Raw genomic sequence first — 144179 nt, 5'->3', positions numbered from 1 at the left:
AGTGGATGAGCCAGGTTCTTCAGAGAGAGCCCAGCAGACAGGATGGACACCCAAGGTGCTTCCAGTGTCCCCTTGCCCCTAAATGTAGCCCATGTTCCTTGTCTTTACCACCTCAGCTTAACTGCTAAAGAGATGGGATTGAAATGGAAGGAAAAATGGAGACGTGAATTTGCAGTTATCTTCACCCTCTGCAAAGCACCATCTATGATGCTACCTCCTAGCTGCTACATTGAAAATGCTACAAAAGATCATTTTATTTAGGATCAATTTTAAAAGTTACAATGATGTCATTAATTTATGTTTCAGTTTTCCATATTTCAATTCTCTTTTCAAGCACCTTATCATTCCCCTTGAAATGGAGTGTGGACACGCGTTTTGCGCAGGCCAGTGGTATGTCTGCGAACATGATACGTGTCAAGCGGCAGTTTTAAAGAGACAATGCGCAATTTGCCACATTCTGTAATCCTCAGCAGACATGGTTCTGTTGATACGTGGACTTTATCCTGGGTCCATGTGTTTTCACCATGCACAGAACTTCCCAGCAGGGTCTACCTCTAGAGCTATGCTGGACATGCAGCCTGAAGAAACAATAACCTTTTCCAAGTTAGACCAATGAGCTTTGAAGGTTGTTTGTTACTGCGGGGTAATTGTAGCCTGACTGATATAATTACTTAGAGTCTGTACTCAAAGGTGACTTGGGGGCCCGATAAGGCCTACAGAAATGTCTTGTTTGGCTCACCACGTGTTTTCTAAAAAAAACAAAACAAAACAATAACAGCAAAACACACACACACACACACACACACACAAACACAAAAAAAACTGGTTGCACACGTAAACATCTGGCAACACCAGGCTTGCACTCTTCCTGCGTAGCCCCAGTCACCTGGAGCTCAGGGTAGCAGCCTCCAGCACTCTCCTCTGACACTAGGAGGCTGGTCACATGATCTGTAGGCCAAGATCTTTCCACAGCCGGAGAACTGGAGTGTGGGGCGTCTCCTCTCTTCGCTTCTCCAGGATGTCATGGAAAAGGCAATGGCCAGGATTCTTTGGTTTCATTTCCTAAGGAATGCTGCACGAGGTACTCATTGAAGTAACTGATTGTAGGTGCGAGTAAGGGCTGCGGATCTGAGATCTGGGTTTCTTGCACTCTTTACACATCTATGATATGGCAGTGTCCACGGGTGGGACATAGCTTTGAGGGAGTTACAACCATTGGAATGGTCCCTTGCCAATTTCACACTTATCACACTCAGTCACGGCAAAGAGAAGACACTACTGACACTTGTAAGTGCGGTGCACTAACGACCGACCTCCCCTCCTGGCCCCCACCTTGCTCTCCTTCAAATACCCTCTACCTTTTTCCCTGTGTGCATAGAAAGACTTGTAGCTGTTTATCTCTAAGTATGCCTTCTCCTGTATCTCTTGCATCCTCACCATCTTCTCCCCGTGATTCAAGATCTATTTGTTGCTTTGCTCTCATCCTCATGACGTCAAAAAAAAAAGCACCTTCCTGGGTTTCATTGCCTGCTAGTCCCCAGAACCTCAGATGGAACAGTAAGTCAAAGGGAAGTCATAGATACTTGTCAAAACCTGAGTTAAAAATAAGTCACTGAGGCTGGGCACAGTGGATCACGCCTGTAATCCCAGCACTTTGGGAGGCTGAGGCGGGTGGATCACCTGAGGTCAGGAGTTCGAGACCAGCCTGGTCAACATGGTGAAACCCCATCTTTATTAAAAGTACAAAAATTAGCCGGGCATGGTGGTGGGCACCTGTAGTCCCAGCTACTTGGGAGGCTGAGACAGGAGAATCGCTTGAACCTGGGAGGTGGAGGTTGCAGTAAGCCGAGATCGAGCCATTGCACTCCAGCCTGGGTGACAGAACGAGACTCCGTCTCAAAAAAAAAAAAAGAAAAAAGAAAAAAAAGTCACTGAAACTTGGATGGAGCTGGACATCGTTATTCTAAGTGAAGTAACTCAGGAATGAAAAACTAAATATCCTATGTTCTCACTTCTAAGTGAGAGTTAAGCTATGGGGACACAAAGGCATGAGTGATATAATAAATTTTGGGGACACGGGGAAGGTTGGGAGCAGGGTGAGGGATAAAAGACTATACACTGGGTACAGTATGTACTGCTCGGGTGATGGGCGCACCAAAATCTCAGAAATCACTACTAAAAAACGTATCCATGTAACAAAAACCCACTTGTATCCCCCAAAACTATTGAAATTAGAAATAATTTTTTTTTTTTTTTTTTGAGAAGGAGTCTTACTCTGTCGCCCAGCCTGGAGTGCAGTGGTGTAATCTCAGCTCACTGAAACCTCCGCCTCCCAGGTTCAGGTGATTCTCCTGTCTCAGCCTCCTGAGCAGCTGGGATTACAGGCGTGTCACCATGCCCAACTAATTTTTGTATTTTTGTTAGAGACGGGGTTTCACCATCTTGGCTAGGCTGGTCTCGAACTCCTGACCTTAAGCAATCCGCTTGCCTCTGCCTCCCAAAGTGCTGGGATTAAAGTCGTGAGTCACTGCACCCAACCAATAATATTTTAAAAAAGAAAAAAAAAATTGCAAAGGAAAATAAAGTTCAAACTTTACATAATTAAAAAAAAAATTTTTTTTAAGTAGCTGAGACAGAGTGTATCCACCATCGATGAGGCCACAGAAAACGTGACCCGAGCTGCCCCACGGCCCGCACCTGGCTGCTAATATCTTCCCTGCCTTCGTTTTACTCCCTGGGCAGCTTTCTCTCCTTTCTGAGTGATGCTGGCACAAAGGGTCTTCCTCTCTCAGCATCCTCATCTGTTTCCAAGATGTGGCACAAGCTCTGAGCAAAATTGTTAAAACAGAATAAGATTTTCTTCTCCAAAGTCCCTAGCTGGGGCATCTCCTTTGCCTCACTACGATGCTCCTTACCCATGGTTCCTGAGTTTTTTTCTTCTCGACACTCCAGCTGACACTAAAGCTTGCTCTCAGTATAAATTTATCTCATTTAGGCAAATTGTGTCCCCGTATGACCTCTCTCAGAGCTGCTGGCCTTTTAAGTCCTCCTAAAGTTTCCATCCCTGTTAAAGCTTATTTACCATTACACTCAGGACACAGACTTATTTTCACAGCAGAGCTCCTTCCCAGGAACTGGAAGTGACACCTGGTTAGTGGAAGCTGGTTTCACCTTTGGAGAATGGCATCCTTATTTTCTGGGATGCTGGCTCCCTTTCATCTCCCTGGGATGGCCCCCTTCCCCCACAACCCAAGCATGCCTGCTCCTGAGCTCTGGACCTGGTCCTGCTTTTGAGCTGATTCTCTGTCTCTTCCCTTTGGCTGTCTCCTTTCAAGCTATCCTGCAAACTGATACACAGATACATAGAACCATCTTGCACACTGCCCCGCTGAGCAATTCCAGGACTGACTCCCTGTGACTGGCAGCCTGGGAGAGTGGTTAAGAGCACAGGCTCTGAGGCCAAAGTGCAGAGTTTGTATCCTGGCTCTGCTACTTCTTAACTGCGTGACCTTGGGCAAGGGACTTAAGCTCCTCGTGTCTGTTTTTTTCACTTGTAAAATGGGGAGGGATAATAGCAGTACAGGCCTCTGAGTTAATACCTGTAAAACACTTCAAACATTACCTGGCATCTTCGGGGAGCTCAGAAAACATTAGCTGCTCATTTAGCTCAGCCTAAATAAGAGCTCAGGATCTCTGCTCCCTTTGTCACTTTAGCCCCTTTTCTCGAGCCAGTTGCCTAGATTTCTTGCAGAGTCTCCTTCTGACTGCATTCTGGTCAATCTGGGAAGTCTCCTCTCTGACTTCGGGTTTCCCCTGAGCCACAGTCACTTTGCATGGCTTTTCCTCCCAATCTCCTCACCCCTGCAATATAGCCCTCCTCAGGTTGGCAACCTCTTCTCTTCACCTCTGCCTCCACAACATGCCTTGCAAATAGCTCTGCTGACAACAGCTGCTCAAGAAAGAGTTTCTTTAGCTTCATAATGGTGGCTCTTGCTCTGTCCTAGGAAGGAGGTGGTTTTAGAACCCTTCTACCTCCAAGACCCTATTAGTACAGGCTTCTGCTGCTTCATATTTATTTGGCATTCTTTCATTTGGTCTCCCGCCCAAATAATAATAATAAGTGAGCCACGAGTTGGGGTTATCCACCATCTTGCAAGGCCGGTCAGTCACTTTTTGGTTTAGAGAACCACCAGAATAGGCCGGGCACGGTGGCTCACGCCTGTAATTCCAGCACTTTGGGAGGCCAAGACAGCGGGATCATTTGAGGTCAGGAGCTGGAGACCAGCCTGGCCAGCATGGTGAAACCCCATCTCTACCCGAAATACAAAAATTAGCTGGACGTGGTGGTGTGCACCTATAATCCCAGCTGCTTGGGAAGCTGAGGCAAGAGAATCACTTGAACCTGGGAGGTGGAGGTTGCAGTGAGCGGAGATCGCACCACTGCACTCCATCTTGGGCAACAGAGTGAGACTCCGTTTCAAAAGAAAAAAAGAAAAAGAGAACTACTAGAATTAAGCCTCTACCAGCCTGCTGGAGGTGAGAGCTTCATTCTGCAAATGTTGAAATGTATGTCTTCGTACCCTAAATCCCAGTCTCCAGCTACCCAGAAAAGTCCTCGGCTGTGGGTTGTTTATGTTATTTTTTTAACTGTCATTAAGCCACATGCATTCCTGCTTATGTAATCATCCCAGAACTATATGAGTTAGCCTGGGAACTGCCACCAACATGCTGCTTGTACTTATTAGCTTTATAACTGATGACCAGGCCTCAGGATAATGACAGCTTTGCTGGCCCACAGTCACTCAATTTAATGTAACTGATTTCTCAAGAAACAAATGCATCTGCTAACTTTGTCTATATGAGTCAGAGGTATGGAGGCAGAGATCGGCTGAATCATAGGATTAAAAGAACCAAGCAAGGTCTAAACATTCCGTTCTGGGCCTCTTGGGTCATAGGTCAAACCTTGGTCCTGGAAAGTAGAATTTGATCAGCACAATGCTTTTCAAAGAATTAGATTTGAACACTTTTAAGAAACTCGTATATCCTCTAGTTTGCTACAATCTCCACTGTTCCCTTTTGTTTGACATTTGGTCTGCTTCATTCATTTACGTTGGCCTGCCTGGTCCCTGAAGCCATTGGGTTTACAGCTAAAAAGCTGAGTGCTTCCTCTAAAAATATGAAAACTAATTACAGAGACACAGAATCATGGAGTTTAGATCTGAAAGGGAAAAGGGAGTGTAATTAAAAAAATTAATGAACTGAGGCCTTCGGTGGCTCAAGCCTGTAATCCCAGCACTTTGGGAGGCGAGGCGGGCGGATCATGAGGTCAGGAGATGAGACCATCCTGGCTAACACACCGTGAAACCCGTCTCTACTAAAAATGTCTTGGGGCAGGGTGGTGGTAGCCTGTAGTCCCAGCTACTTGGGAGGCTGAGGCAGAGAATGGTAAACCGGGAGGGCGTGCAGTGAGAGCGCTGAATCGGCCACTGCACTCCAGCCCTGGCTACCGAGCAAGACTCCGTCTCAAAAAAAAAAAAAAAATTGTCGTCCCACATTTCCAATTGGAGTCTGTGAGGCCAAGTAACGTGAAACCATCTGTGACCCATGAGTATCTGTTGACATGGTCTTTGTCATCCTGTTTTCTCAAAAGAGATAACTTCTCTGGAATTTTTTTTTTTCCTTTTTGAGATGGAGTCTCGTTCGGAGTGCAATAGTGCCGGTCTTGGCTGCAGCCTCCTCTAATGTAGTCTCAAACTCCTGACCTCAGGTGATCTGCCCACCTCAGAATTCTTTTGAGAAGCATAAAAGCTATAGAACTATAATAATCATGGTAGCATCATTTGTTAAGAATGCCAGATCCTGATACACAGAACTCACGTGCCAGCTGTCATCTGCCATGGTCTCGGCCTTGTCCCTGGCCAAACCTGAAGAACTTCTTCATCTGGAAGGGCTCACTCCCACCAAAGCATTGTAGCATTGTAGATTTTACTGAAGATCTTGGAATGGAGACAGAAAAAGGGACTGATGTCATAGTGGACTCAGTCTTTCTCTTAGGAATCTTCCCCAGATGTATATTCTCCTCCTAGTATCACTCCTCTGCCCACTACTGACCAGGTCTCTTTCCCCTGAGCCTTCTTTATGTCAGCCTCTCCAACCCCAGACTTCCACGTGCCTTCCCTGGGCTTTTCTGTCCTCTTTTCTTACGTTGAGCAACACAGCTTCTATCTCTTTCAATCCAGTTTCTATCTCTTTCTGCCACTTAATACTATCTTCATGTGTGAGGATGGAAATTTTGCTTGTGCTCAGCAAGTAAAAAATTCTTCAGTTCTCAGGACCTTTCTCTATAAATATGACAATGGAGGATTATAAATGATAGCAACAAAACAGTTTTGTTCCTCTAAACACACATGGTCTCTAATCCTCACTACAGATTTACAGTGAGATAGGTATTTTTTCTACCTCATAGAATAAAAAAAAAGAACAGAGATCAAGGAGGTCAAGTCACTTGGCCTGGGTCACACAGCTTGTAAGTGCTGCAGATAGAACTTACTCAGGCCTGACCTAAACTCCTTCTTTGCCATGTGGGGGCATTGGACAGCAGGTAGTAGTAGGACTGAGTTAATTGATCTGCTGGCATCAATTCTAGATGATTCTTCCCTTTAATCTCTATTGGGATCTAATAACTCAGAGGTGGTAATTTTGGTTAAACACTCTCTTGTTTTTTTTGTTGTTGTTTGTTTATTTGTTTTTTGAGACAGTCTTGCTCTGTCACCCAGGCTAGAGTGCACAGTGCAGTGGCATGATCTCAGCCCACTGCAACCTCTGCCTCCCAGGTTCAAGCGATTCACCTGCCTCAGCCTCCCAAATAGCTGGGATTACAGGTGCCCGCCACTGCGCCCAGCTAATTTTTGTATTTTTAGTAGAGACAGGGTTTCACCATCTTGGCCAGGATGGTGTCGAACTCCTGACCTCTTAATCCACCCGCCTCAGCCTACCAAAGTGCTGGGATTATTGGCATGAGCCACTGTGCCCAGCCCCATAAACACCCTCTTTTTAAAGAGAATTCATCTTCAGGATGTTTTTCGATACTTAGAAAGGAACTCCTAATGAGGATACTTCTCCAACTTTTCTTTCTCCTTCTCATCTGAGCCTTATTATAATTCAAGCCTATACATTGCTTCTGACAGTGGTCTCTTTTCTTTACTTCTTTAATTAGTACTGTCATTTTTAATCCACTGGAAAGAAGAACGGGAGATTGAATATCCCAACAGACATGTTATTCTGAAACTCCAATGGTGACAAATTCAAAAACTCATAATAAAGATTTGTTTTCCTATGCTATCCTATTAGCTCAGAGTAGAGAGACTTAGGAATCTTTTCCTCTTTTGGGGGCTAATTCAGAGCCATTCGTGGTTATCACGCATAAGATGTTTTAAAACCGAGTTGTCAGGTTGTTAAATGTCTTTGCCATGGAGTGTTCCAGTAATTCAATCCCTCTGAGTTGCTCTGGGTGTCTTAAATGTTTTGATTGCAAATACAGGAGGGAAACTGCTGTCCTGAAGTCTCCCCTTAAATCTTCTTATGGATTAATTTGCTGTGTGGCCTGAAATAGGTCAAAAGGTTTTGGCTCAGGAGTAGAATTCTAGAAATAATCACCCTATAGACACTCTAAATCAATCATAATTAATGCACTTGCCCAGTCCTGTCAGCTGATTGCTGCTAGAGGGTGAAATAAAGAGACCCTTTCTAATACAATTTGAAAAGAGATCAAATCTGTCATTTCATCTAATAATTGAGCCAAATGAGAAAAGAGAAGGGTCAAAGTTCACTGGATGACCTTATGTAAACCCAATAATGCATAATTCATTTCCTTTTTATGGAATTTATAAGCTTCTGTAAATGGACAGGACAGAATCATCTGCCCTCCCTGGCTTCTCCCAAACTCTCCTTGCTTCTCCTAAAATGCCTTGTAGAGCTGCCCAAACTTTTCAGTGGCATATTCTGGCTGCATAATCCCCAAACCTTCAATACGGGCCGGCGTTTAATTCATTCTTCCAAGCGTGTGAAGTTAATAACTGAATAAATCACTGGCAGCTCTCTCTGAATGATATAAAACCTGTAATTTATTTATTGAGTGTTACAAATACAGTTACAACATGTTTTCATGCAAAATGCTTTCCCTCTTTTTAATATTATCCAGAGAAAGAATCTGGGTTTTGAGTTCTGGAAATGGAGTTTGGAAGACAGCATGTTTGTGGATTGTCCGTTCTTTCCTGGTGTAGCGATGTTAGGAAACTGGGTCTCTTCCCAGCTTTGGCACCATTTGGAATGAGGCGAGGGGAGACAGAAGGAAAGTGTGTTTCAGGAAACCTTCTAGCCACTGCTGGGGCTCCCCCAAGCATCTGTACTCAAGTTTACCAAAGCTCTGAATTGCGTGTGAACAAAACTCTTCTTTTAAATGCACATAGTCAAGAGTTCTTGTCTCAAGACTTCTTGATAGGCCGGGTGCAGAGGCTCATGCCTGTAATCCCAGCACTTTGGGAGGCCGAGGCATGTGATCACTTAAGGTCAGGAGCTCGACACCAGCCTGGCCAACATGGTGAAACCCCACCTCTACTAAAAATACAAAAAATTAGCCGGGTGTGGTGGTGTGCACCTATAATCCCAGCTACTTGCCAAGCTGAGGTGGGGGAATCATTAGAACCCAGCAGGCAGAGGTTGCAGTAAGCCCAGATTACACCACTGCACTCTGGCCTGGGAGACAGAGCAAGATGCCGTCTCAACACAAACAAACAAACAAAACAACAAAAACTTGATAGCAGCCGGCCAATTACTTTTTTTACAAAACAAAACAAAAAAAGTTCATTTCATCAGATGGCACCATTAAAGTAGCTATGCATTTGATTTCTGTGTGTGATGTATGAAGGGATCGTATACTTCTCTCTAACGAAGTCAGCCCAAGATGCCTCCAAAACTTCTAGCCGCTATTGCATGTTCTTTTCACAGTTACCACATTGGACTGTTTAACTGAAGCCCTTCAGACTGGATGGAGAGAATCCCAGGGACCCAGCCACCCATCCACTCAGCGTGCTACGTGGCACTCACGACATTCACAAAACGTTTTTTTTTTTTTTTATCTGTTGCTCAAGTCTTCCAAAACGCTGTTTATTTATTTGCTGCTTTTGTATTGCATATTCCTTTGCACCATTATGAGGATAAGCTTTCTAAAATACGGAAGTGATCTTGTCAGTTCCTGTTGTTGGAAACTTCCGTGTACTGTGAAAGGACAAGTCTAAATTGGCTCCATCATTCCAGAGAATGCTTTGTTTGACATTATGTAACAAAATTGAAATTTTACTTATTCATTGACTTTCAAAGTTCCACTTTTCATAATTTGCTCTAAATAAATTATGAAAAACTGATAAATATGGATAAATATATATATACTTACATATGATGTTAATTGTAATTTTAGAAATAACCTAAAGTCTCATTATTAGGAGATTGTTAAGTAAATTATGATAGTTGTAAATTAAAGGAATACCCTGCAGACATTAAAAATGACGTCCTCAACCACATGGAAAGAAATTCTGGACATATCTTTAAGGAAAAATGCATGTCTGCGTGTCATAATACAGCCTGAGAAGTATGATCCTATTTTGCTTTTAGAATATCTTTCTTAATAAGTAGAGAAGAAAAAAATGAGTACTTTGTAGTTTATCATAAACAAATGTCACAACATTGGCAAGAATGGGAAAATGACACACGCTAAGAAGAAACCTGGTTTATAACTGGAGTAGCATTCCAATTTGTGGGGTGGATGATGGGATCAAAAAATAAATGATGTTAGGATATTTGACAATCCATAAAGAATCCATGATGAAAAAAGCTATAGAAAAGTCCAGATTTCAAATTTTGAAACCTGAAAAGTATATTTATTCTGTGTATATTATGTGTATATGTGCATATGCACACACACATGCAGATAAAATACATATACATACAGACTGATTTGCCAACATGTAATTAAAATTTTTAATATGACATAAAACAGCACAAGCAAAGTTAAAAGACAAGCCGAAGACTAAGATAATGTATTTTCAATAAATATCACCAATAGATGATATATAAAATCCTAAGATAAAAGAAATAACTCAATAGATGAACAAATCATGAAAGACTTACTGGCAATTCACAGAAGAGAAAATTCAAAAGACCCATGAACTCATGAAAAGACATTCAGCATCCTTAGTAATAAAGGGAATGCACATTTTTGAAAATAGCAAAGTTAGTGAAGTCTGCCAGTGTCAAGTGCTGGGAAATATATGGAGAAATGGGAACTCTTAAACATTGCTGATGGAATTCGCTTCACATTAGACAGCAATCTGGAAACAGCCATCGAAGTTAAGTATGTACTACAACCCAACAATTCCATTTGCTGGTGCACATGTTAAAGAGATTCATTAGGTGTACAGCACAAGGAGACAAGAAAGAGGATGTTCATAGTTGGGGAGAGCAAAAAAATGAACAATCTACGTGCCCATGGATAGTGCACTAGATATATAGCAGTGGTATTTATACTATAAAGATACAATCGCTGGGGCAGACCCTTCAGGTTCAAATCCAGGTCCCACCATTTGCTAACAGTACAACCAAGGACATTACCAAACTGCTCTGTGCTTTACTTTCCTCATCTGTAAAATGGGAACAATAATAGCATAGGATGAATGTATCTTAATGAAGAACAAAAGGTTAATGTGTAAAGCATTTAGAACAGTCTCTGGTACATAGTATCACATGTGATTTACTATTGTTATTATAATAGAATAATCAAAGTAAAAATAAAAATCCTAGGTCTTCATGCAACCACATTGTTAAATATCAGAACTTAGTGTTGAGAAGAAAAAGCAAGTTGTAAAATGATATGTATTGCATGGTACCTTATGAAAACATCTATGCCATCTTTAAAAAAGTACATAAAGCAATATTATTTGTTGCTATGACAATACTGATGAAAGAGAAGTATCAGAATATTCACAGAGAAATTTAATCTGTGCTCAGTTCTGGAGAGAAATGGGCTAAATCAGGAAAGGGTGCTGCTTTAAGTATATCTATGTTGTTTTACTTTAAAAAAGAGAGATCTGAAGCGAAAAAAAACTAGTAGTGATTATAAAATTTCAGTGGTGAATATACAGGAGTCTGTTATGTTATTTTCCAAACTTTGTTTAAAGTTGAATGCTTTTATTTTGAAATAATTCTAGAGCCACATTCAGTTATAAGAAATAATACAGAGATATCCCATATTCTCTTTTGAAATTGGCTTCATTCACCCAACATATTGCCCTAGAAACATATCCAGCTTGTTGCATCTATAAATAGTACATTCTGATTGTTGAGTAGAGCTGCATAGTATGGATATACCACATTTAGTTTCACCATTCACCCGTTGAAGGATAATTAGGTTGCTTTCAGTTTGGGGATGTTATAAACAAAGCTGCTATAAACATTTGCGTACAGGTGTGTGTAAACAGTAGTGTTAATCTCAGATGAATGCACAGGAATGCAATTGCTAGACCCTATGGTGATTGCATGTTTTGTTCTTAAGGAAATTAACTGTTTTTCAGATTGGCTGTGCCATTTCACATCCCCACCAGCAATGTATGAATGGCCTAGTTTCTCTGTATCCTCACTAGCATTTGGTGTTGTCATCCTTTTAATTGTAGCATTCTGACAGATGTGTAGTGATATCTCATTGTAATTTTTCTAATGGCTGATGATGTTGAACATCCCTAGGTCTCAAAGGTTATAGCCTTTTATTTTTGTTTTCTAAGTGTCAGCCAGTCACGATGGCTTACACCTATAATCCCAGCACTTTGGAAGGCCGAAGCGGGCAGATCACATGAGGTCAGGAGTTCGATACCAGCCTGGCCAGCATAGCGAGACCCTGTCTCTACTAATAATACAAAAATTATCCGGGCATGGTGGCATGCGCCTGAATCACTTGAACCCGGGAGGCGGAAGTTGCAGTGAGCTGAGACTACGCCATTGCATTCCAGCCTGGGCAAAAAGAGCAAAACTCCGTCTCAAAAAAAGTTTCATAGTTTTACATCTACATTTAAGTTCGTGATTCATTGTTTTTGCACATTTATTATTTTTAATTGAAATATAATTCACAAACCATAAAATTTACCATTTTTAAGTACACAATCCAGTGGTTTTTAGTGTATTCACAAGATTGTGCCATTGTCACTGCTATCTAGGTCCGGAACATTTTTTTCGTCCCAAAATGAAACTCCACACCTGTTAGCAGTCACTCCCACTCTCCTCCCCGCAACTCCTGGTAACCAGTAATTCTCTTTCTGTGTCTATGAATTTTCTATTACTTGATATTCAAATATGTATAATTATATGACATGATATGTGACATTTTGTGTCTTACTTCTTTCACTTAGCGTGTTTTCAATGTTTGTAAACTATAGCATATATCGATGCTTCATTTTTATGGCTGAATAATATTCCATTGTATGTCTATACCATATTTATGTATCCATTCATCAGTTGATGGGCATTTGGGTGGGCTCCACTTTTTGTTTTTCATAAATAATATTCTGTGATATTCTATGAACATCATGTATACATTTTTGTATGAGCATATGTTTCCAATCCCCTTGGGTATAGATCAAGAGTTGAATTGCTGGATCATATGGTAATTGTTTATTCTTTTGAGGAACCAACAAACTGTTTTTCACAGTGACAGCACATTTTATATTCTCAGGGTATCAGGGCTTTATTTTTTCCATATTCCTGCCAACGCTTGTTATCTTCTTGTTGTTTTGCTTATTTTATGAGTGGCTGTGTTTGGGAATGCACTGTGGTGTCTTGTTGTGGTTTTGGTTAGCATTTCCTAAGGACAAATGATATCGAACAACTTTTCATACTTTTTGGCTATTTGTAAATTACCATTGAAGAAGTGTTTATTCATATCCTTTGTTCATTTTTTTTTTTTTTTTTTTTTTTTTTTTGAGACGGAGTCTTGCTCGGTAGCCCGGGCTGGAGTGCAGTGGCCGGCTCTCAGCTCACTGCAAGCTCCGCCTCCCGGGTTTACGCCATTCTCCTGCCTCAGCCTCCCAAGTAGCTGGGACTACAGGCGCCCGCCACCTCGCCCGGCTAGTTTTTTTTTTTGTATTTTTAGTAGAGACGGGGTTTCACGGTGTTAGCCAGGATGGTCTCGATCTCCTGACCTCGTGATCCGCCCGTCTCGGCCTCCCAAAGTGCTGGGATTACAGGCTTGAGCCACCGCGCCCGGCCCTTTGTTCATTTTAAAATTTATTTTATTTCTTTTTATTGTTGAGTTGTAAAAGGTCTTCATAAATTCTGGATACTACACCCTTATCAGAGATACGATTGGCAGATATTTTCTGACATTTTGTGTATTATCTTTCCACTTTCTTGATTGTGTCCTTTGATGCACAAAAGTTTTAAATTTTGTTGAAATCTAACATGTCTATTTTTCTCTTTGGTTGCTTGTGCTTTTGGTGTTGTATCTAAGAAACTGTTGCCTAATTTAAGGTTGCAAAGATTTAAACCTATGTTTTCATCTTTATTATTTTAGATCCTAAATTTAGATCTTCGATTCCTTTTATTTTCTTTTTTCTTTTTTTTCTTCTTTTTCTTTTTTTTGAGACAGACTCTCGCACTGTCACCTAGGTTGGAGTGCAGTGGCGCGATCTCCGCTTGCTGCAACCACTGCCTCCTGGATTCAAGCGATTCTCCTGCCTCAGCCTCCAAGTAGCTGGGATTACAGGTGCCCACCACCACGCCCAGCTAATTTTTTTGTATTTTTAGTAGAGATGGGGTTTCACTATGTTGTTCAGGTTGGTCTTGAACTCCTGACCTTGTGATCCACCCACCTTGGCCTCCCATAGTGCTGGGATTACAGGGTTGAGCCACCACGCCTGGCCGATTTATTTTCTATATATGATGTGAGGTAGTGGTCCAAATTTTTTTTTTTTTTCCCCATGCAGCTACTTAATTGTCTTATTGCCATTTGTTGAAAAGAATAATCTTTGTCCATTGAATGGTTTCGGTATCTTTGTCAAAAATCAATTGACCATAGATGTATGGGCCCATTTCTGGTTCTCGAGTCTATCATATTGATCAATAGGTCTATCCTTATGCCATTACCACACTGTCTTTATTACTGTAAAATAGGAGTAGGTTTTGAAACTGTAAATGGTGAGTCTTCCAACTTTATTGTACTTTTAAATCAATTTATTCATTTTTGAGACAGGGTCTCACTCTATCACAAAGACTGAATGCAGTGAGATAATGACAGCTCACTGTACCCTCAACCTCAGGCTCAAGTGATACTCCCACCTCAGCCTCCTCAGTAGCTGGGACTACAAGCACATGCCACCATACCTGATTATTTTTAAAAAATTTTTTGTAGAGACAGGGTCTTGCTATGTTGCCCAGGTTGGTCTTAAACTCCTGGATGCAAGCAATCCTCCTGCCTTGGCCTCCCGAAGTGCTGCAGTTATAGGCGTGAGCCACCGGGCCTGGCCTGTTTTACTTTTCAGGTTTTTTAAAAATTCCATATGAATATTAAAATGAGCTTATCCATTTCTGGAAAAAAAGAAGTTGGAATTTTGACAGACAATACATTGAATCTGTATATCAATTTATAAAGTATTGGCCTCTTAATAATTTTAAGTCTTCCAATACATAAACATAAATATCTTTCCATTTATTTAGGTTTTATATTTCTTTCAGTAATATATTGTAGTTATTAGTGTATGAGACATATGAGTCTTACACCTCTATAGTTAAGTTGATTCCTAAGTATTGTATTACTTTTTATGTATTATAAATGAAATTGCTTTTTTCCCTTCGCTTCCCTTCTGTTCTCTGCCCTTTGCTTCCCTTCCCTTCCCTGCCCTTTGCTTCCCTTCCCTTCCCTTCCCTTTCTCCCTCCCTTCCTCTCCCCCTTCCCTTCCCCTGACTTCCCCTTCCATCTCTTCCCCTCCCCTTACCTCCCCTCCCCTCCTCTTCCCTTCTCTTCTTTTTTTGACAAGATCTTGCTCTGTCACATGGGCTGGAGTGCACTGCCATGATCATAGCTCACTGCAGCCTCAAACTCATGGGCTCACAAGATCCTCCCACCTCAGCCTCTGGAATAGCTGAGACTACAGGCATGCACCATCATATCTGGCAAAGTTTTCTATTTTTTGTTGAGATGGGGTCTGACTATGTTGTCTAGGCTCAAACTCCTGGTCTCAAGCAGTCCTTCCAACTCAGCCTCCCAAAGTGCTGAGATTACAGGTGTGAACCACCATGATTGGCCTGGAATTGTTTTCTTAGTTTCATTTTCAGATTATTCATTTCTAGTGTATAGAAATACAATTAACTTTATACATTAATCTTGTTTCTTGCAAACTTGTGGAACTCATATATTAGCTCTAATAGATTTTTGGTGAATTCTTTATGGTTCTCTATATACCAAATTAGGAGAGAGAGAGTTTTGCAAAGAGAGACAGTTTTACTTCTTCCATTCCAATCTAGATGTCTTTTGTTTCTTTTTTCTTGCCTAATTGCCCTGACTAAAACTTCCAGTACGATGTTGAATAGAAGTGAGAGTAGATTCCCTGTACTGGTGCTGATTTTAGGGGGAAGGATTTTTACCACCATGTATGATATAACTGTGGGTTTTTCATAGATGCCCTTTATCTGGTTGAGAAAGTTCCTTTTTATTCTTAATTTTCCAAGTGTTTTCATTCTGAAAGGGTGTTAGATATTGTCAAGTGCATTTTCTACATCAATTGAGATAATTATGTGGTCCCGTTTATTCTATTAATATGCTATATTGTAGTGATATATATATTGGTATATACATGTAATATGGTATATATAGATATCTTCATATGTTAATCAATTTTGCATTCCTGGAATAAATCCTACTTGGTTATAATGTATAATCCTTTTTATGTGCTGCTGGATTTGATTTGGTGGTATTTTGTTAAGGATTTTAACCTATATTTAAAAGGGAATTGTATCATTTTCTTTTATTCTGATGTGTTTATCTGGATTTGGCATCAGGGTAATGCTGGCATCATAGAATGGGTTAGAAAGTGTCCCCTTTTCTTTTATGTTTTAGAAAGAGTTTTTGAGGAATTAGTGATAATTCTTCTTTAAACATTTGGCAGAATTTGCCAGTGAAGCCATGTGGTCCTGGGCTTTCTTTGTATAACATCTTTAAAATTACTAACTTAATCTCTTTACTTGTTGGAAGCCTACTGAAGTTTTCTATTTCCTCTTGAGTCAATTTTGAAAATTTTTGGCTTTCTAGGAATATGTTCATTTCATCTAGGCTCTCTAATTTGTTGGCATATGATTTTTCATAGCATTCTCTTATATTCCTTTTACTTATGTAAAGTCCATAGTACTGTCTCCTCTTTTATTCATGAATTTTAGTAATTAGAGGGTTTTTTTTAATTGACCACTCTAGCTAAAAGCTTTTCAATTTTGTTGATCTTTTTAGACAACCAACTTGGTTTTGTGAATTTTCTCTATTTTTTCTATTCTGTTTTATTTAGTTTTACTCTAATGTTTATTATTTTCATGTCCTGGCTTTGGATTTAGTTTATTCTTCTTTTTCTAGCTTCTTAAGGTGGAAGATTAGGTTGTTGATTTGAGTGAGTTTACAATTAGAAGTTTTCTTGGAAAACTTCTAGGAACTACTTTCACTACATTCTATAAGTTTCCATATGTTGTGTTTTCATCTTGTTCATCTGAAAGCATTTTCTAATTACCCTTGTGATTTCTTTTTTAACCTCTTGGTTATTTAGGAATATGTTGTTTAAGTTCCCAAATTTCCTTCTATTATTAATTTCTACTTTCGTTTCATTGGAGCTGTAGCACATACTTTGACCTTAACCCTTTTAAACATATTGACACTTGTTTTATGGTCATCCTAACTTATAGTCTAGCCTGGAAAATGTTTTATATGCATTTGAGAAGAATGTGTATTCTGCTGTTGTTGGTTGCAGTCCTCTCTAGATGTCTGTTAGTTCCGGTTGGTTAATAGTGTTGTTCAAATTTTCTGTTTCCTTGATGATCTGTCTAGTTGTTCTATTCATTATTGAAAGTGAGGGATTGAAGTGTCCAACTATTAAAGTTGAATTGTGTGTGTCCCTTCAAACATGTCAGATTTTATGTATTTTGAGGCTTTGTTGTTAGGTACATATATGTTTCATTAATTTAAAAATATTCATTCTACCAATTTCTGCCTTTAAAATTTTCTTTATTTTAATTGACATAATAATTGTACATATTTATGAGGTACAGTGCAATGTTTTCATACACGTATACATTGTGTAATAATTAAATCAGGGTATTTAGCACACCACCTCATATATTTTATCATTCTCTGTAGTGAGAACATTCAAAATCTTCTCCTCTAGCTATTTTGGAATGTATAATACAAAATTGTCAACCATAGTTGCCCTGTTGTGTGATAGAACATCAGAACTTATCCTCTTCTCTAACTGTAACTTGGTACACATTGAACAATCTCTCCATATTCCCCTTCCTGTTACTCTCCCCAGCATCTGGTAACCACTCTTCTACTCTCCACTTCAGTGAGATCAATTTCTTTAGATTCCACATATGAGTGAGATCACTCAGTATTTGTCTTTCTGTGTCTGGCTTATTTTGCTTTACATAATGTCCTCCAGGTTTATCTATGTTGTCACGAGAGACAAGATTTCTTTCTTTTAATGGCTGAATAGTAGTCCATTGTGTATATATACATTTTCTTTATTTATTCATCAATTGATGGACACATAGGTTGATTCCATATCTTGGCTATTATAAATAATACTGCAATAAATATAAGAATACATACTTTGACATACTAATTTCATTTCCTTTAGATAAATATTCAATAGTAGGATTGTGGGATTGTATATTTCTACTTTTAACTTTTTGTGGAAACTTCATACCATCTTCCGTAGTGGCTATACCAATTTACATTCCCACCAGCAGTGTGTAAGTATTCCCCTTTCTTCACATCCATGACAGCATTTGTTATTCTTTGTCTTTTTGATAGTGGCCATTCTAAATGGGGATAGGTGATATCTCATTGTAGTTTTGATTTGTATTTCCCTGATGATTAGTGCTGTTGAGCATTTTTTCATGTACCTATCCTTCTTTTGAGAAATATCTACTGAGGCCTTTTGGCCATTTTTAAATTGAATTATTTGGTTGTTTTGCTGTTGAGTTATTTGAGCTCATTATATATTCTGGATATTAGAATACATATCAGGTGCATAGTTTTAGACTATTCTGTAGGTTGTCTCTTCACTTATTGATTGTTTCTTTTATTGTGCAGAAGATTTTTAGCTTGATAGAATCCTGTTTGCCTATTTTTATCTTTATTGCCTGTGCTTTTTTTTGAGGCAGAGTTTCACTCTTGTTGCCCAGGCTGGAGTGCAATGACACGATCTCAGCTCACTGCAACGTCCACCTCCTGGTTTCAAGTGATTCTCCTGCCTCAGCCTCCTGAGTAGCTGGGATTACAGGCATACGTTACCATGCCTGGCTAATTTTGTATTTTTAGTAGAGACGGGCTTTGTCCATGTTGGTCAGGCTGGTCTTGAACCCTCGACCTCAGGTGATTCGGTTGCCTTGGCCTCCCAAAGTGCTGGGATTACAGATATGAGTCACTGCAGCTGGCCTGCCTGTGCTTTTAAAGCCTTATCCAAAAATATTTTTATTTATTTTGTTTTTTATTTTTATTTTTGATTTTTTGAGACAGGGTCTTGCTTTGTTGCCCAGGCATGGAGCACAGTGGTGCAAACATGGCTCACTGCAGCTTTGACCTCCTGGGCTCAAGCGATCCTCCCACATCGCCCCCTCCCCCAACCTCTACTTTAGCTGGGATGGGACTAAAGGCACATGTCACCATGCCTAGCTAAGTTTTAAAATTTTGTGGACAGAGAGTCTCACTATACCCAGGCTGGACGTGAAGTCCTGGGCTCAAGTGATCTTCCCATCTCAATCTCCCAAAGTGCTGGGATTACAGGCGTGAGCCATCATGCTTTGCTGTCTTATCCAAAAATTATTTGCCCATACCAATGTCCTGAAGCACATTTCCAATGTTTCCTTCTAGTAGTTTTACCATTTGGGGTCTTACACTTAAAACTTTAATCCATTTTGAGTTGATTTTTGTGTATGGTGAAAGACAGATGTCTAGCTTTATTTTTCTGCATGTGGATATCTAGTTTTTCCAGCATCATTTATTATCTGACTTTTAATTAAAAACTTTAATCAATTAAAATAAAATTACTGATATGATAGGATTTTTAGGTGCCATTTTGTTATTTGTTTTCTATGTCTTTCTTTTCTGTTCATCAGTTCCTCCACTGTTGTCTTCATTTGTGTTAAATAAATATTTTCTAGCATACCATTTAAAGTTTCTTGTTTTCTTTACTACATATTTTTGAGTTATTTTCTTAGCAATTCTACTGAGGATTACCATTAATGTCTTAATTTATTTAAAAAATTGGATTTGTTTTAATACCAACTGAATTGAAATAGAATATTAAAACTTTGCTCATATATAGCTTCATTCCTCTTCTCCTATTTTGCTGTTATTTTCATAAATTAAATCTTTATATATTATGTGCCCTTCTTTAGATTTATTGCATTATGAAGTTGTCTTTTGAATCAGGTTGAAAACAGAAAATACATTCATACTTTGTCTTCATCGGTATAGTTGCTTTTCTGGTGTTCTGTTTATTGTGGATTCAAGTTACTGTCTGGTTTCCTTTTATTTCAGCCAGAAGGGCTGCTTTTATTATTTCTTGTGAGACAGGTCTGCTGGTGACAAACTCTGTCAGTTTTTGTTTATCTGGGAATTTCTTAATTTCTCCTTTCTCTATGAAGTTTGACCAGATATAAAAAACTTGGCAAACAGTTTTTTTCTTTCAAAAATGTCATCTCAATATTTTCTGGCTTCCATGGTTTCTGCTAAGAAACCAACTGTTAATCTTATTGAGGGTCTTTTATACATAATAAATTGTTTCTTGCCTGTTTCCAAGATTCTGTCTTTGACTTTGAATTTTGCAGTTTGAAATAATGAGTCTATGTGTGGCTCTCTTTGAATATATGCTACTTGGAGTTCACTGAGCTTTTTCAATGAGTAAACTAATGTTTTTTCATAAAATGAGGGAAGTTTTAAGGCATTATTTCTTCAAATATTCTTTTTACCCCCTCTCTGTTTTCCCATTAAGACTTCCATTATGCATGTTTGTATACTTGATAGTGTACAACTATCAAGTCCCGTAAGTCTCTGCTGGACTCTTTATTTTTATTTATTCTTCTTTCTGTTTCTTAGCCTGGGTAATCTCAATTTACCTACTTTCAAATTTACCTATTACTTTGCATGCTGAAGTCTGCTATTGAGATTTTCCAGTGAATTTTTTATGTTAGTTTTACTTTGATTTACAAAATTACTATTCAATCCCCAAATTTCTATTTGATTCCTTATCATTTCAGTCTCCTTATTGGTAGTCTTTATTTGGTAAAACATTATTTACATAATTTCCTTTAGCTTTTTAGACATGACTTCTTTTAGCTTTTCAAACATATTTAAAATGACTGATTTAATGTCTTCTTCTTGTAAGTCCAGCCTCTGAGCTTTCCCAGGGATGGTTTCTATAGATTGCGTTTTTTTATTTTTCTATGTAAGGGTCATAATTTCTTGTTTACTTACAGGTTCTATAATATTTTTATTGAAAAGAACACATTTCCAATTATATAATGTGTGACTCTGGAAATCAGACCATCCCTATTTCCCAAGATTTGTTGTTGCTTCCTGTTGTAGTTGTTACTGTTTTTTGTTTATATGTTTCTGAACTAATTCTGTAAAGTCTGTATCTTTGTTACGTGTGGTCATTGAAATCTCTATTCAATTAGCTTCATGGTCAGCTAATGATTGGACAAAAATTTCCTTAAAGGCCTGGAGCTAATAAGTCTCCCAGTCTTTTTTGATTGGCTCTGTGTAGATGGTAGGGAATGCCTTTTACACTCAGCCAGGTGATTACAACTCTACCTTAGCCTTCACTTCCTGCTTGGGCAGAGACTCAAGGTCAAAGGTGAGAGATTAGAACCTACACTGGTCTTTCATAAGCATATGCATAGCTGTGCACAGCCCTGGTCATATATGTAGACTTCTAGCTTCTCAGAAATATGTCAATGACCCTAAAAGTATTTCATTTTTCAGATTTTCCTGTCAATCTTTTTTGCTAGTTTATTGTTTGCCCCGACTGTTATCCATCACTTCAGGTAGCTGTGATGTTAAGACATTTGACAAATGCCCCCAGAAAAAGGTGTTTAGCATTGGGCAAATTTTAGTAAGCCCCACCAAAAGACCAGCCTTTCCACTTGGGTATTTTAGGAAGCCTTTAAACAGATGAAACTATAAATTTTGAGGGAATATGGTAGTTCTATTTCCTCTGGTGCTGGGATTCAATGCCTTTATTTTTCTAGGCTAACAAGGAGCTGGAGAGTGGTTAATGGGACTAATATAAGTGAAAATGCCACAAAGCTCACTGTTTTTATTAAGATTCAGCAATTTTTCTTGCCTAAACATCTCTTGGGTTGTTGCAAGCCTTTGGTTAATTTCCAGAGTTCTGAAAAAGTTGATTCTGACCACTTTTTTTTTCTTAGCTTTTTCATTGCTCTTCTATAAAGGGACAAACTTTTGGTGGCTCTTAGGTCACCATTTTTGCTGACATCACTCTCTATGATTTATTTATTCTTTTCTGTAAATTATGAGCCTTAGATCAAGAATCTTTTGCTTTTTCTTGTTTTTTGTTGTTGTTGTTTGTTTGTTTGTTTATGGGTGTCCACTGGTCTAGCAGTGTTTATTGAAAAGGTATTCTAGTTTACTTGCACTTACATATAAATTTTAAGATAATCTAGTTTATACCTACACAAAGTGTTATTGACATTTTGATAGAAATTAGGTTAAATCTGTTCATCCATTTAGGGAGTATTGACATTTTTATGTTGAGTCTCTCAATCCATATATGTGATATGTCTTGCCATTTGTTTAGATCTTCTTTGATTTTTTTCATCTGTGTTTTATAGTTTTCAGCATTAAAGTCCTGTGCATATTTTGTCAGATTTATAATTAATCATTTAAATTATTCTCAAGCAATTATAAATGGTATTGTATGTTTAATTTTGGTGCCTATCTTTTTATTATTAGCATACAGAAATATAACTGAATTTTGTAAGTGGATCTTGTATCCTGCAACTTTGCCAAATTTACTTATTATTTCTTTTCCCACCTTATTATATTAGCTAGAACTACCAGCACTATGTTAAATAAGAGTGGGGAGAGTGAACATCTTTGACTTTTTCCCAATCAGAGAGGAAAGTATTTAGTCATTCACACTTAAATATAATATTAGGTATAGATTTTTTTACACACATTATCGATGAAATTTCCTCTATTTCTAATTTTTTAAGTGATTTTTAAAATCAGAAATGAATGTTGAATTTAGTCAAATATTTTTTACACATTGACTGATATAATCATATAAATTTACTTCTTTCACTTGTTAATGTGGTGGATTACATTGATGATTTTAAAAAATTGAGCTAGCCAGGCTTTCTTCCTTGGAATAATCCCCAAGACCATGGCATATAATTCTTTTTATATATTGCTAAATTCTACTTGCTAATATTCTCTTAAAGATTTTTGCATCTATGTTTATGAGAGATATTGCTCTGTAGTTTTTGTTTTTGTACTGTCTTTGTCTAATTTGGATATCAGGGTAATACTAGCTTCATAAAATGAATACAGCAGTGTTTACTCCTTTTCTATTTTTTATTTTTATTTTTGGCAGTGATTAGGTAGACATAGTGTTAGTTCTTCCTTAAATGTTTCCTAGAATTTTCCAATGTAACCATCTGGAACAAGGTATGTTGATGGCAGCGGGTGGGGGGCAGTGTTGGGGCAGGGGCAGCTTTAAAATGATCAACTCAATTTCCTAATAGTTATAGTTTTATTCAAATTTCTATTTCATATTAGATGATACAATACTTTGTACTTTTGTGGAATTGCTCCATTTTTATCTAAGTTGTCAAATTTATGTGGATAGAGACGTTTCTAGTATTTCCTTACTATTTGCTTGAGGTCTACAGAGTCTGGATGATATTCCTTATTTAATTTCTGATACTGGTAATTTGTGTTGGTCTTGTTGGAGGATTGTCAATTTTATTGATCTTTTCAAAGAACCATCTGTTAGTTGTAATGATTTCCAATATTGTTTTTCTGTTTCTAATCTCATTGATTGCTATTATTTTTATTATTTCTTTCATTATCATGCTTTGGATATACTTTGCAGTTCTTTCTCTAGGTTATTAAAATGGGAACTTAGGTTATTTGAGAATTTCGCTCTTTTCTAATCTAGATTAATTCATGCTGTAAAGTTCTCTCTCACCACTGCTTTAACTATTTTCTACAAATTATGATGTCATATTTTCATTCTTACTCAGTTTGACTGTTTTTAAAATTTCCCATGAGAATTCCTATTTGATTCATGGATTGTTTAAAAGAGAAGTGTGTCTTTTAGTCTTCAAGTGTTTGAAGATTTTAACTTCATCTTCCTGTGATTGATTTCCTGTTTGATTCCATTGTGGTTGGAAAACATGGTCTCCATATAAATTCTATGTTTAAAAAGTTTGTTGGTTTTTTTTTTTTTTTTTGTAGTCTAGAATATTATCCACCTTAGTATATATTTTTAATTTATGTACTTATTTATTTTTTTTGAGATGGAGTCTTGCTCTGTCTCTCAGGCTGGAGTGCAGTGGCATGATCTCAGCTCACTGCAACCTCAGTCACCCAGGTTCAAGCAATTCTCCTGCCTCAGCCTCCCAAGTAGCTGGGATTACAGGCATGTGCCACCACACCTGGCTAATTTTTGTATTTTTAGTAGAGATGGGGTTTTACCGTGTTGACCAGGCTGGTCTCAAACTCCTGACCTCAAATGATCCACCTGTCATGGCCACCCAAAGTGCTGGGATTACAGGTAAGAGCCACTGCACCCAGCCCACATCTTAGTATATATTTCATAAACATTTGAAAAGAATGTGTAATGTATATTCTGCTACTGTTGAGTAGAGTATTCTATAAATGCACATTGATAGTGCTATTGAGTTCTTTCTTTCCTGACATTCTATATAGTTTTTCACTAATTTTTGGTAGAGTGATGATGAAGCCTTTCACCATTTCTGTTTCTATGGCTATTTCCCCCTTTAGTTCTATTAAATACGTTTAATGTATTTTGTAACTCTGCTATTTTGTAACTCATTTAGAATTGCTACATCTTCTTGGTGAATTGACCCTTTTGTCATTATATAGTGTACTTCTCCACCTCTGATAATTTTTTTTCTCTGAAGTCTAATTTATATGATATTATATAGCTACTTTGCTCTCTTTTGTTTTAATATTTACATGATGTATTTTCCCACTATTTTGTTTTTAATATGCTTATATCATTATCAATGAAGTGAGTTTTTGTAGACAAGATAGAGTTTGGCCATGTTTTACAATATAACTTGCCAATCTCTGTCTCTTAATTGGTATATTTAGACCATTTACAACTAGTGTAATTATTGATGTGCAGACTTTTTAAAAATAAAAATTCTGCTATTTTATGTTTTCTGTTTATTCTGTTTCTTTCCTCTGTTTTACTTTTCCTGCATTCTTATGGGTTACTTGAGTATTTCATTTAGAATTCCATTTTATCTATAATATTTTCAAGTCTATTTTTAATAGCATTTTAGTGGTTGCTTTAAATATTACATTATGTATACAAATATGCATACGTATAGTCTACTAGTGTTATTATTTTACCAGTTCAAGTGATGTGTAAAAGTGTAAAAATCTTGTACCCCTCATATCTCTTTACTCTCCATATTTATGATATAATTATTGTAAATATTTATGTACATTTAGCATCACATCAGGCAGTGCTATAATTTATATTTGTCAAGCATAACATAGATAACTGAAGAGTAGAAGAGGCATCTGTTATATTTTCCCAGATTTTTGTTTAATGTGTACTTTCTTCCCTCCCAATATTCCAATATTTCTTTTTCTATTATTTCCTTTCTGCTTGGAGAACTTCCTTTAGCTATTTTCTCATGTTAGGTCTACTAGTGACAAATTCTTTTAGCTTTTTTGTCTGGGAATGCCTTGATTACCCTTTATTCTTGAAGAATATTTTCACTGGATATAGAATCCTGGGATGATGATTCTTTTCCTTCAACTTTTGAAAAATGTACTACTTCTTTCATTGTTTCTGATGGGAAATATGCTTCACTAAAATTGTTTTTCTTCTGTAGGTAAAATATTATTTCTCTTACAGCTTTCAAGATTTTTTTCTTTAGCTTTGGTTTTCAGAAGTTTGACTATAATATGTCTTGATGTGAATTTCTTTAGGTTTAACCTCAATATGTAATTTGTGTCTTTTGCCAAAATTGGGAATTTTTCAGCTGTTACTTTGAGTACTTTCTTAGCCCTGCTCTCTTTCTTTTTTTTTTTTTCTCAGAACTTACATGACATGAATGTTAGATATTTTGTTATAGTCCTGAAACTTCCTGAGAGTCTTTTTATTTTTAAAAATCTATTTTCTCTCTGTTCAGTTGGGTAATTTATTTTATTCTATATTCAAGTTCACTGATGCTTTTGTCTGTTCCTTCCATTCTGCTATTGACCCCATCTATTCAGTTTATTATTTTGGTTACTGTATTTTTCAGTATTAAAATTTCCAATTGGTTCTTCTTTACATCTTCTGTTTCTTTGATGAGGTTATTTTTTTGCTTATATTTTTCTATTTTATTTGCTTAAAGTATGCTTGTAATTGTTTGTTAAAACATTTTTATCATGCTTTCTTTAAAATATATTTGCCAGATAATTTTTTGTCATCTTGGCATTGGCATATATTCATTGCCCTTTACTTTCAATTTGTGATCACCCTGCTCTCTTTGATATGATGAGTAATTTTTTAATAAAACCTAGATATTTCATGTATTATGCTATAAGACTTTGGATCTCATTTAGACCTTCTGTTATACTCAGTTTCCCCTGACACTGCTCTGCAGGAGAAGGGAGGATGCCACCTTATTATTGCCAGGTGAGGGTTGAAGTCCAGGTTCTCTGCTTGCCTTCACTAACCTCTGAATGTGTATATATATGAATCCTAGTTACTTCTGGCTGAGAGTGGAAGTTCCAGCTTCCCACTAGACCTTCACTGATACCTCAATGTCTGGAAGGGTAGGAATGCGTCCTTACTGCTTCCCACGTGGTCTCCACCAACACCAGAGTGGAGCAAATTGGGCTTGTTACTACTATGCCGTGGTGAAATTCCTGACTCTCCACTAGGGTCCTCTGATACCATCCCAGAGGAGAGAGGTTGAAGTATCTATTATTGTTGGAAAGAGTTGAAAATCCAGGTTTTCTGTGTGGGTCCCACTGACATTGTGATGGTGTGGGGAAGAGGATTGTTCCTTTCCACCTGGTAAGGAGGAAAGTTCTGGTGCTCTACTTGACATTCTCTGATGCCAGCCCTATGAAAGTATTGGGGTGCTTCATTCCAGCTATATATCTTAGCTCTCCCCTTAGCCCTTGCTGGTGTGGATGAGATGGGGTAACCATTTTTTTCTGTGGTGTTCGGTTAGAGTAGAGTAGTCACTGTCTGAAAGTTTTTCTTTCTGACTACCCACTTCCTGATTCTTTTGTTATGGGATCTTTGGAGTGTCAATTTTCTACCCAGAAAACCTTGTGGCTGGTGGCACCTTTGCCCGAGTTCTTGTCCAGCATCCAGGAAGAATGAGGTACATAGAGAAGTGAAGAGTGAAGAAGATGAAGAAGAGCTTTATTTAGTGTTAGAACAGCTCAGAGGAGACCCATAGTGGGTAGCTCCTCCCTGTAGGCAGGTCATCCCGTCAAGTGTTCAGCTCTCAGCAGAGGGAAGGCCCTGGAGAGGGTAAATCCTCTTTGCAGGCCAGTCATTTGGACCACTCTGCAGGTCTCTGAAACTCTAAGCAGAGAGGGTAGCTCCTCTCTGCAGCTGCATCCTGTCATCTCTCTGTCCTCTGCCCTCTGCCCTGCTCTGCCTGAACCCGAGGCTTTTACGGACCTCAGAAGGGAGGAAGTGCATGCATATTGATCCATGGGTGACAACGGGCAAGCAGCAGGAGGCACTACAACTCCCTATTCCAGTCTGTGGACTGGCAGTCGTGCCCCCAGCCTTCAGCCTTTCCCTGGCCTGAAGGTGAGGCCTTACCCTGGACTACTGTTTTCCACCCAGTAATCTATCTGATTTCTGCTGCCATTCATGGCCCCTGGGGCTCAGTGCCATCTTTGCTCCAAGATTGGAGCTGGCACAGGGAAAGGAGAGAGGCCAGGCAGCAGGAGTAGACACCCCTGAGCCTGCAGGGATGTGAAGGCCCTTCCTGGTCCCCAAGGGAGTAGGCTGCAGAGATGCCCAGGCCCTGTGCTTGGGAGGGCTGCTACAGCAGCACCCAGGGAGCTTCTACTCTGCAAACTCAGAAGGGACAGGGCTTCCACTTGTCCCCAGCTCCTGTATACTCTGTGGAATGGGAGGCCCAGGTCTGCAGCCATGGGTTGGGCACCCAGGAGGGCAGATCCTGCCTACTCCTGGTTCCCTGCAAGAGCACAGAGAAGCTCGGGATTCACAGCCAGTTTGGGCAGCTACAGCTGCAGTTTGGGGTCTGCAACCTGTGGTTTGGGCAGCTGCAGCAGTACCCTAGGATCTCCTGCCCCAACTCGGAAGGGGTGGAGCTTCCACTGGCTCCATGGAGTGTGCAGACCCAGCCGTGCCTCCCTGCTGCAGCCATCGTGTACTGCGATCACTTTGGCTAGAAACAGCAACTTGTTATTATTGTTGTTTTCATCTGTATGCATTGACCATTCCAGGGTGCTGGCTTCTTCAGCTTCAAGTCTGGGGTATACGAGACAAAGAGATAGCCCAGGGAACTTGCCACCACGTTGTTCCGTGGGTCCTAAAGTCTCCAGCTTATCTGCCTTCTTCTCTTCAACTTTTACAGTCTTTGTATGTTGGTTTCATGTATAATGCCCAAGGATGTTTTAGCCATAATTAGCAAAGAATAGTGAAATGTTCATCTGCTTCATCTTCTCTACAGGAGAAACTTTCCAAACGTACAAACTTATATTTCAAATATTTTATAATTAAAATAAGTACCAAAAAGTGAACAAGAATTTTGGGGAATTGGGGGTTAATACTAGGTGGAGTGAGGAAGCAGTGAGTTTGATGGAGACAGGGAAGAAGGCCCAGCAACAGTGGCAGGAAGGTACATGGAAGAGAGAACTGGTGAAACAGTTTCCAGTAATGGAAACTGACAAGGTAAGAACTGCTTACAAGCAGAGCCAGGTTTTGAAGACTTTGGGGATACATGAAGAATGTTCTTTAACTGATCACTTCTATAGCAGAAACATGGGCGTTGCTTTGCCCCTCAGGGCCTACTTTAACCTCTGTTCTCACCCTTTTGGAGTAACATAAAATGACAGTAATAGTGGAATCCATCGTATTATTTGAGAGTGACCCTCTGACCTAGAGGTCAAGCTTTTTGCTTACCCGTCTGATTAGAACATTCCATAATTTTTGAGGGAACTCATCTCCGGGCCCTTTCCATTAATTAGTCCAGCACTAGCAGATCCTTGAAGAGGAAAAACCAGTGTTGAAGGCTCTCAAATCGCTCTTTGGCGATTAGGAAGTGAGATAAGGAAGGGAAGCTTTTAACAACATGACAGTCGTCCTGCAAGCTCCAGAGAGGCGGCTCTCTGCAATCTGAGAGGAGCCCAGCCACATGAGAAAAGCAAACAAACAAAAATACCTCTGTGATGCTTGGATTTTATAAAGCACTGATACCTGATGGTTAATCTGCCTGGCCCTGCCAGAGAGGACAGTGTTAAATTGCCTTCTATTCTTGGGAAACTTAACTTGTCATTGTTAAGCCTGCCTGCATGAGAACCTTTGAAACAAAATCTGGATGTATAGAAAAGTTGTCCTGGTTCAGGTTAGGTGAACTCTGCACCAGTGGAAGTGGCCTGAAGTTAAGTGAAGTGCCCCCAAGCCAAGTGAGCTCAAGAGAAATCTGCTAGCTGGAAGGCACAGTCAGAAGACCCTTCAAAGTCTACAGAGGGAAACTAGGGGCATCTCTAGTACCTAAGCCCCTTCTGCATTCCAGAGATTCCAGGGAAGTGGTGTGAGACAATGGTGATGCTCATGGCCTTTGAATATACTCACGCTTCAGCCAGCTGGTGACACACGAGAATGACTCCATCTCTTCAGCTTCAGTTTCCACATCCATAAAATGGAAACTATAATGGGACCTGCTATCTCACAGGCTTGCGGTAAAGATTGACTGAGAGAGTTCTTGCATTATACATGGGGAGTGTTCAACGAACAGTAGTTGCTATTACTTTAAAAATCACTGGTCTAATAGAATGTTTACAGGGGGCCAAAAAACAAAAAACAAAAAACAAACAAAAAAAAACTCGGCCGCGCGCGGTGGCTCAAGCCTGTAATCCCGGCACTTTGGGAGGCCGAGACGGGCCGATCACGAGGTCAGGAAATCGAGACCATCCTGGCTAACACGGTGAAACCCCGTCTCTACTAAAAATACAAAAAACTAGCCGGCCAAGGTGGCAGGCGCCTGTAGTCCCAGCTACTCAGGAGGCTGAGGCAGGAGAATGGCGTGAACCCGGGAGGCGGAGCTTGCAGTGAGCTGAGATCCGGCCACTGCACTCCAGCCTGGGCGACAGAGCGAGACTCCGTCTCAAAAAAAAAAAAAAAAAAAAAACACCTCATAGAATTGAGACTAACCATTTCATTTTAGAGAAGGGGTAGCTGAGACTCAAAGATGTTGCCTATGATGCCCCCACTCACCCCTCAAGGTCATATGGCTAGTTGGCGGCAGAACTACCAAGAGAACACCATTCTTCTAAACTCTGTGGTCTCTTTCTCTGTTTTTTTCAATTGCCACATCAAATCTAGATTTTAGTTTGTACCTGATGAACATATTATCTGACTTTATAAGAAGTTTCTATTTTAATTTTTCTTTTTGAGACAGGGTCTTGCCCTGTCACCCATACTGGCACAATCATAACTCCCTTAAGCCTCAGCATGCTCAGGTGATCCTACCTCAGCCTACCCAGTAGCTGGGTCTACAGGCATGTGCCATCACACCCAGCAAATTCTTTAAATTTCTTTCTTTTCTTTCTTTCTTTCTTTCTTTTTTTTTTTTTTTTTTTTTTTTTTTGAGACAGTCTTGCTCTATCACCCAGGCTGGAGTGCAGTGGCACGATCTCAGCTCACTGCAACCTCTGCCTCCCAGGTTCAAGCAATTCTCTTGCCTCAGCCTCCTGAGTAGCCAGGATTACAGGTGCCAACCACAATGCCCGGCTAATTTTTGCATTTTTGGTAGAGACAAGGTTTCGCCAGCTGGGCCAGGCTGGTCTCGAACTCCTGGGCTCAAGAAACCTTCTCTCCTTGGCCTCCCAAAGTCCTGGGGATTGCAGGAGTGAACCACCACACCAAGCTAAGATTGTTTTGTGTGTGTGTTTTAACATGTGTCTCAAGAAAGTTGCACCAAATGAGAAACCAACAAACAACTAAAAACAAAAATAATAACACTAAATGAAAACAACCATCAAAAGAACAGATCTAATTGCAAACACCAGAAGCCATGTCTCAAACAGAAGGTCCTGTGTCTTGTCATAATCACACCACGCATAATATCGGAGCCTTCTCTGTCTCATGAGGTGAGTGATCCCACGTGCATTCTAATGCATGTTTTATTTCTCCATTGATTTTAATTAAAAGGATATTGTCAAGGTTGCTAGGCATAAATATTGACTGCTTTTGACACTACAGTTGTCCCAGAGGGTCAGGCTTGCTTTTTCAAGCTTCTTGAATCTCTTTCGGTTCCTTGCAGTCTCTTTTTGGTACGTTGGAAATGTCAAAAAAAAAAAAAAAAAAAAAAAGGAACTATTAGGGCATGCCTGATAGGTTTTTTATTTTATTTTATTTTTTTAAATGCAAGTTGAAAAAGAAAAGAAAGGCCTGGTAATTTGGAATAATCATTCACAAATGAAATCTTGGGCCTTGACTTAGCTAGAATGGTTCCATGAGTGGTAAAAAATTACTGAATAATGATCTTCCTATTCAATCAGTTTGGTCAGTGTATACGCGGATGTATCTCCAAAATTTCATATGGACATCATTCGTGCTTTTAATAAACCAAAGAGATATGTTCTTTTAAAAGAGAATTTTACTAAAAGAGATTCCTGGGGTCCCAACCCCAATCCCCTCATCCAGGCCTGAGTTCCTTCGTAATTTCTAAATGATCACAGCTCCCTTGCCTAAGTAGGCTGTCAGTTCAGCACTGATGAACATTTCTATCTGGAAACTGGAAGGCCTCAAGATGGTGCTGGTATTTCAGGGTTAACTCAAGCAGAGTCTAAAACAGCAGGGGTTTAAAGAGGCCCAACACTATATCAGGAAGAGGTGGACTGCCGAGAATAAGTGGTGTGAAATGCATTATGAACATTCTCAGGAAAGAGAAATTGTCTTTTCCTTGTTGATAGTAGAAAATCAATACGGTTGTTTTCTGTTCAGTTTTCAAGGGCACAAGTTGCTGCTACTTCAGGCTTGAGAAGTTCATAGGATGGTTAACAAAATGTCAGCAGTGATTGAGCAGTTCAAGCAAAATTGACATCCCTCTGCCATAAGTCTACCCTAAGTGAACTGGCAGCCATGGGGGATGGCAGAGCATCCCAGGGCCACAGGGAGCAGGTGGGTTAACGCGTCAAGCTAAAAAAATAATTGCTGGCCCCATACAACAGGTGGAAAGATGATTCACATTGTTATTCTCCTTGGTTTGGGTAGCTGACATGAGGAAAGAAGAAAGACTGTTTGATCAATAAAAGGACTGCCCAGAAGCTGATACAACTCCAGTTACCCTAGGACTGTGTGCAATCTCTTTTCCTCATCCCATCTGGCAGCATGGGGATTCTTTTCTTTCTTGGCACTGTCTGGCTTGTCAGATATATTATTTTCCTTTCTCCTCTCCAGATGCCCTTCCTTCCCTACTTTTTCTACTTTCCATCTCTACGTCACCTTTTCTAAGTAGCTGAAGGTCATTACTCAGCATCCATGCTGGTTAAGAGGCAATCTCTGGAGACCCAAAGCCCTTGATATGATTTGGCTCTGTGTCCCCCACCCAATTCTCATCCCAAATAGTAATCCCCATGTGTTGGAGGAGGGGTCTGGTGGGAGACCATTGGATCATTGGGGCTAATTTTCCTTTTGCTGTTCTCGTGATAGTGAGTTCTGATAATATCTGATGGGTTTAAAGTGTGGCACTCCCTTCCTTGCTCGCTCTCTCTCCTGCTGGCTGCCTTGTGAGAAGCTGCTTACTTCCCCTTCAACGTCCGCCATGACTGTAAGTTTCCTGAGGCCTCCCCAGCCATGTGGAACTGTTGAGTTAATTAAATCTGCTTTCTTTATAAATTACCCAGTCTCAGGTAGTTCTTTATAGCAATGTGAAAATAGGATAATACAATCCTGGATTTGTCATTTAGTAAAAATGTTTCTTGAGACACTCCCCCAGCCCCAAGCCTCAGTTTCTTCAACTGTAAAATGGGTGATAATTTCCCTCACTTTATGAGAATAGGTGCTCCCTGTCAGTCCTGCAAGTACAGGGTTGATGCCTGAGAGTGAGCACTTCCTTAAATTATGTGCCGAAGGCATCTCACTCATCTCACCTTCATAGTAACCTTGTTGCAATAACATTGTGAGTTAACCTGTTGATCTCCTTAAAATGTTTTGCACATTGACTGATTATGACCTTTTGTTTGAATAAATTTTCACAATTTTGCCAAACACATTCCCAGACAATCTTCTGACTGTTTGGGGCTTTATCACTTGCTTCCTTTTCCCCTCCACTCTGACTACAGGCAGATAAAACAGTTTTTCTTCTACACCAGGCACTTTAGCAGTTAGCACAGAAACAGTCACTCAGGAGGCACTCACAGAATAGACTTGGGCTAAAAGAAAAAGGTAATGAATAGTCTTTGTTTAGCCAGATTACCAAAGGACTATGCAAATCTTTCAATCTCTTACTCCTATCCAGTTCTATAGACAATGGCAGAACTTTTATGAACAGATGAAGAAACCATGTCTGCAGTACCTCTATGAAGTCCCAACACGGTCAGGGATATTTCTTTTCTCTTCAAATGTGATGACTGGGTCTTGATTCAAAGGCACTGTTTGGGAGTAGCATGTCTGCATGAGAACAAGCACATATACATATTCACTTTTATGTTTGTACACAGAAGCATGCATCGGTTTCTATGCGTGTGATATAATTAAATGATGGTCAAGACAGTGATTCAAATTTGCTAAGTTCCAGGGTCTCTGCATGACACACAATCTGGGATGGAAGGCTTAGTCTCATGAAAGACCAGTAGAAATAAAATACAGTGAAATGCAGAAATTCAAAATCATCCAAATACGGCTGCTTCCTCCTTCCTTAAATATTTTCCTATGCATGTGAATCTCTCTCCCACCAGGTACCAGCCACCCCCTCACCGTAGCATTTTAGAAAGGCGAAATAGATGAAAAAGGCCAGTCTCAAAAGAAAATGAGGACATCCTCTTAAAAAGCAACCTAAAGCAGAATCCTATTACTAAAGCTTTTCTGATGTTTGATTTTTTTTTTTTTTAAGCCAAGGCATTGTAATTTATTCAGTTAGGAAAATCCCTGAGCAATTTCCCTAACTTTTCTGTGGCTTAGAAGCATTTCCCTTTTTTTTTTTTTTTTTTTTCTTGTTGGGTGTAGGGAGTGAGAGGGTATATCTTTGTCTTTTCTCCATACCCAATTTTCCACGACTAAGAAATGGGACATCAAAGGGCTCATTGAAATAGATAAAATGCCCCACCAAATAGCGCTAATAAAACAGCATCTTGATGATTCTTGAGAAGATGGATCAAAGCATATGGACTCAATTTCCCTTGGAAAAATCTATTGGAAAAAAGGAAACCAAGTGGTGTGGGTAAAGTGTTTTCAGTATTTTATTCTTTCCAATCCTGAAATATAGCTCTAATTCTCTGTCCATTAAGGAAGCCCATTGGGAATTCATACCAGCTCTGGATCTACATTATATTTTGACTTCCAAGGAGTCTAGAAAAATAAATTGAGGAAGTCCAAAAGGATGATAGCTTAGTTATAATATATCTTTAAAACCCCCACTGCATTTTTATCTCTAAACACAAGAATTTGGTGTGCGGAGGGAGGACGGGGAGAGGGGAGCAGGATTGTAGAAAGAACTTGGCGTTTCCAGCTTATAACCTTTTGTTCTAGGCCTTCCATCTTCAAATGTCATCAGCTTTGAAATGATCACTAATCTTCACTATATCTCTTGCAATTGTTGACCATTCTTTTGTTTGGTGTCAATTAGATAGGAAAGAATTTTCAATAATTCAATAGTTCTGTATTAAAGGGCAGCTCAACTGCACATAACTTATCTCCTCAGTTATCAATTGTTTTTATGGAACAGCCCAGGGAAGATCACTTGGCTAACTCACCATCCATCCATCAGGGCTCAGATTCATCTGAGTAAATGTAGAGTTATGATTTAATTACCGAAAGGTTGGGTTCAAATACAACAGAATGAGACTTGTTTATAGAATGACGGCTTGTTTTTCTCAGTTACTAATCGTGAGCTTAATTTTTAATGGAAGAGCATTGCTAGCATAATTAACACCCAATTTACATGTGCATCCATAGAACCAATTAATTAAATTTTATTGATGCCTAGTTGCTCTTTAAAATGCTTTCCAAATGCCTCCAAATTGATTTTAAACTGTTGATAGTGGAAGTCAGTTTACACTTTTCTTGGGTTTATGAAATACTAACCTCTTCACTCATTAAAATATGTTTTATCTACTAGAGGCATTCCATAATTTGCTAAGGATACTTTGCATGGAGTGCATAGTGTGGGCTGATGGCACTGCCAGTTTGAACAGCGTTTAAAACAAATGCTGTAGAACTTGGGGACTACAGTTAGACAGCCCTGAGGATCTGAAAATGAAGAAAGAGTACCCTCTGAAAACAGAGCAGCGATAGGCAAAGTCAACCGCAAAAGACAAAAAAGCTCCCAGAACCTCTAGAGGAGACTTAACGTGGAGATTTTTATGCGTCTAAAGAAAAAGTATTTTACCACTAAAAGGCTGATCAGCAATGAAAGCTTTGAAGAGGAGGGCTCTAGAATGTAATTCAATGCTGCAGAGACATACACACACTTTGGGAGATAAACTTGACTTTATCTTTTTGACTTTTCGATTCCTTAGGGATGACAATCATTACTGCAAATTAAAATCTCTGGCAGTCTCAATCCAATGCCAATAGATATTAACTTCACAGAAGTCCTCTTCTTTTTTTAAAAAAAAAAGTGTATAAATTTTGGGGGTGCAAGCGCAATTTTGTTGCATGGATAAACTGCATAGTGGTGAAGTCAGGGCTTTTAGGGTATGCATCACCCAAATAACATACATTGTACCCATTAAGTAATTTCTTATCATCCACTGCCTCCCACCCTCTCATCCTTCCAAGTCTCCATTGTCTATCATAAGTCCTCCTCTTCTTTTCACCAAGAAGTCTTCTTACTATAATATGGCTTCCATGTGGAGACATAAATATGTTAACAAAGAAGAAATGAGTTACCCCTAAGGAGGAATTCAAGTGTTTTGAATCCCTGTGATGGTGACTTTGCATGGTCAATGAATCAAAACACATTTGGATCACATTAAGCTCCACTAGATGGAAAGAATGACCAAGCATCTTTGGCAGCTCTTCTCTTTTATGAATTCTCCAAAAACAACGCTCCAAATATTGCTCCGATATGATCGTTGTCCTCATCTCTATAACCTTTATCAAGGGACCTTACTGTCTTGCCTGGGCTATTTTAGTAGCCTCTTAATGGTTGGACTCACCTCCAGCCTGGATGCCTTCAGTCTGTTCTCTGTACTGTGGGTGGCATGATTATATGAATGGCCACCCCTGCGCTCTCAACATGCGTGCACACACACACACACACAGCTCCCACACCACTATATGTGATTAATACTTCAATGTCTTCTAATGCTCTCAAGCTCAAAGCAAACTTGCTTAACATGTCAACACTGCCCTATATGGGCAGGCCACTACCTATCGACTTATATATACTCCTGTCTCTGCTCCAGCCACCCTGGTCTTCAATTCCTTGTGCAAACAATCCCCCCTTTTGCTATAGGGCCTGTCAAAGTAACATTTTATAAAGGCAATGAACAAGGCTCTTACGCAAATACAAAGTAAACAGGTACAAAGATTTATTTAACTCATTAAGGAGGAAACCTATAAGCTAGCCCAAGCAGTGTTTGAGAACTGTGTAATTATCAGCACAGGAAAAAAAAGTTAGAGTAAGATTGCTGGTTTAGGTAAAAAAGTGGTTAATGGATTAAGACTACAGCACTATGAAACCATAACCTTTATTTTCTTTTTTCACCAGCAGAAATTTGCATCTCTTGTACACAAAAATATCTTCAAATTAATCACGACTTCCCAGAGTCTGGGCCTTAGTCAATAGTAAAGAAAATAGCAAACAAAGGTGGGTTCTCCTAGAACAGGGGTTGGCGAACTATGGCCCACAGGCCAAATGAAGCTTGTGGACTACTTTTGTACAACTTGAGAGCAAAGGATGTTTTATTTATTTATTTTTTTCACATGTTTAAAGGATTATGAAGACAATCCTGCGAAACGGGCCAGGCACCATGGCTTACTCCTGTCATCCCACCACTTTGGGAAGCCTCAGCAGAAGGATCGCTTGAACCCAGGAGTTCCAGACCAGCTTGGGAAACATGGTGAGACCTTGTCTCCACAAAAAACAAAAAGCAAAATTAGCTGGGCATGGTGGTGTGCACCCTGTAGTCCCAGCTACTTGGTAACCCGAGGTGGGAGGATGGCTTAGCCCGGGGAGGTCAAGGCTATGGTGAGCCGTGATTGCACCGCTGGACTCTAGCCTGGGTGATGGTGAGACCTTGTCTCAAAACAAACAAACAAACAAACAATCCCCCCAAACAAAGAAGAATACTTCACAGAAATACATATGGTTCGGTTTTAAAATAAAGTTTGAAATATTTACTCTCTGGGCCTTTACATAAAAAACTTGCTGGTCCTGCCCTGGAGAATTAAATAATCCTCAGGTGAGCCTTTTAACCAGCACTCCATTGGGACTTTGAAAAGACAAGCATTTATCCTTTTGCCTTACTTCCAAGTTTTTGGGCATTTTTAAAAAATAGCCTTTGCAGTTATAACCTTTCTGTGTAGAATGTCTTTCCCTCCCTCTTCCCTGAGTTTACTCCTTTTGCAGATGTCAGCTCCAAGGCCATTTCCTCAAAGCCTTCCCTGACTTCGAGACTGAGCCATGTCGCTCTATCTCTAGGCTGTCTTGGCGTTGTGAACCTTCCTGTAGAAGCACACATCATTGTTACAGCTCTTATTTGATTAATACCTGTACCCCAACTAGTATGCTGTCTCCATTAAGGTAATGACAATGTCTGTTTTATTTTCTGTTTTCTGCTATGTCTGTAGTATCTAAGATAGTGTCTTTCTGTCAGTAGGCAGATAATAAATATATGTTAAATACATGAACAAATGTATGACATTATCATGGTTCAAATTAGTGTTCTGGTGTGTAACTCAACTGTGTGTGTGTGTGTTAGTGGTCATGAATCAGTTTCTCACTTTTAGGAACTCTTAGACATTGATATGTGTGATTCTTTGGGCTTTTGAAATACAAGATTAATGCAAGAGATGTTATAAAATAATCAAGAGGTTACCCAGTGAATCCTTCCCCAGTCTCAGCCAACTTTTCTCAGGCTTAGATGATTAGTAGTTTTCTCCTAAAAACTACTGATTGCCATAAATGGGTGAGGACATGGACTGGGATTATATCAAGGGAGCTTTCATGGTATAATCACTGCTAACACCTTGTAAAAGAGGAGTAACACCCCATATTAAGCTGTGACTATGGAATACTATCCAGTACACCAAGGAACATTGGGATTAAAATAAAAATAGAACATGTTAATATGGAGACTTTCATGAGTTTCTCAACAATACGTGTAAGTTTGTATTTGTATGTGTTTTCTGGTCTCCCTGTGAGTAAAGCGGATGATTGTAAAAATGGCATCACTTCACTGTAAGATTATTTAGAATTTAGTGTAAAGCTACTGGAATGTAAATTGCTTTCCTTTGGCTTAGCACTAGGTACAGATCTGAACTTAATAAATATTTGGGGACTCAAGAGTTTCACTTGAATTTATTTTCAAGAGGTCAAAGACAAGTGAAATTTGGTAAGCTCATGGGATTTGGAGGTGGGAAGCCTTCTGAGAAATTCTGTGGCTTATATGGTTAGCTCTCCTTGGAAAACAGAGAGAGATGGCATCACCAGGAACTTCTGCTGGAAGTAAAGGAATTGGGATGTTGAATCTAGACCCATAAGCCCCTTGAAAATATCCTTGAGGAATGAGTTTAGTTGCTTTGTTGAGTTGATGGCCAAAGGCCATCAAAAGGCCCAATAGTTTGCATGACTCAGAGGCATTAACTCCAAAACGTAAGACTAAAGTGAAAACCTAATAGAAAAGCATATAATTTGTGGCATGATCAGTCTGGGTTTTCTTCCTGCTACTTATACTACGATATTGGACAAGATACTTACTCACTAAGCTTTGGTTTTATTATTTGTAAAGTTGATATGAAAATATCATAATCACAGTATCATTGCTAATATTTGTGAGGAAATCACATGTGAGACATCTAACAAAGTGCCTGGCCCTTAGAGGGTATTCAATGATAATAACTACCTTTTGTTTGGCTCTTATTATGTGTTTAACTTTATACCACTTACTTTACTTAAAATAAAACATAAATTGAAATATGAGGGAGAACAGTAATTTGACAAATAAGAAAATTATATCAGTGGGGTCTGATGGAGAGCATAGTGGCAGAATTGAAATGTAAACACACGTTTTCAAAGTCATTCTTTTTCTGCTGCATCACATAACCTCTTAGAAAATGTCAGTTTTCTTCTTTTCAGCCTTCAGCTTAAGAAGAGTATGTTCAGGGATCTCAGCCCCAGAGCCCATAGACTTGCTACTCAGTTTCTAGCTAATTTCTAACAAGTTCCCGAGGACCACAGTTTAAGAACCTTTGCCCTATGGCATTGTGGAGCAACTAATGGAAGAGACCTGGGTCCCTGAATGACCACATGCAGCAGAGCTACCCATGATATAGAGATCCATTCTCCCGTGGACTTTTATGCAAGAGAATAATCTTCAGTCTCCTTTAAGCTACTGAATTTGGGGGTCTTTGCTCATGGTTTTTTTTTTTTTTTTTTCCCCAGTCTTTAATCCCAATTCTGTCTCAGATTTAAGACCGAGTTAAGTCCCACCTTTCCCCGTTGCTTCTCTACACTGGGATTTTCTCTTTGTTGAACTTCTATCATACTTAGAGTCTATCACAAATCTTACCAATTTGTTCTCCAATTGTTCCAAAAATGTTAATGCCATCTCTTTCCTTCAATATACTTTTCTATATCTTTCATTCTGTTCAGCACAATTCTGAGCATACGGTAGACGGTCAGTAAAGAGCTCTCAATTAACATTTTAGTAAACTGAGAATTCACGTACACACTGTAAACAAATAATCATTTTTTAAATTTAAAAAACGCACATATTAAAACTGCCTCAAAACACACTCTGTTTCCTTTAATGACTCAGAGGGCAAGAAATAAAGTTGTATTGTTATTATTTTACAAGGCATCTCTCATGCTTTGTAGTTACAACCCACAGACTGGTGATGAGAACTGACACAGAGTATATACATGCAATGTGCCAATGTGCCTCTTCAGAAGACAAGCAGGCTTGAAGTTAACAAAGAGATACAGTCCTTATTAGCGTGGGCGTATCTCCACTAATATTTATCATGCATGGTCAAATGGTAAAGCTGCTACACATAGACCTTGCGTTTAACTATACTTAACTTCAAAGCTTTAAATCGTTGGAGATGGAAAAAGAAATTTCAACCTCTTATTTGAGTTGTCCCTGATTTTAATCACAGAACATCGGCCTTAACATAATGGAAGTTCCAGTTACTAAACTATCATCTTCCTCCCACAAGTGAGTTATCCTTGGAGTTAGGCATCATTCCAAATAAAGGCTAGGGCAAATCCCACATTACTTTTTATCTTTTCATGATAAGGGACACAAATATTATTTTATAATCAAGTTAAAACTTTATAGCTTAATTTAATTTCTCTTAAATGTATCACAAATGATGAGTATTGACAATAAAAAGTAGTCCCTATATTATTTTATGCATATGGTAACAGGCAAAGACTTAGAATTTTATTCAATATGCAGACTGTTTGCAAGATCCTAAATGAAGTGAGGCAATATACTTGAATAAGTGTTTAATCACACACTTATAAATCCATATTAATTTTTGTATACTTTTTGTTTGTGTAGTATACATGGAAGAGAGTAAAGTTATATTCAATAGAGGATTTATATCCAGAATAAATAAATAATTCCCACATGTGAATAAGCAAAAATATCCAAACAAAACATAAAATGGGCAAAAGACCTGAATTCTCATTTGTGAATGTTTGATGGGACAAGCATTCAGAAAGGAAGTTATAAAATAACCAATAATCATACTGTACAACAGATACATTCAAATTAAAACCATGATAAGGGCTGGGTGTAGTGGCTCATGTCTGTAATCCCAGCACTTTGGGAGGCTGAGGCGGATGGATCACAAGGTCAGGAGTTCAGAACAAGCCCGGCCAACATAGTGAAACCCTGTCTCTACTAACAATACAAAAATTAGTCATGCATGGTGGTGAGTACCTGATATCCCAGCTACTCGGGAGGCTGAGGCATGAGAATCACTTGAACCTGGGAGGCAGAGTTTGCAGTGTGCCAAGATTGTGCCACTGCACTCCAGCCTGGGAGACAGAGCGAGACTCCATCTCAAACAAAACAAAACAAAACAAAACAAAACAGGAAAACAAAAACCACAATAAGATATCACCACATGGCCACAGAATGGCTAAAACTAAAAAATAACCCTGACAATACCAAGTGTTGACATTGTTGATGGCATGTGATGGGAGCCATGATGCGTGCAATGACAAAGCATAAGACTAATCCTGATGTGCTGAGGACAGAGCTGCAGACCGATAGGAGCTAGTTCCTGAGAGCAGCATTGGCCATATTTCTGAGCCTCTGAACCAACACAAGCTCTCACCTCTCCCTGGATCCCTTGTTATGGAAAAACTTAAATCAGTGGACAGATAGCTAGATAGACAAACTAACTTCTGTTTAAGCTACTGTTAGGTCAGGTTTTCTGTTATTAGCAACTGGATCAATTCCTCACTTATTCAGAGGTGTTACTAATTGATAATGGAACTGTGTCCTGGAACTCTTTCTGCACTGGCTTTAGATTTCTTCTAAAGGAAGCATCCTTTCTTGCAGTCCCTTGAACATCCTCTTGCTCATTTCTGACTCTCAAACTTAATCTCTGAGTGGCAATTTAAATTGTAATCCATACAGTAGAGTACTACTTGGCAATAGAAAGAAATGAACTTTGATACACGCAGCAACTTTGATCGATCAAAAGTAACATAACGGAGTGAAAGAAGCCAGATTGCAAATGCACACTGTATGATCCCATGTATACACAATTCTAAAAAATGCAAACTAATCCTTATAGAGGCAAGAAGGAAGGCTTACAAAGAGGCACGAGGAAATGTTTGCGGGCAATGGATATGGTCCATGATGAGTATGTGTCACATGTGCAAATATATGTTAAAGCTTATTAAATTGTACACTTTAAAAAATTGTAATGCACTATAATGCATTTTCCCTCCTTACTAATTTGCACTTATTTGCAGATTTCTTGGACTATCCATATTACCTTACAAAGAAAACTGAGGGAAGTGTAGGAAACAAGGACAAAGAAAAAGGAACAAAACCCTGAGTTCCTACCAGCTAGATGTAACAGCTGCTAACTTTGAGATTTCTGTATTCTTCCCATCATTTCTGAATGCATACAAGCACATATATAAGCACACGAATGTCAGTACCCTCATTGCGGTACTCTCAGTACCCTCATTGCGGTACTCTCAGTACCAAGCATTGTGAGATGTGATGTGGGAAGAGGTTCTGACGATTTATATACTCACAACCCAACTACCAGAGTTCAGATAGATCTTGACTGTGTTACTTGGGACAAATTTCTTAGCTTCTTTGTGTCTCAGTTTCCTCATCCCATGTATATGGGATGAGGAAGCAAAATAATTGTGCCTTGCTTATAGGGTGGTTGTGAGTAATGAATGAGTTATATATAAAAAGGTTTTAAAATGCCTGGCATATGTAAGTGTGAGGTAGGAGTAATTACTCGGAAGTCAGTATTTGTCAAATGAATTATCCATCACCATTCTTTTAATAGTAAATCAAAAATAGGTGGATAGACTAAGGGAGAGAATCTCATCCTCAGAGTTTTAGTGGATGAGCAAGCAGAAATTCCTTCCTTAAATAAAGTCATAGAATGTACTAACCAGGTTCTATACCTTTGTCTTACTGCAGTCGGTGGCCTGGAGAGGATGAAATGTGTGTGTGTGTGTGTGTGTGAGAGAGAGGGTTGTGTGTGTGTTTGTGTTATGTGTGTGGTGTCATTATTTTTTTAGACACATGATTTGACCTTGGCTGTGGTCAAAGCCTTATAAAAAACAAGCTAGGATACAATGCAATTGTGTGTCCTAAGTACCTTAAAAGGCAAAGGGCTGATGAGGGAGATGTCACTCTTCTGACATCCTCTTGTGAGCCAGCCTTTTTCTCGGGAGAATCTGATGATGGGGAGTTCATGGACACCACAGAGAATATATTGACAAACCAACCATGAGAAATATATCAAGATTTATCATCTCTTGCAGTAAAAATTGACCCCAATTTAACCTCTATTAATATTTATTTCTCAGGTCAATAAATCTAGAATTTGTCTTAGTAAAAGTCAGTATCAGTTGAATTCTGCCTACTCTTCTTAGTGGGCAAAGAAGAAAGGGAAACTGTAATTTGAATGTTTTAAAAATAAAATAATAAAAGCCACACACAACATTCCCAGGGTGGGGGGAAACCCACAACACTCCTGCCACATCTGATTTTAAAACAAATAGACATTGCACCCCAAACATACATTGCCTCGATTCCACAATTCCCATCTCTGGTGGAATGGGAGGTCAACCACAGGGAAGAGGCATGGGGCCCATAATGCTCAGACACCAGACACCAGAGACCTTTCTCCCATCATCTCACTGCACCAAGTTGCTGTTTCCCAATCTCAAAAAAAAAAAAACGAAAAAAAAAAAAAAACAACAAAAAAAAAACTGGCTGGGCATGGTGGCTCAGGCCTGTAATCCCAGCACTTTAGGAAGTCAGGGCAGGCTGATCACGAGTTCAGGAGATTGAGACCATCCTGGCTAACATGGTGAAACCCCGTCTCTACTGAAAATACAAAAACAAAATTAGCTGGGTGTGGTGGTGGGCACCTGTAGTCCTAGCTACTGGGGAGCCTGAGATGGGAAAATGGCGTGAACCTGGGAGGCGGAGCTTGCAGTGAACTGAGATGGGGCCACCACACTCTAACCTACACAACAGAGCATGACTCCGTATCAAAAACAAACAACAAAAAAGAAACAAAAAAACCCCCAAACTATATATGCCTATCTATATTGTTTTGTTCATTGTGCTTTTCACTTAAGAATTTCATCTCTTTTAGACCAGGTAGTCATCTTTCTTTTGTATGCATTTTACTGACTGTTACTGAAAAAAAAGGTAAAATGATGTCACTCTATTATGTTTTAAGGAAAACATAAATTATTTTTCATGTTTGACCTGATTTACTTTTATTTATTTATTTATTTTTTTCAACTTTTATTTTAGGTTCAAGGGAGTCCATTGCATGTTACTGAGGTTTGGTACACAATGATCCTGTCACCCAGGTAGTGAGCATAGTACTTGATAGGCCATTTTTCAGCCCTTGCCCTCCTCCCACTCTCCCTCTTCTAGTAGCCCCCGGTGTCTATTGTGCTCCTCTTTATGTCCATGTATACTCAATGTTTAGCTTCCACTTGTAAGTGAGAATATGTGGTATTTGGTTTTCTGCTTCTGCATTAATTTGCTCAGGATAATGACCTCTAGTTGCATCTGTGATGGTGCAAAAGACGTGATTCTGTTCCGTGTTTATGGCTATGTAGAATTTCATGGGGTATACGTACCACATTTTCTTTATCCAGTTCACTGTTGATGGGCACCTAGGTTGATTCCATGTCTCTGCTATTGTGAACAGTGCTGTGATGAACATACAAGTGTATGTGTCTTTTTGGTAGAATGATTTCTTTTCCTTTGCGTATGTACCTACTAATGGGATTGCTGGATTGAATGGTAATTCTGCGAAAAGATAAAACTTAATAATAACTAAGGGGCAATATGTGAAGCCAGCAAATCTTCCTTCCATCCTTTCTTCACACTGCCTTGTGCCCCGTGATGATTTGTGTGGGAGGGGTATTTAGATGTCAACAACCACGTGTTTGATGCATTAGCTTCCATACCTCTTGCCAACCTACAAAATCTTCTCTACCTCTCATCCATTACCTGATTCTCATTATTTTCTTTTTCTCCTGGAGAGTAAACTTTAGTCCTCTTGGGACCATCCTTCTCCCTATGCCTCACATCATCCTCTATTACCCATGCTTTGCTATCTAATTCCTACCCAGACTATTGACAAGAAACACCATGAAACTCAAACGATGCAATAGTTGAAAAAACATATTGTAAATGTAAGGCATCAGATAACTATGAGGGCTTTTAATATTTTTAATACTCCTGGGTTAATCAACATGTTTCAGGACTGGCATCAAATAAAGTGGTGTACAGCCAGCACTAAATGTTGGGTTTTCATGACTTCACTACATACATGAATCAGGTAGCAGATAAATGGAATAGGGAATATGAGCTTCTCTTACCACACTTTTTGAATTAGCCACCTCATCTCTTCCATTATTGCATTATTTTTATCAATGTTCTTTATTTCCTTCACAGAACTTATGATAACGTTCTATTGTTTTAGTTATTTGTTTACGTATTTATTATTGTATGAAAATGCAAGTTTAGAGGTATGGTCTTGCTATGTTACCCAGGCTGAACTTGAACTCTTGGGCTCAAGTGATCCTTCCGCCTCAACCTCCAGAGTAGCTGGGAGTACAGGTGCATTCCACCACACCTGGCTCATGTGTTACATTTTCTGCTCAGTAAATATTTATTGAAAGAATGAATAAAAAAAGAATGAATAAGGGGAAATAAATATATGAATAAATATTTTTAAATTAAAATAATAGATTGAATTAATAGCTCCAATTCTTCATTTTATCCTCTCTGCCTGTCCTTTGCTGTGTGACTTTGAGGTTCCTCCACAAAAGGGGAGACGTATATTTTGCAACCCTTGGTGCTTGGCTTGGCCACGTGACTTACTTTGCTCACTAGCATGAGGCATAAGTGATGATATGCCAGGTTGAAACCCAGGCCTCAAGAGGCCCTATTGTTTCTGCTTGATCCCTTTCACTTCTACTAATGCCATGAGAAGGGCATGCCTGGGATAGCCCATTGCTCTCAGGAGAGGATGAGAGACTTGTGGTGCAGAGCCGCCTACAGCCCATTAGTCTAGATCAGCTGACTCCCAGGCATTCGTGGCTGTTTTAAGCCAGTGAGCCATGGGGTTATTACATAGCAATACTGCTGATATACTAAATAAGACAATTAACAATGATAATCATGCTTACATTAACTTAAACCACCTGTATCTAGGTAACGAGCTTGGTTGCTGGAATGTAGATCAAACACTTCTAGAACTGTGATTTTTGGATATGGGGCTTTCAAGATTACTTCATGAAGGCACAGAGTTAGGAAATTCCAGAGGCAAACATAGAGTCCTTATTGCAGCCCTTCTCCCTTTCCTCCTCCCACCTCTTCCTTACACACATATAATTGCCTCAGGGATGACTATTATGCTAGCTGGATCCAGAGCTGACATTTCTGATGGGGCCTTGCATTGCATATAGCAGAAACCAGAATCTTTCCAATCACTCGACTGAAGGGAAACAAATTGTGCTTTGCTATTTGCATTTGTTTTTGCATTTTCACCATTTATGAGATTGAGCAAAGCTAATTTGACAGACATTTATTCATCTTCTGTAATGAAATTGTAAAGAATGTTGTGAATTTCTTTCCGCAGGCCTCTGAGAACATTATTTTCTAAATGTGTGTGTGTGTGTGTGTGTGTTTTTTAATCACCTAAAATGTTTATCTGCCCTGAGGTTTTAAGACTGAAAACTTGGCATTCTAAATCATCATGAGGAAAACCATAATAAATTTACTATTAATTGGAGAGGCAGGAAAGTAGATTATAGAAATATCCAATCTTTTTTTTATCAACCTTTTATATTATAACTACCCATTTTTCTTATCATCTGGCATCCAACATTTGGTTTTCGAGCACAAACAATGTTTGCACTTATGCATTTAATTTACTTTCTGGAATCTCCTTTTTGTTTGGTTCTTAGAGCATTTTTAAGAAATATCTCTGGCTTCCATCTAAACTGGTAATGCTTTAAAACTTTAGAACATTTTAATTTAACTAATGTTGCCATGACAATAGTGATGTTTCTAAAATGATTTTCTGAGTTCAAGAGGTAAAACTGTAAGAATGAAGTCACTTCATGACTGAGAAGTTAGAGAGAAACCCAGACTGATAGTGCCATATGAAACTTTTCTCAGAAAGTGATGTGTATGTAGGGAAAGAGGTTGGAAAGGCTTGAAAAACAGGCCCTGAGGCCCTTGCCAGAAGCAGATGCCCAATCTTTAACTTTCTTTTTTGGATCAGAATCATGATCCAAAAATAAACCTTTTTTCTTTATAAATTACTCAGCCTTGGGTGTTCTAACAACACAAAATGAACCAAGACAGTTACTAAATTTTATTTTCAAACTTTAACATGCTGTGCATATTCAGAAAGAGCTTTTTAGGCAGCTTTATCCAAAGTCCCAAGCTTGGCTTCTATTGCCTCATCATAGGTCACATGCTCGTCCCTGAATGAAACCATATGGCCAAGAGGATGAATTCCTCTGATTGGCCAGTCTCCCATTTCTTGTTGTTTCCTAGAGGCCAGAGAAGATCAGCCCTAACTAAATTATATATAGAAAGGGGACGGGTAGTTCCCCAAAGAGAGATAGCTATTATTATCAGAATTAGGCAAACAAAAACTCTTGTTAATAATGTTTTTTCTATTTTCTGGGTCTAAAGAAAAAAAAAAGCACTATAGCACTATTTGGGTAGTATTGGCTCTCTGCAATAGACTTAATTATGTCTCTATGTCCTCATTCCTCCAGGCTATGATTTGAATGTTTGTGTCCCCCCAGTATTATTATGTTAAAATCCCAACCCTCAAAATGATGATATTCAGAGGTATTGCCTTTGGGAGGTAATTAGGTCATGAAGGTGGGACCTTCATGAATGGAATTTATGCTCTTACAAAAGAGACCTGACAGGAATCTCCTGTTACTTCCACCATGTGAAGATGTCACAAAGAGGCACTGTGTCTAAGCCAGAAAGTAGGCCCTTACCTGACACCGAATCTGCTTTGCTCTTGGACTTCCCAGCCTCCACAACTGTGAGAAATAAATTTCTGTAATTTATAAACCATCTAGTTTATGTTATTTTGCTATGGCAACTTAAGGGACTGATACATTCCATAGTAAATTAGTGTAACTACAGCCTTATTTTGTCCTTAAAGTGGACAGAGTAGCCTTACCTACTTCTTGACCTTGAATTTAACTATGGGATTTACTTTGGCCAATGGGACATTGGTAGATGTGACAAGCATAGAAGTTTGACATGTGTCAGTGTGTTTGTCTTGCGGTCTTAACGCCTGCCACCACCATGAGAAGACCATGTCTCAGGTACCTGCCAGCCTCGGGAGAGTAGAGAAATGGAGAACATACCTGAATCTAAGTTGTTGCCCAGAACCAGGCCCAGCTAGGTTCAGACAAGATCAGTTCAGCTCCGATCAAACTACAGATGGATGAGTGAGAAATAAAGCTTATTATTAAGCGCCATTGAGACTTTATGGCTCTTTCTTACATCGCAATAGGCAACAAAGATGCCTTCTCACTCACATCTAGCCATGTAGAGGAATGAGGAATTGGAACATACTAGATTGTTTCTGTCTGCTAGTGGCATTTACAGGAAAACCATCCATCTTCCTTCTCCTTTGTCAGTCTGGACACCATCCACGAAGTGAGTAAAACTGATTTCTAATTTGGTTGAGTAATTTCTCACCATTATTCCCCCAAATTAGATTTTACTTCTATTGTCTCCTTTTCTATAAACTTCCCCCAAACTCTAAGAGTTTATAATTTGTGTTCTGAAGTGTTTGACGTTGAACACGATGCTATAAATAATCCACCGCTCTGAGCATGTTCAATAAGAATTACAACACTATTATTATGACTACACTTAGGCATTTACAAATTTGCCTTTAAATAGAGATTTATCAGGGGTTTCAGCTGCTCAGTGATGGAACAATATTAATGTCTTCACAAGGACAAATGAGTTAATCCAATCTTTCTATATGCTTGGAGACTGGCGATCTCAGTTTGGACAGCTGGGTTTCTAGATACAGTAACTTCTCTGTTACATGGAAGGGCTGGGGGATGGGCTGTTTTCTCTGTGTGTGTGTGTGTGTGTGTGTGTGTGTGTGTGTGTTTTAATAGTTACACAGGGCTTGATGTTGCAGAGAAAAAAACCACTAAGATAAAAACCATTTAGTCTGAGGTGCAGATATTCAAAGAATATCTGCTTGAAAAGGGGCAGAAGTGTGGACCCTAAAGGAACATCATCAGCTCCACAGTCTTGTCCACACAAAGCCATATTTTCCTCAGTGAACTCATTAGGGAAGGCACCCCAGTAGTTAGAGAGTGGACTTTGGAGTTAACCTCATCTGGGTTTGAATCCCAGCTCCAAGCTTAGCGGGCTTGAGCATTTACAAAAATTATGTAGTCTGAATGCAGTGGCTCATGCCTGTAATCCCAGCATTTTGGAAACTGAAGTGGGAAGATTGCTTGAGACCAAGAAGTTCAAGATTAGCCTGGGCAACATAGCAAGATCCTGTCTCTACAAAACTTAAAAAAAATCATCCAGGTGAGTTGGTGCCTGCCTGTAGTCCTACCTACTTGGGGGCTGATGCAAGAGGTTTGCTTGAGGTCAGAGGTTGGAAACTGCAGTGAGCTATGATTATGCCAATGCACACCAACCTGAGTGACACAGTGGGACCCCATTTCTAAACTAAAGAAAGAAAAATAAAGAAATAAAAAATTTAAAAACTTATTTACACATTTATTTTATCCACTGGTGCACTTATGGTTTTAGGTCATGCTCCATAAAAGTGGAGTCTGAGAGAAGGATTAAAATGCCATTTTTTAATTGAGGGAGGGACTGCTCTTAGGAGAAACCTGAAAGGGAGAGAAGAGTACCAGATAGGGGAGAGGAAGAGCCGAGCAAGGATGTGCCAGGTAAGGTCTAAAGTTGGCCTGATCAGTGCGGGATGCTGGAGCATGTGTCCAAACACAGGGCCATCTTTGCCTTGAGGCAGCAAAGTGCCAGCTCTTTCTAAAAGTTGTCACATAATAGCAAACAAATGGAATCAACCTAGGTGCTCATCAGTGGTGGATTTTACAAAGAAAATGTGGCACATATACACCATGGAATACTATACAGCCATAAAAAGGAATGAAATAACATCCTTTGCAGCAACATGGATGTAAGCAAATTAATGTAGAAACAGAAAACCAAATACCACGTGTTCTCACCTATGAGTAGGGGCTAAACATTGGTTACAAATGGACACAAAGTTAGGGTAACAGATACAAGGCATTCTTTTTTTTTTTTTTGAGATGGGGTCTGACTCTGTTGCCCAGGCTGAAGTGCAGTGATGCAATCTTGGCTCACTGCAACCTCCACCTCCTGGGTTCAAGTGATTCTCCTGCCTCAGCCTTCCAAGTAGCTGGGACTACAGGTGTGTGCCACCACACCTGGCTAATTTTTTTGTAGTTTTAGTAGAGATAGGGTTTCACCATGTTAGCCAGGATAGTCTTGATCTCCTGACCTCGTGATCTGCCACCTCAGCCTCCCAAAGTGCTGGGATTACAGGCATGAGCCACCGTGCCCGGCTGATACTAGGGATTCTAAAAGGGGGAAGGGGAGGAGGGGAGCAAGGGTTGAAAGCTACCCATCTGGTACTAGGTTTGCTGCTTGGGCAACAGGATCATTAGAAACTCAAACCTCAGCAACACACAACATACCCATGTAACAAACTTGCACAGGTACCCCCTGAATCTAAAACAAAAAAATTGTTAAAAAACAATACAAATTGTGATAAAATATACATAAGATAAAATACCATTTTAACCATTTTAAAGTGTACAATTGAGTAGTAGCATTAGGTACATTCACAATGTTGTGCAACCAGAATCACTGTCTAATTTTGGTACTTTTTCTTCACCCTAAAAGGAAATCCTACATCCATTAGTTTTCACTCCCATTCTCTCCTCCCTTCAGCCCCTGGCAACCACTCATCTGCTTTCTGTCCCTATGGATTTGCATATGTACTCATTTCTTTTTAAGACTGAATAGTATTTCATTGCATGCATATGCTACTTTTTTTTTTTTTTGAGATAGAATCTCACTTTGTCACCCAGGCTGGAGTACAGTGGTATGATCTCAGCTCACTGCAGCTTCCACCTCCTGGGTTCAAGTGATTCTCGTGCCTCAGCCTCCTGAATAACTGGAATTACAGGTGTGCACCACCACACCTGGCTATTTTTGTATTTTTAGTAGAGATGGGGTTTTGTCATGTTGACCAGGCTGGTCTTGAACTCCTGACCTCAAGTGATCTGCCCTCCTCGGCCTCCCAAAGTGCAGGGATTACAGGTGTGAGCCACAATGCCCCAGCACATTTTGTTTATCCATTCATCGGTTGATGGACATTTGGGTGGTTTCCACATTTTGGCACTACTGAAAGTTCTTCTATAAATATTTGTGTACAAGGTTTTTGTTTAAATACTTCTTTCAATTCCCTTGAGTATGTACATAGGAGTAGAATTGCTGAATGATATGATAATTCTACATTTAACTTTTTGAGAAACTACCAAACTGTTTTCCACAGTGGCCGCACGTTTTACATTCCCACCAGTAATGAATGTGGGTTCCAATTTCTCCACATCCTCACCAACACTTGTCATTATCTATCTTTTTCATTGTAGCCATCCTAAAGGGTGGGAAGTGACATCTCCTTGTGGGAAACCAGCTTTTTGTACTCATATCAACAGTCATTAGCTTCAGACTGCTCTAGGGCATTTATTCTTCCATTGAGGTGACCTTTATCAGCCAAAGGCAATTCTCCAGGGAAGGGGTGCAGTTGTGAGCCATGATCAGGTCACACTCACAGCAGCTGATAAATGGGTCTGCCACACTCATTCATTCAAGAGACATCTACTTACCCACTCATACAAGAGACATTCAAGAGGCATCTTCATGACACTGAGCACAATATTAGGTACAGAGGATGCAAAGAACAGACTTTTTTTTTTCGAGACAGAGTCTTGCTCTGTCATCCAGGCTGGAGCGCAGTGGTGCAATCTCGGATCACTGCAACCTCCGCCTCCCAGGTTCAAGCAATTCTCCCCGCCTCCTAAGTGGCTGAGACTACAGGCGCATGTCACTATGCTTGGCTAATTTTTTTTGTATTTTTAGTAGAGATGGGGTTTCACCATATTGAGCAAGCTGGTCTCAAACTCCTGACCTCGTGATCTGCCCGCCTTGGCCTCCCAAAGTGCTGGGATCACAAGAGTGAGCCACCGCATCCGGCCAAAGAACAGAGTTTGACTTAAAAGAGTAAACGTTCCACTGAATAACCTTGATGAAATGACCACACAATGGTAGACACACAATTCTGATAAATATGGGGAAGAAAAGGAACTTGGTGCTATGCATGTAATAAGAGTTGACAAGTAAATAAAAAGATTTGACCTCAGGAGGATGGTCAGAGGAATCTTCTGCGAGAAATTAATGATTGAGGTGAATTCTAGAGAATAAAAGTATAGGGAAACTAGATGCCTAAAGAAGAACCAGGAAGGAGTTCTGGGCTGAAGAATCAATATGCGCAAGGAATGATGTGTTCTAGAATCTGAAAAACTTGTGAGGAGATGGAGTTGACAGGTGTTTTTGAATCCAGCTGGTGAGGTTGGGAGGGCCCACACCTACAGGATAACCTAGAAAGCTTACGTTTATTCTAAGCACAATGGGAAGCCATCGCAGAAGATTAAGCAGGGATGGGATGTGGGAGGTATCTGATTTGTGTTTTTTGATAATATCGCTCTTTCTACCCTGCAGAGAGTGGACTGGGATTATATTTGAAGGAGCACATATGTCATATACAGATTTTTCTGTTCTCTCTGCAATCAGGGCAGTGCATTCTCTCATTGTGGCACATGCTGACTCTCCCTCATGGTGGTTTGTTTCTTCATCAGTTTGTAGGCATTTTCATCAAGAGGTCACCTTCAGCAGGGGTTATTATCCATGAGAATCCTAAATGCCTTGGATTGTGGAAGTGTTCCTTCCAATACTGTCCTTGGATTGTGGAAGTGTTCCTTCCAATACTGTTTTGGAAGCTTGAAGTCTCTGCAATATATGGGTAGGAATTTGAGAGGGACACAATAAATAAGAACCTTCTTTCCCGCCTGAGTTCAGAACCAATTGACAAAAGCAGAGAAGTCACACAAATCAAGATTGGCTTCGTTGCTGTGAAAGTTGAACTGGAATAGCATGGCTTAGAAGCATGAACACAGGAGCAAGAAGCTTCCTAGTACTGCGCCTGAAAATTAGGCTCACCCACCTAGTCACAGATGATAGCTAAAAACTGCTGACTCTCACTCTGCCTGTGTTGACTAGATCCTTGCTGATAAGCTGCGGGCCCAGGAACAGGCAAATTATTCTCAAGAAGAAAAGATGAAGAGCAAGGGGCTATAATTGAAGTGCAAAGTGTTCTGGGAAATTTAGAAAGTATTTCTAAGGGAAAATTACAGAGTATTTCTTTTTTTGTGACAGGGTCTCACTCTGTAGCCCAGGCTGGCATGCAGTGGCACCAACACCACTCACTGCAGCCTTGATTTCCCCGGGCTCAGGTGATCCTCCCACCTCAGCCTCCTGAGTAGCTGGAACTACAGGCATGTGCTACCAAACCCAGCTAATTTTTGTGTTTTTTGTAGAGACAGGGTTTTGCCATGCTGCCCAGGCTGGTCTCAAACTCTTGGGATCAAGCAATCCACCCACCTCAGCCTCCCAAAGTGCTGAGATTACAAGTGTGAACCACCGTGCTGACTTAGAGAGCATTTCTTGAAGGAAGTGAGATTTGAACTGGGCCTTGAGTGATATGTTATTTGTTTATTTGTTTATTTAAAAAATATTGATGGGTTATTTAATCTGTGGTTGGCTTCCTAGCTATGATGCCTGTGAATTGACAGAGAGAGAGAGAGAGATAATAGTGTCCTATGCTGAGATTACAGATTAAGCAACAGTACAGAGGCATTTCTGATGTAGATATCAAAAAAGTAGTAGTAAATTACTTGATATGCTTGTCAGTAGCAGGTACAGAAGATGCCTCATCCATACGACCTTGACACTCGCCATTCCTACTAAAGAAGTCTTGCTGGTCGTATGCCTCTGGAAATGGGAGCAGCTGAGCTAGAGTCCAGGGCAGACTGGAATTGCTGGGCAGTTGCCATCCATGGGAGCATCCCTCAGCCACCAATAAATGGGAGTTGGTGCACACCCCAGCTTCCCGACTTCTTGGGTGGGCCAACTCTGAAACATGTTTTCCCATATGGACACTGACTCCTGCTTGTCTATAGTGGAAACCTCCTCATCTATGTCCCAAGGATTGCCTTTTCATTCACTCTCCTCTACTGGTGTCTCCTGAGATCACCTCTCAAATCAAACATGTGCACTCACACCTTTATCTCAAGATCTTCTTGATATGTACCCTTTTTAAAGTAAAAGTTCATGTTTCTGTTTTTTAGATAACAACATGAGTTAATTATGTACAAACATAATTAAATAGGAAGTTACAAAGATATTTCAAATGCCTGTTCATTGGATCATCCATCCATCAAATGTCATTGACAATTATGGTTGAGCAATGTTGGGCATTATTTTAAGGAACAATAAATAATATCGAACTCTGCATGTAGGAAGTGCTCAATGAATATGACTTCCATATGAGTAGGATTCTTGCTAAACTCAGCTTGTCTTTTTCCTTTTTTTCCTTTTTCCGAGACGGAGTTTTGCTCTTGCTGCCCAGGCTGGAGTGCAATGGCACAATCTCAGCTCACTGCACCTCTGCTTCCCGGGTGCAAGTGATTCTCCTGCTTCAGCCTCCTGAGTAACTGGGATTACAGGCATGCACCACCACGCCCAGCTAATTTTGTGTTTTTACTAGAGACAGGGTTTCTGCATGTTGGTCAGGCTGGTCTTGAACACCTGACCTCAGGTGATCCGCCCGCCTTGGCCTCCCAAAGTGCTGAGATTACAGGCATGAGCCACCACACCCATCCTTCTTTTCCCTTTTTAAAAACAGATTTGGGAGTTGTGGGCAAGATGGCAAATAGGAACAGCTCTAGTCTGCAGCTCCCAGGGAGATCAATGCAGAAGGTGGGTGATATCTAGCATTTCCAACTGAGGTACCTGGCTCATCTCACTGGGACTGGTTAGACAGTGGGTACAGCCAATGGAGAGAGAGCCAATGCAGGCTGGGGCATTGCCTCACCCTGGAATTGCAAGGAGTTGGGGAACTCCCTCCTCTGGCTAAGGGAAGCCATGAGGGACTGTGATGTCAGGAATGGTGCTCTCCAGCCGCAGATACTACACTTTTCCCATGGTCTTCGCAACTTGCAGACCAGGAGATTCCCTTGGGTTCCTACACCACCAGGGCCCTGGGTTTCAAGCACAAAACTAGGTGGCCATTTGGGCAGACACCGAGTTAACTGCAGTTTTTTTTCATACCCCAGTGGCGCCTGGAAAGGTAGCGAGACAGGATCATCCATTCCCCTGGAAAGGAGGCTGAAGCCAGGGAACCAAATGGTCCAGCTCAGCAGATCCCACCCCCACAGAGCCCAGCAAGGTAAGATCCACTGGCTGGAAATTCTTGCTGCCAGCACAGTAGTCTGAAGTTGGCCTGGGATGCTTGAGCTTGGTGGGAGAGGGGCATCTGCCATTACTGAGGCTTGAGTAGGCAAGTTTCCTGTCACAATGTAAACAAAGCCTCTGGAAAGTTTGGACTGGATGGAGCCCACCACAGTTGGCAAAGCTGCTGTAGCCAGACTGCCTGTCTAGATTCCTCTTCTCTGGGCAGGGCATCTCTGAAAAAAATGCAGTAGCCCCAGTCAGGGGCTTATAGATAAAACTCCTATCTCCCTGGGACAGAGCACCTGGGGGAAAGGGTGGCTTGTAGATGCAGCTTCAGCAGATTTAAATGTTCCTGTCAGCCAGCTCTGAAGAGAGCTGGATCTCCCAGCACAGTGCTTAAGCTCTGCTAAGGGACAGACTGTCTCCTCAAGTGGGTCTCTGATCCCTGTGCCTCCTGACTGGGAGACACCTCCCAGCAGGGGCCAACAGACACCTCACACAGGAGAGCTCCAGCTGGCATCTGGCAGGTGCCCCTCTGGGACAAAGCTTCCAGAGGAAGGAACTGGCAGCAATCTTTGCTATTCTGTAGCCTCTGCTGGTGGTACCCAGGCAAACAGCATCTAGAGTGGCCTTCCAGCACACTCCAACAGACCTGCAGCAGAGGGGCCTGACTGTTAGAAGGAAAACTAACAAACAGAAAGGAGTAGCATCAACATCAACAAAAAGAATGTTCACACAGAAACCCCATCCAAAGGTCACCAACATCAAAGACCAAAAGTAGATAAATCCACAAAAGTGAGGAAAAATCAGTACAAAAAAGCTGAAAATTCCAAAAACCAGAATACCTCTTCTCCTCCAAAGGATCACAACTCCTCGCTAGCAAGGGAAGAAAACCAGATGGAGAACAAGTTTGATGAATTGACAGAAGCAGGCTTCAGAAGATGGGTAATAACAAACTCCTCCGAGCTAAAGGAGCATGTTCTAACCAAATGCAAGGAAGCTAAGAACCTCGAAAAAAGGTTACAGGAATTGCTAACTAGAATAAACAGTTTGGAGAAGAGCATAAATGTCCTGATGGAGCTGAAAAACACAGCACGAGAACTTCTGAAGCATATACAAGTATCAATAGCCAAATCAATCAAGTGGAAGAAAGGATATCAGAGATTGAAGATCAATTTAATGAGTTAAAGCATGAAGACAAGAAAAATTAATAAATAGATAGACTGCTAGCCAGACTGATAAAGAGAAAAAATAATGAAAAGGAAAGAACAAGGTCTCCAGGAAATGTGGCACTATGTGAAAAGACCAAACCTATGTTTGGTTGGTGTACCTGAAAATGATGGGGAGAATGGAATGAATTTAGAAAAAACTCTTCAGGACATTATCCAGAAGAACTTCCCCAACCTAGCAAGACAGGCCAATGTTCAAATTCAGGAAATATGGAGAATACCACAAAGATAGTACTTGAGAAGAGCAACCCCAAGACACATATTCATCAGATTCACCAGGGCTGAAATTAAGGAAAAAGTGTTAAGGGCAGCCAGAGAGAAAGGGCAGGTTACCCACAAAGGGAAGCCCATCAGACTAACAGCAGATCTCTCGGCAGAAACCCTACAAGCCAGAAGAGAGTGGGGGCAATATTCAACATTCTTAAAGGAAAGCATTTTCAACCCAGAATTTCATATCCAGCCAAACTAAGCTTCACAAGTGAAGGAGAAATAAAATCCTTTACAGACAAGCAAATGCTGAGCGATTTTGTCACCACCAGGCCCGCCTTACAAGAGTGCCTGAAGGATGCACTAAATATGGAAAGGAAAAACGAGCATCAGCCACTGCAAAAACATACCAAATTGTAAAGACTATCAACATTATGAAGAAACTGCATCAACTAATGGGCAAAATAGCCAGCTATCATCGTAATGGCAAGATCAAATGCACACATAACAATATTAATTTTAAACGTAAATGGGCTAACTGCCCTAATTAAAAAGACATAGACTGGCAAATTTGATAAAGAGTCAAGACCCATTGGTGTGCTGTATTCAAGAGACCTATCTCACATGCAAAGACACACATAAGCTCAAAATAAGGGAATGGAATAGTATTTACCAAGCAAATAGAAAGCAAAAAAAAAGAAAGAAAAAAAAGCAGGGGTTGGAATCCTAGTCTCTGATAAAACAGACTTTAAACCGACAAAGATCAAAAAAGACAAAAAAGGGCATTACATAAGGGTAAAGGGATCAATGCAATAAGAAGAGCTAACTTAAATATACATGCACCCAATACAGGAACACCCAGATTCATAAAGCAAGTTCTTAGAGACCTACAAAGAGACTTAGACTCCCACACAATAATAGTGGGAGACTGTAACAACCCACTGTCAGTATTAGACAGATAAACGAGACAGAAAATTAACAAGGATATTTAGAACTTGAACTCAGCTCTGGACCAAGTGGACCTAATAGACATTTACAGAACTCTCCACCCCAAATTAACAGAATATGCATTCTTGTAAGCACCACATCATACTTATTCTAAAATTGACCACATAATTGGAAGTAAAACACTCTTCTGCAAATGAAAAGAATGGAAATCATACCAAACAGTCTCTCAGACCACAGTGCAATCAAATTAGAACCCAGGATTAAGAAACTCACTCAAAACTGTGCAACTACATGAAAACTGAGAAACCTGTTCCTGAATGACTACTGGGTAAATAACGAAATTAAGGCAGAAATAAATAAGTTCTCTGAACCAATGAGAACAAAGACACAACACACCAGAATCTCTGGAACACAGCTAAAGGCGTGTTTAGGGAAATTTATAGCACTAAAAGCCCACAAGAGAAAGCAGGAAAGATCTTAAATTGACATCCTAATAGCACAATTAAAAGAACTAGAGAAGCAAGAGCAAACAAATTCAAAAGCTAGCAGAAGACAAGAAATAACTAAGATCAGAGCAGAACTGAAGGAGATAGAGACACAAAATCTCTTTGAAAAATCAATGAATCCAGGAGCTGTTTTTCTTTTGAAAAAATTAATAAATAGATAGACTGCTAGCCAGACTAATAAAGAAAAAAAGAGAAAAGAATCAAATAGACCCAATAAAAAACAATAAAGGGGATATCACCACTGATCCCACAGAAACACAAACTACCATCACAGAATACTATAAATGCCTCTAGGCAAATAAACTAGAAAATCTAGAAGAAATGGATACATTCCTGGACACACACACCTTTCCAAGTCTATATTGGGAAGAAGTTGAATCCCTGAATAGACCAATAACAAGTTCTGAAATTGAGGCAGTAATTAATAACCTGCCAATAAAAAAAGCCCAGGATCAGACGGATTCATAGCCAAATTCTACCAGAGGTAGCAAGAGGAGCTGGTACCATTCCTTCTGAAACTATTCCAAATAATAGAAAAAGAGAGATTCCTCTCTAAATCATTCTATGAGGCCAGCATCATCCTGATACCAAAACCTGGCAGAGACACAACAACAACAAAAAAGAAAATTTCAGGCCAATATCCCTGATGAACATCGATGCAAAAATCCTCAATAAAATACTGGCAAACCAAATCCAGCAGCACATCAAAAATCTTATCCATCACGATCAAGTTGGCTTCATCCCTGGGATGCAAGTCTGGTTCAACATATGCAAATCAATAAATGTAATCCATCACATAAACAGAAGCAATGACAAAAACCACATGATTATCTCAATAGATGCAGAAAAGGCCTTTGATAAAATTCAATGCCCCTTCATGCTAAAAACTCTCAATAAACTAGGTACTGATGGAATATATCTCAAAATAATAAGAGTTATTTATGACAAACCCACAGCCAATATCATACTGAATGGGCAAAAGCTAGAACCATTCCCTTTGAAAACTGGCACAAGACAAGGATGCCCTCTCTCACCACTCCTTTTCAACATAGTGTTGGAAGTTACAGCCAGGGCAATCAGGCAAGAGAAAGAAATAAAGGGTATTCAAATAGGAAGAGAAGAAGTCAAACTATCTCTCTTTGCAGATGACATGATTGTGTATTTAAAAAAACCACATCGTCTAAGCCCAATATCTCCTTAAGCTGATAAGCAACTTCAGCAAAGTCTCAGGATACAAAATCAAGGTACAAAAATCACAAGCATTCCTATACACCAATAATAGACAAACAGAGAGCCAAATCATTAGTGAACTCCTATTCACAATTGCTACAAAGAGAATAAGATACCTAGGTATACAACTTACGAGGGGTGTGAAGGACTTCTTGAAGGAGAGCTACAAACCACTTCTCGAAGAAATAAGTCAGGACACAGAAAAATGAAAAAATATTCCATGCTCATGGATAGGAAGAATCAGTATCATGAAAATGGCCATACTGCCCAAAGGAATTTATAAAATCAGTGCTATCCCCATCAAGCTACATTGACTTTCTTCACAGAATTAGAAAAAACTACTTTAAAATTCATGTGGAACCAAAAAAGACCCCAATATAGCCAAGACCATCCTAAGCAAAAAGAACAAAGCTGGAGGTATCATGCTACTTGACTTCAAACTATACTACAAGGCTACGGTAACCAAAACAGCATGATACTTGGTGCCAAACATATATATAGACCAATGGAACAGAACAGAGGCATCAGAAATAAAACCACACATCTACAACCATGTGATCTTTGACAAACCTGACAAAAGCAAGCAATAGAGAAAGGATTCCCTATTGAATAAATGGTGTTGGGAAAACCAGCTAGCCATATGCAGAAAACTGAAACTGGACCTCTTCCTTACACCTTATACAAAAATTAATTCAAGTTGGATTAAAGACTTAAACGTAAGACCTAAAACCATAAAAACCCTAGACGAAAACCTAGGCAATACCATTCAGGACATAGGCATGGGCAAAGACTTCATGACTAAAACACCAAAAGCAATTGCAACAAAAGCCAAAATTGACAAATGGGATCTAATTAAACTAAAGAGCTTCTGTACAGTGAAAGAAACTATCATCAGAGTGAACAGGCAACCTACAGAATGGGAGAAAATTTTTGCAATCTATCCATCTGACAAAGGGCTAATATCCAGAATCTACACAGAACTTAAACAAATTTACAAGAAAAAAACAAGCAACTCCATCAAAAAGTGGGCAAAGGATATGAACAGACATTTCTCAAAAGAAGACACTTATGCGGCCCACAAACGTGAATAAAAGCTCATCATCACTGGTCGTTAGAGCAATGCAAAGCAAAACCACAATGAGATAACATCTCACGCCAGTTAGAATGGTGATCATTAAAAAGTTGGGAAACAACAGATGCTGGAGAGGATGTGAGAAATAGGAATGCTTTTACACTGTTGGTGGGAGCGTAAGTTAGTTCAACCATTGTTGAAGACAGTGTGGTGATTCCTCAAGGATGTAGACCCAGACATACTATTTGATCCAGCAATCCCATTACTGGATATATACACAAAAGATTATAAATCATTCTACTATAAAGACACATGCACACGTATGTTTATTGCAGCACTGTTCACAATAGCAAAGACTTGGAACCAACCCAAATGCCCATCAATGATAGACTGGATAAAGAAAATGTGGCACATATACACAATGGAATACTATGCAGCCATAAAAAAGGATGAGCTCATGACCTTTGCAGGGACATGGATGAAGCTGGAAACCATCATGCTCAGCAAACTAACACAGGAATAGAAAACCAAACACCATATGTTCTCACTCTTAAGTGGGAGTTGAAAAATGAGAACACATGGACACAGGGAGGGAAACATAATACACCAAGGCCTGTCAGGGGTTGGGGGGCTAGGGGAGGGATAGCATTAGGAGAAACACCTAATGTAGATGACGGGTTGATAGGTGCAGCAAACCACCATGGCACGTGTATACCTATGTAACAAACTTGCACGTTCTGCACGTGTATCCCACAACTTAAAGTATAATAATAATAATAATAATAATAATACTAAACAGATTTATCTTGCTTTTCTCTTAATCATTCTAATATGTTCTTAACAGCCAGGTGCAATGTTAGCTCAGTTGCCCTTTAGCTGCCAAATGCCTTCCATGTGCTATCAACAAGATGATTACCTATGACCCAAAGTGCAATGCTTACCCAATATAGAAACTGTGTCAACCTGGTGTTGACTACCACTGCCATTGTGAGGTTAGGACTTGGGCAATCACCTGGACAATTTAATCAGAAATCAGCTTACTTTTGAAGAACAGGTCAGGATTAATAACTTACTGCAAAGTTCCCTTGGATGATGGTACAATCTTTTCATAGCCTGTTATTCTCCACACACGCACGCTCACACATGAGCATGCATTCACACACCCCCACACACAAGCCAACAACAATGATCAGTAGGTATTTTTTAAAATTCAAATTGTAATACACTAAATAATAAGCCATTTTGATATTTCATATTCCTTTCTAGTCTTTGGCCATAAACAAATGTCATTTTTATGTGATTATAATAAAATTTAAATATTTCCTTCTTTTTTTCTTACATGATTTTGCCAGCATTTTTCTCCATGAGGATTTTCCAAATGCTTTGTAGATGTCAACAATGGAATCCTTCCAGCTGGAATGAGTTTGTACTCTGTGCTGAAGTCACAGTTGGGGACTCAAAGAAAGAGCCACTTTTAACCTTTTGTGTTTTCTACTCTAAGGAATGAACTCCTGGCTGCTCTTTCTTTCAGGAATTAATGTGTTTGGATAATTGTCTCAAATGGGAGCTCGCCACAGGAGAGCAGGTGTAGGGGCTTGACTTTTGGCAGAGGCTTAGTTTATTTGTCATTTATTCACTCATACATTCATTCAACAAACACTCCTTGAATATCTATCCATTACCCAACAGACTTTGGTAACAATGCTATCTGCAGACAGGTGATGGAGGCTGGAGACTATCACGTATCAGGAGCAGGAAGATGGAAGAAATGAATGACCATGAGAGCTGAGTGTAAGGATTCACATCTGCCCTCCAAAAACAGAGATACCAGCTGAGCAGAGAGGAATGAAGGGCACGAAGAGAGGCCTGTCGTCCAATCAGACCAACAAACAAGAACTAGAAAGACTGGACATCATTGCACAGCAGACATCCCAGATCAAATAAGCAGAGGCCAAGCATGAAGACTGTAAGATTTGGGGCCTTGGAGGCAAGGACAGATCCTGAAAAGGACAGCAAAGAATTACATGAGCCCATCTTGAATATGACTCCTGGGAAAGCAATGTATTCTAAGCACTTTGTATCCAAGATCTGCTGCCTGAGTCTTGGAGAGAGGCCGTGAACTCAAGCAGGGCTGCCTGCGTGTGAATCCCACATGGAAGCTAGGTGACTTCAGGTAAGTGACTTAACCTTCCAGGACCACATTTTCCAGATCCTGAAACAGTGATGACCTAAAAGTGCTTAGCTTATAGGTTTGTAATGAGGCCGAGGTGAGCTCATACTTGCACAGCGTTCAAAACAGTGCCTGATACAAAGTAAATGCCTATATAAGAGTTTTTAAATAAAATTAATGGACAGTGGAGGAAAGCATTTCATGACAAGGACTTAATTCTTTTCAGTACCCCTAACCATCCTCATTTTTAGACATTTACAAATCCATATGACACCATGGTCTTTTTTCTTCTTAATTATTCATATGTGGTTTCAACTATGGCTTCCTTCCCCAACCATGATGACCACAGCCTCCTACTCCTCTTTCCCCAGCAATGGGTACCTTCACTGTTGTGTCCTGTTGGTTGCAAGCCAAGCTGAAGCATCGTCTAGGTGCTGGGCCGGGTATTCAAACTTCACACAAATCAGAACCTTACCTTTTGGCCTGCCCTGTGTTCTCAAGCTCTAACATGCAATAATACCTCCCAGCTTCTCTAAAACCTCCAGACCTCTAAGCTGGTTACATACCAGTGTGGTGCCGAGTTGTATACCAATCTGGCAACATGTTGATGCTTCCGTGCAGGGATCCTCACAGCCAGGCTTCACAGCTCAGCAGGGGTCCTTGTGCCATCTCTGCCTGAAGATCATTTTGCATTTTTTAGCTGGTCTCCAGCGTGTTGACTAAGAACAAGAGGGATTTCTTTGAAAGAACAATCAGGATGCCCTAGCTCCCGGGGCCTTTTCCCAGCTCCCAAGCCTGGGATGCATTGCCACGGATGGCCCGGTTCTTTGGTTGAAGGCCTAGGAATGGTGCCATCATTTCAGCGGTTAATAACAAAACAGAAAGATAGACTGCATGACTCATGTACACTGCCACCTGCCGAGGCCTGGGAGCAAAGATTTGGCAAGGACTAAGGAAGAGGACACAGAATCTACTTTCTTTCCTCTTCTTTTTCTTTTACAGAAAGACTCTTTGTTTTTGCCATTCTATACACAAGCTAAACAGATTACAGTCAAGAAAAATGGGGGCAGGCCCAGGTGTCTAGGAGATGGGAGAGAATTTGCATTCCAATTGTAGAACGTATCAAAAGGCGATTCTTTTTGCCTCAATTGGAAGGTGCAGCTCAGTTTGGGGGTGATTTCAACAGGACCATACCTTTTCTCTCCAATTCAGACTGAGGGCACTCCAAGGATGCCCTGGGGAATCCTGGAAGGAAAGGGCAGCACCTTTATGAAGGCAGATGTTTTCATTTCCTCCCCTCTAGATCCTCGAAGGTTGAAAGAGGCTCATGTTTTTTTTTGGTTTTTGACTTCTAGTGTATTCAAAAATGGAGAAATACCGTAAGTCAATTGCAAAATAAATAAACAAATTTGAGTATGTTAAATGTTAACTTTTGTCAAAATACCACATTTAGTGTACACACACTACAGTGATTGTGTGTGTGACTTCATTTATGGATAACGTCAAAAGTTTGCATTTAAGGAACAGGATGGAAATGAGGCTCCCAGCAGATGGTTCCTGTGCACCGCCCCCAGCCAGATGGTTCTGACAAGATGCTTCTCAGAGAGAATGCTTCCTCCCTCCACCACTACATAAATTGCCCCCTGGCCAGGCATGGTGGCTCACGCCTGTAATCCCAGCACTTTAGGAGGTTGAGATGAAAGGATCAATTGAGGCCAGGACTTTGAGACCAGGCTGGCCAACATGGGAAAACCCCATCTCTACTAAAAATACAAAAATTATCTGGGTGTAGTGGCGTGCACCTGTAGTCCCAGCTACTTGGGAGGCTGAGGCACAAGAATCGCTTGCTGCAGGAGGTTGCAATGAGCAGTGATCGTGCCCCTGCCCCCCAGGCTGGGTGACAGAGCAAGACCCTGTCTTAAAAATATAAAATAAACAAATAAAATAAATTGCCCCCCCAGTGAAAGACCCCCATCCCTAATTTGTCAGGCTCCCTAAGAAACATCATCTCAACTCCAACTCTTCCTTTTTTGTTTATCTCATTAAAAACAGACAAACAAACAAACAAACAAAACAAAACAAAACAAAACAACTATAGAACTCCACTTAAAAGTAAAGTATTCTGTGTTACTTTGGAATAAGCCAGAGAATCGAAGCCTCCCTATCCTCTCCAGTCTCCACCTGCGTTCAGACACCTCTGCCACACACACACTGAAACTCAGCTCCAGCTCTCTGTCTGCATCGCCCCCTTTCTGCCCCCTCCACACAGACTTATTTCATAAAAATGTCAGCTATTAAGTTAACATTATTTAAGGGGCTTTGGGTTTTAGTTCCTGAATGCAACTTAAGCTGGATCCGTAAAGGCCTGACATGAAGTCCCGGCTGTATAAAACATGATCCACAGAGGTACTAAATAAATAACCTGGCTGTGGGCTTCCAGGCCGCTCCATTTATCACTGCAGTGAGGATAAGGATCTGATTTAGAGTGAACCCTACTGAGGGTCGAACCCGGCACAAGCTGTAATATGATCTGCAGGGGAGGGCTGATAACCTGAAACAATGTGAAGAAACCCTGTCAGATAAATAAAACAAACTGTTTGTCCATTAAATAGCACTGTCAGGAAGAGAACAGGGAAGCCAAACAGAGCTAAATCCAATTCTTTTATAGCCACACAAAGCCAGGAACACCTGAACTAAGCTGGGGGAAATAAGCTCCCTTAGAAATAGGTTGTGGGGGGTGGTGTTTGGATGGAAGGGGATTGTGGTCTGATTTATTGAAGTCACTATGGTAGGAAAAATTGCTCTTTGATCCAGGGCAAATCCTGCCCCCTTCCTGGGTCTTGGTCTCCCCATTTGTGAAATGTGACCTGTTTGCTGGTCCTGCCCACCTCGCTGGATCACAGAGGTGGACCCAAGGAAGAATTACAGAAAAAGGATTCTGAAGAAGAAGGGAATGACTATATGAGGCTCAGAAATGCAAGTGCCTACAGAGGCCAACCTTGAAGCAGAAGCCCAGGGCAGCGGGGACAAGAGAACGAGGGACTTATCTCAAGGGGCCGAAGTCACCCGGCACCACCAATGCTGCTGCACAGACATACAGGCCCCTGCTGCCAACTCTGAATTTTTTCAAAAGGAAATATATGGTTGTTAATGTGAAATCCCAAGAATTCTAGATGTTGGAGATAGTTATTGTATGAATGTTTTTAGAATACTGTATGTGTTTCGTTGGAAAATGGTGTGGGTAAGATGTAACCTATAGTCTGAAACCTGTGGACAGAAGCAAAACCAGGTGGAATATTTTTGTGATGACCACGTGGCTACTGCTGTTGATGCTGGACACAACCCCAAGACACAAAGGCAGCAGAAACAACAGTGCTCTTTCTCAAACCCACGGTTAGATCTCCTGTATGTTTGCCTCAGCTCTTTCAAATTTTTGATGTACTTTTACTGGATCTGTGTGGCATCTCACTGAATACTACATTGAATCTTCAAAGAACAAAGATTCTCATCAATTGTGCATGTTCTAACTGTCCTCTGAGCTTTCCATTCCTAGATAGAGAACACTAGTCCCTCCCCTGGCCATTGCTTCTCAGTGGGAGTGCCACTGGCATTTTGAACAGGCACTAAATGTCTACAGTTCCCCTGAGGCCCAGGACAACCGAACAATTGCCCTCACACTTTAAAAACAACAACAACAACAAAACCCAAACCAAAAACACTTTGATACTTTACCTTTGTGGAAACCAGAGAGTCTCTTTGTCTATCCTTGAAGACTGATATGGTTTGCCTGTGTCCCCACCCAAATCTCATCTTGAATTCTAGCTCCCATAAGTCTCATATGTTGTGGGAGGGACTCAGTGGGAGGTAATTGAATCATAGGAGTGGTTTCCCTCATACTGTTCTTGTGGTAGTGAATAAGTTTCATGAGATCTGATGGTTTTATGAGGGGTTTTCCCTTTCACTTGGCTCTCATTCTCTCTTGTCTGCCACCATGTGAGATGTGCCTTTTGCCTTCCATCATGATTGTGAGGCCTCCCTAGCCACATGGAACCGTGAGTCCATTAGAGTTCTTTTTCTTTATAAATTACCCAGTCTTGGGTATGTCTTTATCAGCAGCATGAAAATGGACTAATACAAAGACCAAGCAGGCTAATTTGGCCCTGTCATGGTCAACATGACAGGTCCAGGTCTCTGGATGGACTTCCTGAGGCAGCCGGGAGTGAGGCCTGGGCTTCTTAGGACAATGAAGACCAAGTCAGCAAACAGGAACAGAAGGTATTCTGGAATATCAGAATGGCTTTGGTTTCCGACAGAGGTTCTGAGTCACCAGTGTTACTTGTTGAACAGACACATTCCCTGGCCTTATCCTGACAGGCCTGAGGGTGTGGCCCAGGGATATCTCCTTTTATATAAAGCTTCGCTGGTGAATCTAGACCATCTTTTGAGCCATCGTTTTAATAAAAGCACTAGTGCTTCCTTCATCTAAAACAGTGGTTCTCAAACTTGCCTGTTCTTCAGAATCACTTGGAAAGCTTGCAAAATATGCTTCCTTAGGAACCATTGTAGAAGACTGGTTTGATTTGGATAGTGGATTAAATTTTTATGAAACTGTTGTAGGCAGGGAAGTAGATAAGGATCTCTCATATCTTTGCTATGTATTTGAATAAGTAAATCTGCTTATCTGCGCATTGCAGATGGCAAAAGAGAGACCCAGAAATAGAAAATGACCATTATGATCTTAGACCCAAGACTAGAATAAGATTCAAAAGTCTAGTCTTGCTCTTGAGGGTATTACCATCACCTTTTTCTGCAGAATCTGAAGCTGACTTGCTGCATCCAAGCTGTTTATTGTTGGGCTAAAATTAATTTTCTGAAGTAGTTACAGTGAGATTTTTCTTTTCATTGAATTATATTTTTTCCTTGCACAGTATATTACTGAATAATTCACCTTCCCCCATCAGGCAGGAAGCAGTTTCTGTGTTTCCTTGGCTTTGGGATGGTTTGTGGCAGAGCCTCCTGGCTTTAGTTTCCAAAAGTCTCATATTCTTTGAGGAGCCCACGGCATGAGGATAAAGGGATTGCTTCTCAACTAAAAAGCAGTTCCAAGAGACTTAGGAAGGAGTAGATAGAGTCTCAGAATAAAAATTAAGATGACTAAAACAATAAAAATGTGAAATATTTTTCTTAGTGAGCCTTTAGATCAAAATTCAGATGGATAGCCTTTAGTTCAGGTATAAATAAACTATTGGCCTTTTCAATTTGAGTAATCTCAGAGAAGGAGGTCAGTGTTGTACAAGAAGATAAAATTATATGCAAGGAAATAAAATATTTCTTTTTGTTCTAAGGGATCCCTTAAGAAAATAAAATTCACTTTAAATTCTTTCTTTTTTTTTTTTTTGAGATGGAATCTGGCTCTGCCACTCAGGCTGGAGTGCAGTGGTGTGATGTTGGCTCACTGCAACCTCCGCCTCTGGGGTTCAAGGGATCCTCCCACCTCAGCCCCCTAAGTAGCTGGAATTACAGGGGTGCACCACCACACCCAGCTAATTTTTTGTGTTTTTAGTGAAGATTGGGTTTTGCCGTGTTGGCCAGGCTGGTCTCAAACTTCTGACCTCAAGCAATCTGCCAGCCATGGCCTCCCAAAGTGCTGAGATTACTTACAGGCATGAGCCACCATGTCCAGCCTAAATTCTATCCAAGTGAATAAAAATACAACCTAAACAAGGCTTAAAAAGGAAAATAAATAAAAGTAATATGTTAGTTTGTATGAGTGGAAAACTCAGGGGTACAAATGATGACAGGTACAACCTAATCCAGAGCTTCAAATAACATTGTCAAGAATGACTTTACCTATCTCTGTCTCCACCTCTGTACCAACTTCATTCCTCTGGCAAGTCCTTCCATGTGGTGACCATCATGCTCCCGACCTATTTCCTACAGCTCAGCAATTCAGGTGCTACCAGCTCGTCTTCTCATTGACCTGCCTTGGGACACGTGCCCATTCCCATAGCCATTATTGTGAACAAGGTATGTATAGAACATTTCTAAGTGGCCATCCTGGATCTAGGAAGGTGGGGGTCAATCTATCTAACCTTCACACACAGACAGGGCAGATGTGGTGACTCCCAAAAGGAGGAAAAAAATCAGGACTGTGAAAGAAAAAAGAAGGAAATTTATCCTGGTCAAGAATGAACAACAGATTTTATTTTATTTTTTTACAAAGGGAGACAAGATGGATATAGAACCAAGTCCATTTTCTCTTTTCTGTCTCACATTAGCGTTCATTAAATAAAAGCAGGAAGTCAAAACCGTGAAACAAACACTGAGAATAAAATCAAGGAAAGGGCCCTTTTATAATAGTGAGAATTCTGACTTGATATTGTTTTCAAGAAAGCTTTTTTTTCTCTCTCTCTCTCTCTTTTAAGAACCTACAGTAACTCAGCTTGGCTAATAAAGTATTTGTCTAGTACATTATGGAAGTCTTTTGGGAGACTATTGAATCAATTAGAATGATTTGTAATTAGCACACCAACCTAATGACAGGGTGTCTCTAAATTGCTGGAAAAGAGTTTTCTCTCTTAAGAGACTTGTATGATCCTCTTGTAAACTTATTTACATTAGTGATATGCTTGCTAGTTTTTTAAAATTTTTCTGGAATATAAATTTTGACCAGATCCTGTATCAAATATTACAAATTCTCAATTAAATGGTTTTGAATAATTGGGAAGTTACCATATTAATTAGAAAGATGTCCCTCTCTGTATAATTATTCACAAAGGCCTTGGCACAAGCTATCACAAGCCAGCATTTTTGAAAATTCTGATTGATATGAAGTTACGTCAGACCCTGAAGTCATATCAAACAGAATAGAGCTAGATACAATAGAACTGTTTTTACAAGGTGTCATTGCCTGTAATTCTAGGGATATTGACAATACAGAGGAGTGTAAAATAATGCCTTATGTATTCCCCCCTCCAAAAGTTTGAAAGAAAGTTGGGAATTAGCAGAACTTTTAAAAAGTTTTCCAGATTCAAGTGGGCAGATGTCCATTCATGTGGCACAGCATTAGCCTTTTAAATTTCTAGTACCTAATTTTAGAGTTGTGTCAACCCACAGATGTGGCATTTTGGTCAACAACATGGGTTCTGAAGTCAAGCAAAAACCTGGATTAAGGCCACTTGCAGTGGCTCACACCTGCAATCTCAACACTTTGGGAGGCTGAGGTAGGAGGATCCCTTGAGCCCAGGAGTTCGAGAACACCCTGGGGAACATAGCAAGACTTCATCTCTACAAAAAATTTTTAAAAAATTACCTGGGTGTGGTGATGGATGCCTGTAGTCCTAGCTACTTGGGAGACCAAGGCAGGAGGATGCTTTGAGCCCAGGCACTCAAGGTTGCAGTGAGATATGATTGCACCACTGCCTGAGTGACAGAGTAAGACTGTATCAACAAAAAAAAATTAAAAAAGAAAATTACCAAAAAAAACCCCCTCAAACTCCCAAAATAACAGAAAAGGCCCTCCAAAATCCCAACCTAGATTCATATCGTAGCTCCTTCTTTATTACAGATGTGGAATTTCAGGCAAGTTACTTAAATTTGACCGTTCTCAGTTTCTGACATATTTGTCAGAAAAGTGGACAGGATGGTAATAATCATATGTTTTGTGGAAAAATGGAAATGACAATAATATATTTAGTGGGATTAAATAGAATGCATGTATCTTGTACATAGTAAACCCACATTGGTTGCAGCAAGACCCCTGGGTTAATAGGGATTTGATTCTGAGGAGTTACTCATTTTTATCTTATTCCAGTGAAAAATCTGGAAACTACAAAGAGGTCTCCATAGCAGGCTAGAGCAAAGGTTGAGGAGTGTAGAATATGCAATAGTAGAAGTGTGTTTTCTATCAAATCATGTTTGCAGCACCTCTGAAGAGTAATCAATTTCCATTCATTCTCTCATTCATTCACTTGTCCCATAGATATTGATGCCTACAGATATTAATTGATATTAATCAAGCCCGTATTAGACATTGCAAATACATTGGAGATTAAAACAATAAGGTAGTCATGTACTTAGAGCAACTTAAATTTATTTTCAACTTGTCATCACTTCTCTTGAGTCACCTGTGATACTTTGTCATAGCCATCCAAGAAAAACAGAAAACAAAATAGCTTCCCACCTCACAATTGTTGTTAAAAGAGTTAATACATGTGACATGCTTAAGATAGAGATTTGCTTATGATACAAGAAATAGCTTAGTACAAATAATTATTTCAACCACTACTACAATGATCATTTTGTGATTTTTTAAGCATTGTGATGCTGTTGGAAACATTAGACCAAACTCAGTTCAGACCTGAGTCTGCCTTATAATAGCTACTGATTTTAGATGAATTATGTAACCTCTCCGAGTTTCAGTTTCCTCATGTATAAAATGGGCATAATCTCAGTACCTGACTCATAAGGTAATTATGAGTCTTAAGTGAGAGATTGTCTGTAAAGTGGCTGGCATAGCACCTGGAATGTAGTAAATATTCACTAGTTACCATAATCAAAACAGTAACCAAAGACTGTGTAACCATTTTGAGTTGACACAGTACTTTTACTTCGACATTCTCCTTTAAAGCTCAGGGAGTGAGAGAAGGGTCATTAATATTATTGCCACCACTATCATCATTATACATACTTATAAAGTAAGGAGGAATTCGGTGACTTGCCTAAGATCACAGGGCAGGTAAAGGGTCAAGTAGGGTCTTTGTCCTAGTAGGTATTACAAGTGATTTTCAAAGTGATCCTTTGGCCTGGAGAGAATTCTTATTCTTGTTTGTACAATGAATCAGCAGTGATGAGGAGAGGTCTGAGCTGGCACTTCCAGATGCATATTTTGATGGGGTACATAAGTTCAAGAATTGGGGGCTATGGCAAACTGATTAGTCCATGCCTCTTTGTGGGCAAAGTCACTGCTGTCATGAAAAAATCATCATCCCTTTATTCACAACAAACAGATATTTTCACGTAACTAAATACTCAATAATCTTTTGGTCTTGCTTCCAGAATAATTTAAATCACAGCCATGCTAACATATTTTCTTTTAAAAAAGTTGAAAAGGCAGGGTGCTGTGGCTCACGCCTTTCATCCCAGCACTTTGGGAGGCCGAGGTGGGTGGATCACCTGAGGTCGGGAGTTTGAGACCAACCTGACCAAGATGGAGAAATCCCATCTCTACTAACAATACAAAACTAGCCGGGCATGGTGGCGCAACTACTCAGGAGGCTGAGGGAGGAAAATCACTTGAACCTGCGAGGTGTAGGTTGTGATGAGCCGAGATCGTGCCATTGCACTCCAGCCTGGGCAACAAGAGCGAAACTCCGTCTCAAAAAAAAAAGTTGAAAAGATGCTACTTTTGGAGAATATCCTCTGGAATGTCTGGTGAGACTACCACCCTCCCTGATTCCTCTAGCCAAAATTCTGTGAGATGCAGGTCTAGCATTAATGTATCTTCTGATTTCCAAAAAGGAGCTGGTAATCTGGATTGTTATATAAAATACACAACTTTTAAAAATTTGGACTCAAAACAAAAAAGGAAACAAGATGATTGCCTGGAAGCATGGGGTCAGGGAAGAAGTCCATGAACAAGTGGCTTTTAATCCAAATGCAGAAAATGGGTAGGTATCTACTGGAAGAAGGACAGAGAGTTGCTTCTGAGAGCTGGAGTGTAGACTCTGTACTATAAGTGGTTGGGTGGTGGGGAGTGAGGAGCAATGAGCCTGGAAAGGCAGGCAGGGGCTACATCCTGTAGGGCATTATTGGGTCTGCAAAGAGCAATGGGAATGGTTGTATGGTTGATTCAATTGGCTTATTAGAAACATGGCACCCTGATAGGAACTGACTGGAAAGAGGCAAGAAGGGAGCTGGGAGAGTTTGTAAGATGTTGTTGGAATAATTTAAGGAGATATTTCATATTCTTAACCCTATCTCATCCCCTGTTGGACCCAGTTCCAACATTCTACCAAACTAGTTCCTTTTTGTGTTTTACTAAAGATCACTATCTTTCAACTTCACCCTCTCTAAGGACTGTTTCCAAATCCTCTGACATCTCTCACCTACTCTGGTCCTTTTTTAGTTCTCTCTAATTATTTTCTCCTTGTATTTTATTTTTACACCTAAATGCCCAATTTTCAACTGTCATTGAATAAGAATTAGGAACACACTACATTAAAAAATAACTTATCGGTATATCAAACCTTCTGGCAAACATTAGGGCTTGGCTATTGCCATTTCTTTTCTTTCTACTTAAGGAAACATTTCCCCCACCTCCTTGCTGCTGACATATATATATTTATTTCGGAAATGCAGCCCTCAGGTTGTTCTTCTGCACTCTTTGAAGTCACTGTGAATTGCATGAAACTAGTTTGATGGCAAAGTGCCAGGATAATTTAAACAACTTGTGAGAGAGGATATTACCATTTTTTTTTTTTTTTTTTTTTTTTTGCCATTTTAAATTTCCCAAGGCCATCCCACGGAGTAGGGGGAAAAGGTATTGATGAGTGATGACTGTCCTTCAGTGTGGGTGCTCACACTCCCAAATCGCGATGTAAAATTCATGAGAACTAGGACAGCTCTCTCTACCCTAGAATCAAAACTTTAAGATCATCATATTTACTCAATGACTTTGAAAGTAAAGGGATAGGGATAAGTGAAAAAAATAAAGTTTTGAAGAAACTGTCTTCCTTTGATTTCAGCAAAACAATGCTCTTATTATAATACACAATATATATGTAATAATATGTAATATATAATACCTAATGGGCAATTATTTAGAGGGTGTTGGATTCTTTGTTGACTGTGTTGTGAAGCTATTTTTTTGTTTCTTTTTCTTCTTCAATGTCTTCAACTTCTTTCCTCTCTTTGCCTTTCTTTCCCATTTTGAAAAACAGAGCAGGCATCTACCTTAAAGAGGCTAAATGCCCACACTTCTGTGCCCTTGGTACATAGTTGTGGGATTCATGTTACATCACACTGGGCGATGTATGTGTCTGTTTGGGGCAGGACACATTTTTCTGTTGAATCACGGCTTGCATCTGGTCCCTTTGCCATGCACCAACTTTTGCATTTTTTAAAGATGGCAAATAAATCATTTCTTTCAGATTGGATAAAAAATGGGCTATGGTCTTTGGAAGTAGAAGACTTCCAGATAATTCCATGTTTGTACTATAAACTATACCAGTCAATTGCACATTCAGGTTTAGATTTGGGCCAGATTTATGCCCCTGAGAAAGTTCTATTTTTGCATGATTTAGACAAAAAAAAGTGTCTGAACAGCATTACCCCGCCTAATTTATATGAAACTGTGATTCTGCCACCTGGAGTTTCGGGTCTGCTCTGTGAGACGTGTCTGGTATGTGACTAAAGGACCAAGCAAGGAGGAGGCGGCGAGGGGGAAGAGAGAGTCCGCTTAAAAGGGAGACGGCCATCCCAGCCAACTGAATGGGGCGTGCACAACCAGCTGGGAGGGAGGCCTCTTCATTGTGTTTCATTATTGGCTCTTGTGTACAACCAGAAAGGCACCCCCCTCCTCGGGGCATGCTTGGTTGCTACGATCTGTTCCTGGGGGATGGTGTGCATCCCGAATGGCATCCCCCTCCTCGCCAGACAGGCTTGGGTAGCTCAATTACCCAAGCAGCATTTTGATACCAGACACTTCCAAGTTCCACCTGCATCTCAGCCTGTGTAAAAAAAGACAAGCTGAGCAGCTCTCCCATCACCACGCTTGGGGAATATCTGCAGGAGAACTCGCTCCCCTCTAGACAAATATTGCTCATCTCTTCCTAAGCAAGAGATTGCAAAGTGATTTGGTTTTGCCTTGCTTTTAACTGTCAACATCCTCTTCTAAGGCTCCAGGGGTTCTTAGTTTGCTGCTCTAACAAGTTAGGGTTATTCACCTCCTCATGGCATGGAAACTGGCCCTCCCTGGTCTGTGCATTTCACAGTCATTGGAGGCCTCTGCAAAGGTTTGGCAAATATTTTTTGAGCATTGGCTTTATGGCAGGCACTTGTCTGGGGATAAATTGCCAGGGATATAGTACTGTGATGAACAAGACAGACATGAGCAACAGGAAGGCTTGCAGTGTAGTGGAAAAGAGGACCATGAATTTAATACTCACATAAATATATAGACAGATAAGTGAAAAGGACAGTCTACAATAAGGGTTTGCCTTACTTGGAAGTGGATGGGGCAGGGCAGAATTGAAGAGTTTCCTAAGGAGGGCCCATTTGAGCTGAGAACTGAGGGGTGAACAAAAACGTCTGACATGCCAGTCTGGGAAGGAAGCAGGGATATCCACTAGCTCAAGAGAGGCACTTTTTTTTTTTTTTTTTTTTTTTTTTTTGAGACGGAGTCTTGCTATGTCACTCAGGCTGGAGTGCAATGGCACGATCTCAGCTCACTGCAACCTCCGCCTCCTGGGCTCAAGCGATTCTCCTGCCTCAGCCTCCTGAGTAGCTGGGATTACAAGCACCCACAACCACGCTCAGCTAATTTTTGTATTTTTAGTAGAGATGTGGTTTCACCATGTTGGCCAGGCTGGTCTTGAACTCCTGACCTCATGATCCGCCCACCTCGGCCTCCCAAAGTGTTGGGACTACAGGCGTGAGCCACCGTGCCTGGCCAAGAGGGGCACTTTTTAACTGGGTAGGGACACTGACTTACCCAAGGCACTCAGCAAGCCAGTGGTAGGGTCACAGCAAGACTCCCTGCAGTCAAGGAAGATGCTTAAACACAAGGACTCTTCATCAAAAGGAGCTAGGGCTGACACACTGCGGAATGTCTCATCCCTTAGTCTCTGTGTCTTCATTTCCTCACCTGTGGCGTGAGGATGATAGCAACCACTCCGCACAGGAAAGTTTTGAGATAGAGTAAGTATGCAATGTGCTTGAGCACAAAAAAATTAGCTGTTACAGTCATTCATTCTTATTTCGTCTTTGGAAGCAACTCTATAAGACTGAAAGAAAGAGAAGTACCACCTCCCCAAATACTGGCCCATAAATCTTTTATTTTAAAAGACAAAGAAAGAGCCACAGAGGTCACCCCATCACACATGCATGGATCCATTCAAAATATTTATTTATTAAGTTCTTACTATGGTAAAGGCATTATTCAAGGTGGTAGGAGAGAGAAAGGAGACTGTGAAATAGGTTCCCTGCCCTCAGGGTCAGATTACCTGTTTGAGGAGCTCCCAAGTTTCAGAAAATCAGTTGTGAGGGCTGAGACATCATCTTGATTAGCCCATCATTTCATAGGTGGGGAAACTGAGGCCTGGATCAGGAGGTTGGTGGCTGATCTTAGCACTCTGGCCACTTTCTCTGCATCTTCTCTCTGTTTTCACCAGCTGCAGCCCTTTGATCTCAGAATCTGCTTTATGCCCCTCACTGAGAAACTGCCTTTGCGGAATTGTCAAAAGATGCTTGTAGAGAGTTGGAAAAAGCCCCCACCCTTATCGTTCTGAGGAGGAGCAGAGGAGGCTGAGCTCTTTCAGCATCCTTTGAAATTTTATCAGTGTGTATCAGAGAGCCACTGCATAGGGAGCTGGCTGGTGGGTGCTTTTTTTTATGTAGCCTTCTTCTTCCTTTCAATGGACAGTTCTCAGTGCTTCCCAGCCTCCTCCTTCTAATTCAGGTATCCTGTCCCCATTGCAAACCTGCCCAGAATGGGGTGGGTTTCAATTATCACAAGTTGTCCTTGCCCATATGGATATAATGCATGATTTCATCTCTTAAAGGGGGCATGATGTGGCTGGGCACAGTGGCTCACGCCTGTAATCCCAGCCCTTTGGAAGCCCGAGGCGGGTGGATCACGAGGTCAAGAGATTGAGACCAGCCTGGCCAACATGGTGAAACCCTGTTTCTACTAAAAATACAAAAAAAATTTATATAGCTGGGTGTAGTGGCATGCGCCTGTAGTTCCAGCTACAGGAAGGACTTGATCCCGGGAGGCAGAGGTTGCAGTGAACTGAGATCGTACCACTGCACTCCAGCCTGGGTGACAGAGCGAGACTCCATCTCAAAAAAACAAACAAACAAAAAAAATGCGGGGCGGGGGACATGATGCAAGGCAGAGCTGCTTGAGGTACCTCCTGGTACAAAAATGGTTTCTCCAAGATAATAATCTCCATTTTCCACAGCCAGATTGACTTAGCTGATGGTTTGGAGGTGCTGCTTGCCAATCCTTGGACTGAAGTTGTTAATTTCCAACAGCATGGCAAACAACACTTTATTTCTGGTTTGTTTACAGATACATTTTCAGGGGCTGGACTGAGTGGGAGCATTCTTGGACTAGGGTGGTAGGGAAGCCGGGTCAGCCCACAAAGCAACACGGCCCCGGGCATGAGGCTTCTCTGAAGAACCCATTTGGGGAGCCGCCCAGCCCCCTGTCTCTGGGACAGTGTCTGGGGACCGTTTTCAAATGGCGGAGAGCTGCCTTCCTAGCCTGTGATGCAAGGCTCTGCTGCCAGTGTTATGTATCGACAATTACCCTGGAAGTCCTTCCTGTAATTAACCCCAGCTTCAGGGACACTGCTATTTGCACATCAGTTCCCTCCTAAACACTGCCTCTTTGCCATTATTCCCTAGGAAGATGAGTCACTGAAGGAGATGGCTTATCTCAACTCAGTTTTTAACTAGCTTTTGTCTCCTGGAGATATTTGTCGATGATACTTAAAAATATTTCAAGCCAGGCACTTCTTTTCCCCTTCAACTTTCTTTTAATAACATTTTCTTCCTTTCTGCTTTTATATTTCTTCCTCTCCCTCCCATAGCCTTTCATGCATTCAGGATGTAAAAGAACCGGCATCAAAGCCCAGAGCCCTGCTGAATCCTCCTCCCCTATAGTAAGCGTGCCCTTTTCCTGTCTGATCATTGACTCATAACCACAGAGAGTCCCAGGCACAGGATGGGGGAGAGGGAGGGCTGAATAAGAGGTACCACGGTCTGCAGCCCCGGAGGAGACAAAAGTTGAGGATTTGTTGAACAGGACTTTTTTTCCCCTTTGGGGATAATTGTTCAGGACACTCAGAGCTGACCCAGTCCAGGGTGGGAGTGAGGGGAAGCCAGCACCCCACCCCCAACCCATCAACTGGTGACTCCAACCAAGTGAGACTCCTGTGGTCAGGCTCCAAGTCCCAAGGCCAGGCCAGTCACCAGCCCATGCCCTGGGCACCACCAAGACTTTTGATTACATTATTTAATTTTAAGGTGATTGAACATATGCGTACTGATTGCCTACTAGGTGCTGGACTTTGAGCTGACAGGTGACAGATACAGGCAGGCTTAAACCCTGTGGAAGTTACTGTCCCCCTCCTACAAGACAGAATTTCCAGGCCAGAGACAGCCCTGAGCCCTGCGCTCCCCCCACCACCCACTGCCCGGGTCCTCCCTCCCCTTCTGTCTCCATTAGGGATGAATGGGGATCACATCTGTTTCTTTTCTTGCTGAAAAGCAAGAGGCAAAGACCCTAAAATGGGGACAGACCAGCACACACCTGGGTGGTCTTTAAATTAGAAAAAAGATTTTTTTGCCAGAGTTCCTCATTTAAGCCTGCATTCTCAATATTTTTCATTGCTCTCTGCCCTGGTAGGTTGGGAGAAATGAGGTGGGCGGTGGGGAGGACTCTGCCCATAACAGGGCACCCCCCTTCGCCCCCCGCATTGTCCAATTCTTCTCTGGGGTTCATGCACGCTTCTCCCCACCACGTTTCCAGGACTGGATTCCTCACTGGGCTGGCCAAGCATGGTCCAGGCACTCACAGCTCACAGGGAGAGGCAGGGGCGGGTGCAGGCAATGATGCTGCAGCCATTTCCATTTTAGCATACGTGTGCAGTTTAGGTCCTTTGGAAAATTACATTGTTTATGTTCTGGCTTGGTATTCTTTGTATTTTAAGTGTAGACTCTCAAGCCAGACTCTGTGGGGCAAAATCTCTGTGCTATACCTGCCTGGTTTTGGAAACTGTATCTCAGTTTTCTTATCTGTAAAATGGAGATAATAAAAGTCTGACCTCATTGGGCTGTGGGCAATACTGGAGTCTAGGTGTGAGCTCTGGTTTGTTGCTGGGGGCAGCCTCTAATGGTCTGCTTCTGCCTTCCTGCCCCACATTGAGACACCTTCCTCAGAGAGCTGTTGTGTCTCCTTGAGAAACCTGGACATCTGTGGTGTCACTCAGCACTTTCTTTGTTAATTAAAATCACAAAGTAAGAAATAAGATGCCAGGGTGAGTCACTCTCCTGGAGTCACCACGCTTGGGCTTTCTCAGGGTAGTGGAGTTAGAGAAGTATACACTAAATATTATATGGGGATGGAATTATACTAACAAATTATTTGGTTACCGGAAATTCAAGTTGAACTGGGACATCCCATATTTTTATCTACAAAATCTGACAATCCTATCTGAGGATTTTTCTTTTTAAACTGGTGATTTGGTCAGATACCCAGCATCCCTAAAGTAGACAGAGGCCAGACGGGCTTCTAGAGATGGCTCTTCTTACCTGGCACAGTGGCTCACATCTGTAACTCTAACACTTTGGGAGTGTGTTTGGGAGGCGGAGATGGGAGAATTGCTTGAGCCCAGGAGTTCAAGATCAGCTTGGGGTACATGGTGAAACCCTGTAGCTACATAAATAAACAAAGAAATAAATAAATAAGCTCTGTGTGGTGGCATAGTGGTTCATGCCTGTAGTTCCAGGTACTTAGGAGGCTGAGGTTGGAGGTTGCTTGATCCCTGGAGGTCAAGGTTGCAGTGAGCCATGATCCTGCCACTGCACTCCAGCCTGGGTGACAGAGGGAGACCCTGTCTCAAACCAAACAGACAAGCAAGCAGAAAGGCTCTTCTCAGGAATATTTGAGAGCTTCAGAGCAGATGGAAAGAGGAAGGGGTGTCAATAGGAACTCGTCTTTCCTATTCCTTATGAAAATAGTGAGAGCCATTCTTAAAGTAGCTGCCTGTGGCTAAGAGGACAGAAAAATATGCCTTCTGGAGGTGTTGTGGTTTTTTTTAGGCTTCAATATAGTTTGTGTGTGTGTGTGTGTGTGTGTGTGTGTGTGTGTTATTAGGAGAGCAGGGGCCATGGGAGCAATTCAATTAGTGGCTTCTATACATCTGAGGGTCCTATGAACTATGTGATGCACAACATATATGCCATTCATTTTTGTATAAACATATACAATGTTTAGCCAAACTGCCTGGTATAACAGTTTAAGTTTCCAAGTTCTTCTTGCTTAATTAACATATTCTGAGTTACAGAATTTTGAATTCATTCATGAATGGGAGAGATTAAGTGGAGGAGGAATCAGCTGTAAGGCATACTCCTGTGGTTGCTTTTTAGAATTTGCCAAAGGGGCCATCAAGTGAGCCTAGTTAGGCTTTTGTGTTTGTTATGTGAGGGTGGGCTGATAAGAATTATTATTATTACTTATAATTGTGAACAAAAAGTAAAATTACTGTCTTATGGGAGTTTTATTGAGTGTTCATTTCATAGACCATGCTTCTTAATGAGCCAGATCGTGATCCACTGGGCTTGTAATGTCAGTGAGTGTAGCTTAAGTAAGAATGTTGTTTAGAAAACGTGTGTGTGTGTGTGTGTGTGTGTGTGTGTTTCTTTTTCTTTCTTTCTTTTCCTCCAAAGAGAGTGATGAGAGAAATTTAGTCTCTGGCCACAACAGTGGCGTGATTCAGATCCCAGCATTTATAGAGGCAAATTAGTCGGTGCACCAGCATACTAATGTGGCAGACACCAGCCTGAAGGCAGAGGGGCTTTCTCTAGGAGATGCTTTAAGGTGACCAGAGACCCAAAGAGGAACTTTTAGGATGGAACAGCCCTCTGAGTCAAAAGAGGAAGTTTGCTTAGGTCGTTGTGTTTTCCAAATGTTCTTTTCTCCTTTCTTTGCAAAACGGCAGATCAATATAATTTTCTGTTTGTTACATCAGTAAGTTTTGATCCAAGTCCCACAGTGAATAAATAACTATATAAATAAATCCATACATAAATGAGGTCATCATTTCCTATTTAGATTTCTAGAGGAGATGGCTAGGAAATACTTTACCAAAATGAAAATTCCAATCTACATTTAGAGTGGCTAGATGATATTTCAGCCACTCCGTGCCTGATCTTTTCAAAAGCATGAGCTCCTTTGCCTATTAATTCCACAGCTTCTCTTTGAGAGAGAGTGAGGGATGAATTTGTAGGCTGGAGTTTGTGGCATGGCAGGAAATCAGAGACAAACTCTCAGAGATTAAAGGAGCTGGGACTTAAGGGTAAAAATATAATGGAAGCCAGTTTTTGACAGAAACTTTTTCCAACACATGTGCAGCCATCATGGCCAAAAATAACATAATTTACATTCACCTCTTTACCTGCAAGACAAGTTACTTTGGTTCCTTTCATTAATTGGATTGACAATGCATGCTTTTATGAATTATAAAGTAGTTTGATTTAAAAATACCTCCTTTTCCTTTCCATCTAACTTTATCTAGGATTTTCAAATCTCACTTTTGTGAATAAGTCACTCCAGTTTAGCTCCTAGGCATTGCACAGGATCATCTGCCACATGGGTCGCCACTCGCCTCACCCTATTTTAAGATTTTTTAAAACTTAATTACGACAAGATGGGATATCCCTCTGTCAACAAGTCTTGGTACCTGCTGGCTCGCTCTTTTTCTTCTTACCCAGGGCCCATCTTTTTTCTTCTCAAATCCTATTTAATTTTTGCATTTCCTGATTTTTATCTTGGGAAAACAAAAGCCAGCTGCAGTCAGTTAAGGAAACAGCTGAGGGATGCTGGCAGGTAGAGGCCTTGCAGGTTTTCATCCTCAAATTGTGAGAACTGAAATGCAGCGTGTCAGGTTGCAGTGACTTCTCCACCTCCGCAGTTCTCTCCCTTCTGCCTGCAAACACACACACACACACACGCACGCACACACACACACACGCATACGCACACACTCATGCACACACAAGTCCCTTTTTCTCGCCTCTTGCCCGGCGTCCCCCTCACTTTCTACAGCTGTATTTCTAATCAGCAGAAGATACATCTTGCTTGGAGTCAACACTCCTTTTCTCCGCGCATTCTTAACCTTCTATCTTATGCATGGATCACTGGTTAGCTTAGAAATGCGCAGACACAAAGGGGGAGCTGACATGTGAGGTTTGACGGCCATAATGGCTGTTTATAAGCCTAATCCATCACGTTTAGTGGACACCTCCATTTTTGTCCCTCTGAAAAGGTATAAATAATAAAATGGGATAGCTCCAGCTCAGAGGTGCCTTGGTAAATATTTTAACTATTTACAAGATTGCACCAATAACAAAAGAAGCATCTGTACCCCAGAGGGGCCCCTGGTCATTAAGAGAGACCCAGATGGTTCCTACCATTCAAACAACAATAACATTTCTTGATGACAGGGCTTTTGTAACATGGTTTACATTTTTTTCCATATCACATTGTGATATTCTGAATTTGCGCTCCTTTTCCGTCATTGTCCCCAGCAACGCTTCTAAAGAAAATCTCGCCAAATAGCCTTTGCCCCTCAGAAAAGAACAAGGCCTTGGAAGAACACGGCAAATGTGGGATTCAAAGCCCAGTTCAGAGACAGTTCTGAACAGTTATAAGCCAGCCCTTCTTAAAGTCCAAATATTGACATGAACCCACTGATTCTGTGGCCCAGTTCAAGGTTAGCTTTGGGTAAACACCCCCCTTAAATCCTGAATGAGCTGTGCCATCTCAAACTGAGCGCGTGAATCTGCCGCACTGGGTTTGATTTTACTCTTTCGTTCCAGGCATAAAGAGAGTAAAACGGAGGTCTGGGAACCCCAAAGGAGACTTTTGGCGTTAAATGTCTTTTTTCCTTGAGGACCCTATATGGTTGGGGGCACAGTGGCAGTGAAGACACTGCGTGGCTTTTGAAATCTTTCAGTAAGTCCGGCCTTTTTTGTTCTGTGCGCATCAAAGCAGGGGGTATCTGCAGCCCGCAGCTGCTTAGTAACTGTTGGAAACTTTAGTTCTCTCTAAAGCACTGGGAAAGTCAAATTTTTCGTTACACAAAAACGGCAGAGAGAGAGGCAGGAGGGTGGGGCGGTTAAGGAACCCAGGTTCTCGTGTCAGGGTAGACCTAGTTTTCAGTTTTCTCTCTGTCCACACTAGCTGTAGGGCTCCAGGCAAAGGTTTCTCCGCATTCTCTTCATTTTCGAAACTATAATACGAGGTCAACAATGATGTGAGCTTCAGATAATAACTGTGTGGATTACTACAGATGATATATGTTTAAAGCAGAGTGCTAAATGCGCTACGAAGGTTGCTATCATTAATACGAACAAACCTCTCATAGGGAAAGAAAATCTTTTAAAACTAGAAGATGGGGGGACAGCAATTTCACTTCATGCTTTCTAAACAGCACTGGCCTCTGAAGTTTCCTACAGGGAAAAGAAACCAAAAAACAAGACCATGTAACCGTTCTCTAGGTCTTTCAGAAACCTAAACGTTCATTTCTTTTCCAAAGGCCCTATTTAATTTTGGAGCTCCCACTTTCCAAATTTGGTCAATAAAATTAACAGCCTCCTTTGGAGTGGAACATCACACCTCCAAATGAGTTCAAGCTGGCCCTGCGATTGTCCTTCGGAATGTGAGGTTTACATTTCACAGCTCCTCGCCAAGTAATGAATGAATCGGAGCTCGTAAACAAACGGGATCCTCGCTTCCCTTGTTCCGTGGCCCCCAACGTGGGGTGTGTGCTGCAAAGAAAAATATTTATCCTGTTTGTGTGGCGCTGGGTCCCTGAATGGTCCACCAATAAAACAACACCGTAAAGGGCATTTCACAGCTGAGCTCGCAATTTAATAAACAGATGCAAACAGAAGGCCTTGGAGGTCAACAATTAAAAATAAACCAGCCGAGGTTCTCCTTGGAATTCCCTTTCTCTATAAAGCAGAGAGGACCAGGCCCCCGCAGCTGTGGTGGGGGAGGGGGAGGGGTGGGAAAGAAGGCTTTCCAGCCCGTATGAGCTTGGGGGCAGGGGTGGGGTCCTACCTGCTCTAAATGATTATTCCCAAAACTCCCTTTCTAGCAAGAAAGGGAACCTTTGAAAGCAGATGACATATAACTCATGGGACCCAAAATGGGCTAGAAAATAATATAGTAACCTTGGTCGACAGTGAATGCTATATCTCAATTTCTCTGTTTTATGCACCAAAGACAGTAAATATTGGAGCCAATGATCTGAAACAGTGGGAGAATCAAAGAATCACTTCTGTATAGTTGCTTTTGGAACAGGTTTTCTACTTACATTTGGAAATGTGTTTGTGTTTGTGTCTGTGTCTGTCTGTGTGTATGTGTGTGATGCCTATACAATAGTAAAGCCACTAAATAAAGGCCTGGAAAGTTGGCGACAGTCATCATTCTGTACCCATTTCCAACTTCTCCGTGTTCCCCCTCTCATTGCTGCTCAAACCAAGGCTGTCCACAGCATGGATACACCTGTGAGATCCATCATCTGCCATCTACCTGTGTGACCTCAGGTTTCTATGTCAATTCCTCCTGGCTCATTTTTCTGTTAAAAAGGGGTAGCAATAGTACCTGGCTACTACTGGCTAAAAAGTGTTGGGTGAAGATTCAGTGAGGTTGTTCATGTGAGTCTGTTAAGACAGTGTTTGCACAAAGCAAGGACACGAAAATGTGAGTTCTTGTTTGCGGTATCTGTGAAGTCTGAGAAGGTTACACTTTCTTTCAGGGACCTCTGCTGGGGCAGATTACACTCACTTGATTTGCGAATGTGTTGAAGGCCTATAAGCCTCCCATTCCCACACACTTACCCGCACAAAATCCCAAATGCCTACACAGCTAATGCCTGCAGTCTTCCCACATTCCTCCACTGATAAGAGGGTGAAGGATGGGTTTAAAGATAACCATTTGCTATGGGGGTAGACCTCCCACTGGGACCTAGGTCCATCTGACAGGCAGAATGGAAAGAAGCCCAGTGTCATGTGGCTGTTTGCGCCAAACTCCTCTCCTGCATCAGCTTAAGGACCCCAGCGTCACGCTGCGAGTCCCAGTGTAAATAACCACTGTGATGGTTATGACTTTCGCAGTTAGGAGCTTCCCAGCCCCATCTTCCTCACATAGGGGTGGTAGAGGCTGTGACCTCAGGAAATCACTCAAGTACTGGGTATTCAGTTGAATCCCAATTTTACCAGGGGGCTCCCACACAGGCTTGAGGCAGAGAGAGCCATGTGGCTCACATTTGGAGACTTGGATGCTTTATGCATATCCAGACCCTCCTTCCTCTTGAGTTAGTTACTTGGGAATTACATAGGCTTGGGTTTGAGTTCTTCCACTGCCTTCTTTCTCTCCTTGAAACAAACAAGAGAAAATGCCAAGAGCATTACTAGGAAACAGAATTCAGAACTAAAGTCTTCCTCTCATCTACATGTCAAATACCAATATTTTCCACCTTTGCACCTAGTTTATCAGTATTGAAAAAATTCTCTTCTAGGCATCTTTTTATCTACCCCTTGGAACAAGCTCAAGTGAGACTGTTATCATTCTACTGTCACCAAAGACAAAACAGATGTTCAGAGGTGATGTAGCCGCCTCCCAGCACATCAGGGTTAAATAGCAAAATTGGATGTTATGGGTAACATAACTTTTATTTTTGCATTTTGATTTAGATCTGAACTTTAAAAATCCAACTGTGGTAAACTATAATGCCCATACAGAAAAATGCCTAAAATATGAAAGCACGGTTTAACAAATAATTGTGAAGTCACTGCCTGAATTACTGTCAGGTCAAGATATAGGTATCTGCATCTCCCCTGGGTTCTCCTTTCTAATCAGGACACCCAGAATAGATAGAGGCACTGTTTTGACTTTTCTGGTAGCCATTGTCTTCCTTTATTTTATGATTTTACTACCTATATGAGTTTTCATAAACAATACTGTTTAGTTTTGCTTCTTTTTGACTGTTACAGGAATAGATGCATACTGTATTTATTTATTTGAATTTGCCTGTCTTTTCACAATCATAGGTTTGTAAGATTCATCTATATTGCTGAATGATGCTGTGGTGCATTCATTTTCTTTATTGCTGTAATGTATTTCACTTTGAGACTGCAACCTGATTTATTTCCCCATTCTAAGTTGGTTGTCTCTAAGCCATCTTCAGTTTTGTTTTGTGATGTACATTGCAAAAATTGTTCACACCTCTATACGTCCAGGCCCTCTGCCAAGCAACTTACTTTGGGTAATTTTTTTAAAAGGCAGTGGTTTGCCAGGTGTGAGCCATGGCTTCAAGAGGGCTTATATGCCTCTCCCTCCTCTCCTGCAGCTCTCCCATCACCATGAGAAAAATAAAGGCAGGCTAGGCTGCCAGTGCAAGGAGGAGGGTGAGAGATGTGGAAAGAAATAAACCTGAAAATAAATGAACAAGGCCAACCAAGATCAGCTGAACCCTGTAAATACACAAGCTATAAATGCTTATTGTTATATAATGCTAATATCTTGTAATTGTTTGTTATGTGTTATTTAGCAATAGATAAGTGATACAAGCTGCTGTAAGTGATATGCTTACACAACTTCTTGTCAAAATTAGAAATTTGCAGATTTTCCAACTGCAAAGCCTAAGTTCTTTCCATTGTACTGGATCTTAGCCTTTATCAAGTAGTTTTGGTGAAAAATGTCAGCTAGAATTTAAAACCTTACTCCTAGCATACGAGTCTAACTGTGAATAACCCACCCATGGCTCTCATAGAACTTCCTCTGTACCTTTTTTGTTCATTTGTTTTAGTTTGTTTTTATTTTTATTTATTTATTTTACTTTAGAAAATTTCAGCTTTTAAAATATCTTCTTTGATTAACTGGGAATACTTCTTGCCCATGGCATTCTCTTTCTTTGTTTTTATTTCGGAGTCCTTCAACAGCAAATGTGGAATGATCATAGAGTAAAGGTGTCTAGGTATCCAGATTAATACATGTTCTCAATCAACTGGAATCCAGAGGTCTCAAACTGGTAGCCCTGAGGACAAATTAAGTCCACAGACATACTTTAGTCTACAGAGTTTAAAAGTTGTTATTGAGACAACAAGAAAAACAAAACAAAAACAGACATTTTACATAAAAACATAGATTTTACACTTTTCTAGAATCATCATAATATTTATTAACATTGGGCCTGCAGTCCTACTTGGTAAATATTGAATGAAGCTGAGAAGCAGTTTTCCCTTTTAAGGGGTACATGGCCTCTAATTTGCCACCATCCCCATATCTCCTATTCTGCTCAATACTGGGACCGAGTACTGGTTGACATTGATAATAGTCCATATGACTGTTTTCTAATGAAAGAGAACTATTTCTCTAGCAAAAAATGGGGCAAAAAGGGGGGATTAAAAGGGAATTCTAATTTATGTTTCTGGCCACTAAGGCTCTAATAAGTCTACACTCAATGATTAATGTGCATTAGATCTTGTCACTCAGTTCTCAGCTCCAGAACCTTCAATGGCTCCCCACCGTCTATGGGATAAAGTCCAACTCCCTTAATGTGGCATTCAGTCCCTTCACAGTCCCAATTCAAGCTTCCTTGACAGCCACACCTCCTACCCTATACATCTGTGAACTGTAGGCTCTAGAAACCCTGCACAAATTAGAACTTCTGGATCTTCTGCTCATTTCACATCCCCTTATTTTAGTCCATGCTATTCCCTCTTCCTGAATTGTCCATCATTCTTTTTTTTTTTTTTTTTTTTTGAGGCGGAGTCTCTCTCTGTTGCCCAAGCTGGAGTACAGTGAGCGTGGCACGATCTCTGCTCACTGCAACCTCTACGTCCCAGGTTCACCCCATTCTCCTGCCTCAGCCTCCCAAGTAGCTGGGACTGCAGGCGCCTGTCACCATGACTGGCTAATTTTTTCTTTCTTTCTTTCTTTCTTTTTTTTTTTTTGTGTGTGTGTTTTCAGTAGAGACAGGGTTTCACTGCGTTAGCCAGGATGGTCTCAATCTCCTGACCTCATCATCCACCCGCCTCAGCCTCCCAAGGTGCTGGGATTACAGGCATGAGCCACGGCGCCTGGCCTGTCCATTATTTTTAAATGCTATTTATCTGCTGTTGTATTAAAATGCTGCTTATCCACTAAGGTTAAACCAAATTCTTCTTCCTCTCTGGACCCCATTGTCAGTGTTAATGGTTGGAGTTCTTTTGAATCTTGAGCTCTATGTATCTTCATTTTGAAACATAATTCCTTCTGTCCTGATGTATGAGAATGCACAAATGAATAGTGAACATCTCACTGAGTATTCACTCCATGCCAGGCACTACATTACATACTTCATGTGTGGTTCACTGAGTCTCACAACTGGTACCTGTGACGATGTGAGCCTTATCCCCATTTTACAGAGAAGGACACTATGATCAGAGAGGCCCAAGGTCACAGCCACATAAATCATATAGCTGGGATTTTCATCCTGGTGCTTTGGCTTTAGACCCCAAGTTTCTAACCATTATGCCACAATCCCTGTCTAGTGTCTCCTACCAGATGACCAGATAAGTAATTGCCTATTATTTGTTTCTTTTTTTCATTCCATCCTAGCATGATGCATTAAACATAATATGTATGCAACGAATGTTAACTGAATGACGGAATCAATGACAGAAAAGTGTGACCATCTTCCTTTGCTTTTGAGAAACTGATGGCGCTACATTACCCCCAAAGCGTTTGTTTCTTGGTGGTTTGGGGTTGGACATCTGAGACAACCTATCCAATCATCATCCTCTAATCTCCTGGTAACACTGGGTAGCTCCAGGATTGGCAAATAGTTGGCGCTGAACCAATTGGAATTCTTCCCTTGAACTTTGCAGACTGTAAGCAGGAGAAATCAGCAGTCTGTGTCATCAGTGGTCGGAGCTGTAAGACCTAAAACCTGGATGTTCTTGAAGACCATGTTTCCTGCCATGCCAAGAAAACCAGGCTGCAGACAATGAAAATTAACAGAAGAGGCAAAGAGAAACAGAAAGGTAAAACACAGAGATTCTGGACAGCATTCGCTATTTGTTACTGTTATTGTTCATAAAATTAGTCACCTTCCTTGACCTTCCCCCAGCTTCAATGGTCAATCTTTACTGGAATCCATGAGCCAGTATTTTCCCTTTTGCAGCTAAAGTGGTGTGAATTTCATTTCTGTTACTTCCAACTGAAACAGCCCTGATGGATGTAGGCAGAAGTAGAATGTGGACTAAAAAGGGATTCTGTGTCACAAAGCTATTTTCATGAATCTCTGTGTCACCCATTAAAGAGATTTTATAAAGAAACACATTCTGTATTTATTATTTATTTAGGACTACAAACGCATTATTCTTGGAAGTTAAAAAAAAAAATTAGATAAGACACTTGCTGTCCATGAACTCACAGTTACCAATAATTAGAATTTTTATTCACTTCTGTACACTCAGTACCTGGCCCCAGGACTGGCACCTAGCAAGATTTCATAAGTATTTGTTGAATAAATAGATGGGATACCCAGAATTATGGAATGATCGCAAGGTAATGGGGGCATAGAGGAGGAAAATAAAATTCTGCTAGGGTAGGGGAGTTGTAAATGGTTCAGGCAAAGTTTCCCAAAGAGGAGGATGTATTTGAACTGAGCCTTGAAGGATGTGTAGGTGTTTGGTAGGTAGAAAAGGAAATATGCAAGATTGAAGTTCAGACAGAGGGAAACATACATGTTACGGCCAGAGGCATAAAGTGCATGGCAAATTACAAAAACCAAAGTTCCAGGAGGCTGGATGATGGTGTTAGAGAAGGCTGGGAGAAGGGACTGATGAGGTAGGCTGGGCTGAGTAATGCAAATAGAGAAGATTAAATATTTACATAAGCTCATTAGTGACACTGTGTGCATGTGACAAGTATGATTTAGTTTAAACCTCCAAGGTTTAAATACCCTAAGTGCAACTGTATCTTTTTTGAAATTCATTACATGACATTAATAGGCTCTTTCTCAGCTTCAGTAGTGATCATATTCATGATTTACTCCATCTCTCGTCCCTGGGGTCAGGGACAGTCCATTCTGACCTCCATCCGTCCTCTTACACCTTCCTCAGGAACTAAACATTGGCTGCTAGAAAGCTCCCATTTTTTGTCCCACATAAAGGGAAGCAATTTTGTTTCTAAAGATTTAACAGGAGAATTCCCATTATTATGAGAACCAATAAAAAAAGGGACTCTGTGTCACAAAGCTATTTCCTTGATTTTCTGTGTCACCCATTAAATGCAATTCTATAAGAATCCTTTTATTTTTTATTTTTTTTTGAACGAAAGGAGGTTTAATTGGACTTACAGTTCCACATGACTGGGAAGAATTCTTTAAGAACTTGTCAGGAGTCCTATAACATGGTAGGTATATCCTAGAAATATCTAAGCTCTCAAAGTCCTCAAGGACAGAATCTCTTCTTCTAAAGACCTTAGCCTTGTTGAGGGGACAAGATCAATATCATTAAGTTTGACAGAATCACTTGCTTTTCCAAAATGTTTGTAAAATGTTTATAGATTACAAAGCACTTTTGTGTGTCTTCTTATATTTGACCTTATCTGTGCAGTGGATGGTAATTAAGGATTATTATGATATATTAGGCAATGGCTAAGGGCTCTGAAGAAAGGCAACACTGAGCCCAAACCCTAAATTTCAATTAGGTTATCAGTTCAATTGGGTTAAGTTTTGCTGTAGTAACAAAGAACCCTGAGATCTCAGTGATTTAACACAACAAAAGTGTATTTCTCATCGATGCCTGTGGCCACTGAGGGGTGGTTAGGGGCTCTTCTTCTCACAGCCTTGTACCAGAACTCAGGATGATGGAGGAACCACCTTCTCAAGTGTTGCTTTCAGAGGGGAAGAGAGCTCTGGAGGGTCTCAAATCAGCAATTAAATGCTTTCGTTCAGAGGTAGCATATTAACCACTCACAACTCCTTGGTCAGAACCAGGTTCATGACCTCAGCAAAATACTACCAGGTGGGCCACTTGCTAAAGATAAGCAAGTCATACTTTTTGCTATGAGGTTTCTAGTAGTTAATGCAAAGAGGTTTATCTTTATTATATCTGTAATTTTTTGGTGTCTATCAAACTTAAAAACAAAATATTGCTCAAGATAAGTAGATAAGTAATTACTCCTGAGGCTGAACAAAATTTGAAACTTGCTGAAAATACAGATTCCTGAACCTCACCCCCAGAAAGTTTGACTAATAAGACTAATCAGAGATGGTTCAAGTGTAACATACCAGGACAGATGAACTGATTATTGAAATATTAAAATACTTCTTTATTTTTATTTTTATTTACTTTATTAGACAGTCCCTCTGACATTTGTCTACCCCCTAATCTGACTAACTGTCCTGACCCTAACCCAGGACTCCTTGCAATTCCTCAGTGAATGAAAGAGTAATGTTTTGCAGAGTTGAGTGTTCTGAAGTCCCTTATGGCTGCAGGTGACGTTCTGCTTGATTGGTATCATTCCCCCCAGTTGTTAAATGTTTTATATATGACCTTTGATGGTGAGGCCTGGGAACCGGAATTCTATCAAGTACCCCAGAAAATTCTGATTCAGAAGAATACTGTCCATCCTTTTAGAAACACTGATCACACGACCTGATGAGCCAACCATGATAGTGACTGTATCAGAAATGGCCTAATGGAAGAGTGCAGAGGATGCAACAAGGCCACAGGAACGGGACCCAGGCTTCTGGCAATGGGGAGTTGTCATTGTTGGAGAATCTTCCAAGGAGAAATAAAGTTAGCAACACCTTGAAAGCCACTCCAGAGCTCTCTAAGACCCAAAATAAGTAGAAGCCTTGGTTGACTTTCTCAGCTTAACAAGAGATGCAAAATGTCTATATATGCAACGGCCAGAGATTATGAAGCAGCTGCCTGCAGAATGAATACAAAATGGCAGCATGGAGGAGGTAGAGAGAGGGACTTCCTTCCAGCTGGTCCGGGAACAGAAAAGGACCATTTCCCCCTTTCTGCACCTACCCAACATGCATCACATATGAGAATGTCAGAAGTGCGTATTGGAGTACTGTGGGAATTAATGGAATTTGGAGTGATGTAGTGGATTAAAGAATTCCTTTTCAGAAATAGTTGCTCCCTCTCTTACACTTCCATGAGAGAAATATACTTCATTTTGAATCTTGGGTATCATCACCTGACTTATGTCTGCCAATGGAATCTTAGCAGACGGGATGTAGCAGGGACTTGAAATGTGTTCGTGTGCTTGTTTGTGTAAGTGTACTCTGGTGTGTCCCCCATGACTATGAGAAAGACATGCCCAGACTAGCTCACTGACGCCACGGGGAGGATGAGATCAGCTGCTCATGGGCATGTGAACTAAGTAAGTGCCTATTGCTCTATGCCACTGAGATTTTGTGTTTGTGTGTTGTGCAGCTACTGCTAACTACTGGGGAGGTTTATAACAAAATGTGTCAAGGGTCAGAGAAGTCCACCCAAATCAGACTGAACTGTCTTTCCTATTTTGCTCCAAGGTAGCTGAGCTATTGGCCATGGTTCCAGGATATTCTCTTAATAATAGAAGAAGGCCAAGCAAATAAAAGCCACAGGATTTAAAGTCTACAGATAATCATAACACTGTATTTTCACAATTTATGAAGCACTATGGTGTGCCAGGTTCCGTGGTGTGTGCGTTAGATGGATTAGTTCATCAAATTAAAGTTCCTCTATCAATCAGCCCCATGTCCCTATACTCTTTTTGGAAAAATTGTGGGGCCCACAGGGGGACCCATATGCAGACTGCGCATTTTTTGGTTCCTGTCTAGACCATTCAACCCAAAACTGAAATAGCTGAACTGAACAAGGGGCTGAGCGTTAGGGAGTTGAAGTAGGGGAAAGGCAAGGCTGGGGAGCTTAAAAATAGTGGGAAAAACATTGCATAAGGCCTTGGAGATAAACAATGCAGTAGTTTCAGTGTCTCTTCCCATGACCCAAATCACGGGTCTTGGGAGTGTGTGATGGTTGTTTCTGGGTCATGAAAAGGTATTCACTTTCCAGTAAAAGGAAGGGTCCCACACCAAATAGCCTCTGGCGGTCTTATTAAAAGGCCACGGTGGGGTCAGCGTGGGACTCTATCAGTATCAGAAGAAGAGTGTAATAGTGGCTGACATGCCCCGAGCTTTAATGTTGTGCAAGTCAGAGGAATAAATGCTTTGTATGAATTATCTGCCTTAACGCTCGGGAGCATGTGTCCAAACTCTCCCAATTGTACCCACAAGGAAACTGGGGTTTGGGGACGCTGAATCCCTTCCCAAGTAAATAACTCAAAGGGCTGGAGTTAGGATTTAGAATCAGAATCCATGATTTTCTAAATTTCATGCCATCATTAACAATTAATTATATATTGAGAAATGATGCATTTGAAGTCTAAACATCAAAATTCAATTTCAATCATGTGTTTCTGAGGAATAAGGCAAGGGAAAAGTTAGACTCTCAGCAGAAAGTAAAGCTACTGTTAGCCTCTTAGATGGTACATTTTACCTCATTTCAACTCACACTGAGAATCTCCAAGTCGCTGGTGACTGGACAAAGTCTCATGTGAGCCAATTGTTTTAGGACAAGGCAAAAAAGTAGAGAAGCCTTTATAAATTACAAGAACCCCCAGTTCCTACAGACTCCAGAGCTCCTGACACGTGAGGTATGGGGGGAGCTTTGAGGTGGCTGTGAGGCACAGGCTGGTGTGAAAACCCAACCTCCCCATTTTAGCGAGAGAGAAACTGAAGTCCGAGAGGAGAAGTGATTTTCCCAAGGGTCCACAGTGACAGAGTGGGGACTCCCACCCTGGAGCCAGGTGGTCCCACACCCAGATCAGTGGTCTATCTGCTGTGTCATGCCCTCTTCTTTTGTCAGTTCTGGGGCGTGACTCATGGGAGGAGCTGATTTGGGACTCTGCCATCCCAGGGGCTCTCTCTGACAAATGTCACTTTCTGGTTTTGAGGAATGAAGGAAGAGTTCCAAAAAATTAAGTGTTTGTAAACTAGTGTATTTTGTATTGTTTCTTAAGTTGACTCTTCATGGATTTCCTCTGTCGGTCTTTTTAAATATTTTTTCGTTGGAAGAAGGGGCTTGCTCACCACCTCCATCATGACGATATCAGAGCTAGAGCTAACGAGAACATTTAGAGGTGCATCAGCCTGAGAAAGTGAGAAAAAAGAATCTCTTGTATGTGATTCTTGGTAGAGAAAATTCTCAATATGTTCTTCCACATGTAAACTTGGCTTTATTATCTTTGTGAGTGTGCACGTGCGTGATGGGGCTACAGTCCACTGTTCATTGAACATGTGGTTTCTGAGGAGCTGTAAGACCTTGCAGGGATTTAAGAGATGGCAACATAGTCCCATCCAACATGTCCATCAAGATTGGCTTCATCAAGCCTCTTTGCTTACAAGGAACAGAAATCTGCTCAGAACAGCCCAAGTATACCAGAGATACTTTTGAAAGGATCCAGGGATGTCTCCCAGAAGGAGATATGAATGGGAATCAGGACTTGGCAAGTCAGGAACAGGAGTACTTCAGTGTTTCTCCTAGGGTGTCGTGGTGTCTTCATTTTGTTTCTCTCTATGAAATCTCTATGAATCTCCTTTTGTGGATTTGATCAGTCAGTTTTCCCAGTTGCAAATAAGAAATTCTAGCTGTATCGGGAGGGGACAGTGGTGTTCCCATCATTTTTAATCCAGTCCAAACTGACTATGTGTGGGTCACCCTCCCTGTAAAGCAGTGAATGGTGTTTCCTGCAGCTTCTTGTTCACATTTTGACATTTCACAGGATTTTATTCTACGCTGCCTTCTACCAAGCCCTTTGCAGGTGCTCAGGCAAGCTGCCCTTGCCGAAGGAGAGAAAACTGGAGTGATCAGAATGACAGGTTGAGTGTGTTTCATTTGAGGAGAAAAGGTGATTTGATGATGAGCAGGTTATTTGGAAAGCAACAGCTTCGCAGATGGGAAGTCTTGTGACTACTGTAATCTTAACAGCTAACACTTTTTTTTGATAGTGTGCTACGTGCCAGAAAGGACTCTAAGCATTTCCCCCATATCAGCTCATTTAATCCTCACAAAAATCCAATGTAGCAGTATAATTATGGGCTCCCATTTACAATCCAGGAACCTGAGGTACAGGGAGTTTAACCTAATTTGTCCAAAACAGAACTGGGATTTGAACCCCGGGCAGTCTAGCTTCAGAGCCTGCATTCTTAACCACTATTCTAGTCAGTATTCTATGGTAGCATTAGTGCATTAACTATTTGCCTGGAATACAGTAGCACCTTGTGCATACAATATTATTTCATTAAATCTACACAAAAGCCATGACTTGTAGTCAGAACCAACCTGCATGTGAAGAAACTGAGGCTCAGTGAGATTAAATGGCTGGAATCAAGCCATGAAGTGAATAGTGACAGACCAGGTATGTGGGCTCAAGTCTAACTGGACATAGTCTGGGCTTCAGCCCCCAGCTTAATACTGAAAAACAGAGACTAGAGTGTTAACCTACGATATGTTAGGGAATAGACAGTCAAAAACGAAAAATGTTTTCAGGGCATTAAAAGAGCAAAGCACAGATTAGTTTGAAGCAATTTTCTGCGTAGAGAAGGAGAACTTAAAGAAACAAAACTCTTCCTCTCCTCTTATCCAAAATGGATGCATGAGAGAGAAAATCTGGTAGATATTGAGCAACTTACAAGTTCCCAACAGCTGAAAAGGGTTCAGCTTCAAACTCATCACTGTCAGAAAAGCAAATACAAATTTGCCCCAGAGCAAAATAACTTTCAGAAAATCAGGAAGAGTAAATGGATAGTAAGTTATGAACATAAAACTCTTTGTACTCGGCCCAATTAACCCTAACCCAAGGCAACCCTGTGCCCCTAAGCTATTCATTTAAGGGTTTTACGATTTATAGGCAGCCTTTCTCAGGGGAGGTCCCGCCTGGCTCTGATTTCAGGTTTCACAGCAGCACATGTGTAATCCTGCTGCGTCACAGCTCCACAACTCAGAAAATGCATGTTTCTCAGGATGGAAAGAGACCCGGGGAGTCCTCGGTGGGTGAGCTCTGCTTCCCTCCAAGTGGCAGGAGAGAGCCCTGTGGAAGAGTGTGCACTGAGATCTGTCAATTTCCACTCCGGGGATGAGTAAGGGAGCTGGGGCTGCTCCACCCTTGGCTTCCATTACACAGTATACACATGTACCCCATAAATATATACAATGATTATGTATCTGCATTTGGCACTATGTTATGAGTGCCAGACACAGTGATAAATTAAACCTAAAGTCACAACTGCTACCTTCAAAGAGTGGCAATCTATTATTTGATGAGATAAGAGCACCCAAGACTGCTACATAGACACAGAGGCAAGGACAAGGAGAGATGAGCATCTCCAGATCATTCTTCAGCTGAAGTGTCATTGTGGCCACAGAAGATGTGACTGAGTGGAAGAGCAGGGGGAAAGGGTTCCTGAAGGGTATGTAGAGGACTGGAGATAGGATGGAGGCTGGAGAAGAATAGCTTGAGGAGCTTAGACCACAGCAGATGCCTCATGCCCTGCCCTGGTGGGGGCTCATGCTGAGAAGGCAGGGAGTGACTAGAACATAGAAAACTTTGAAATCAAAGTAGAAACATTCAGACCTGATGGGTTGGGCAAAAGGGAGTCACAGTAGGCTCTTGAGAAAGAAAGAGAGTCAAGAGCTTTCAATTTTCATTTTACTCACAACGTTGTGCTATATAGGCTTATTTCTGCATTTTGTCAATTGCATCAAAGGGAAGAGATCAGTTTGCTGAGAGTGTTCACCTCTGTTGGAGGAGTAGAGGAGTTGTGGAGGGGGGAGGTTGATGGTAGAGTGCTGGAAACCAGGTGCTACTTGTAAGCTGTCATTGGAATCAAGTAAGGAAGGGCAAGGACATCAGGCAGTGAGAAAGAGGCTTCAAAAGAAAATTGCCAGGGCCTGGGAAAAGCAGAGTGCCGAAGAGGACCGAGTCTAGTTTTCTGGTTTAAGATTTAGAGAAATCTGACCCTCTTGTTTTAGTCTCCTGGAGCTTTGCCTGAATGCATTAAATAATTAAAATGGAAAAGAGAAAAAGAAAGAGAAGAGAAAAGAAAGAGTAGAGATGGAGAGAAGGACAGAAGAGAGAGGGATAAGAGTGGAGGAGAAGGGAGGGGAGGGGAGAAGGCTGGCAGGAAAGAGACAGAAACATCACACCTGCAGACACCTCCCAGTCAGTAAATCAATCATGCAGAAACAAGCCACACATGGAAATGTGTGGAGGAAGATGGTCAAAAACAGACCCCATGTATCCCTCATTTCCGTGGGTCATCACCCAATCCTTTAAAGTTCAACTGAGACTGTAACCAATGACTACAGGGAAGAAAAGAAACCAGCCTGTGTATCTGAGTCAAGAGCTTTCAGTTTTCATTCTACTCACAATGTTGTGCTGCATCGGCTTATTTCTGGGTTTTTCCAATTGCATGCCCTCTGATATCTCAGGCCAGCAACCTTGACTTCATATTCACATCTTCCTTCTGCTACTGGCTCATACAAACACGGTTGAAAAGCTGAGTATGATGGTTAATTTTTATATTTTAACTTGACTGAGCCATGGGGTGCCCAGATATTTGGCCAAACACTATTGTGTGTGTCTGTGAGAGTGTTTCTGGATGAGACTGACATTTGAATCAGTAGACTGAGTAAAGCAGGTTGCCCTCCCCATTGTGGGCACATCTCATCCATACAATTGAAAACCTGAATAGAACCAAAAGGCTGAGTAAGAGGGAACCCCCTTCTGCCTGACTGCTTGAGCTGGGACTTGCGTCTTTTCCAGCTTTTAGACTCAGACTGAAATTTTGGCCCTTTTTGGGTCTCAAGCTTGTCAGCTTTCAGACTTTAGCTATACATCAGCTCTCCTAAGTCTACAGTTTGCTGACTACAGATCTTGGAACTGATTTCTTTACCTCCATAATTGAGTAAGCCATGGATAGTCATGGGCTGCCTAATGATGTGTTGGTTAATAATGAATTGCATATACAATGGTGGTCTCATAAGATTACACTATTCTATCTTTACTGTACATTTTCCATGTTTAGATATGTTTAGACACACAGACACTTACCATTGTGTTAGAACTGCCTACAGTATTCAGTATAGTCCCATGCTGTACAGGTTCATAGCCTGGGAGTAATAGGCCATACCATAGAGTCTAGGTGTGTCATGAGCTACACCATTTAAGTGTGGGCAGGTGCACTCTAGGATGTTTGCACAGCCCCAAAGTCACCTAACAACACATTTTTCAGAATGTATCCCCCATTGCTAAGTGACACATGACTGTATATACACAGCCTTTCTTTTGGTTTTGTGTCTTCTGAGAATTCTAATACACTCAGGGAGATCTCTCTAGAAAAGGGTCGGGGTGATAGTAACAATGGTGCTGAGATCCAAGAAATATTTGAAATTAACAAGTATAGGAAGCTTAGAAGGAAGAGAGTCCCCAGCAGAGGCAATGGCCTAGGCAAAGGCTTCAAGAGGAGGGAGGCTGGTGGAGGGAGGGACTGACAGGTCAGCATGGTCTGAGTGAGGAGTAGAAGGGGACACTGGCATGATATTAGCTGGAGATTCTGCAGGCACCAGGCCACTCCAGGCCGAGGTAGGCTGATCATAAGATATGGTTTATCATCTTCCCGGGACATGTCTGAGAGAAGAAGGTGCTATTGAAAACCAGAATAACACGTTGAAACCAGAACTATTCTGCACAAATTGAGGCCCTCCCTTTCAGGCCATTAGGAGTTTGTAATTTATTCTACAATCAATAAGGGATTCACTGAAGTATTCTAAGAAGAAATGTCACATGATCCTATTTGCATTTTAAACTCACCGTGACTGCTATGTGGGGAATGGATTGAAGAAGGCAAGAAAAGATAAGGGCAGACCAGTGGGGACTAAATCTATTTACGACTGCAACAGTGAAAACCTGCCTGAGTTTCCAGCCTGCTGCTCTGAGAATTTTAGACTCAAAATTATGCCATCAACTCTTACCTGAGTTTCTAACCTGCTAGTCTGCCCTGTGGATTTCAGACTTGCCAGCCCCTACAGTCACATGAGCCAATTCCTTAAATTCTCTTTCTCTGTCTCTCTCTCTCTCTAAGTTTGAGTAAGTAATATATGTAGGTATGTATTTACTATGTATGTATGTATTGTGGAGGAGGGAAAATGGTTCCCTCTACCTTTCTAGGTTCCTTGGCTGAGCTACAACTTAAATGGACACAAGACAGATCAACAGGAACAAAACCACATTTATTACATATGTGAGCACAGGAGTCCCACAAATATGAGACTCCAAGAGAGACTAGATGATTGAAGCTTATTTAATATCCTGGGCTATAGAAAGGAATAGGGGCTTTGGCTTCTGAGGGGTGGTAGAGACAAGTTTATGGAAGGGCGAGAGGAGGAAAGTATAGTGAATACAATTTGTCTTGTTATGCAGGTAAGTCTTTCAGGTAATAAAAGTTGTAATGGAGCTGCTCTTTCTGATACAGATACTAATGCATATTTTCTTTATAGATGTAAATTTCTTTTACAAAAAAAAAAAAAAACAGCTTTTCAGAGCTACTCTTGTGTCTGAAGTTTTTCAGAATAACCATTTCCAAATATGCGAAGCAAATATATTTTGGGGTGGCATATCCGGTCTCCTATAGTCATATTCGGGGTAGTATGTCCTGAACCCAAACATTATACACACACACCCACAACACACACACACCCATATATGTACATATCCATATTATATATAGTATGTGTATTTTGTATATATTGCAAAAGTTATCAGTATCAAAATGGAGTTACTGATGTCAAACCCTAATAAAATGGAGAGACAGGAAGCCATGAAGGAAGGGTCCCCTCACACAAGCCTGTGACGGGGATGATGCATGGAACTCTCGAAACCTCCGTGTTTCAGGTAGGCCACTTGCACGAAGAGACTTGGGTAGCAATGGCTGCCTTCATCAATTTATATATAAATATCTATCTATGTACATCTATATATATATATGTAAACATATATGAGGTGAATATATAATTATATATGTATATATAATACACATATGTGCATAATATGTATGTGTATAATACATATGTATATATAATTATATATATTCATTCCTCATGTTACATATAGAGAAATAATGAAGATATATAATTATAATTTATAATTACATATATAAATTATATATGGTTACATATGTATTTATAATTTTATATATCTGGAGAGAGAGGAAGACAGAGAGAGAGAAGGAAAAAAATAATTTTTTAAAAATATATTTCCCATTGGCCCTTTTTTTTTCTTTTTTTTTTTTTTCCGAGATGCAGTCTCACTCTGTTCCCCAGGCTGGAGTGCAGTGGCGCGATCTCGGCTCACTGTAACTTCCACCTCCCTGGTTGAAGCAATTCTCCTGCCTCAGCCTCCTTAGTAGCTGGGAGTACAGGTGCACGCCAGCATGCCTGGCTAATTGTTTTTGTATTTTTAGTAGAGATGGGGTTTCACCATGTTGGCCAGACTGGTCACGAACTCCTGACCTCAGGCACTCTGCCCACCTCGGCCTCCCAAATTGCTGGGATTACAGACTTGAACCACTGTGCCTGGCCCCATTGCTTCTTTTTTCTGGAAAACTCTGACACAGATTTTGGTGTGGTGGCACACAGAAAGAATGCCATGTGATGATTGCAGTTATGCTTTTTATAAAAAAATTTTATTTATTTATTTATTTTTTATTTTTTGCTTACAAGCCAAAAGACTGCCAGAAGGCAGGAAAGAAGTCTGGGACACATCCTCCCTTAGCTCTAGTACCATCAAAGAGAAGATAGCCCTGCCTATACCTCGATCATGGACTTCTGGCCTCCAGAACTTTAGACAGCACATTTCTATTTACTAAGACACCCAGTTTGTTGCACTTTGTTAAAGCAGCTCTAAGAAACAAATACAGATTTTGGTGCATTAGTGAGATGGCAGAGAGTTTGCAGAGGCTACGGGAAGAAGGGAGTGGATTTAAGTCAAATCTAGAGGGCCCAGGGAGGGCTTGGATATGGGAAAAAGGAGGGGGATAGGTTTTGACTTCCGCTGATCTGCTGCCTCTGAAACCCTGCCCCTTCGCCTGATCCCCATGCTAATTCTGTCTCAAGCAGTATTCTTGATGTCATTCTCTGCTCAAAGTGCTACAGTTACTATGTGGGACTGCATGCAGTTATTTGAGAACATAGGCTATTTGGTCCTGAGGTAGACATGACCACAGGGGACCTGGGTCTCTGTCCTGGGGCTTCCATGTGCTGGCAGTCAGGTCCCCTTGGAAGCTCTTGGAGAAAAATGGAATAAGTCTTCTCCAGTGATTGCAATACTTCTGCTACTGAGACAGTCAGTAAATTATTTTCCACATTCACTGCTGAGAACTACAACAAAACCTACATGAACATTCTTTTGGATATAATCATATAATAGACCAGTTAACATTTGGTTAGCAGTTGCCATAGTCAGAAGACTGTGTTTCACGCTTTGCAAGAATTTAACTCTCATGACTAACTATATAGTGAGTCCACAAATTACTCTCATTTTGGAAGTAAGTAAGTAGAGATTCCATGAGTCCTGTTGAGGTGATCAGGTTCACCATGCTGAGACATGGTGGATCGAGGGCTGGTACCCAGGTCTGAGGCAGAGCAAGCACTCTTAATCATCTTTCTGTCCTCTGTCTTTATCCCACTGTCTTTTCTACACACACACACACACGTGCACACACACACTCACACACATGCATGAACAGTCACAGATAAACCCAAGGGAAGTGGTTCTGCCATTGTGGTTTCCAGCATTCTGAATGCCTCTTCTTAGACTAAGCTGACTCGAGAATAGTTTTATTATCTTAATGTTCTGCTATTCAGTACAGAAGATGCTGTTAAAGACAGAACTTATTCTTTTCCCATCTGCCACCCCTAGGTTTGAACCACAGCATGCTTTCTGTGGGTCCCTTCTCTGGGAAATCATCTCGTTGGGCTTCCTGGGTTGGATTTTTCACCTCTCATTCTCCACCACTGAGAGCTGACTTTTTTCCCACTGGGTTAGGGGTTCACCATACTCTTTAGCGTTTTCATCAGGTTTGCTGGTAGTCCCCATCACCACCACACTGGGATACAGATGACAAGAGTTTAATTTTTTGATAATTATATACCCATCCCCATACTCTTTTTACAACTCTGGCTCAAAGTGGGCAACTGTCTAAAGTAGATCAACTAGTTGTTTGCTATGCCCCTGTCTTCCTTGCTCTCACGTTCTGTGGTTTGTTTGAGAGTCAATGTCCCCAGCCCCAAGAAAGACTTGCAAGGGACATAATCAATCTGAGTGGGGGTTTCCCAACCCTGGCACTAATTTGGCCTAAGTAATTCTTTATTGCAGGGGACTGCCTTATGCACTGTAAGATGTTTAGAAGCATCCCTGGCTTCTACCCACTATACATGCATAGCATGAGCCTAAGTATGGACAATCAAAAATGTCTCTGGGAGGCAAACTCACCCCTAGCTGAGAAGCACTGATTTAAGCTGGTACAACCTCATTCTGTTTTCCTTTTGCTCTTAGAGCTGGTCATGAAAGCTTTAATACAATATTTTACCCAGTGTAAAAAAAGGAGAACTTCTCAACACATGGCTCATTTTTCCTGCCTTGAATGTAAACAGGAGATGCTTAGAACTGTGACAAAATATAATAATCAACTATATTTTTACCTCCAAGCTTAGGGAAGCAGTGAAAACATACAGGAGGAAGGTCAGGTAGAACCTGGACCATTGATGACATTATAGAACCACTATATCAAACCTGGAACCAACAACCTCGCCTACTGTAGACCTTGCTATATAAGAAAATTTAGTGGTGCAAATGATCTGGAACACTCAAAGTAATTTACTCAAAATACTCAAAGAACAAACTTGGGGGACTCACATTACCCAATATTAAGACTTTCCATAAAACTATAGCAACCAAGAAAGTGAGAAAGGATTATTCAATAGATTATTGATACAGAATAGAAAGTCTGGAAATAGATCCACACAAATAGACTTGACTGATCTTTGACAAAAAGGCAAAGGCAATTCAATAGAGAAAGAATGTTTTTCTTCAACAAATGGGCCTGGAACAATTGAATATTCAAATATGAAATAATATTAGTTATAATAATGACAATAATAATCAACATTGACCTATACTTCATGACTTATACAAAAATTAACTCAAAATTGATCATCATATACCTAAATGTAAAACATAAGACTATACAACTGCTAGAAGACAACATATGAGAAAAGTTGGGTAATCTTGGCTTATGCAAAAAGTATTGAGATATGACATCGAATGCATGAGACATAAGAGAAAAAACCCAACATCCTTCAACTAGAAAATGATTAGAAAATCCATTCAGTAGAATACTACTCAGCAGTGAAAAGGAACAAACTTTATTAACGTAATGTAGATACATCTTAAATGCATTTTGCTAAGAGAAAGAGGCTAGACCATCACAAGGGCTACTTATCATATGATTCAATTTAATGACATTCTGGAAAAAGCAAAACTATGGAAGCTGAAAAGAGATGAGTGATAGCCAGGGGTGGTGGGATGAGGAGATGGGTTTGAAAACATAGGCAACAGCACGAGGGTGATGGAAATGATCTGTAAGTGATGAATGCACAATTCTATGCATTTGTCAACACTCATAGAACTGTAACTACAAAAAAATGAACCTTACTTTATATAAATATTTGAAAAAGTCAACCAGGATGGAGAAGAATCCAAGATGGATTTCAGCCTGTGACAATGAATCAAACTGTTACAAATTAATAATAACCACACTGAAGGCAGTGGAGATGAAGGAACTGATTTAAGTCACTTTGGAATACAGTGTTCTCACTGGATACTATCAGGCTAAAGGCAACAGGAACCACACACATTGTACTCAGTTGGTAAATGTGTTTTTCACAGGGGAAGGGTTAGTAATTCCGAAACTATATGTAGAGTAGCACTGGACAAATAGTAAATATATTGTAGATAATGAGAAACAGGTTTCCCATGGTTGGAGGAAGAAATTATAATACAAATGAGGAAGTGAAGAAAGCTAGACTAAACTGTGTGGTGGAGATTTAGAGTCAGAGCTGTTAGTATAAACTCATGATTTTAAATATATATGTGTGTATATATATATGTATATATATGCAGATAGTTCAATAACAAAGTAAACATAAATATGTGTGTACACATGGGCTAGTGTTTATATATAGGTTTACATTTCCTAACTCTATCTCCTTAGAAGGCATAAAAACGGTAATGTCCCAGTATCAAGCAGCACTCCTAGCACTTAAATATCATTCTCCAATAAAAGAAACCAAGGTTCTTTGGAAAAGTGATTGATTCCTGGGCTAGGGCAAAAAAAATCAAGATGAGCCTGGGGCATATTGTGGTGCTATAAAGCAATGAGTTAGACAGGAAGACTAAGTTCTAGTAATCTATTACACAGCATGGTGATCCATAGTTATTAATACTATATTGTGTATTTCAAAATTGCTAGGAGGGTAGATTTAAATGTTCTCATCACCACAAAAGACAAGCTGGTGGATATGTCAATTAGTTTGATTTAGTCATTCCATAATGTATACTTATATCAAAATGTCACATTGTACCCCATCAATATATATAATTATTATTTTTCAGTTAAATTTTTTGCAAAAGGAAGTACTTTGAAAGAAAAAAAAAGTAATGTGCATGTTAAAAGGGCAGAGGAGACCAGGCATGGTAACTCATGCTTGTAATCCCAGTACTTTGAGAGGCCTAGGCAGGAGGATGCCTTGAGCCCAGGAGTTTGAGACCAGCTTGGGTAACATAGTGAGAACCCTAACTATACAAAATATTTTTTAAAAAATTAGCCAGGTGTAATGGTATGCACCTGTGGTCTCAGCTACTCAGGAGGCTGAGGTGGAAGGATTGCTTGAGCCTGGGAGGTTGAGGCTGTAGTGAGCCATGATTGATTGTGCCACTGCATTCCAGCCTGGGTGACAGAGTGAGACCCTGCCTCAAAACAAAAATGAAAAAAGCAGGAGGGCACAGGAGCCAACCTGAAAAAGTTCCCAATGATCTACATGATTGGGGAAAATTTCAGCAACAAAATAAATAATGATATGATTGCTATAACCTAAAGAATAAATATCCTTGTGTCTCTACTGATAAGCAAATAGTCAAATAAATAAAAAGATAGAGCAGAAAAGACACTTTTTCCTTACAGAAAAATTCCAATTAATAGACAGACAGAAGCAAGAAAAAGAAAATCACCATCAGAATACCTCAGTGATAATTACTGCAAGTAAGATCCGCTGATGGATGTTAAAATTAGTGAGAAAAATTCCAATTAATAGACAGACAGAAGCAAGAAAAAGAAAATCACCATCAGAATACCTCAGTGATAATTACTGCAAGATCCGCTGATGGATGTTAAAATTAGTGAGCAAAAGTTTAATGAGAAGTGGGATATTTCTCATTAAATATCTCTCCCCACAAAAATGTATTAATTGCAAAGAGAAAACAGCAATTTTACAGTGGAGCAAGCTGGCAGTCACTACCTAATCCAAGTGATCCAGATTAACATCACCAGTGATGAGACGTCATCACATGCCTGCAGGTATAGAGCACTTTGCCTTGATGGCATTCTTCCCATTAAGGATAACCCTAGTCTAGTCATGGAAGAAGACTATATAGCCTCAAATTAGGGACCATTATACAAAGCAATTGGCCAGTACTCTTCAAAAGTTTCCAGGTCATAAAAAACAAGGAAATACTAAGTTGCCATAACAGATTGGAAAAGAAAATGAGGAAAATGAAGTGCAATGTAGGATCTTGAACTGAATCCTGGAACAGAAAATGACATGGGAGGAAAATCTGGAAAAAAAACTCCAAATAGTTAATAGTATTGTACTTATGTCAATTTCTCATATTTGACAAATGGATCTTGGTTATGTAAGATGTTAATGTTACAAGATGCCAGATAAATGGTATATGGGATTCTCTGTACAATGCTAGCAGTGCTCTGTTAGCTTAAATCATTTCAAAATAAAAAATTTTGTTTTCAATTTATTTAAAAAAATTATTTACTTATTTATTTTAGACACAAGGTCTTGCTCTGTTACCCAGGTTGAAGTGCACTGACTTAATCATGTCACTTCAGCCTTGAACTCCTGGATTCAAGCAATCCTCTCACCTCAGCCTTCTTAGTAGCTAGGACTAGAGGCACACGCCACCATGCCTGGCTACTTACATTTTTTTCTTTTCTTTTCTTTTTTGTTTGTTTGTTTGTTTGTAGAGACGAGGTCTTGCTATGTTGCCCAAGCTTGTCTCAAACTCCTGGCCTTAAGTGATTCTCCCATCTCGACCTCCCAAAGAACAAGGATTACAAGTGGGAGCCACTGCCCCTGGCCAAAAGTTTTGCTTTCTTAAGCTACTACTAGTCAATGTTTGTTGCTAGCAAAAGCATCCTGAAGTAATACAAAGGTCTATTTTGGAATCTGGTTGTGGTGACAAATATAACCTGACTGCATTGTTGTAAATTAAGGGTACAACCAGGAAAACAGAATTTTGGGGGACTCCTATAGGGACAGTCAACAAAAACTTCCTAAAGCAGGGATATAAACATTTTATTCAGTGGTAGAGAGTGAATTAGGTCTTCTTTATAATTTTCCCCATCTCTAAGTTTATATGAGTCATTTGTTGTATTTGCAAGTGTTTTGCAGTCAACACTTACCACTTTTTTTTTTTTTTTTTTAATGGATCAGAATCTATTGTAGGAGGGGGAATGGTAAGCAGTGGAATGTAAAACGCAAACCAATCTATAGTTTCCAAAGGGCCTAGGGAGGCTGCCAAAATTAAAGTTGGCAGCAAACAGTTTACTAAATCTCTAAAGAAGAAAAAAAAAAAGGTTATATTACAAGTCCCATAAATATTCCAAGAGTGGTAGGTAAAGTGTGTTTAATACTGATGAACAAAGTTTTAGCATGTATTGGAAAAACAGTTTCTAATATAAAATTACCGACAACTGGAAGTTATCTGCAAAATTTTATACCTAAGTACTTGCAGATGTAATTTATTTTTCTGACAGCACCGCCTGTGTAATGAAAGTTGCTTTTAATAAAACATGAATGCAGTTAGGTTTTGCCAATTAGGTTCAGAGGAGTTGTAATCAGTCTGATTCAAGTTGATATGTAGCTCCTTAAATTCAGCACCGACCCATAGAATGGCTTCAGTATTTCTAAAGTGTTTGTGAAAGATGAACTCCCAAAGCTCCGACTGCCCAGGCAGAAGGGAGGTGATCCTGGCCAACTCAGGACAGACGCCCCGCAAATGGACTACAGTGGTGGTGGCTATAGAAAGTCATGTGTTTTGGGTTGGGTGTTAACACAAGATTACAATTGACATGAAAATAAGCCCATTCTCCGTTTCATTTTATTCATGAAAACATGAGCAAACGTCTAATGCATGCAAACATCTAATAGCCATAGATCAATTATTATTTTTACAATATCAGCCAGAAGGCAAACCCTGGTTACTACTATGTTAGCACACTTCTTGATAGTGGGTGAGATTTCAGGATCTATAAAGACAAGTCCTGTCACCTTGAGCACCTTAATAACCTGTCATCAGAAGAAAAAACACAACAAAATGAAGTTTTGGGATCTAGAATGAGGTCATCAGTATTTTGAGCTTTTCATCTGGGTCCCTGAAGTCTATACTCAACAAATATTTGTTGTTTAAATATTTGCAAAACACAGGGGGCAAAAGATTTGAAACATTAGTTGGACTCAGCCAGAGTCCTGTTTCTAATAGTTGCTACGTTTTCACATTTAAAAACGGTAATAATAATTCTTGCCCTGCCTAACTTATTGGAATGTTGGAATGACACAGTATAATGATTTTAAGGGAAAGTGCTTTGAAACTTTAAATGCACTATGCCAATGTAAGTTACTGGTAAGTACCAGGAATAACATAGAGGGCTCCTGTCAGTTGGAAATCTCACAGGTTGGTTGAAAAGGATGCTTTTTGCCTCTTGGGTTTCAAGTTCTCTCCTAGGTCACAGATTAAAGCATTTCATAAGCATGATCTCATACCAGTCCTGCAAGGATGAAGGCATTGATGCCTGGGATAGTGCAGACACTCAGGTGAATGGTTGAGATAGATTCTGATATCGCATCTATTTTGCTACAAAGCTCGTCTGTTTCATCTGACCACCTCATTTGCTCCCTCATGAAGCCAATTAGCAACGGAAGAATCTAGAAATGTTCTGCGTAAATGATGCAGACATAAATGCCGTGGGGATATCAAGGCATTGCCTCCCCAGAGCTGCAGTTCAGGGCACACTTTGTCAGCTCTTCCTTCTCCGTTCCAGCCTGCACAGAGTCGGCAAGAAAAGTTAGTACTTTCTTGGTATCTGCAGCTGGTACTCCCCAGACAGGAACTGAAACACGCCTAACGGTGATTCATTCATTCTCAACTGAGTTTCTTCTTTCCTGTACCCTAGGGCACTTCCAGGTTCTGGCCCTGAAAGGGAAGTTTATGTGTAAAAGAGACACAGAGCGGCAGCTTCCCAGCTATTTTCATCTCAGCTGGCTTGCCAAAGCCCCATTTCAAACCTCTCTCATCCCCCGAAGTCACTGGAATATCAAGCACAGTAAAGGTGTGTTTCGTTCCTTAATGGTAACTCCGACTTTTGGTTTGGCGTTTGGATAATGTTCCTTACTATCTGTCCCTTAGGCAGATCATAGGGACAAAACATGGAGACGGGCTGGCTCCCTGCAAAACCAGAAATTATAGTAGTAAATACATTTTATTGTCTTTTAGCCTGTTGGACTGAAGCATCTTGAACCCTCCTAGAGTTGGCATGAAACATTTTTTCCAACTTGAAAAGCATTTTTTGTTAAATTTATTTTTATAGCTTTGAAATTTTACTTCTTGTTCTGTGGCTTTTGAGGGACAAGTATGAATAGCAGGAGACAATGGATTACAGAAATACTTAAATTGGCATGAACAGAAGCTGAGCTGGAACTAGGATGAGGCGAGTTGGAAAATTATGATATTTTGTGTATTGGGTTTCTTTGCATTAATTTTAATTAAAAAATTATTGCATTAAAGTATTATTGATCTTGATTACTAGGTATTTTGGTACCTCTGTAAAATTTGCACCTTGGGCAAGTATCTTACTGGCCTCAACCTAGTTCCGTCCCTACATAAGACACGTTTATTATGCTACCCATGGACCTGTGGACTTCAGAAGACATTTTGTGGCTCCCTTGAGTCAACTCAAACGGGGCTCTGTTGGAGCAGGATACTACCTCCCTCTTCTCCAAAAAACAACCCATGCTCTGCTTTGGTAACAGAAAATTATTCTGCCTGTCTGCTCTGGGATATAGAGGAAGAAAGTATGCAATCTAGGCTCTGTGCATGAGCTTATTCAAGCCGACACTGCTCAGACTCTAGCATGGATATCAGTCACCAGGGACCTTGTTAAAAATGTAGGTTCTGATTAAGCAAGTCTAGGATGAGGCTTCAGATTTCGCATTTCTAGCAAGTTCCCAGGCGATGCTGATGTTGCTGGTCCCTAGATTATATAGTCCCTGGTAAGCCAGCCACTATAGCAGTAAATACATTTTATTGTCATTTAGCTTATTTGCCTGAAGCATTTTTAATCCCTCCTGGAGTTGGAATGAAACATTTTTTCTTACCTGAAAAGCATTTTCTACTGAATTTATTTTTATAGATCCTTTGAATAGCAAGGGTCTACATACTGGTGGTTCATGGGCTATGTCCACAAACATGGTTTGTTTGGACCAGATTTGTTTTTTTTATTAGCCAGATAGTCACCTATTCTTTAAAAATCCCCTGGAATATCTAGTAGCCTTGGACCAGCCTTTCTACATAGTAATGAAAGGCTAGAGAATGGTAGGAACTTTTTTTTTTAGACAGGGCATAGGTCCTTTATTTTCCTGTAATCCTCACTACACAAATGCACAATGTGAACTTACTTAAACTTTTCCACTTTATATGTTATTGGTCTGGACTGCATAGGCCTTTGAATTTTGCAACCTCAATGTACTATTTAGTTTGTCAAAAACATTGACTGATATTCACTCAAATCAGAAACAAGCATGTTGTTATTTGTTGACTCTTATTCTCAAGCAATTGGTCTAAATATTTTTGTGGCATTATTACCAACTTACAGCATATCCAAAGGCTATGTTTAAAATTAGCCTCATGAACAAGAGGAAACAGCAGTAAAATTAACTCTCTAAAAGGCTTAGACCTTACTTACTCTTGGATTTTGAAGCCATTGGAAAATTTTATGTGTGATTAAGTTGCGGACTAAAGAATTAATGGAAGCACCATCTACTAATTTGTGTTTAAATTTGGCCAAGGTGTAGTGTAGCATTTGGAGCAAAAAGCATGGAACTATTACTTTAATTTGGAGTCTAAATATTAAAATGGTACTCAAGCTAGTATAATTTGAACGATGATTACCAACTAAGTGACTTTTTAGGACACAGATATTTTAACTACCCTAGTTTTTGTTAATCACTGGCCGTGCCCCGTTGCTCCTCAAATCCTGCCAATTCTGTTCCCTAAACAGGTCCCCATCTATTCCCTCATCTTCCTTCTCCAGCCACTACCCTGACATCCTCTCTCACATGGATCATTGCAAGGATCTCATCAATGTCTTCCTGACTTCCAGTATTCCAGTATTATCCCTCTGCAAGTGGTCTTCCACCTTCCTGTGGAAGTAAAAAGCAAAAATTTACCAAGTTGCCCTCTCCCTAGACCTCCTCAGTGACTGTCCATCACCGACAGGACCAAAATTTAAAATTCCTTCCTGCCATGCAAGGCAGCACCAGCTCCTATCTGTCCACCTCCCACACCGCACAAACCCCCTGCCCCATGATGCATCCATGCTAAAGACCCTAGAGCTCTACGAATTTTCTGCCATGTATTAAACCTCTTTGCTTTGTACTTACTGGTCCCCAGGCACATTGGTTACCCCTTCAAGGTGTTCCCCATAGTACATATTATATAGAGTGGAGTTCCACATTATATGGGCGTTAAGCTCTAATATCAAAAAGCATAGGGCAAAAATGAAGTATGGTTAAAATTGTCTTGAGAAATTCTTTCTATCACCCATACCACGGAGTACATGTGGTTTGGGAGATAAGCAAAGCCAATAATTCTCCATGTGGAGCAAGGAGCTTTTAAAAAAGTTAATTACTGATTGACGTAGCTGAACTTTAAGAACTAGAGAGAGGAACTGAATTTGTGTTGGCCCTCAGTTTCCCTAGCTATGAAATAAGCAAGTTCAACTAAGTAATCATTAATAATTTCATTCAGCTTTACTATTCTAGACTAAGAATCAAATGCAAGTGTCAGGCAGAAAAGATATGTAGGTGCCATATTTGGGGTGCTAGGTACTTGGGAAGACCTGCAACAATATTTAAGTGCAGCAGGATGGACACATTTTTGTGCATTAGAACTCAAGGCACTTGGGAATTCCAGGCAGATCAACTTGGATGGTTCATTCCCCAGAGAGAAGCGATTAAAGCGATGGGTCCGAGCTACTCTTCTCGGATGCGTGCCAGAGAAGGACATGGGTGAGAACATAGGCTTTTGGAATGTGCTGACACCCAAAAGGTATAGGAGGGCAGCAGGATGGCAAAAGGCTCTGTGGCGCAATATGGCACCTGTCCACACTTCTTCAAGGCTTCAGGGAAATTACTGACCGAGGCTGTCAGGTGATTGGAGTTTTTGAGGAACATACCACAAAGGGTGCAGTGTGGCATAAATCTAAACCAAGAAGGCGATTGAAGAAATAATTCAGGAACAATCTTTTAAAACAACGATGCCAGGAAATTTGCAAGGGATTGAAGAAGGACTGGAAGCTTATCCAACTCTGGGTGATTCATATCAATCTTAGACATCCTCCAACCCTTTCTGGAAAAAGTTTCCGAAACAGAGTAGGGAGCAGAAGGTGGGAGGGATATCTCAAGTCGAAAGCTGTGACTTTCTCTCCTGATGAATCGGTTTTCCAGAGTAGTGAGTTTCAATTCCCCCCAGACGATGTCCAAGGGGCTCTTCTGTTCATGAGAAACTAGAGCTGGAGGAAACTCATTTTGACTTTTTTCCCCCAGAATTGTTACGACAGTTTCCATTTGTGACCTGTGGTTAATTTTCTTTCAGGCTGTATGCAGCTCCGGCTATTTCTAGCATAGCTTTTTTTTTTTTTTTTTTTTGCCTCCTTGTTATATAGACATCTGTGGTGTGTATTAGTTTTCCTTTCTGTGAACAACGTTCTAACTTTGAGCTCTGGAAAACAATCATTTAATCAATAAATCTGATATCAACTATGCCCACATATGTTTATGACTCTGGTAAACTTAATCATATGAAGCAACCAGCAAACGAATATTAGGTCATAGCATTTTACACCTGGACTGAACCTTTGAGATTATCCAACGTAGCACTCGTTTAACAGAAGCACATGAACTTTAGCAGGTTTCAAGATTTGTCCTTAGGATCATTTCATGGCAGAAATGGACAAAACCCCTCTCTCCCTCCCTTGTGTTCTTTGCCCTTCATTCTGGGAATCTGGGGTTGTTTCTGCTAGACTGCAAACAACATCTGATGAGGAATATCATTCCTTGATTTTGCCCATAGATCAAGAATCCAAAACTTTAATTTCCATGGGTGCCAAGAAGACAGCATAAAATAGGGAAGTGGCTAACGTATGATGTATTTTTGTAATTCATCCACTCTGTTATACATTAATAGGTAAAATCAAGCTTCATTCTCCCCCATCCCCAAGAACTTTTCCCCATTTTTTTCTTGAAATATTTGTTCTTTTAGGTCTCTTTAATTTTTCCATTTTTTGGTAGATACATGAATATAGAGAACTGTTCATTAAAAAAAAAAAAAAAGAAAAACAGACTAGCAACATGATCAATGGCAATTGTCCCTAGGCTCCGTGGCAGGGATTGCCCAGGGATGGCGCATGCAGCAGCAAATGCCAAGTGTCTAAAGTGCCCACCGCTCTCCCACTGCAGCCACTGTGCTCGTGTGACAGAGGAGAACTAGTGAGACTGGCTATTCTGATTTTCAAAATGAAGTAGGAAGTCTGTATTTTTTTGTGAAATCTGCACATTTCTCTTTATTTTTTAAAACTTTTAGTATTTATTTTCTTTTGAGACAAGGTCTCACTCTGTTGCCCAGGTTGCTGGAGTGTAGTGGCTTCATTACAGCTCACTGCAGCCTTTGACCTCCTGGGCTCAAACGATCCTTCCACCTCAACCTCCCAAGTAGCTGGGACTATAGGTGCACGCCACCATGCCCGGCTAATTTTTGTATTTTTTATAGAGACAGGTTCTTGCAAAGTTGCCCAGGCTGGTCTCAAACTCCTGGCCTCAAGCATTCCACCCACCTCAGCCTCCCAAAGTCTTAGGATTACGGGCACAAGCCACTATGCCCAGCTGAAATCTGCTGTTTTTTAAATGCTGACCATCTGTTTTTAGAGTGACATGAAACAAACAAAACACACCTGTCTGAGATGGAAAAGAGGGGTGAGCTTTGGATGGAAGAAGAGCAGTAAAGAGAAAATACCACAGTCTTTGAACTGGCTACAGATGCACTCAAGCCCCAGCTCCACTACAGACTTGTTCCTTATTTTGGGCAAATAAAGCCATCTTCCTTCTCAAGTTGGTTTCTCCAGGAAATAGACTCTGAGGTTTTGAAATCTGTGTGTGGGAGCTGTATCGGGGGAACTTACTAGAAGTGCTCTCAGGAGCAATGTCTATGAGGGGAGAGTGAAGCATCACTGGGCAGAAAGAGAAGCTGAACCTCAATGAGGTGATGCTTGAGTCCTTAGTTGATCCACGGGGAGCTCTCGAGCTGTCATGGTTTTTCACCAATGTCCTGAACTAGGCAAGAGGGCTGAACCTTCATAGCCCTGCACCAGTGAGTCATAAGATTTGGGCTATCACTGAAAAGGGAAAAGCCCTTCCCTTTAATTCCTGGGGAGGGTTGAAAGTGTGAGCTGTTTGCAGCCAACACCCGCAGCAGCAAGGAATATGAGAAAATGAGTGTCTTGGTCCTGAAAAGGGAGTAGTGCTTGGGGTGGCACCTCAGCATCCACAGCACTCTCTGAGCCTCAGTCTCTTGTTTGGTGTAAGAGGGATAAAAATACTTATCTTTCTTGGGCATTATAAGGGTAAGGCATTATACCATATGCAAAGGGACTAGAATCGTACTTGGCACATATCCAGCATGCAATAAAATGTAATTATCAGCGGATATGAGCGTGAAGTCACTTGACAGCAAGGACCAGAAGCAGTGTGAGAGGAAAGTAATGGAGGTAGAAATAGTTATGACAAGTGTAGGATATTAAGAAAAGCAGAGGCCCAGCATAGTGGCTCACACCTGGAATCCCAGCACTTTGGGAAGACAAGGCAAAAGGGTCACTTGAGCCCAGGAGTTCAAGATGAGCCTGGGCAACATAGCGAGATTCCCATCTGTACTAAAGAAAAAAATTAGCTGGTGGTGCACAATTATAGTCTCAGGTACTTGGGAGGCTGAGGCTGGAGGATTGCTTGAGCCCAGGAGTTCAAGATTGTAGTGAGCTGTGGTTACACCATTGCACCCTACTGCACTCTAGCTTGGGTGACAGAGTGAAACCTTGTCTCTCTCTAAAAAAAAGAAAAAAAGAAGAGTAGAAGAAGAAAAGAAAAGCATGGAGAGCAGCCATGGGTTTAATGTAAGTGATCACTTGGTATATAGCATGGATTAAATATCTTGAGACCAGATGACAGAGATTCTTCAAATTTAAGCAAGGGAATCAGGGCTGATGCAGTGGATGCTAAGGCTTGAAGATGGTTGCAACTTGCTGAAGGCAATCTGTGCTCTGATTCTGCATGCTTTCCTATTGTGGCAGAAGATGGTCAGTGGGCAACCAACTTCCCTGGCTCTATGCTTAATGAGACATTAACTGCAAGCAATGTAGGGTGGGCATAAAGAAAAGCTTACTTAAAATGGATAACAGAAAGACTGTCATGCTGCCTCTCAGAATGAGACATTGATTACCTTAGACTTATCGACTGAACTGAAAACTGTTCTTTTATCCATTGAGGAAGAGAAGTAACTTGAAGCTTTGGAAATGTGCACAAGGGCCTCTTGGGATATACCTGGCTGCTTAGAGTAGATCACTACACCCCACCATGTCCCCAGAGGGATATATAAGGCTAGGGTGCAGCATTGTTGTCTTCAGCAAAATTCATGGAAGTGTGGCACAAGCAGAGATGTTCAGGGCATCCTGATCTGTGAAAAGTTCTAAGAGTATCACACATCAGAAGGTTGTCAGCCTAGTGTGACCAGGCGTCCAAAGTCAACTCAAAGCCAGCAAATAAAGGTGAACTTTCCTGTTTTCACTCTGGGACAAAAATGTACCGTGTACCACTCAGAACCAGCAGAGCCATGGACAAGATGGGCCGTATCCTGTTTAATGGTGGCTGCAGATATTTCCTGGCTGAGAGCTCAGGTCAGAGTTATATATGAGCATGCGATTATACACAGAACTCATTTATACACAAGCAGATGAGACTTTCTTCTTTTTTCTCTTTTTGTGCCTCTTGTAAAATGTCACTTGTGATCTGGAATTGAAAAATTGCTGGCTCCCAAAAGTTGGCCTACTTAGTCCCCAAGGGACATTTTTAAATGTTGAGGATATGCCTGTTGAAAATATTCCCTTTGCAAAACTGGAGGAGAACTTCCTGCAGGCTTCCACTGCCTTGCAGCCGCCCCTTCTTCTTCTAATGAAGAAATCACTTTTTACAGTGTTCGTTATAAAATAGGGAATGGCTTGAATTATCTCTCTCTGCAGGGACTTTCATTTATCTGGAATATTCAACCTAATTAGCTAGCCCTACTGGTCAAGACTCAAGTTGATCGCCAGGGGCAATCTTAATACATTAATAAAAGAGTATACAATAGCTCTTTAAGCAGATCCATAGTGAATATTTGAATACTTAATATATTTACTTGAACAAATAAAGAAAACATTGATGACAGAGTTTCCAAACTCATCATCACCTGGAGATTGCGAGGGGTGATATTTCAAATTAGTGCAGATGCATCTAGAAAGTTAGCCAAGGCATGTCAGCGTTTCCTCTTAAATGCACTATTTCATGTGTATATGTGTTTTAAGTGGACACAATGATGTCTGTGCTGTCTTGTGGCCCAGCAAACACAAACCAGGGTATTATCTGGTTATCACGGGTGTGAAAATTCAAGTACGGGTCAGAGACTGAGCATCGGAAACAGTGAGCTGTTTCTTTGACAAGCGTTAACCAGCTTGCCAGGCAGGGACCCAGAAGCAAATGTTTCCACTCCCTTCACCGGATAGCCTGGAAAGATAACTATGCATCAGGTAGTTACTTAAGTGGAACCGCTGGTGTAGGGTTACCAGAGTCTTTTCCTTTTAGTGCCCAAGGGCAAAGAGCATTGTTAATGACGCCTACACCGGAAAGTAGGTTAAGAGGCTTGACACCGAACTGTTGGCGGTATTACAGTTTAACACTTGGCGTCCTCTAACTCAATGTGTAGATGCCAGTTCATGCTTTGTAGCTTCACAGAAAACTGAAGTTTAGACATCTGTAGGCGGAAGGAGTGGAACTGATGAATCATCTGTAGAAAAAAAAATGAAATACATCTTTGTTTCTTTGAACTCAATAATACCCGGTGCCTGAAATGTGAATGTGTTAATTACAGAGATTTCAAAGCAAAACCATAGCTTGCAAAGGGTAAGTGTGTTTTTACTCAGCATATTAACAATACCTTTAGAGTAGGTGCTGTCATCTCCTGAACAAAGGAATGTTTATGGAATTGAATGACAACAATGCATGGGAAGCCAAATCATAACAGGCACAATCATAAAATGTCTTTCTATGATTACATTTAACAGATTATTCTCTTATCTGTCCCTTTATTAAGAAGATGCCATTTTCCCAGGAGAGCCGAACACTGCATCCAAAAAGATACAACAAACAACACTTTCCTGAAATGCATGCTTAATTTTAGACAGAAATAAAGAGAACCTTGAATCTCATTCTTCCCTACAATTAAGCTCATACGTTGTTTTAAATACTTCTTGAATGCTACTAAATTCACATGGATGCAGGATGGTGTGATGGTTAAGAGGCTGGGTTTAGCGATCAAAGTTTCCTCTTTTCACTCCTTTATTTGCAAAATGGGAGTAAAAATGCTGACTTTAAAGACTAAAGTATATAATACACAAAGGCTGTTTAGTGCCTAGCATATAGTGTATATTCAGTAAACATTGCTATCCCAAATATTATTATTTTTTCAGGTAGATGAGTGAAAAGCTGAGCAAGTTGTAACAAAAGGAGGGCAATTTTATTTTTTTTTTCTGTTTGCAAACATTTTTATGCAGGAGAAACTGAAAGAAGTCTTAGGTTTTTTTGTTTGTTTGTTTGTTTGTTTGTTTGTTTTTAACAGTAAGAAGTGGTTCTAAGATTATCTGATCCAATCCATCATTTTACACCACAAGAAACTAAGGCCCAGAGAGGGGGAAAGGCCTTGCTCGAAATCCAATTGAATTCACAGAAGAAAGAGGACTAGGCCCTAAATCCTGATATTCAGGGCAATATTCTTTCATTACATTCCTTGTCAATCTTTGAGCATGAAACTACGTTGATCTGGAAATGTATCATTATGTGTTATCAGTTAATGCGAGCATTGAGTCTAACTTATTCTAGCTGGTAACTGGGGTGAGTGATAACATTGCATATTTCACTAAAATCTTTAGATGGCTATTATTTTAAAAGTTCATTTGTACATGTACTTGAGTTCACATTATGTATGAGTTTTGGAATATGTAGTGTCTGTCTGTAACTCTATAGGTGTAATTCAAGTGGAACTTACAAATTGAGAGTAGGGGCAGTTTTTTACATGAATATTAGAGACTTTTTAAATTTCAAGGCATTTGTCCTAAAACTTTTCTATTAGATTGACTCTTAGGGGTTAAGGTAGACTCTCACTAAGAAGTTCATGATAAGACACTGCCAGGATATATTTTAGGTAGGAATACATTTTCCATGGGTTTGTTTGTCAACTTCCGTTAGCTGTGAACAGTACAAGCCAAGGAATTAAGGAAATAAAACAGGAATATTTGAAGCAACATGAGGGGATGTTTCTAAATAGGGTGCTTTTCCAGAAGAGTAGATCCAGGGAACAGTATTAGGACACTGGACATTAGAAAAGTTAACTGAAAGTGGTAAATACCAAGACAAGAGGAATAATGGAGGTCCCAAGCATCATTGAATTTGGAAGACTTAGCTACAATAAGCCTTTTCTTGCTGGTAACCATTGGTTGTCATGGTTCCCATAACTAACTTTTTCATTTGCAAGAACACAGAAAATGTTGGTTTGCGTGTTACAGGTCAATTTCTGGGGTGGTTATCACCATGACTGATCACCAGTGTGTTTTACAGCAGGGGGATCTTGAAACTCAACCCACCTTCTGAAACACTATAGGCAAGGAAAAAAACAGAAAAACTGGCTGGGTTTTGTTTGTCTTACAGGAGAAAGTTTGTCATTTTGATCAGGTAGAAATTACTCCATCATCATGGGCAGTTAACTTGCAGTAATATCTTTTTCAACCTCTGTCTGTGACCACTCTGCTTTAACGACTTGCAATGTCTTTCAGGCTTCCACTGACCTGAGGCTGCAAGAGAAGACTGAGAAGGCAAATATGACACACTGTAAATATTGTTTACAAATAGCACCATCTCCACATTCTTCTTGGCAACACACTTTGATTTTATTTGAGGTCCAGCTCAAGGGAATGAAACATGATTGTTCCAAGTCCTGTGGCCATGTGATTTTTTCTTGGCAAAAGTTCTTTTTTCACTGGAAATAAACGGATAGAAGGAGAAATCCAACTTTTCAGGGAAAGTTTTTCTTCCAAAACGAAAAGGCAGAAACTTATGCTGACAGTGCCTTGTACCTATGCTCCACTCCCCAACTTGAAGGAACCATGACGTCTGGAGCCATTGTAACCATCTTGGGAGCATAAGAGAAAGTTTAAGAGATTTCCAGAGAATTCTACCCGTGCTCTGACATTGTTTAGCTGCTGAATTAGCTCTGGAGGGGTTGTCGGTAAATTCTTGAGATATTAAGGTGTATAACCTAGATGTCTAGGTTTTTTGTTACTTGCAGCTAAATGTCTTTAATTGGATATAATGAGACTTTAGAGATGGCCTTAATTTTCTCGTGGTCTTGTTCCTAACTTCGCAGATACTGGATGTGTGGTTATTGGAGTTTGGGAGATAAAACCCAGTCTCCTTATGATTTTGTGAGTTTGGCCAAAGTTGAAATTCTTCCAAAGGTCTGAGGACCATGGTTTCAGAGTAGGAGCTCTTCCTGTGACTACACTTAAAATATAAACTTAATCATTTTTCTATTCATATTAGTAATTTTTTTTTTTTGAGACAGAGTTTCGCTCTTCTTGCCCAGGTTGGAGTGCAATGGCATAATCTCAGGTTATTGCAACCTCTGCCTCTAGGATTCAAGTGATTCTCCTTGCTCAGTCTCCCAAGTAGCTGGGATTACAGGTGCACAGCACCACACTGGATGATTTTTGTATTTTTAGTAGAGATATGATTTCCCCACGTTGGCCAGGCTGGTCTTGAATTCCTGACCTCAGGTGATCTGTTTGCCTTGGCCTCTCAAAGTGTTGGGATTACAGCTGTGAGCCACCACGCCCGGCCTTGTATTAGTAACATTCTGCTTATTAAAAATTGGACAAGGCTGATAAAGAAGGCAGATAAAAATTACTCAGAAAACTATTAACATTTTAACATGTTTATCAATTTTTTTTCCCTGGATATATGTATTTCTATAAGGATATATCTAAAATGGGGCCAGACTAAATCCTCTGAAGTTTTTCTATTCTAGATTATTATGAAATGTGTTATAATTATTTTATTTTAGATTACTAAAATATTCTTAGAAAATTTGATATTTAATGAATGCTTATAATACCTTTTAAATAATTACCATATTTCAAAATTCACTTTTCCATTTTATAGTATATTGGTGCTGTTTCTGAGTATATTGGTGCTGTTTCTCTTGTAAGTTACACTGTAGTGAACATCTTTATGCACCAATTTCAACTATGTATTTTATTATTTCTTTAGAATAAGTCATAGGAGTGGAGGGATTAGGTTAAAAGGGATGAAGTTTTTAATGATTTTAGTTGGAATGTAAATGTTACAAAATTTTCCCTCTTTTAAATTGAGGCATAATTTACATACAGCAAAACTTACAGCACTTGGATCTTCCAGTTACAGAACATTGGTGTGGACATTTTAAAGTCTCAGTATTGATTACATATTACAAATTGCTTTCCAGGGAGGTTGTACCAATTCACACTTCTTCCAGCAGGCTATATTATTATTGCTGTCATTAAAAACTTGCCAATATTGGCCCCTAACACCTTAACATAGCTGATAATTTGGTGGACAAAAGTATCATTTTAATTGCATGCCATCTTCTTCCTTACTTATTTGTATTTTTAGTGTGAATCATCCTTTGCCTTTGAAAATTGGCAAGTGAGTGGCATCACAAGTTTGGAAGAGTTATTTAAATTAAGGTTATTAATTACTTGGCAGTTATTTAATCATCCTTTTGAGTTTGTTGTTTGCCTTTTAATTCATTTATATTGTTTACCAACTAGCAGTTTTTAAAAGTCTCAGATGTTTTACTTCTCAGATATATTATTCATCTTTTATTTTATTTCTTTTATTTCTTCCATTGCTTTTATGCTATGGAATTCCTTGCCCATTTAAAAATAATTACCTACATTTTCTTTTAAGAAAAGAAAGACTTATAGGTGATTATTTAAATCAGGATCATTTTTCAACAAATAATTTTGTTTTCCATTTAATCCACCTGTAATTTATTTTAGTAATGGTATAAACAGAGGCACAGGTGCCCTGTGAGGCTGCTTCTCATCATACACTAGGAATTCATCCATACAAAAGGTCGATTTAAGGGTTTTCTCATTTGTTTATTTGAACTTGCCCATTTAAACTATTTTAGATTTTTAATACATTTTGATATTTGGTAGGGAAGGTCTTTTCCCATTGGCCTTATTTTTTGTATTTTTCTCCACTGGTCTGGACCATTTGTTCCCTAGATGAAAATCATCATTTTTTCAAAACTCTGGTTTGAATAAACCTATACGACACTGTCTTCCCAACCAAAAACATGATTCATCTGGTTTTATTTTATTTATTTTTTAATTTTGAGATGGAGTTTGGCTCTTTTTGCCCAGGCTGGAGTGTAATGGTGTGACCTCAGCTCACTGCAATCTCTGCCTCACGGTTTCAAGGGATTCTCCTGCCTCAGCCTCCCAAGTAGCTGGGATTACAGGGGTGTGCCACCACACCTGGCTAATTTTGCATTTTTGGTGGAGAAAGGGTTTCACCATGTTGGCCAGGGTGGTCTCGAGCCCCTGACCTCAGGTGATCTGTCCACTTTAGCCTCCCAAAGTGTTGGGATTACAGGTGTGAGCCACTGTGCCCGGTCTCATCTGGTTTTATATACCAAAACCTAGTGTGGCTGACACATAGTGTTCACAGATGCTCACGTGGTCCCCCACATCCCAGACCCTTACGTAGCTGGCTTCGGATTAGATGACTAGTTCTGACCAATACTCTGTAAGCAAAAGTGACCTGGGTCACCACTGGACAAGGAAGTCTCAGCTGGAAGCACCTCTCTCTTCCCCTTTTGCAGTGACCCCCCAGAGTCAGCCCAAGCTCACAGGAGGCTTTGCCTAAATAAGCAATAAGCATTTATTTCATAAGTCACTGAGATTATTATTTTATTTTATTTTTTATTTTTTGAGACGGAGTCTCATTCTCTCACTCAAGCTGGAGTGCAATGGCACGATCTCATCTCACTGCAACCTCTGGCTCCTAGGTTCCAGCAATTCCCCTGCTCAGGCTCCTGAGTAGCTGGGATTACAGGCACCTGCCACCACGCCTGGCTAATTATTATTATTATTTTTTGCATTTTTAGTAGAGATGGAGTTTCATCATGTTGGACAAGCTGGTCTCGAACTTCTGACCTCTGGTGATCCACCCCCCTTGGCCTCCCAAATTGCTGGGATTACAGCGTGAGCCACCATGCCCAGCCTGAGATTAAAATTTTATTTGTTATTGCATCATCAATTCCCTTATACAGATCTCTTATTGTACTACACTTAGGTAACATCTTGGAATCCTTTTATCTCATTTATACCCCATATCCACTCCACCCTCAAGTCCTGTGCTCCAAGTCCTCTCACCACTCTCATTGATAAAACCTACATCAGTGGACTTGAAACCAGAATTTTTGCATCTGTTTGGTTACATAAATGTTTTCCCAGAGGTATGAGGAACAATTAATTTTTTTTTTTTCAAGATGGAGTCTCACTCTGACACCCAGGCTGGAGTGCAGTGGCGGGATCTCAGCTCACTGCAAGCTCCGCCTCCTGGGTTCACACTATTCTTCTGCCTCAGCCTCCCGAGTAGCTGGGACTACAGGCACCTGCCACCATGCCCAGCTAATTTTTTTTTTGTATTTTTAGTAGAGATGGGGTTTCACCATGTTAGCCAGGATGGTCTCGATCTCCTGACCTCATGATCCGCCCGCCTCAGCCTCCCAAAGTGCTGGGATTACAGGTGTGAGCCACTGTGCCCGGCCTGGAACAATTAATTTAAGGCAATCCATTTCCACATCCGCAGCTCCCCTCTTCTCTTTCCCCAGACACTCTGCCCCAGAAGGCTGCTGAGCTCATGGCTAGCCTTGGTGCTCCCCCTCTCCTCTGGCCTTTGCTTTCTGTGACCCTTTTTTTTTTTTGGACTGAGCCTCGCTCTATCACCCAGGCTGGATCTTGGCTCACTGCAACCTCTGCCTCCCGGGTTCAAGTGATTCTCCTGCCTCAGTCTCCTGAGTAGCTGGGACTACAAGTGCCCGCCACCATGCCCAGCTAATTTTTGTATTTTTAGTAGACACAGGGTTTCACCATGTTGGCCAGGCTGGCCTCGAACTCCTGATCTTGAGATCTGCCCACCTTGGCCTCCCAAAGTGCTGGGATTACAGGAGTGAGTCATCGCACCCAGCCTCTGTGACCTTTCTTACCCTAATCACAACAGAAAAACCGCCGCCATCCCTTAGTGGACTAGGGCACCTTGCCCTGCAGTGGAAAACCCCTACTGTTCCTTGGCGAAGGGATGAAAAGGAAGGCATCTAAGGACATACAGACATCCTTTAGCAAGTCAGGTCGTTTCCAACTCCTTGTGCTCAACCAAACTGAAGGAAGAACTGAATGAATGGATACATCAGTAGAGCATATTTTGAAGATAGATTTGCTTGTCACATTTTGGCATATAACGCAGGAGTTCAAAATATTGGCAGATTTTGCCGCAAAATACTCCTTTCATTCTATTTACATATTTTTGTAAAGAAGTTTTCTCATATTTTTGTGAATACATGTCCTCAGCAATGCTTATTATCAATAAAAACAAAAATAGAAGTAGAACTGGGCCAGGGCAGTGGCTCATGCCTGTAATTACAGCACTTTGGGAGGCTGAGGCATCAGGATCACTTGAGGCCAGGAGTTTGAGACCAGCCTGGGCATAAAAGCAAGACCCTATCTGTACAAAAAATTAGCAAACTAGCCGGGTGTGGTGGCATGCACCTGTAGTCCCATCTACTCAGGAGGTTGAGGCAGGAGGATCGCTCGAGCCCAGGAATGTCATGCTGCAGTGACGCTTCGATTCCACCACTGCACTCCAGCCTAAGTGACAGAAGGAGACTATTTTAAAACAAAACAAAACAAAACAAAAACAAAAACAAAAAACAAAAAAAATTGATACTGAGCGTGTAGCAGTAACTAAAAATCATCCAAGGGGAATAAAGCCTCATAAACCTCTTGAAGAGATACATTTCTAATAAAACCCATTTTAAATGTCTAATCATTATTAAACAGCATTTGTAATGTGATTACATTATTTTGATCAATTGTGTGTTAGTAAGTATAATTATAATTCAATCAGAAACAATTAGTAGTTAGAGCTTTATAGCCATAAAAATTAAAAAAAACAAATTTCCATTTCCACACATATTTTTGGTGCAGAGAATTATGCCAAGATAATCAATAAAAGATATTCAAATATTAAAATATATTACATTTGGATAAAAATCGGTGGGGAAAAATATAATGGAAAGCAGAATGAAAATACAAATGAAAAGATAAAAGACAATGAAAAAAATTGACTTATGGAAGAGCATGTTAATATACTTTTAAAATCAATGCACGCATTAGATGGTATTTAATATGTTACAGTATGTAGATTCGATTGAGTATATTGAAAGTGGTTTTATTTTAAAATGTCATTTATAATAAGAAGAACTTTGTAACTACTTAGACCTAGATTGGCAAAGGTTAGATTTCAACTTAAAAATGTGGAAAGGAGCTCATAATTTTTTCAAATCCTTTTAGGGTGAACAGGAGAAAAATGCTTGGAAATTCTTGCCCTGGGAGAACACTCTTGTCTGTTGCATGTTTAATTCTCCACGATCACTCCCTAGCTGCTTTCTAAACTTCCACATTCCTACTTTCCACCATTAATCTTCCCCTTCCTATTCTCAATTCTCCAGTCAGCAGCCAGAGTGGTCTTTTGGTTTTGGTTTTATTCATTTATTATTTATTTATTTAGAGACAGGGTCTCTCTGTGTCACCCAGGCTGGAGTGCAGTGGCAGGATCATAGCTCACTGCAGCCTCGACCTCCTGTGCTCAAGTGATCCTCCCACCTTGCCCCCCAAAGTAGCAAGGACTACAGGTGCATGCCACTGCACCCAGCTAAGTTTTTAATTTTTTGAAGAGACAAGGTCTTGCTTTGTTGCCTAGGGTGGTCTCAAACTCCTGGCTTTGAGCAATCCTCCCATCTTAGTCTCCCAAACGTTGGGATTACAGGTGTGAGTCACTGTACCTGATATTTTTTTGTTGTTGTTTTTTAAGCACAATCAGATGACGTTACTCACAGCTCTGCTTGCAAATTCTCCAATGTCTTTTCATCCAATGCAAACTCCTCATGGGCTATAACGTCCTATGTAGCCTGGCAGCAGTCATCTTTCACCTCCTCTCTCCTTATTGTCTCCAGTCATATTGGGCATTCCGATCCCAGCACAGATAAGCTTGTCCCTGCCTCAGCACCTAGGCACTTAGTGTTCCATCAGACTGTAAAGCTTTTCCCTCCCATCATTCAGTGTCACTTACTCAGAGATCCTGTCCCTAATAACCCTATCTGAAATTGCTACCTATCTACTGCCTCTCCCTTTACCTGCTTTACTTTCTTCCTAGCACATAGTACCATCTGAAATTATAATACATGATACTTCCTTCTAAGTCATTTGTATGTCTCCCTCTGTAGAATGTAAGTTCCATGCAGGCAGAAGCTTCCATCTGTCTTGTCTCTTTGTCCCCAGCCCCTTGAATAGAACGTGGTACATACTAGGCATTCAGTTAATATTTGTTCATAAATGAATGGTATAATTAGAAACAATTAGATAATTGTTTGTATAATTAAACAATTTATGTATTTAGACATTTATATGCTTATATATATAAACAACTTATATGTGGACAATTTATATAAATAATTATATAAAGGTATAATTTGAAACTATACATCCACAAAAAAGATAAATATTTCTTCAATATGATAATAGTCAATTTTTAAAATCATGTTTAAACGAATTTATCATAAGAGAAAAAGTTAAGAACATAATTTCAGTGGAAAAAGGACAGGATGCAAATATCTTTAGTTATATCTAAACCTGTATCTATATCTTTCTCTGTATCTCTTTATCTATATATATATCTATATCTTCATCTATATCTGTATCTTTATCATCACACTGGAGAAGATTAGATACCATCCCATAAAGAGGATAACACTAGTTTTGTGGGCATGGATTATTTTGTGCTGTTGTTATAAAAATCATACCTCTATTGTGTACGGGTTTAGGAAGTTGGGGACGAATAAAGAAAGAAAAAGGACACAATTTGGCAATAACTGGAAAGCATCCTATTCAGTCACAGGTCCTGTTTTGGAAGTTCTTGCATCCATCAAACCCAATTCCCAGGACAGGGTATGAAGTCCACGTGCGTAAGGAAGGATAGAATACAGTAACAAACAATCCCAAAATACCAGTGACTTAATATGAACCAGGCAGTTGGGCTCATGGGCAAATCTGGCCTGCAACCCATTTTGGTATGGCTTCCAAATTAAGAGTTATTTTTATATTTAAAAGTTTTTTATTTAAAAGAATATGTAATAGAGATATGCCTCACAAAGCCTAAAACATTTACTATCTACACCTTTACAGTAAAAAATTTCCTGACCCGTGGGTTAAAATAACAACTTCCTCAGCCTCCCAAGTAGTTGGGACTACAGGTATGCGCCGCTGTGTCTGGCTAATTTTTTTGTTTTTTGTTTTTCATAGATATGAGGTCTTGCTTTGCTGCCGAGGCTGGTCTCAGACTCTTGTCCTCAAGCAATCTTTCCGCCTCTGCTTCCCTAAATGCTGAGATTACAGCGTGGGCCACCTGTAATCCTGAGGTTCATGCCCCTGTGGGTTTGGAGGCTATTCTCATCCTTGTCCCTCCTGAACCTGGGCTGATGGAGCAGCCACCATCTTGAATGTTGCTGGTTGCTGTGATGGAGGGTGAGAGGGAGCTTTAGGCATTGCATACCTACCATTAAACCTTTAGCTCAGAAGCGACACTTGGCATTTCTATTCAACATTTGCTGACCATAAGTTATCATGTGGTCCCTCATAATCATAAAGGGACCAGGAAGTATGGTTATACCCTGCCATAGGGAATGACTGCCAGGCCTTAAGAGGAACCATGAGATTCTTTGAGGCCCAGAGAAGTTAAGTGGCTCTTCAAGGCCTAATATCCAGATAGAGGCAGAGGGATTAACACTAAATCTGCTTCTAGTGTTTTCTGGAGAGTACGACTGCACCTTAGAGGGTGAAACTAGACAATGAATTATTGGAAATCACTTTAATCTCTACTGCTTATTTAAACATTTGGGAAATACCATATTTACATAATAAAAGCAAATGATAAATTGGAATTACAACAGAAGTTGTAAACTCTGATACCTCCAGGGATCAGTTAGGTAATTAGGACAATGGAAATAAATGACCACTAGAGAGAGGTGAAGACTGCAGTGAGCTAGAGTGTACAGGCCCTTTCTAAAGGAGGGTGGTACCAGGCGTGATGGCGTGCACCTGTAATCTCAACTATTTAGGAGGCTGAGGCAAGAGGATCACTTGAGCCCAGCCTGAGCAACATGGGAAGATCCTGTCTTTAACAAAATTAAATCAAAGATAAAATAAAGAGTGTGGCTACTACTCAGCTCCAGCTGATTGTAGCCAATGCTACACTGTTTTTTACTTTATTTTATGTTGAAGGGGAAAACAGTAATCTGGGTTTTTATGTGAGACCATCCAAATTTTAAAATTGGCAACAGATTTTGAAAGTTTGCAAAAAATGATTGGGTCCAATAAGCCGTATCTGTGGACTTTTATCGGAAGAATTCTACATTGCAAACTCCAGAGTAGGAGGACTCAGTTTTTCTTTTAGAATAAGTTCTGTCTGCTTGAGCCTGATGCCTTTGAATGTCAGAAACCTAGTTTTCCTGCCTTTTGAGTTAACTTCTGGTTCAAAGTAGTGAGTGTGTGTCTCTTAACATGTCATGGTCCTTCTCTATCTCTCCCATGTCTATGGATGAGGTTTGCAACACTATTGCAGTTTCTGGATAAAGTTTGCAAGGGATTTGTCAAAGCTGGTCTTAGAGAGTGACTCAACCCTAAAATCTCGGGCTCTCCGAAGAGGAAGTAGCCTGGCACTAAGCTTCTCCTGGAGCACCCAGTCAAACCTATCAAAGTGCCCTCATTGCTGACGGGCCAGATGGTGACAGTGACAGTACCTTCTGTGTATAGAGTGATGATTTGACTGTCAGTTGGTGGCTTTTGCTTTTACAAGGTCTCTTGCTAATGTATTGTGGTGCTTGGGCATAGCCTTGGGGGGTATGATTAAATATATCAGGAAAATCTAGGGATTACAATTCTAAATTGCGTAGAAAAAAACCCCCACAGATATCCTTGGGATTGTGCCACCAGGATAGATCTCCAGCTTTTTCAACAGACCACTCTTCTGCCTCTTATCTTGATCCATCCAGGAATCAGGTTTTCACTTTCCTTCTCCTCCCTTCAACACATCCCTTGTTTGTAGATAAGGAAGCCACTAGGCCAGGGATAAAAACTGCCAATAGGTTGTTACTGGCTGGCTGGAGTCCTGGATGGAGGAGAATTCTGAGGCTGCACATGGCCTTTGGGAGGGCTCTGATCCCATAACCAAGTCTGTCCTGCATAGACCTGGGGGAAGGGAATATTGGCCTTCCATCCATGAGGCTGTCTTCTGAGATTCTTAACTGTTGTCCACGCCTATTGTAAACACCCTCTTCGAAAGCAGAGTTTAAGATTATTTTTATCAAATCATATATTTTTGGTTCACTAAGGACAACTTTGGACCTGATCTGTCCTAGCATTTTTCCTTCCACCACTATCATTTTGACATCATCCCCAGTTCTATATTACCATTTGAACCAGTTTGTTTTTTTTTAATCATCCCCAAAACAGTCTGCTGATCTTAAGGAATTACAGTACTTGGTCCAAATAACCCAGGAAGATGCCACATGCGTTTATGTGTTACAAAAACAGAGGCTCCTAGAATAGCAGGCACAGAAATGAGAGATGGCAGATATCTAACAGGTCATTGGCAGTCCTGTACAATTTAGTTAAATGCCTGGTATTTTTTACAGAATGTCTTTTAACACTCTCTACCTCGCTACCTAGTTCAGTCACACCTGTTACATAACTCCATTCATGTCTTCTATTCAGACATAGTTAGAATTTACTCTTTCATGCCAGTTCTCTGTCTTCATCTTAGTTCTCAGAAAAATTTCTGAAGCATCCCTAAGTTGGTCTGTTTAAATAACAGCAACAATAATAACACTTTAATGCAAATATTCACCCAGAAGGTAGTTTGCTGAAGCAGTTTTCACCACACACACAAGGTTGAAGTAGTCTGAATGTCTAAGAATGAAGGATTGATTGATTAAGCCTTCATACATCCATGAGATAGAATACTAGGCTGTCATTAAAAACGATGTCAGGCCAGGCGCAGTGGTTCATGCCTGTAATCCCAGCATTTTGGGAGGCCCAGGCAGGTGAATCACCTGAGGTCAGGAGTTCAAGACCAGCCTGGCCAACATGGTGAAACCCCATCCTCTACTAAAAATACAAAAATTAGCCGGCCATGGTGGCAGGCGCCTGGAATCCCAGGTACTCGAGAGGTTGAGTCAGGAGAATGGCGTGAACCTGGGAGGCGGAGGGTGCAGTGAGCCGAGATTGCACCAATGCACTCCAGCCTGGGTGACAGAGTGAGACTCTGTCTCAAAAAAAACAAGAAAACAGAAAGCAAAAAGATGTCAATGCAAAGTTATCAATTTCAAATAACAGCCACAATAAAGACTCCGAAGCAACAAGGGTATATTACAAAATAGTGTGCACACCATGGCCCTGACTTCTGTTAAAAATTGAATAACTGTTTTTTAAGTTTGAAATGATATATGCCACAGTTAACAATAGCTAATGTGGAAGGCTGACATAATGGATACTTCTTATTTTTAATTTTTTATTAGTCATATTTCCTAATTTGACTATAATGAACATGTACTGCTTTTATAAAAAGAGAAATAAATGTCCATTTTAATAAGCAAAAAGCCTTACATCTTTTTTTCTTTAATTTTAATTTCTGGTTAAGAGGAGTCATTCTCCATGAGTTCATTCAAAGACAACCACTGAGCTAGAAACTTTACAAATCAATATTTACCTTCCTGGCTCACCCCAACCTGTGCTAATTGATAACCGCTCTGAAGAATGTTCTGAAGTCGAAATTGCAAAGGTCTCAATAGGGGTCTTGCCTGCTTCAGTAAAAGCGTCTTCTAGTTTTGTTAATTCTGCCAGGTACATCTTCTGACCCTTTCAAGTTCTGGCAGGTTCATGCTCATTTCCAGGTGCAAACCAGGTAAATAACTGCCCCCAAATGCAAGGTTGCAGTCCTCTAGCCTCCTGCAAACCTGATCCCTCACTCCAGGGACAAAGGAGACAGCTTCCCCTATAAAGTTGCCCCACGGGATTGCAGCGTCTTTCTGTGGGCTCAGCTAAGCTCTGTTTATATCCCTGCAAACAAAGACGCAGAAAGTCACCGGAGTAGCAAGGTGTGTCTGGCGCTGAACATTTCTCTAGGAGTGCTGCCTGGGCTTAGTGTAATGTAGTTCTTTCCCATCCCCTTCTCCCCCACTTTTAAAACCAAACTGATTACAAGTGTTGTTAAAGGTTACTGAACTAGAAAAACAAACCATGCCATGGTTGGTGCATTCCTAATTACAGATGGGAGTGCATTGGGAACAATTGTTTTTGTACCTCAACATTTCTCGGAGCCCCAATCAGGAAGTAGGCTGTTTCTCTTTGGCCGCTCATAAGAAAGGATTACTGACAATCTGGAAACTGCTATCAGCTTTCTTTTCTATCCCAAACTAATGCAAAACAATTTCTCAAGTATCAGCTTTTTCAACAAAAGTCTTCAGCAACAGACATTGCATCATAAAAACAAACTCAACAGATTTGACCCTGAAGTATGCATTACTCTCTTCCGATCATTTTGCAGCTGAGAATATAGTCTGTTGCTGATAGCAAGGGGAGAGGAAGAAGAGGTAAGCCAGGGCTGTTGAGAATGTTCTACCCTGAGCAGTGGCCCGTAAGTGAACACCGGAGTTTCCTCTCCTTGTCGTTTGCTGTTGTGTTTGCACGGTTAAAGGGATCAGGGAGCCCGCCTGTTAGGTCTGCTTCCATCCTCTGAAGCTTAAAATGAATCAGCTGAAGAAAACATGATGGATTGACATCATTCATGATAAAGTCCTCAGTGAGATGAATCAGAAGTTATTTTTATTTTGCAACTTTCATTACCTCCCAAAGCATGGAAACTACTACCCATGCTCTCTTTACTTGTACAAGAATCTCAATGCCCTTCAAATATCAGGCAACCCTTTGTGCGGTGGCCCTTAACCTTACCTAACTGTTAAAAGGATACACAGAGAGAAAGAGAGAGTGAGAGAAGAGAGAGAGAGTGAGAGAGAGAGAAAAGAAAAAAATCCCACTATACTCCACTAACACTGAAAGGAGACATGGAGAATAGGAAAACACCTGGCCTTATGCTTGCTAGATGTTTGCTGTGGAAACAATCTGTTCATATTTAACGAGAAATGACATCATAAAGCATTTGCTGCCATCATTTCAGCTGGCGGATCTCAAGAGTCGTGCTTTCTCAGATTTGAGTAAAATTTAGGATGCAAGAAGAAAGATTTCCATACCAAAGAAAATCAAACTTATGGAAAGAAAAATGGCCCTCAGGACAGGGCTTGTGACAATTGCATCTGGACCGTCTTGTTACTGCGCCAAGCCTCCATCTTCACGGAGTCCTGCATCCTTGCCAAAGGGCCTAGGTACTATAAAATGCTTTCAAAACATTATATTTTAACAATGCCGAGCAGCAAAACGGTTTGCTTTTAATGGCCATCTGTATAAAGTCTCTTTTTATTTAGGAAAATCTATTTTAAATTAAATATCATAAGCCCACAAGCCATAGCAAACAATATTTTTCGCCATATGCTCTGAATTAATATGCCAAACATTGCAACCTCTATTTTTCTTCATAAAAAGCTGCCCCACCCTGATGTGGGTATGGTGAGCTGGAGGGCGGGAGGGTAGGAATTTTCAATAAGGCCACCAAGGATAGGATGACGGCAAGGAACCAAAGAGAAAAAAAAAGAGAAAAAAAGAGAGAGATGTCTCTAGGGTTATCTCTCTTCTGCATCTTCTCAATGCCGATCTACTCCCCTTTTAGGAAATTCCCTTTGATCCACTTTCCTCCCTTGTCTAGAAACTTTGCACTCAAGTGCAAGCAAAGCTGGCCACACCTTGAAAGACTTTGGAAAGCTGCTGTAATTCCTTTCACCTGTTATGTGCCACCCTCGAGGGTGATATGGTTTGAAAGCACGTTTCTTTCCTCAGATGCTGGGCAGACATGGAAACTTGGTGTGACGGTCCCTAGTGTAGGCCATTCTGCTCTCTGCCCTTGGCTGGCATCCTTCCATTCCCTCCCTCAGTTTCCTTCTGCAGGTCCCTTTCTAATGAATGTCAAAGAGTGGGTGTCCCAGGATGTAGAGCCCCAAAATCACCAAGAATCCAGTAAGCTTGATGAGATTACGGAATTAAGGAGATTCACTTAAGGGTGATCTGGCTGCCTTTTGTCTTTGCAAAGGGATCATGGGATGATTTGGGAGACAGTTTCATGGGAGTCTCAGATACTCCTAACCTCTGAACATGGACGTTTGCTGCTTGGCAAGGTCACAGGGCTTGACTGCATGGGACTGCTGCCTCTTGTGCAGGAGTGGTGGCACCAGGAGTTGCTTCAGGCTGTAGTATAGCTTTCTGCAGGGAGACTCTACAATCATCCAGCCCGAGACCTGATTTTCTTTGTCCTTGCCTCTCCTGTTCTCCCCTAACAATAGTTTTGTCTTTCTTTTGTCTTTTTCTCCCATTTTACCATGTGCCCTTACTTTTTTTCCCCTTTTTTTTTCTTGTCCCCTATGTTTTTTGGCCTCTGTCTATGCAACCTTACGTGTTACTATAATTATTTTTAATACTTAGGATTACTTGTGACGTTTTGATAACTAGTAAGTACTATCCAATTTACAAGTATCATCTTCAAATCTTGTGACAGAGATTTGGGTATTAGCACTTGCATTTTAGAGATGAGAAAATGGATTCTCAGGGAGGTACATCCATATGATTTCAAAGCCAGTGTTCTTTCTCCTTTGTCTTAATGACTGTCGTGTTCTATGTTTGGCTCTAATTTTTTGGTGGGGAGGTAAGCTGAGGTTTACGGCTTCCTACTATTATTGGGTTTTTCCAACTGGTCTGCTTATCCATTCATGAATTTCTCACTATTGCTTTCCTCATACTCTTCTCTCTATGTCATAAATTGTCTACTGGGCCATGGGGGAGATGTGGTAGAAATACAGGCATCAGAGGAACAGCTGAGTCAGACAGTAATCCCTGACCCTCAATTTTATTTTCCCTTAAATGGAAGCAGAGGTTGCACTTAAAAATAGGACTTATCTCTTCTTACTGAGGTGCAGATGAACGAGACAGTATGTATTAAGTACTTTTGGTGGCTTGGGACATACTAATCAGTTAATACTAATGTCCCTCCTTCTCCAACCTCACTTTGAGCCTCAGTCCCCTTCATTCCATGCACTTCAGCCTCACTAACTGTCCCAATTCCTCTTAAGGTTCCGGGCTCTTTCCTGAACGAGTCTGCAGGTGATGGTTTCTTCTCAGTCTGAAGTTTCTCTTTTTGTCCTTTGCAAGGGCTACATATCAAGGTTCTTTGATCATAAGAAAAGGAAACAAACTTCATTTAATTTTGTTAAGAATAAATTGACCAACAGGATGACAGTTTATAAAAATGAAAAGAGCTGAAGAGCTGGGTCATAGGAAAAAGGAGAATCCGGACTGCTGTTCTAGTGTCTATTGCTGGGTAACCAAACTTGATGGTGTAAAAGAACAACAGTCATTTATTCCATTTATGACTATTCAATGTGGGCAGGGATCAGAGGGAATAAAGTCTCAGTTCCACGTAGCGTTGGCTGGCATGGTCTGGCTGGGGCTGAAGGATCCACTTTCAATATGGCTCCCTCACATGGCTGGTAAGTTGGTGCTGGCTTGCTGGGAGCTCGAATGCAGCTGGAACTGAGATCTTGGCTCTTAGGCTTCTTCACACTGTGATGAAGCTTTTCCTGCTGGCCTCATTGCTATGAGCCTGGAATCTGGAAGGTCATAGAACAAGAGCCAATGGCTTCCATGCTGGCTGGGCTCCAAGAATAAGTATTCCTGGAGAACTGGATGGATATTGTAGAGCCTTTTTTTTTTGTTTTTTGACAGAGTCTTGCTCTGTCACCTAGGCTGGAGTGCAATGGCACAATCTCGGCTCACTACAACCTCCACCTCCTAGGTTTAAGTTATTCTCCTGCCTCAGCCTCCTGAGTAGCTGGGACTATAGGCACATGCCGCCATGCCTAAAAAGTTTTGTATTTTTAGTAGAGATGGGGTTTCACTATACTGGCCAGGCTGATCTCCAACTCCTGACCTCAGGTGATTTGCCTTTCTCAGCCTCCCAAAGTGCTGGGATTACACACATGAGCCACCAAACCTGGCCAGATATTGTACGCCCTTTTATGATCGAGCCTCTGAAGTCAGAGAGCATCATGCGTACCATAATCATGAGGCCACTTAGATTCAGGTGGAGGAGGCACATCTCATCGGCAGCAAGTCGAAAGTCACATTGTAAGGAGAGCAGGTGAGATGGAAGATATTGTCGGAGCAATCTTTGGGAAGTACAACCTGCCACAGCTCCTCTGAAGAGGTTCCTAGGACAGGCCTATGGCATTGCCATCTAAGAACTCAGCAATTCCTGCTGCCTCTTCCCATGTGCCTGATTTGAACTTCACTTCTAGGGCAAAAGAGTCTGATTGGCCTAGGTTGTGTCATTCCTTCTAGGATCACACAGTGAGACAGGTCAGACCCCAGCAATGTATGTCCACTGCCCCTGCTTAACCCTCAGTTTAAATTTCACCCATTCAAGGAAAGCTTTCTTGAATCCTCCAATTTAACTCTGGAGCCTTGGCTATTTTCCTTTACTTAGTCTACTTTTTAAATTCACAGCACATTTAACTTCAAAATTAAAATTATTTTTATATAATCTCTATCTCTTTGATATTGTTTGGATCTGTGTCCCCACCAAATCTCATGTTGAATTATACTTCCTCATTGGGGACAGTATTGGAGGTGGGGCCTGGTGGGAGGTTATTGGATCATGGAGGTGGTTTCTCATGAATGGTGTAACACCATCCTCCTTGGTACTGTCTTTGAGATAGTAAGTTCTTGTGAGATCTGGTCATTTAAAAGTGTGTGGCACCTCCTTGCTCTCTCTTGGTCCTGCTTCCACCATGTAAGATGGTCTGCCCCCACTTTGCCTTCTTCCATGAGTATAAGCTCTCTGAGGCCTCCCAGAAGCAGATATCACCATGCTTCTTGTACAGGCTGCAAATCCAATTAAAATTTAAATCCAATTAAACCTCTTTTTTTAAAAAAAATTACCCAGCCTCAAGTGTTTCTTTATAGCAGTGTGAGAACAGACGAATACACTCTTCAACTAGTCTAATATCTCCATGGGCTCAGATCATGTCTCTTTTGTTATCATTTACTGGCTATTTCTTAGTTGCCACTTCAAAATCCCCCAGCCCCACCTCTTATTCCAGTTAGGGTAACTAGTTCCACACGGCCTTGACAGGCTTAGAGCAACCGCAACTGAATATTCTCTATCCTTGGGGTTTGTGCTTTGAACATGGGGGGAAAGGACAGCTGACTTTTGCAGGAGAAGTTTCCCAGTCTCTCATGTCAGTTGCTTTCTGGCTATTCTGGCCCTTAAGAGACACTGGTGAGAGATTGAAGAACAAGAGGAAGGGAGAAAGGGTATTTCCCTGTCTGACTCTAGTGGCAACTATGGCAGTGACTGGAAGAATCTGTGGCTGCAGCTTTCCCTCAGGGTCCCTCTTTCCCTGGTCCTGACTTCTACTAGAACACAGGATCAGCCAGCGTTCTAGCCCATCCTGGATGACCTCAGCTCCTCATTGAGACCATATCTGTTGCAGGTTGAATTTTGTACCCCTGAAAGATATGTTCAAGTCCTAACCCTCAGTACCTGTGAATGTCACCTTATTTGGAAACAGAGTCTTTGTAGATGTAATTAGCTAAGATGAGGTCATATTGGAGTAGGGTGGACCCTAGTCCGTTGTAACTGGTGGCCTTCTAAGAGAAGACAGAGATGCAGGAGAAGGCCATGTGAACATGGCAGCAGAGTCTGGAATGATAACTCTATATCAGGGGTCCCCAACATTTTTGGCACCAGGACCGGTTTTGTGGAAGACAATTTTTCCACAGTCAGGTTTGGGGTGGGAGAATGATTTCAAGGTGAAACTGTTCCACCTCAGATCATCAGGCATTAGATTCGCATAAGGAGAGCACAGCCTAGATCCCTCGCATGCACAGTTCACAGTAGGGTTCAAGCTCCTATGGGAATGCAATGCTGCTGCTGATCTGATGGGAAGTGGAGCTCAGGTCGTAATGCTTACTTGCCCACTGCTCACCTCCTGTTGTGTGGCCCGGTTCCTAACAGGCCACAGACTGGTACTGGTCCCAGGGATTGGGGTCCCCAGCTCCACATGCCAAGGAACACCAAAAATTGCCAACCATATCCAGAAGCCAGCAGAGGAGCATGGGACAAATTCTCCCTCAAAGCCCTCAGAGGAAACCAATCCTGCTGGCTCCCTGATTTTGAACTTGCAGCCTCCAGAAACATGGAAGAACACATTTCTGTTGTTTTAAATCACCCAATGTGTGGTCCTTTGTTTAGACATCCCAAGGAAATGAACGCAGCCTCCTTTCCACATTGCCCCTGGAGCATCTTGCCAGTTGCTGATCTCTAAGCTGCTTCACTCATCTTCTGTGCTTTCCCCAGACCTTTCAACTGAGATTTAAACTGACATTCAAACTAAGTGTTAAGCAGGGGCAGTGGACGTATGTTGCTGCGGTCTGACCTGTCTCACTGTGTGATCCTGGAAGGAATGCCCATCACATGACCCTGGGAAGTCACATGATACAATCTAGGCCAATCAGCCTCTTTTCCCTTGGAAAAGTTACCCACAAAAACAGTCCCTTGTATTAAGTTGCCACTGTTTGAAATCACGGGAGTACTTTCAGGTTTCTTATTTTGTTTTAAATCCTTTTCTTTTCTTCCTTTTTTGTTTTTTTAGAGACAGGGTCTGACTACATTGCCCAGGGCAGTCTCCACCTCCTGGACTCAAGCAATCTTCCTACATCAGCCTCCCAAAGTGCTGGGATTAAAGGTGTGAGCTACCATGTCTGGCCTTGGTTTTTCCTTGACAGGCCCTGAGTGATACTATTACATGACATCTACCATTTATAATATGCTTATTACATGCCAGGCATTGTGATAAGTATTTTACCTGGATTATTTCATTTAATCCTCATATCAATCCTATGACAGAAGCATAATGCTTGCTTGCACTGAACAGATGGAGAGAATGAGAAAAAGTATAACCCAAGAAGGCTAACTAGAGATGAATGGGGAAATCAAACCCAGGGCTAGCTGACTGCCCAACCCAGGCTCTTGAGCACGGCTCTGTTCTGCCTTCCCCAAGCAGGCTCTGAAGTCAACAGTTCAGGTGTGCGGCATCCGTGGCCTGTTCTGTGGCCCTGTTCTTCCTGCTGATCCCTGCAGCATCGCCTCTGCCAGACTCAGCATGTACCCTCTCTCGGCTTCTCAACGAAGTTGGATCTAATCTCACAGTGGTGATTCTTTCCTCACCACACATGCAAGAAGCGTTTCTCCCAGTCTTCCAGACATTTCTCTTCTCTGTTCAAGAACTAAAAATGATTCCTTATTCAAGAGTACATCCTGGCTGGGTGCAGTGGTTCACACCTATAATCCCAGAACTTTGGGAGGCTGAGGTGGGTGGATCATGTAAGCCTGCGAGTTTGAGATCAGCCTGTGCAACAAGGTGAGACTCTGTCTCTACAAAAAAAATAAAAATAAAAAAGGGTGCATCTTTGCTCAGAGTTGTCTTATAATAGAAAATATGAGGTACAGGCTGGGTGCAGCAGCTCATGCATGTAATTCCAGCAATTTGGGAGACTGAGGTGGGTGGATCGCTTGAGCTCAGGAGTTGGAGACCAGCCTGGGCAACATGGTGAAACCCTGTCTCTACTAAAAATAAAAAATAAAAAAATAATAAAAATAAAATTAGCCAAGCGTGGTGGCATGCCTGTAGTAACAGCTACTCAGGGGTCTGAGGCAGGATATCGCTTGAGCCCATGAGAAACCAAGTGGCAGTGAGCCGAGATTGTGCCACTGGCCACTGCACTTCAGCCTGGGTGACAATGTGAGGCTCTGCCACAAAAAAAAAAAAAAAAGAAAGAAAGAAAGAAAGAAAAAGAAAGTATTTTGTACAGAAAAAAAGAGAGAATAATATTGTAAACACCTATTTATCCATACATATCTAGGTCAAATTTAAACATTTAAAAATATACTTGCTTCAGATATTTCTTCTGTTTGCAGATAGTTGAAGCTTCTGTGTATCCCTATTCATTCCCATTCCCTTCTCTTCCTCTCTAGAGGTTATCGTCATGTTGAATTTGTATGCGTTATTTCCATGCCTGTTTTCATACTGTTAGCATCTGTAAAGGCTCCTATAAGCAATATTCAATATAATTTTGTGCTTTAGAAAATTTTATTGTAATTGGTGTCATACTTTATGTGTTTTATAGACTTGTCAATGTTGAGTCATATAGCCCCAATTTATTTAACTACTATATAATATTTCATTATATGGCTAAACAACGATATATTCATCTATTCTATTAATTGCCATTTAGGTTGTTTCCACAAACCGTGCTGGAACATTCTTTAACTTATTTCCTTGTGCACATAAGTAGGAGTTTCTCTAGGGTGTACACACATCTCCAAATTTTCTAAACTTTTTCAAATTGCCCTCCAAAATGTTTATACAGATTGAGCACTCCAAATCCAAAAATCTGAAATCAGAAGTGCTCCAAAATTCAAAACATCTTGAAAGTTTCAATGATCTGGCCGGGCGCGGTGGCTCAAGCCTGTAATCCCAGCACTTTGGGAGGCCGAGACGGGCGGATCACGAGGTCAGGAGATCGAGACCATCCTGGCTAACACGGTGAAACCCCGTCTCTACTAAAAAATACAAAAAAACTAGCCGGGCGAGGTGGCGGGCGCCTGTAGTCCCAGCTACTCCGGAGGCTGAGGCAGGAGGATGGCGTGAACCCAGGAGGCGGAGCTTGCAGTGAGCTGAGATCTGGCCACTGCACTCCAGCCTGGGTGACAGAGCGAGACTCCGTCTCAAAAAAAAAAAAAAAAAAAAAAAAGAAAGTTTCAATGATCAAGAGAAAAGCTCATTGATACAAAAAAAATGCTCATTGATACAAAAAAATGCTCATTGATACATTTAACATTTTGGGCTTTTGCAGTTTGAATGCTCAACTGGAAAATATAACGCAAATATTTCAACATCCCCCCCCCCAAAAAAAAATCCAAAATCCCAAACAATTCTGGTCCCAGTGATTTCAAATAAGGGATATTCAACCTGTGTCAGTTTATCCCGTGATATAATTTTAAAACATTGGTCTTACTGCCTTGTTCCTGACACACAGTTCTAAAAAGGCTTGGAAATCTCTTGAGTGATGAGTGTCTCAATTTGAATGCCAGTTAAATGGGGTGGCTGGTGAACCTTAGATAGCTTTAGGTTGAAGGTTGATCTCCAGAAGACCTAAGCATGATTAGAGGTGTGGCACTTTCAGCCTCACCTCCTGACCTCCAGGGAGGGGACAGAGGCTAGAGACACAGATAATCACCAATGGCCAATGATTTAATAAATCTTGCTTTAATGGAATCTCCATAAGAGACCCCTATATAAAGGGATTCAGAGAGATTCAGGGGTGGTGAACACATTCAGGTATTGAGGTTACTCAGGGTGGTAACCTCAGAGACGACATGGAAGCTCCACTCACCCTTCCCCACCCATACATTCCCTGTGCATCTCTTTCATTTGGCTGTTCCTGTATTGTAACAGGAACACACTGGTAACAATTTTGTTATCAGTAACAGTTGTAACAAACTGGTAATGATAAGTCAAGTGCTTCCTTGAGTTCTGTGAGCCACTCTTGCAAGTTACTAAACCTGAAGGGAGGAGGTTATGGCAACCCCTAGCTTTGTTGCAAGGTTGAACAGAAGTGTAGGTACCCTGGGTACTCAATATTTGAGACTGGCATCTGAAGTGAGGGTGGTCTTGTGGAACTGAGCCCTCAAATTGGGGAAATCTGATGCTAGCTCCAGGTAGTGTCAGAATTGACCTGAATTGTAGGATACTCGGTCGATGTCCAGAGAGTTGGCACACTGGTTGGTGTGAGGAAGATCCACTCATATTTTTGGTGTCAGAAATGTGAGTAAAAAGTTTGTGAAGCCCTCTCAGAATATATGAGAGTTGTGTGCTCAGTTTCTTTAAGAGCACTTGGTAGTGGTAGAGATTAGAATTTTTATGAAATTCATTATGGTTTTAACTTAATTTGTACTTCCTGATCATTCTGAAAGTTGAGCATCGGTTTGCATATCTATTGATTATTTCAGTTTTTTTCTCTGTTTATCACCAGCTAGTACCCTTTGCTCTTTGTACATTCTGCATAGTCTCCTTGCTGTTTGTGTTTTGCAAATATCTTCTCATAGGCTATGGGTTGTCTTTTCAATCGGTTTAACAGAACTTTTTTGTTCTATGGAAATTTAAATCTTAATGACATCAAATTAATCAGTCTTTTATTTTATGGTGTGTGCTTTGTGTAACTTTTTTTGTTTATTTGTTTTTGCTTTTTTGAGACAGGGTGTCGCTCTGTTGCTCAGGCTGGAGTGCAGTGGCACGATCATGGCTCACTGCAGCCTTGAACTTCTGGCCTCAAATGATCCTTCCCCCACTCCCCACCCCTGCCTCAGCCTCCTTAGTAGCTGGGACTACAGGCATATGCCACCACAGTCGGCTAATTTTTAATTTTTAAAAAATTTTATTGTACAGATAGGGTCTCACTATGTTGTCCAGACTGGTTTCAAACTCCTGGCCTAGAACAATCCTCCTGCTTCGGCCTCTCAAAGTGCTGGAATTACAGATGTGAGCCACCATGCCTAGCTGAGTATAACTTGTTTTAAGAAACTGTTCTTCTGAATCATTCTGTTTGACCTGCAAAGACTCCAACATTTGACCACTTTTCTTCTTAACCAGCTTCTCTCCTAACCACATTCCAGAAAAATATCCGGGTTTCCAGGGGACTCTCATGGCTGCCTTTCATCATGTTTACTCCTTCCAGTGTCCAGAACTCTTCATCTTTTCATAGGTCTAACCTCAAAGTCGCACCTAGTATGTTCCAAAGTGTATTTCTCAGGACATAGATCCATAGACTCTCTCACCATAAAAGGGATCTGTGGTCAATTAAGTTTGGAAAAAAATTGCAGACTATGCAATGAATATTTAGTGTACTAAAGGTTCTAAAAGATCCTACCGAAGAGAAACCTGTACCTTTGTTTAATCCAATGCTCCTAATTTTACCATGGTATCATCTTTGGGGTAATATCTATTAGCATTTTGTAGAACTAGTATTTCTTTGGATAAACACTCCTTGGATTGTTGTAAGCCTTTGATTAAGTTCCAGAGGTCTTAAAACTACTGATTTTAACAATTTTGACAGTATTCTCATTGCTTTTATAAAGAAGGAGATTTTTGGATTCCCACCATTCTGGAAGTCTTGCCTCATAGCAGTATATATATTTTTATTACTATTTCTTAAAAACTTTTCCTTTAGGTTCAGGGGTACATGTACAGGTTTGTTACATAGGTAAACTCAAGTCATGGGTGTTGGCCATACAGATTATTTTGTCACCAGGTACTGAGCCTAGCACTCAACAGTTATTTTTTCTGATCCTCTCCTTCCTCCCACTCTCCACCCTCAAGTAGGCCCCAGTGTCTGTTGTTCCCTCCTTTTGCTCATTTGTTCTCATCATTTAGCTCCCACTTGTAAGTGAGAACACAAGGTATTTGGTTTTCTGTTCCTATGTTAGTTTACTAAAGATAATAGGCTGCACTCCATCCATGTTCCTGCAAAGGATGTGATCTCATTCTTTTTAATGGCTACATAGTATTCCACGTTTTTTTTTCCAACCTGTCACTGATGGACATTTAGGTCGATTCTATGTCTTTGCTATTGTAAACAAGGCCGCAATGAACATATGCAGGCATGTGTCTTTAGGGTAGAATGATTTATATTTCTTTGGGTATATACCCAGTAATGGGATTGCTGGGTCAATTAGTAATTATGTTTTTAGCTCTTTAAGGAATCACCCACACTGCTTTCCACAAAGGTTGAATTAATTTACACTCCCATCAATGGTGTATAAGTATTCCCCTTGCTTGGCAACCTTGTCAGCGTCTGTTTTTTCTTTTTTTTTTTTAACTTTTTTAAGAAGCCATTCTGACTTGTGTGATGGTATCTCATTGTGGTTTTGAGTTGCATTTCTCTAATGATCAGTGATCTTGAGCTTTGTTCACAGGCACATTGGCCACATACACGTCTTCTTTTGAAAAGTGACTGTTCTTGTACTTTCTAGGAATAATATTTTAAGACATACTTTGACTAATGCTGATTTCTCCTTTTCTGTGAAACCATCCATCAGCGCTATATTCCTTACTGTTTTCTTCTTCAAATCTCTTTATTTATTTATTTTTGAGACAGAGTCTCTCTGTTGCCCAGGCTGAAGTGCAGTAGTGTGATCTCGGCTCACTGCAACCTCCTCCTCCCAGGTTCAAGCAGTTCTCCTGCCTCAGCCTCCCAAGTAGCCGAGATGACAGGTGTGTAATTCCACACCTGGCTAATTTTGTTATTATTATTATTATTGTTATTATTATTATTATTATTTCAGTAGAGACAATGTTGTGCCATGTTGGTCAGGCTGGTCTTGAACTCCTAGCCTCATGTGATTCAACTGCCTTGGACTCCCAAAATCCTGGGATTACAGGCATGAGCCACTGCACCTTGCCCTTCAAATCTGTTTCTATTGAGAGTCTCTCCTGAATTATCTTGGACTCCCAAGCACCTTCCTGATGTCCACGCAATTGACAGTGCTGTGAAAAGGATTTACATGTTTTGTTCTTTTAAAATTATATTATAATGTTCAACTTTTAAATATTTTTGGTAGAGGCCAGTTTACACCTTGGTTGTATGTCTCAAGTATTTGTTTTGTTAATCGGTGAGTTATTGTACCTCAGGACACATTTTCCTGTAGAAACAATGTTCTGCATCAGAGCTTATCAAATTTTAATGGGCATACAAATCACCTGGGGGGACCTTGTCAAATGAAGATTCTGGTTGGATAGGTCTGGGGCAGAGTGTGTTGTTCTGCTTTCCTAACCTCCCATGTCATGGTCATGCCCATGGTCAAGGTGTGCAGACCACAGTTTGGGTAGTAAGGCTCTATAAGGCTATCTATTATGCAGAATGTAGCCTTTATGAAAGACTGCATTAGGTTCTAATTTGGTGAAAGTGTGTTCCTGAAATACCAAATATAGGAATAATGCATGATGAAAAGGCTTGAGATTTCCGTCAAAGCTGCATGTCATCCGGTCATTCATAATATAGGTCAAGAAAGCTTTAGAGATCATCCTGGCTAACACGGTGAAACCCCATCTCTACTAAAAATACAAAAAATTAGCCGGGTGTGGTGGCAGGCACCTGTAGCCCCAGCTACTCAGGCGGCTGAGGCTGGAGAATGGCGTGAACCCAGGAGGTGGAGTTTGCAGTGAGCCAAGATCACACCACTGCATTCCAGCCTGGGCGACAGAGTGATACTCCGTCTCAAAAAAAAAATAAATCTTTAGTGGGCTGCTGTGTGAACCAATAATTGGGTATTTTCTTAAGCCACGGACAGTCAGATGTGTAGCTGATATTCATATTCATGGAAGTACTGCTTCCTTTGTGAGTTTCCATCTAGCAAGACCTATCTCCTCACTGAAACAGGGAGGATCTTGTGCCTGCGACACATACTCACGACTTTTGCTTCTCAGGGCACTTAGCAGAGTGGGAGGAGCTGAATGTGGGCAGGTGGTTTAATTTCTAGATTCCAGTATGTGATGCTGGCTGGCTTAAGAGTATAGTGAGCTCTCTATAGACCTTACAATAAAATA

At 40.7% G+C, this 144179-nt stretch overlaps 2 long non-coding RNA genes across 2 annotated transcripts; one reads left to right on the top strand and one right to left on the bottom strand.

Annotated features, from left to right (window-relative positions):
• Positions 1-30766: 30766 nt before the first annotated feature.
• On the bottom strand, positions 30767-63773 carry LOC103880432. The gene is made up of 3 exons (XR_641449.4): positions 63442-63773; positions 33313-33407; positions 30767-31059 (listed from the first exon to the last, which is right to left on the bottom strand). It is a non-coding gene; the product is annotated as an uncharacterized LOC103880432 (long non-coding RNA).
• A 24137-nt stretch (positions 63774-87910) lies between these two features.
• On the top strand, positions 87911-119550 carry LOC103880433. The gene is made up of 3 exons (XR_002519231.2): positions 87911-88918; positions 108520-108675; positions 118750-119550. It is a non-coding gene; the product is annotated as an uncharacterized LOC103880433 (long non-coding RNA).
• Positions 119551-144179: the final 24629 nt, after the last annotated feature.

Source organism: Papio anubis, chromosome 18 (genome assembly GCF_008728515.1).
Source record: "Papio anubis isolate 15944 chromosome 18, Panubis1.0, whole genome shotgun sequence".
Classification (NCBI taxonomy): domain Eukaryota; kingdom Metazoa; phylum Chordata; class Mammalia; order Primates; family Cercopithecidae; genus Papio; species Papio anubis.
Note: the sequence above shows the minus strand (reverse complement) of the source record. Positions and strands in the feature narration are given on the sequence as shown.